Source organism: Borostomias antarcticus, assembly GCF_949987555.1.
Source record: "Borostomias antarcticus genome assembly, chromosome: 11".
NCBI lineage: Eukaryota > Metazoa > Chordata > Actinopteri > Stomiiformes > Stomiidae > Borostomias > Borostomias antarcticus.
In genome coordinates, this window is record NC_140244.1 from 22,993,438 (window position 1) to 23,136,043 (window position 142,606).

At 46.6% G+C, this 142,606-nt stretch overlaps 8 protein-coding genes across 16 annotated transcripts in view; 7 read left to right on the forward strand and 1 right to left on the reverse strand.

Annotated features, from left to right (window-relative positions):
* Positions 1-17,191: 17,191 nt before the first annotated feature.
* On the forward strand, positions 17,192-66,630 carry LOC311315022 (serine/threonine-protein kinase WNK2). 2 transcript variants are annotated; one of them, XM_084445601.1, is made up of 29 exons: positions 17,192-17,744; positions 18,192-19,027; positions 31,568-31,740; positions 32,614-32,834; positions 32,936-33,093; positions 34,318-34,406; positions 35,043-35,262; positions 39,010-39,289; positions 39,435-39,547; positions 39,967-40,827; positions 41,825-42,685; positions 42,801-42,839; positions 43,291-43,452; positions 43,723-44,175; positions 44,352-44,645; positions 44,745-44,794; positions 48,561-48,723; positions 48,923-49,039; positions 50,619-50,789; positions 51,539-51,584; positions 52,068-52,166; positions 53,376-54,139; positions 54,487-54,544; positions 54,652-54,686; positions 54,909-55,564; positions 56,074-56,291; positions 56,906-57,136; positions 63,150-63,451; positions 63,803-66,630. In XM_084445601.1, the coding sequence occupies exons 2-29, from the start codon at positions 18,377-18,379 to the stop codon at positions 64,139-64,141; spliced, it is 7,824 nt and encodes a 2,607-aa protein (XP_084301727.1). In that variant the 5' UTR covers positions 17,192-17,744; positions 18,192-18,376; the 3' UTR covers positions 64,142-66,630. The 2 variants fall into 2 exon arrangements, with proteins under 2 accessions (XP_084301727.1, XP_084301728.1); XM_084445602.1 differs by lacking the exon at positions 56,906-57,136.
* A 292-nt stretch (positions 66,631-66,922) lies between these two features.
* kctd6b (potassium channel tetramerization domain containing 6b) lies at positions 66,923-69,077 on the forward strand. Of its 3 annotated transcripts, none has more exons than XM_084445941.1 (3): positions 66,923-67,026; positions 67,783-67,842; positions 67,951-69,077. In XM_084445941.1, the coding sequence occupies exons 2-3, from the start codon at positions 67,816-67,818 to the stop codon at positions 68,635-68,637; spliced, it is 714 nt and encodes a 237-aa protein (XP_084302067.1). In that variant the 5' UTR covers positions 66,923-67,026; positions 67,783-67,815; the 3' UTR covers positions 68,638-69,077. The 3 variants fall into 3 exon arrangements, with proteins under 3 accessions (XP_084302067.1, XP_084302065.1, XP_084302066.1); XM_084445939.1 differs by having other exon boundaries at positions 66,944-67,026; positions 67,727-67,842; XM_084445940.1 differs by lacking the exon at positions 66,923-67,026 and having other exon boundaries at positions 67,702-67,842.
* Positions 69,078-84,156: 15,079 nt separating this feature from the next.
* Positions 84,157-88,582, forward strand: LOC311314750 (coiled-coil domain-containing protein 71-like). Its single transcript, XM_084445232.1, has 2 exons — positions 84,157-84,288; positions 85,349-88,582. The coding sequence occupies exon 2, from the start codon at positions 85,391-85,393 to the stop codon at positions 86,390-86,392; it is 1,002 nt and encodes a 333-aa protein (XP_084301358.1). The 5' UTR covers positions 84,157-84,288; positions 85,349-85,390; the 3' UTR covers positions 86,393-88,582.
* Positions 88,583-92,706: 4,124 nt separating this feature from the next.
* uqcc5 (ubiquinol-cytochrome c reductase complex assembly factor 5) lies at positions 92,707-95,178 on the forward strand. Its single transcript, XM_084446359.1, has 2 exons — positions 92,707-92,942; positions 94,060-95,178. The coding sequence occupies exons 1-2, from the start codon at positions 92,789-92,791 to the stop codon at positions 94,149-94,151; spliced, it is 246 nt and encodes an 81-aa protein (XP_084302485.1). The 5' UTR covers positions 92,707-92,788; the 3' UTR covers positions 94,152-95,178.
* Positions 95,179-95,190: 12 nt separating this feature from the next.
* ognb (osteoglycin, paralog b) lies at positions 95,191-96,850 on the reverse strand (the record flags this gene model as incomplete). The annotated part of the gene is made up of 6 exons (XM_084446360.1): positions 95,191-95,372; positions 95,544-95,636; positions 95,773-95,975; positions 96,106-96,270; positions 96,419-96,494; positions 96,752-96,850. 6 exons carry the CDS (start codon positions 96,848-96,850, stop codon positions 95,202-95,204), a joined length of 807 nt encoding a protein of 268 aa, XP_084302486.1. The 3' UTR covers positions 95,191-95,201.
* A 5,488-nt stretch (positions 96,851-102,338) lies between these two features.
* On the forward strand, positions 102,339-113,576 carry ggt7 (gamma-glutamyltransferase 7; the record flags this gene model as incomplete). Its single annotated transcript, XM_084445349.1, has 15 exons — positions 102,339-102,558; positions 103,003-103,229; positions 104,983-105,134; positions 106,032-106,149; positions 106,598-106,665; positions 108,041-108,114; positions 108,429-108,622; positions 111,050-111,137; positions 111,268-111,395; positions 111,587-111,675; positions 111,765-111,917; positions 112,283-112,400; positions 112,746-112,883; positions 112,978-113,077; positions 113,401-113,576. 15 exons carry the CDS (start codon positions 102,339-102,341, stop codon positions 113,574-113,576), a joined length of 2,043 nt encoding a protein of 680 aa, XP_084301475.1.
* A 2,694-nt stretch (positions 113,577-116,270) lies between these two features.
* On the forward strand, positions 116,271-130,919 carry ncoa6 (nuclear receptor coactivator 6). Of its 6 annotated transcripts, none has more exons than XM_084445605.1 (17): positions 116,271-116,368; positions 118,075-118,406; positions 119,561-119,716; positions 119,867-119,983; positions 121,057-121,185; positions 121,452-122,258; positions 122,889-123,035; positions 123,203-124,493; positions 124,780-124,898; positions 125,092-125,528; positions 125,676-125,909; positions 126,105-129,063; positions 129,245-129,301; positions 129,404-129,434; positions 130,006-130,047; positions 130,331-130,461; positions 130,569-130,919. In XM_084445605.1, exons 2-17 carry the CDS (start codon positions 118,121-118,123, stop codon positions 130,613-130,615), a joined length of 6,990 nt encoding a protein of 2,329 aa, XP_084301731.1. In that variant the 5' UTR covers positions 116,271-116,368; positions 118,075-118,120; the 3' UTR covers positions 130,616-130,919. The 6 variants fall into 6 exon arrangements, with proteins under 6 accessions (XP_084301731.1, XP_084301733.1, XP_084301734.1 ...); XM_084445607.1 differs by having other exon boundaries at positions 129,407-129,434; XM_084445608.1 differs by having other exon boundaries at positions 121,060-121,185.
* A 444-nt stretch (positions 130,920-131,363) lies between these two features.
* The window catches only part of top1b (DNA topoisomerase Ib), a 23,520-nt gene continuing 12,277 nt past the window's right edge, over positions 131,364-142,606 (forward strand). The window contains exons 1-12 of the mRNA XM_084446013.1: positions 131,364-131,461; positions 131,744-131,768; positions 133,927-134,023; positions 137,250-137,382; positions 137,504-137,562; positions 137,670-137,789; positions 140,157-140,253; positions 140,356-140,441; positions 140,869-140,984; positions 141,236-141,357; positions 141,994-142,116; positions 142,558-142,606. The exon at positions 142,558-142,606 is cut by the window's right edge and continues 139 nt beyond it. Of these exons, the coding sequence (XP_084302139.1) occupies positions 131,429-131,461; positions 131,744-131,768; positions 133,927-134,023; positions 137,250-137,382; positions 137,504-137,562; positions 137,670-137,789; positions 140,157-140,253; positions 140,356-140,441; positions 140,869-140,984; positions 141,236-141,357; positions 141,994-142,116; positions 142,558-142,606 (1,060 nt within the window). The 5' untranslated portion in view covers positions 131,364-131,428. The remainder of the gene's footprint in view (positions 131,462-131,743; positions 131,769-133,926; positions 134,024-137,249; positions 137,383-137,503; positions 137,563-137,669; positions 137,790-140,156; positions 140,254-140,355; positions 140,442-140,868; positions 140,985-141,235; positions 141,358-141,993; positions 142,117-142,557) is intronic.

Here is a 142,606-nt window from a genome sequence, read left to right on the forward strand (position 1 = left end):
GGGTCCACCTTCGACCAGCGGCCTGCTCCAGAGCTCGGTTCTACCGTCCAGCTCGGGTCCAGCGCTGCCTCACGGAGGGCAGGACAGCGGCGTGTCCGTGCTGAGTCGTCCGTTTCTAGAGGACTCTCACAGGACGAACGGACAGCCGCTCGATGCCCAGGAATGCTCCGTACGTGTCTGTCTGTGTGAGGTCACAAACAGGAAGTGACTGGACATTGACAGTAGCGACATGGATCGGCTAAACATCAATCAGTAAGCTCGCCGCCGTTTGGGAGTGGACCAGCTGAACAGAGAACTCAGCCAATAATGCGTGCAGACAGGCATCAACGAGGAACAGATGTGGCACTGAGTAAAAATCATCACACAAATGACTTTATGAATGACTTGTTGTCCACAGTGTTTTTTTTAGTAAAGCATCCAGTTGCAAGGCAGTGTTTTTAGACCAGCAAATATGTGCCTTACTGTAAATGCATATCCTACCCCTCCAGACAGCGTCCCCTGTAAGAAAGGGAGAGCTACTGCACTTTAAGGGGAAGACGGCCTTTACTCATAGGAATCATTTACATGATCATTTATTGTTTGCAGTCTACCCCCGTATGTGTTATGGAGTAGTCTACTGTATACATTATGGATAGTAAATTAATGTGATTCTTAGACAGTAGGTCTGTAAGAGATTGCACATGATTGATTCCAGTAATGGCAAAAAGTGAGTTTGTTGCATCCAGGGATGGCAGGATGTAGATCTGTATTTTGAGGGAACATAATGATTAAAACAACGATGAATTGATATAGTACTGTATTTGAATGTAAAGGGATTTTTCTCAGATGTTTTTATATTGTCCTATGGATTTAGTCCAAGCTAAACCATAAAGAGTTAATCATGTAAAAGACCTGCTTGATAAATAAAATATAAGCCTACTTCATTTTCTGTGTCACTGCCAACGACTTGCTGATGTAAATAGGCCTCAAATGTCAATCACAATCAGTCTCTGAAATAAACCCCGGTAGACTGCAGTCTGTCTAGTGGCTCTATTACTGTGCGGTCCTATTATTATATCCTTGGTCAGACAGCCGCTATTCTGTGGCCCAACACTAGGCGGCGACAGTGCCCTGCGCTCTACTGTCAAGTGATTCATGAACAGGATGTCTCCACCACCGAGCCAAGAAAGGGGAAGAAATATCAATCACGCCATGGCAGGTTAGTATAGGAGTATGGATTATGTACTGGTGTGGCAAACAAAGTTAATTAACGTCCACCTTTGTTCCAAGCTGTTGTTGTCTACTGTAACGCGGTTACTCGCGGGTCATTTTCTTCTCTCTCACACCTCACCTTTCCCCAGACAAATCGAATGCAGCATGGGGTGTCAGTGTTGTGCACTCACTTTTTCATGTTGACACTTGCGTTTACTAAATAATACATAGCCTAATCAGGAATTCCCAATATTACGATCTCACTCTTTTTTGATCGTATCTTCATGAAAACATACAATTCAATATGCATTAATACACGTTTCTCATTCTATATAGACTGATACAGCTATATCCACACAGGTTTAGAAAAGGTAAAACTTGACACAATGTTTTCCCTTTTTCACTGAGTTTAATTTCCACAGAAATTCGTGTTTCATGCTGAAATCTATGTTCATACACATATTTACATACCTACACTTCTATTTCATAAATTTTTATACCCTATTTACATCCCAGCTACACTTCTATTTCATCATATATGTGCATACCCATATTTACATAGAAGCTAGACGAGCCATCTTCAGTAATACCAAGGAGCTGTGTCTGGGAGGTAGGATGGGGGCAGGCAGCATAGGGAACAGGCCACTCACTTTAAACATGTGGGAACAATCATTGACAATAAACTCACCTTTCAGACCAACGCAGACTACATCTATAAAAAGGCAAGACATCATCTCTCCTCAGGAAACTGAGGAGCTTCAATGTGAGCAAACACACCCTGACCATGGTCTACAGGTCACAGGTCTACAGGTCACAGGTCTACAGGTCACTCACTGAGTGTTCTCACCTTCAACATTATCTCCTGGCATGGGGACCTTTCAGTTAGACACAGGAACAAGCTGACTCAGATGGTCTACAGGTCACAGGTCACTGGTCTACAGGTCACTCACTGATTGTTCTCACCTTCAACATTATCTCCTGGCATGGGAACCTTTCAGTTAGACACAGGAACAAGCTGACTCAGAAGGTCTACCGGGGGCTTCACATCCATGCCGAGGATATCGACTTCAGCCTGCCCACTGCAGTCAGACACAAAGGTACACCACTGACTACAGAGGATAGAAACACTGTCTGTTTCTCCATCCCTCTCTATCCCATTGAGACTAAGTGAGAGGCAAATGGGTTTCACTAATGCAGATGCAGTAGATTAGTTCTTCCTTCTATATTATCACGTGGGCTGTGCTGTGTGTGTGTGTGTGTGTGTGTGTGTGTGTGTGTTTGTACCATAGATACCCACTATGTTCTGCTCTGTCTCAGAGACTGCAGATCCAATCTGCACTAACGCGGTGGCCAGATGCAGACAGAGAGATGTACATAATGGCAGCGGTCAATCGAATCCCACTCCCCTCTAACATCTAGTTAGACCATTGATATTGAACAGAATGTAAATATGGATACAGTTTCTGCCTAATGTGTTGTATTGTGCTCTTCTGTGTGAGGGCATAGTAAGGCAGTACCATTATTTACCTCGGAGGGGCGGGCTTCAGATGCCTCTGCTTCTTTTTAAACATTTTCTTAAATTGTATTTTATTTCCCATTTTCACCCAATTTGGTTGCCAATTAACCTACAATTACTGTTGAGGATTCAACTCGTAACTTGAACAGTCGGCGATGCGAAGGAGAGAGACTCCTTACCTTGACTCCTCTCAACTTTGTAACTGTAATTCAGACACCAGATGGGTTCGCTGTGGAGCAACAAACCCTTGAGCCGGGATTAAACTAACCACCCTCGGGCAGCGGCGGCCCAATAGGCCCCTCCCTCTGGGATCCGGCCATACTCAGATCTGGCGAGACCGCCGGTCCCCTAGCTCAAATGTATGTTTTTATTTTATTTTATTTATATATATATAGTGCAAAAAAAATTCTGATCGCACACATAGCACGCTTGCATAAAATCCCCCCCCCCCTCAAATCAAAAGTACATCCTTGGAAATAAGCCTCTTAAGTCTTTACCCCCATCAGACTTCTAAACTCGTTGTCTGCTGACCCTTGTAAACCCGAGCTTCACAGTGTGGCCATGTGATCTCTCAGTGCAGGCCCACTGAAGTGCCATTCATTGTCCAGTTAAACCCGGACGGGCCTCTGGTTTTATGGGTCAGACCAGCTCACGTGTGCCCCCCTTCCAAACAGCCTCCTCTCTCCTGCATTCCTCTGCAACGCTGCTGTTACGAGTGGGTCAGAGGTCACTGGAGGCAGGGAAGTGGGTCATCCGTGGTACACAGTTCTATTGAAGTGTTAACTCCCAATCACGAGACGGACAGAGAGATGTTCTGACCCGGCATGTTTTACTTATTCTCTCTCTCTCGCTCTCTCTCTCTTTCTCTCTCTCTCTCTCTCTCTCCACATCCCTCCAGTTTGTGTTTCTGTGTTTCTGGCAGTGGGTTTATCCATGTTCTACTACTATGGAGGTGAGTCCTTCAGCCTAGAAGAAACATTAAGTTTGGTTGCAAAATGAGATATATCTATTTTGAGAAATGTCGGTTAATGGACATCAATGTTTTAAGATATAGCATTTTGTGAACAAATGCATTTTAATGTACAACAAAAATATATAATATTAAAATCTGAAATATTAAAAACAGAAATAGTTCACACATAGATAAAGGTACCTATTAGCAATTGTTTCTGATAATAAAATGCAAATGTGAAAATTGGTTATTACCTCATTTTGCAACCAAACTCTTCACATCATGGTCCTCCAACTGGACTATACTTGTCACTCTGTTTTCTCTCTTCGACTGACTCCGACACCTTTCTACCCGCCTGTCTTAGAAGGTGAGGTACTGAGGGGTGCTGGTCCATTCCCGCGGTACCTGTCGTAAACACCACTACCAGTTATGCCACCAAAAAGCTTACTCTTCGATGGTGCAAGTATTTATGCTGAGGAGTGAGTTTAACCATTTCAACTCGGTTACACTGACAAAATGCATTCATGGGAGGAGGTCTGTGCTCTCTGAGCACACTTCCTAGTTAACTCTGTGTCTGAGGACACTAGCTATTGTAAACTGTTCCCTGAGTACAGTTTTTCCCATCGGCGCTTAAAACTGCCCTAGGGTTAGTGTTAGAGTATCTTTCTGCAGTAGCATCTACAGTATCTACAGTAGCCTCTTTCTACAGTACCATCAACAGTAACATCAACAGTACCATCTTACACTAGAGGGCGCTCCTCCCCTGGTTTAGAGGCTTGTATTGGGAAACTGGACTCTTATCAAGCCACAGTAACTGGATAGTCTTATTCATTTGTAATGTCTGGTGTGAACTTGCATGTCTAGTGAAAATACAAGAGTGGGCAGCAGTCCAAACATTCAGAAGAGACCTCAAGACTGCATGTAACTAACTTTCACTCATTTGTCTTAAGCCCAGAAATAAGGGGCACGCTTATCTCTTATAATAAGCAGTAACTGATTTACTGTATAAGATCATCTGTCAAAGACAATCCCCCATATAGATTCTATGTATCTGTCTCTCATCTACGTACGTGAAGCTTGTGCACTTGAGTTCCTCTGACGAGGCGTCTCTGGATGTTCTCTGAGGCAGATTCCTGCTCTTCCCTATTCTCAGGAGCTGTGTTTCAGTCAGCCACACATATTTTTAAATCTCCGTTCCTCTCTGTGAAGGCAGTCGTATCAGAGAAGGGGAGGGGTGTTAGATGAGGTTTGTGGTGTCACCACCAGAGAGACTGCTGTTTGTATCCCAGCATTCAGTCTCAGGAGGACCGTTATTAATAGTCCTGCTCCCACAATGCAGTGTGTGTGCATGTATAATCCCTCTGTTTGTTGTTCATTCCGTCCTCCTCCAGCTGTCTGCACGTGTGTCAGAGCCAGAGAGGTAGGCGGGAGCCACAGGTATCCATTCTGAGTATAGCGGTACACGACAGCAATGGTGAGATTGATTAATACAGTCATATATTTGAATTCTTATGGGCCCTAATTAAAGTCGCACTGAAATTAAAAAAGCATTCTGTCTTATTTTGGTTCACATAATTGGTCATAGTGTTCAACGATTCAACAATGTATTCCAAAAAATTTACAAAATTCTACTTTTGTTGTAATCTTATATCAAAGTATATAATTTCTTACTTCCTGGAAAACGGTAGGTCACGTGCAATGACGACAACAGGTACCTTAGATTTTAGGCCAATAATCTCACGACATCCACCCGTCAATCAACGCTATCCTTCTATCGAATCTGTCTAAAGTTCTTAAAACCCGTCCACTTGTCAATGTTCCAATCAAATTCCTCTAAACATATGTCCCACCCTCATAGCTTGTTTGTGTCGGAAATACGTCAAACTATGGAAGTTAGATGATCTCAAACGTCCGTTTCAGTGCGACTTTAAAGGTGCAACACATGACATATAGTACAGAGGAGCAGTGATTCACATCTGGATTTTGGGCCACCGGCGAGTTTCCACAGCTACAAGCTATAGAGGAGGTGGAGGAGGTAACGTCAGTTTGACATCATCAGAAAGCAACTCTGCCATGGATGTACATAACTGTCACTTGTAATAGTTCAAGGATATAGTTTTGAATAATCAAAGTATTTAAATGAGGTGCAAATGGTTGGGTTCTAATTGATAGCTTGGTGTTAGGATTGAGACAGTTTAATCATGGCCTCAGTTTTAATAAGCAGTTCTATATTTGCATCTGTGTGTGCAGCTAAGCAATTACCTTGTATGAGGTCATGTGTCAGTCACCACGTACTGAGCGAAAGAACCACAGACACTACTTCTCTCAACTCTCCCAGATACTTACAACATCATAGAAAATTAATGTGATCATAGACATGCACTTTTCTAGTACTGAACATGTTGACATGATGTTTTTGGATACATACAGTAAAGGTATTTTACGCATTTATTAAAATATGTCAATGGGACAGGTCAGGACTGTTGTAGAGGCCCGGAGTGCCTGTAAGCCCTATGACGCTCTACGTCTAATAATAAATGTGATTATAATTGAAAGCTGCTCATTCCTCAGCTGTGTGTGTGTCTGTGTACAGGTGTGTGTGTGTGTGTGTGTTTGGTGCTCACTAGGGGTTACTAGAGGACAGGACAGGAGACAGACAGCGAGGACACATCTCTAGTTGTTGTCTGTTTTTACGTTTGTCCCCAAAAGACAAACAACACTTGTTTATGCAATCAGAGCAGACCTCTCCATCTCTTTCTCTCTCTCTCTCTCTCTCTCTCTCTCTCTCCCTCTCTCTCTCTGTCCCAACACTGGCAGGGGACAAAGGGGTTCTGTTAACTAAACAGTGTTGGGTTTTGTATGGGGCGTTTTTCTATTGGAATTTTCTGTGGAGCCCTGGAAGTGTGTGTGTGTGTTTGTGGGTCAGGTCAGGGAGCAGGAGAGGTCAGGACTGTCAGGAGATCTGGGGGGCGAAAAGGTGCTGAAACACTGAAAACCTACACAAACAAACAGATAAACAAACAAACAATACCTGTTTGTGGGGTCCCGTGAAGTTCCACCTCCTGGTCAGGTGGTCGCGCTCTGGCTGGGTCTCTGAACTCCGAAGGTGATGAAGACGTTGAGCACCACTATGATGAAGACCATGGCTGTCAGGCTCTCCTACACATTTAAGTTGAAGGGCCTTCTCTCATCATTCAGGCTCGCGCACGCACACACACACACACACACACACACACACACACAACCTCACAGTCTGTCTAATCAAGAATGAATGATCTAGCTTTCCTGGGACTGTGGCCAGCAGCGCATTGTCACATCCTGATTTAAATGCTGGCCACCGTGCGCTGGGTGAGGGGCTTCGTTCCCGTCGTAAAGTGTCCTTGACTGACCTCAGCCCACCTGAGAGCACAGGAGGAAGTCAGATCTTCCTGAAGAAAGATCTTTCTAGCATCGTTGCGAGCTGAGAAGCATGGGTAACAGGATCCATAAATTGTGATGTAGTGTATCATGTGACGCTGTATGAGTGTGTGTGTGTGTGTGTGTGTGCAGGCAGATTAGCAGAGGTTAAACAGTGTGAGGACCCCTGCCTGTGAGCCTGGCTGTGTGTGTCTGGCCCAGTCCAGGGGGGACGGTATGTAGGGCACTCACAGCACGCTCTACTGACTCCATTAGACAGCAGCCAGGAGAAGGTGAGGGAGAGAGGAGAGAGAGAGAGAAGGAGAGAGGGAGAGAGAGAGAGGAGAGAGAGAGAGGAGAGAGAGAAAGAGGGGAGAGAGAGATAGAGAGGAGAGAGAGAGAGGGGGAGAGATAGAGAGGAGAGAGAGAGAGAGGAGATAGAGAGGGGGAGAGACGAGAGAGAGAACGGGGGTAGCGGGCCACAGGGTTCGACAGAGGGGATACGACAGTAGGAGGATGAAAGGGGGATGAGCGCGAGGGATGAAATATGGGAGGGGGGGGGGGGGGTGAGAGGGAACGGGGGGGCTGGAGTAAGGGGGGTCAGAAAGGCTAGGAGAGAGAGGGAGTGTGAGAGCTCGCTCACGTGCTGACTGTAAATCTGTCCGACGCATGATCCTCATAGAGGGGGCCCTTTCATGTACGGGATATGAAATAATACGTCATCGCCCATGATCACATGTGTAACCTGCACATCGACTAATGCCGAGTTGAAGTCAGATGGTTAGTTAATTTCTGACAGTGAATGGGGTCCAAGGCATGCTACACACATTTAAGTATCGCCAGAACTATCAAATGATTAAATCTACAGTGGAGTAGACTGATATCCCTGGTCCAAGGTAGCATTTCCATTGTTTAATGGAATGGAAGGACCTATGTTGTCGCAATTTCTGTAACTGATGGGACCGCAGGTCGGTATTATAGGGCATCTTCACACACCACACTGTCTGAGTGCTGTTCATTCACCACATCCCACTCTGTTCGGGGCTGAAGATCAAGGTGGCTTTTGTCCACTACTGTCACACCAAAGAACACTTGGCTCTTTCTTCAATATCACCTCCTCATACACACACACACACGTACATGCACGCACACGCACAAACACACACATCTCATCTCTCTTAATGTGCCGGCAACAGCACTAAAACCCGGTGAACTCTGACCTGGACACAGGCCTGGTGGGGTTGCTATGGCTACATCTGGGGTGCTGTGGGTGATGGGTAGTTTGTCAGGAGACGGCGCTCTTGACCGAGCATCCTGCTCAAGGAGGGTTGGGGGGAGGGTCAGCCCTGAGCAGAACACTCAGCGGAGCAGGTTGGCCACCGTAGAAGAAGAGGGATGAGGGACATAAGATGATGAAGGTTGTGTGGGGCGCCACAAATGGCTCCATTAGACAACGAGAAGCAGTGGGGCTTCTGTCTAACCAGTGCGTCTCTGATTTATATTAAACACTCAAAACAGTATTGATTTGCTCACTGAGGAAGACGAGCGGGTCGCCCGTGGTGAGCCCCGGGTCGAGGGAGGGGCTGATGAGGGCGACGAGGGGCGTGTCGAAGCCGGAGTCCCGCCCCCTTGCTCTAGGACGGCCGTCGGCTGCGAGGCGTCGGCCACGAGCAGGGCCGCGTCCACGAGCAGCGCCACGTCTCCCCAATGGGGTCTTTCGTACCGGTTCATGTCGAGATGAGGGGGGGGCGCCCTCTCATCACGGGGGAGGGGACGGGGGACAGTGAGGTACTAGGGGGGGCAGTTAGGTTATAGGGGGGACAGTGAGGTACTAGGTGGGACAGTGAGGTACTGGGTGGGACAGTGAGGTACTGGGGGGGCAGTTAGGTAGTAGGGGGGGCAGTGAGGTACTAGGTAGGACAGTGAGGTAGTAGTAGGGACAGTGAGGCACTGGGTGGGACAGTGAGGTACTGTGGGGGGGGGGGGGCAGGAACGGAGAGACGAGACGCGACGCCGGCAGCAACAGCGCTGACAGAAATAAGCGTTTATCTTGGGCCGTGAGGTTTATCAAACACAGCGAGATAGAGACATACTTGTATGAGGTCAGAGATACAGAGACAAGGGGACGGTGTGGTAATGTTCTACTGTACATGTAGGCCAAGTCAATATAGCAATAGTGGTGATGATATGATTACTAGCACAGCCATTATGAGAACATGGACGCACAGACACATTAGCACAGGAAGGAGACGCCAAATCTTTTCCTTTTCCATTAAAACAGAAAATACAAAGTATACTCTGTGTACGAATCAAACTAACATTACTTCCATTAACAGTGGGTGAGAATGAACACGACTGAACACCACAACCCTCCTCCCCGTCGGTTAGAGCGGATAGAAAACAATGACCTCATGTGTTTCTTTGAAACAGCGCCACCCCCCCCCCCCCCCACCCACCCCCGTTTCACCTAATCACACTGAACTTTGTCTGTTTTTGTATGCCGGAGACCACACAGCTGCTGTGTGTTTACAAACATACACTGGTGACTGACACTGGGGCGGTGAGGTTAGAGTCTAGCGAAGGCCATAACACGAGGTCACCCCAGGACACGAACGCACTTATTTGGGCAAGGCTGTTTGGACTAATGGCTAATGACTCAGGCTTTCACAGTGAAAGTGATCATGTCGTATCAGATGAATGAAAGGATGTTTGACAGAATCTTTTCCAGATATTGATTCCTCGAAGATAAACGAGGTCATGATACAGTAGCTGATGTCTTCGTGTCCAATCTGCTCCCTTGTGAGCTCGGCAGAGAACAGGCTGTGAGTATACTGGTACGGTGTGGTGAATACAAACTGGGAAGCATATTCACGCGTGCACCGACTTGAACCCGTGCTGCTGAATGAATGATCGAATTCAACAAGTGAGCACTGCCCACATTCGCTGAGCCCAACAGTGGGAACACGGGGCTCTGGCTCCTCCATGGCTTTGCAGGGATGGATGTGCTCCCACGTTCCCACCCTGCAGCTGTGGAGGGGCTGGCTTAATCGGTGATGAGCCACAGAGCTGTGTACACAGTCAGCCCTCCCTGCACTCCAGGAATACACACACGGAGGACGAGCGAGGCGGACACAGAGCGCAGTGAGAGAGAGAGAGAGAGAGGCACGGTTTTAGGAAGAGAGAACCCTCTAATCCACCGCTGAGCTCAGCGCAATTGCCATGCCCCAGGGAGAGGGGCGAACAGCGTGTGTGGTGCGGATTCAGATGTCTGGGTTCAACGTCTACAGAGAGCGAGGGGAGGGATGGGCAGACCGAAGAGGGAGAGTGAGAGAGAGAGAGAGAGAGAGAGAGAGAGAGAAGGGCCCCTCCCTTCTCTCTCTCTCTCTCTCTCTCTCTGCAGTCCTCATTGATGATTTGTACCAGACCAAATTCATGAACTGTTACTGTAGGTAAATTGATGATCTCTTCAGGACAGTGAAAGGACAGGTTTAAAGTAGGCCTAGAAGCCATACTTTTGGGGCCCGAAGCAAAGTGGTAGGCATCACCACCAGTGATCAATATCCCTACACTCACTACTAGAAAACATACTGGCCTAGTTACAGAACCTCTTCGGCGAGAGAATGTCATGAATTACTCGACCTTGAAACAGACCTGTACAAATGAGTCTTCTCATTCTCTCACAACCATTCAAAATGACGTCAACTCGTGTCCGCTGTGGTCCTCAAGTAGAGCAAAGTAATGTGGGGCATGTGTCCCTAACGTGACAGGTAGACCTGTACCCAACGCTGTGGCACCACTGTCACAACACTGAACGAGAAGCCTTTATCCCCTAATCAGTAGAGACTATGAGCATCGATTCGTGAGATCCCAGGTTGTGTGAGCTGGCCTCTCTAAAGGGTAGAATTGGCAACATAGCACTATTACAAAGAGGGAGTTCATATCAGATTGCTGAGTTTACTGATGACTAATCCACTGGACCTGTGTGTTTGGCTGACAGAATGTCAATATCACAGAGTGACAATGGAAATATGAAATACTTGAGAATTGGAACATTTCCAAAGGTGGGTACTCACTAACAAAACACACTTCACTTTTCATTTAAAGTCCAGGCATCAACAGAGTCCAGGAACTGAACAAGGACATAATTGTCTTTATTTGTTGTTCCACTAGAGAAACAGCACGGTGATCAATCACTCAGCCATTTTAGGTCCATTACTATTTTTCCTGACCTAAAACAGGGAGTCAACTAAATACGGTAGCAGCGTGATGCTTATGGAAGACAAACCCGCGCTTGGAATAGTTTGTGGTGAACATCAAATCAAATCAAACTTTATATAGCTATAAGGGTGGATGTACATAGTGATCCTACCCCTAATTTTACAGAGGAATGAAAAAAATGAAAAAAACAGTTCACCTATTTGAGTCAACAGTAGGTGAACTTTAAAAATTCCTCCCTGACCTATCTCAACGGGACGATCAAGCAAGTTCTTGCTAAATATTTAATTGCATTTTAAACATTTTACAGAGCTAGGAACATTTTACAGAGCCCTAAGCATGGAATAAATATTTCATTATAAGAAACTATTATACGATTATAAGACAATCTAGAGTAGACAAATAGTTACAGAGATACGTAGTAGGCCACTATCCCTGTAATGCATTTTAGGTTGTATATCACATGATAAAACACAGTAAGCACTTGACTTGACATGATTGGGACAGCTGGTGACACATAGTGGGATGAAGTTGGACAGGAGGATGACAGGGGACCTCTTCGGGAGCCATGGGGACTATTAACCGGACCTTAACCGGGAACAGGGCCGGTTTAGTATGGGTGTGTGTGTGTGTGTGTGTGTGTGTGTGTGTGTGTGTGTGTGTGTGTGTGTGTGTGTACATGTGTGTGTGTGTGTGCTGAGACAAAGAGGGAAGGAGACACAATAAAGACAAAGAGAATAATTGTTCAAACCTTTCTTAATAAGAAAGGTTTAAACAATTATTCTCTTTGTATTATTATTCTCTTTGTATTATTCCTAGATAGTATCAAAAAGCAGAGAGGAAAACAACAAAGAGCCATAGTGCAGGAAGAAGGAGGGGTGAAAGAGGGATGATTTTACAGGCGTCACTCCTATCGCAGAGGGCCCGAGGACAGACGACAGACAGGCTTCCACACACGTAGGCGAGGTGTGAGTTACAGCTCAGACTAGGATATCATGTGGTGCCACTCTCCATATACAGCAGCTTTATCCTCAACACCTCCCCACCCCATTTTCACTGTGAAGGTCTGAATGGGATTCTGTCACTGCTGCCCAGGCAGCTTCCTCTGATCACTGACCACACCTGGACAAAGACATGTGTACAGTGCCCTCAACTACCACCAGTGCCCTCAACTACCACCATGTGTACAGTGCCCTCAACTACCCTATAGAACACTTGACCTGATATAATTCACCAGACTTGCACACACTGTAAAAATATTCAACGTGAAATCACAGTAAATTACTGGCAACTTATTGCGTGACTTTCACAGTAAGGTTCACAGCAATTTACTGTAAAATATCTTCACAGCAATATATTGTAATTTCACAGTTGTGATATTACAATACATTGTTGTAAATGTACAACTGCATACTGTAACTTCACAGCTTCAATAACTAATGATTTACTGTGCAGCCAAGGCACTAGAGCACAAGGCTGTAGTTATCTAGTTATATATTGTCTTTGTTTTAGTTTCTTGTTTTTTTTCCAGGTGTTTCAGGTGTTGCTCAAAAAAGAGTTATTTGATCTCAAGCTTCACCTGGTTAAATAAAGCTTAAACGATCCGTCTCCTAAGGTGTACACTGCTGGGTGGACACGCCCCTTGTACACAACAGTATTCAATGCTATCACTTAATTGGTCTGGTTCCAAACCTCACACTGCATTATCAGCTCCTGCATTTTGAGCTGACTCTTGGCTGAAATCCCCTTAAGAGATAGAAAGAGATGTGTGAACTCATTCAACCCCTCTGATGGTTCTGAGCATCGATGCATTTCATGACTAACCATAGCATATTATCTGTGAATGAGATCGTATGATCTGCCATCCTAGGATGCGGACCACTCTGGCAGTCGCCCCCCTGACAGTATTAAATAAGCCTGTGACGTGTAATAGATAACTCACCCACTTGACTGTTCAGACATAACATGGAGAGGGGTTTATGACAATAATGCAACACAGCAGTGTGCTGCAAAATCATTTGCATTCATCAGAGGACTTGTATTTGACTGTGTCATCGTCCGACTTGCCGGCTATGTGTTCTAGATGAAAATTCCGCTCTTACCGTCTTTCTCTACATCGCTGTGCCTGTATCAGCACTTCTCTACGCACCATCCATCATGTCCCATCAACCCCCCCCCTCTCTCTCTCTCTCTCTCTCTTTGCTCACCTCAAACTCTGGCCCTTTTCCAGGGGAAGAATTGATCCGCCCAACAATATAAATCTAATTCCCATGATCCTCTGAAGAGCTGTTAGTTTTACAGTCCTCTGAACACAGAACAGGCTAGCCTACAACATGGACAAACTGAAACATATTCTCCTGATCCAAGAGGAAAATCAGGAGAAATCTCAGAGCATAAAAGCTAACAGACCCCCCTGGGTCCTCAGTGATTCTCAACGTACAGCTAGACAAACTGTAATTAATATCAATTGCTCATTTTATCAAGCGTAAAGATATTCCACTCCACTCTATCCTCGATAGCTGGCTTCTGACAATCTTAGAGGAATAAAACACACACACACACACACAGGGGTACAGTAGTCATGCACACGCACATACACACACAGACAGTGGTAGTCACGCACACACACTCACTATCCTCTGTGAAATTAAATGGAACTGTTATAAGAGGCAGGCTGTTGAGATAACAGTGATGCCTGTTTCCTGTTTCCTGTTCATTGCTTTGTGAGCAGCTCTGAACTAGGCTACCTTCACATAGTGTAGGAAAATGGCAGCTTCAACCACATGAACTAGTAAGTTAGTAACAGTAAGTTAACAGATAGACCCAAACAAAATGTGATGGGGAGGGGCAAAACACATTACATTCAGATGTTCTTAGCGATGGCGGGAGGGGTGACTAGCCTAGGCTATAAGTAGACTACCTCTTCCTTTCTACTGTTGCTGCCATTCAATTACCCAGGCTTATGGAATCATGAAATGTAATATCTAGCTATTATTGGCACATTATTCCAGCGACAAAGAAGGCATTCATTATTCACAAAGCCCCTCAGGTGCCAACACAAGGCCCGTCGGACTGAGCCCGTCACCGGACCCATGACCGGGGGAAATGCCCTGCGGCCTGAGTGACTGTATAAATCTTGCTGCGGTAGGCTCCGTTTCATGGTAATCTGCAAAATTGGGCCTATCATGTTCCGATTTTCTTCATGTGATATCAACTCTGCATTTATTTAAAGCTACAGGAAATAACTCGGCACTTTGGCAGCCCCTCTGGTCGTGATAAAATCGGCACTGCGTTTTAAGAACCACACTTCCCACAATCCCTCACTCACTCGCTGTAATGATGGGGGGAAAAAAACAAAGACTGGATTGGAAGATTGTTGCTACTTTCTGGAAGGATGCAGGTAATACCGGTCTTCTTTCTTTTATGTGCATGTAGATTTAGTTTCGCGGGGCAAAGTTTTTTATTATTTATTTTATTATTATTAATGTACCACAATACACATTGTCTGTACAGTCAAATACAGATGTATTTCTGTAGATAAGACAATAGGAGATCAAACATAGATGAACAAGTAAAACAATAACAAAAATAAAATACAAATTAAAAGAAAAGAAAAGACACGAGTTAATTTAAATACCTTAAAAATATTGCATACATTCAATGTTCTAATTGCTTTTTTTGTTTAGTGAAGAAGAAATTGTAGATAAATATAACTAAATTTCTTTCATAAATACACAGAATTTTGGTTTTTGGTTGGTATATTTACTTTTGTGAATGTGAAACTTACTAAGCAGTACAATTAAATTAATTAGAAAAAAGCATCATCATCTTTGTCATTATAATCATAGCAACCAAGTATAACATTTTTATAGTAAAAAGAAAAATCCCCAAAAATGTTGTCAGCTATGGAAGTATTCACATCTTTCCAGAAAGTAGAAGTAAATTTACAAGACCAAAATAGATGGGAGCAAGTCTCTGGACATAACTCAGAAAGAGCAATTTACATCTATGTCATTCTTAAACCTTTGTAGAAAACGCTTCAGAGGATAGAATTTATGGATCAACTTAAATGAAGTTTTGTTAACCTTATTTGTTAGCAGGAATTTATGCGGTAAGGACCCAAACTTTTTTCCAATCAATATTACTGACATAACTATTCCAATAAAATGTGGCTGCAGGAATAGAGAGCAAATTATCTTGAAACAAAGCTCTTATTTTGAAGTTCCTACCTCTATTAGAAGAAAAACAAACTTTACCTACTGGACCTAGGGTCTGGGGGCAGCACAGACAGTGGCATGGGGTGGACAACACTTCTAAATAACATAAATATACCAGAGGGAATCGCGTCAAGAAAACTATTTTGGGATTGGGATATTGTATCGATCAAGAAATTCTGAGTACCTATATAGCAGCCCTTCTATATTAAACAACTGACTCACTAGAATAATACCATTGTTAAACCATTTTTCATAAAATAATGACTTCCTCATATAAAATATTAGCCTACAGTTGTTCCAAATATAACAGCTCTGAGGGGAGAATTGTGCTTGTAAATCAGGGCCCATGCCAAAAGCATCTGTTGATGAAAATTTGAGAGTTTGAGTGGGATTTGGGGGATACTATAATTACAAAGCAAAATTAATTCTAAACCACCTAAATGGGAAAAGATGTGATGAGAAATAAAATTCCAAATAGAAGTAGGATTTTCATGGTATTTTTTATCCAATTGATTTTGAATGTATTGTAGAACTAAAGGGGTGAAGTGTGACACGCGAAACGTGTCACTTCCGTTTCCACCACAAGATTTCCCGCCAGTGTACTAGCCAGTACACCGAAATTCTAAAATAATAAATTCACAGGGTCTCAGTCTCATGTCACGAAAATGATTTTGGGGGTATTGCTAAGGCCAATTCAAAAACTAATAGCAAGTAAAGGTGAATATTGAACCATAAACAAGTTATCTCATTGAGCTTTAAAGTCTATTTCAAATCATCAAATGATTGTATGGCCTATAGGCCCCCATTGTTAAACCCGTGAGTGTTTTAATAAGAGCTAGGAAGACACCGGCGGATAGCCTATCACATTAATTATCCACCTTGGCGGAAAATGGGCATATGGTGAGATAAACGGGGGTGAAAGTCCAAAACATTTTGTAGTCCAACAGGTCCGCTGTTTTGTGAGTTGGGCTCCCCCAGTTTCCAAATTGTGAATTGCCCCCAACCCCCCCAGGAACCACAGCAACCACTTCTTGTTAGAACAAATTTAAACAAACCGCCAATATTGACCTTATAATTTCATGACGTTAAAGTTAATCAAATTGTGCCAACGGGTGCAAGGTCACCTTGAAGGTATCCTGTTTTTTTATTTATTATATAGCCTAGCTAACTTCTACGGGCTTCCCGCCCCTCCACGGACTCCATCAGCATGCCCGTTCATTCCAATGTAACTGATCTCGAGTTGAAACAAGGGTGACAGATTATAACCGATCTCGAGTTGAAACAAGGGTGACAGATTACAGCCAGAAGTGAACAGAGCCGCTGTATGCGATGCGCGCCCTGTAGCGGTAGTTTCAGGTGGAGTCCCACTGACATAAGTTACAAAGCACTACTGATAACTCATCTCAGATCAGTTTTCCTCGCTTCCCGGTGTATTTCTAGAAATATAACGCTGTGTCGTATGGTTATCTTACTATTTTCCAGGTCTACTTTTAACGTATGCTTTCTGAGTATCAGTCCGCCGGTGAAGGTAGCTCAAGAAATACCAGGAGGGCTCAATCCAAAACGTGCGCTTTGATTGGGTGGTCGTCTGCTCGTTACCAGGGGCTGGGGAGGCTGGGACTGTGGAGGCTGGGACTGTGTACAAGTGGAGCAGGCAGTCAGACGGGGAGGCTGGGACTGTGTACAAGTGGACCAGGCAGGCAGACAGACGGGGAGGCTGGGACTGTGTACAAGCGGAGCAGCCAGGCAGGCAGGCAGACAGACGCGACACCGCCCGAGTTTGCCGGCTGATTTGTTGGAAGATAACGTTACATGGAAACTTAATTGACTGCGTCAGTTACATGCTGAGGATACACACCCACTCGATAGTCGTTCAATCAGTGTTTTTGCTGGCTAGCTAGTTTGGGGGGTATTTTTCGTGACTCAAACCACATAGCTGCAAGGCATTACGCGTGCTCATCGTCGGATGGTGACTGTGTGGCCGGGGAATAGACCGTGCACAGCTCAGCTCACTCGAGTGATGTCTGGGAACGTTTTTTTGTGTATCAGTCACACTGGGAACCTGGAAATGGTGTAGCCAGCCATGCCTTCCACGAAAACGAGCGGTTGTCTATATCGGCCGCACGTCATTCAACCTAGAACCAACCAGGCAAGTTAGAAAGCACGAACGTTATCTCGCAATGAGTATCTGCTGGGCTGGCTGTGTTAGCTCCTGTAGCTAACTGCTGTCGCTAGCTCACCGAGTCGCATCAACCGGGTAAGTGGTCGCTTCCCTTGTCAATATTCAAGTCAAAGTGTTCCTGGTAATGTTAGCTGTTCATTACCGCTCGCTAGATGAATAGTCATGGATGTTCAGGGGTCTCGCGACAGAATGCATGTGTTAACTAGCTAGCTAACACTTAAGTTACAATTGTAACACGATTTCGGTACCAGCAACGGGTCGTAGATGAACGCATCTCGTTGAATCGTGCTACTTAATCTTTTGCGTGGTTGTGCCGCACCGAGCCAGTGTGCTTGTCTTGGATGCACATGACATGATGGAATGCTGACGGGAATGTAGTCGGACGTTTCTGTGATTTTGAGGCGTAACGTCGGCTAGCTAGCTCTTAGCTCATGTGTCTACTTTGCAAATCAGTGTCACGTTTCGATTATTCCATTCACGAAAATATAGGTAACGCAACATTATTGTTTTGCCACTGTTCAGATTGGATGGAGACCGAGGAGTGACATCGTTTCTCGACACCCCCATGCTGGCGAACTGCGTCACCGAGCGGACGCTGCAGGTATTCAGACCTAAAAACTCCGTCTTCGTGTTGGGAACTCCAGCCATCAACAGGGCCATGGAAAACCCTATCTGGTAACGTCACTTGCTTCAACATTCAAATCGCCATGGATCCAGGGGGGAAGTCCAATTCGGAGGCTCCCGAAGGATTGAAATGTCCACCTGTTCCGAACTCGCAGTGTGAACTCAACAAAAATATTTATGAAACGATCGGAGAGGGTGAAAACGTCAATAATATGGACACCTCGCCAGTCGTCAGAGGAGGGAGCGATCCGAGTGCTTACCCTCCATCGAATTATCACCTGATCGTGCGTCAAAGGTTCATCAGGAGAAGTTTATGGTTCTCGGACTCAGATGAGCAGGCCTTCGAGGCCCCCGAATGTGACAACAGGAATAAGATCCTGAACATAAACCTGCGTACAATAGTAGACAGGACACGGGGGGCTCGGTCAGGTCAACAGGAGGGCTCCAGCACCGAGAGCCAGTGTGGTCAGAAAGACAGCGCGACAGAGAGCGCAAGTGCCGACGAGGAGAAGGAGAAAGTCGGAGATCAATTGAATGTGGTCTCCGGGGACAAAAACGCCATCAAAGCAGCCAGTGATGAGAACGAGGAGGAAGCCGAGATGAAGGCTGTGTCCACGTCTCCCGGGGGAAGGTTTCTGAAGTTCGATATCGAACTCGGGAGAGGGTCCTTCAAGACTGTGTACAAAGGCCTGGATACTGACACCTGGGTGGAGGTTGCCTGGTGTGAGCTTCAGGTATACCAACTGCATATTTTGTCTTCATGTCATTATTCTTATTTTTCACAGCCTACTAGTCTCCCATAAAATGTCAAATGTGTAGCCAAACGGTACAGTGGAAATGCACACACTCCAGTTTTCTTATAGGCCCACATAAACCAAATGAAATATATAGGCTACACCTTTTGACATTTATAGATAATAGTTAGATATTATTACAGGTATTAGTTCTAAGTGAGAGTCTCTTGGAGCTGTGTTTCCCTGAATGACTTAGATGAGTGGGTGATGCAGGGCTCTCCCAGAGGAAGTCATCTCAGTCTGTCAGGCATGTTTCACACACTGACAGGATAATGGCAATGTCTGCAGGGAGCTATCAATCAGCACCACTACTATTGGGATTCTACTAAGTAGCAAATGGGGTTTGTATACATTTTTAAATGCTTCACAGACGACTAATTGACAGGCTTTTAGTCACTGATGTAGAGAGACATGTTTGTCCTGCAAGATCGGTAAGTTTCAAACTAAGTGTACTTTCTCTAAGACAAGGATAGACGAACTAGTCTAAGCTTGTGTTATACAGACACTGGAAAATCACCATCTTAACCCAGGCTTAGATATCAACTAATTATTTCCGTCCTTCAAAGACTGTAACTCGGGATTAGGATTATCTCTTTCTCTCTCTCTCTCTCTCCCAGGAGAGTTAAGGCAACTCCAGTAAGCATGACTGGGCTCCTCACTGACAGTACTATACTCTGAACTCTTGGCTGTACTCTCCCATTGGTTCCAGTCAGATTAAATCTAGAGATGTAACGGTATGAACATGTCATATCATGATTATAGTGACCAAAATTATCACGTTATCAGCATTATCGTGGTATTGTTAAAATTTTGCTGAAAATGTTAAAAAAACTATTGATACATACGCTCTAATCATTTCACCAAGTCTTATATTGAAAACCACAAATCAAATGAGCAGTACTATGCATTTTTTGTTTGCATAAACGTTAAAATAATGCATCTTGGAGACTGTTACCAACTTCGGTTGATGCTGGACAGTATTTACAGTGAGTTTCACAAAGCGCGTAATCAAACACGTTTTTTTAATGATAATTTTGTCATGGTTTATCATTATACTGGTTATCGTTCCAACACGCATACTTGTAAGATGTAGCTTGTTTGAAATGTGACTGTTGGAATGTAGGAATGTGGCCCAGCGGTACTGTAGCAGCATAGCGGGAGCCTCTTAGCCCGGGTCCCAGGGGTAGGCCTGTGGGTCTGGAGAGGTTTGGGTAGGTTGCTCCCCTCCCTCTGTACTACCAGATGCCCACAAACAGACAATGTGCGCTGTTACATATTGGGCAGCAGTGCAGCGGCCCTGTGGCCTTTATCAACGCCTTGGGTGCTGAAATCCTGTTAGGGCAGTATACTTTTTACAAGAGAATGTAAGTGATACCTGGTTAAAGGGAAATGGTGTCTTCTGTGTGTGTGTGTGCGTCATGGTCAGATGTCTGGCATGATTGAGGCTAAGGGATTTCATACAGGTGACCTAGCTGAGAGACAAAGAAAACGAGTCCTTTCACATGCATGATGTCTGCAGGCAGAGAGGTACAGTATCCATCACTTCCAGTATTCAGTATTCACTAACAGTATATGATCCTAGATTGGTCACAGAGAATGAGACCAGAATCTGGAAACCATTCTATAGTTCCCCAAAGACAGCTGAGCTAACACTCCCTCTAGTGGACAGCTGATGGCTCAATAGTAATCAATTCTGCAGTGTGACTCATTATTGCATCCTTTTGCCTTAATTCCACTGTCGGTCTGTATAATTTTGTTGCTTACAAATTGCAAGGTTGGCAGTGTTTCTGTCCTGGCCAGTGTTTTTCATCGAAGGACGTGTAGTTAAAACAGAAACATTTGATTTGAGTTTAAGCCATCCCCTTAGATGTGGTCTCACATGAGGGCGTCTGCAGTTTGCATTGATCAGAAATGTATATTTTTTCACCCTTATTGTCTGTGACTCCTTTAACAACTGGTTAATTAATGAACATTAGCCCTAACCGAATCAGCTACAGTTATACAGAATTGTGATTTAAGTAGAGATCTGCTTAGTGGGAGTATGGCAGTGGACATTGGGAGCATGTTTAATGTAAGTGTGTGTGTAGTTCTGCCGTCAGCGTGTTGAGGGAGAGTGCGTACGGTGGCCTGTAAGGAGCCTGATTTACAATGCAATCTGGGAAATGAACACTGTCCCCTCGCGACCCCAGACACCTCATTCAAACTCTAAAGTGTCAGCTGTTGACGTGTACCAGAGCAGTGCACGCTGACGTTAGGCCTCCATTTTCCACATTTTGCCCTTAGTGGTGCACACGGGTGGTGGTGCCAGGCTTGTGTCCAGTGCCCAGTCGACAGTGGTGGCATCACGGTGTAGCGTTGTTGGAGAGGGAGAGAGAAAGGTGATTTTCCACTGGGCACGCCTCTTGCCGGTCACATGACTTCTCTGCCTAGAAGTTTTAAACTGGCCCCCATGCACTCTCTTTCTTCCCCTCTCTCTCTCTCTCTCTCTCTCTCTCTCTCTCTCTCTCTCTCTCTCTCTCTCTCTCTCTCTGTGTCTGCCCTCCCTATCTCTTTTTCTCCACTCCTGGCTCCGGCAGGGAGGGATGTTAATCACAGTCGTCCGTCCTGTCAACAACAACCACTTCTCCCGGTCTTGTGAACCAGCCCAGCTCTCTCTCTCTCTCTCTCTCTCTTTCTCTCTGTCTCTCCCTCTCTCTCTCTCTGTCTGTCTGTCTGTCTGTCTGTCTGTCTCTCTCTGTCTCTCACTCTCTCTCTCTCTGTCTGTCTCTCTCTGTCTCTCTGTCTCTCGCTCTCTCTCTCTCTCTCTCTCTATCTATCGATCTCTCTCTCTCTCTCCAGAGTTCACATCACGAGCATGTGAATAAGGATGCTGGTGTTTGGCAGTGTGCTCGCTGCTCTGCGGATACGATCGGTGGTCATGATTCTGAGTTGGGATTCACCATGGCAGTGGAATGAGGCTGTTTCTTTGAGCTTGAAAAACACAACCTGCTGTACTGGATATCGGGGTCAAACATTTGAATGAGTTGTGTAATGTCTGTTGGTTAACTTAATTTCCGTGTAGCCCATGTCGCAAAAACATTCTCCTTGTAAGCACTGGGAGTGGGAGTTGTCGAAGTGGGTCATTGGTCACAGCTCACTGGGCAGTAAGGAGTCATCATCAGTAGCCCAGACCCCCTGATCTGCCTCACCTCCTCTCTGTCAAGGCCAACGTGGGCCAGAGAGAAGCCTGATGGACTTACTGGTGCTGCTAGCTAGTTTGTATGAGCAGGACCTGAACAACTATTCTAATTGATTGCTGGCCTGGTTCATTGAAAAGACTACTTAAAATGGTGTCGGGTGATATTGTGATGGTACAGATTGGACACGGTTCCACCCAGCCCACCCAGTCCTTATCGTAGTCTCTGACGACTTTGGTTTTTTTTCTTTCATTGTTGACTGTCAGCTAGTTGGAAACGGTCTAAGCATTTCCATATCGGAGCACCTGAACACTAAAGAATGTGCCTATCTCCCTCCCCCTTCCTACCGCCCTGCCAGCCCCCAGCTGGGCTGTGTTGTGTGGAAATGCACTGGGAACAATGCAGTTCAGAAATGTGAGACTAAAGCCTGTCTAGCCTGTCAAAACGTCACCGGCTCACGGAAAAGTTCCAGCACGCTCACCGACTGATATAATGACCGCTAGCGCTGACCTAGTTCTACAAGGCGTCAGTAGGCAGATTCTAACAGATTCACGTGTGTTGTGTGTGTGTGTGTGTATAAATACAAAGTTAACAGAATTTAAGGGGTACTATATGGAGGCTAGGTCCTATGGTTGCCTGTTCAGGAGTCTGTGTAGGCCTACATGTATCTGTCATGTCGTGAAAGCAGGATCTATTCCTTTGTCCTCTGCCGTGGCTAATATCTTTAATGAGGATGACATCATCGAGGCAAGATGGAGTGAGGCCAGCAGATGGATGGAGGGAAGGGTTTGAGAGATGCCTTCCAGGCAGACGGGGGCCGCGGCCTCTCTTAAAGGCACGCGGGCGGCCTCCGTAAATCGGTCCTCTGCGGTGCGCCACGCTCTTGCACGCGTGTGCTGCCTGCATGATGGAGACGACTGGGATCACATGATCAGACATCCCTGCAGCTGTCCTCCCTCTCCCGGCCCCCTCCGGGACCGCCATGCGGCGAGCAGCCTCCCGAGACACGCCCTTCTCGCCAGCCCGTCGCCACGGAGACCTGTAGAGCCAGGAGAGGGGTCCTGCTGCACATAGCTCATAGCTAATAGACTTAGAAGAGCAGAGAAGAGTCTGGTTTCAGAGTTGCCACACACGTTGTGGGCTCTTAAAGGGGAATCTCACCTTTATGTTAAGGTTAATATCTTACGTTCCTCCCATTACTGTACATCATGCCAGACCGTTTGTAAAAGCCTACACTGTAATTAGACTAGCAGTGTTGCATTGCCTTCTTCATAATCCTCTATAAGGCATTTTGATTACCAACTGCTTCTTTACAATCCCTACACACTGCGGTCCCCATTTCTCCATGTCTTCTCTGTCTTTTGGCCAAGATCAAGTGTTGCGTCTGTTATCACCAGTTTAATAGCTTATGCGTCCCCTACCCGGGGACCATATTAAATAGATTTTTGAAACGAGATAAATAGTGTCAGTATTTCCAGGAACTGTGCACTCACTCTGTTTTTTAAATCTCTGTGTATCATTTACTAACTCCTTAACTCTGTATGTGGTGCATCGTATATCCCAATTGTCCGCTGGTGGGTCATTTCAGAATTCAAACTTGATTCCTTTTAACAATATAATAATTTGATTCAAGCAAAATTAAGTAGCTCTTTGAGAAGCAAACTAAGCCTAACGGTTTGCACTGATGGATAAAGTGTGGACTGACTGGGATGCTTGTTTCAAGGGGATTTAAGGTGCAGTTTGGAAATGAACGGGACCCTAGGGGTGTTGAAAAGCTAACGCAAAACCTAATGCCAGTGAAGTTTTTTTTTTTTAAACAATCAGGCATGATGTATAATAGTGAGGGGATGTAAGAAATAAACGGCAAAAACCGTGGAATGCCCCTTTAATCCTCAAGCCGTTATGGCCTGAACCCTTATGGGTCTGTAGTGTATGTGGCTAGTCTCTGTCACTCAGCACTTACACAGTAGTATATGGGGTCAAGGGATGGATGGGTGTCGAGGCCTTAGGGAAATCTCTAATCCTTCATTGATATTTTATGGCCGGCCCGTATGCAGGGGCTTATATGTGTTGGCTGATTTCTAGTGCCGGAGATTTCCAGTAAGGTCAGATTGGTCAATGCGGGGCTTTGCTCGGTGCCGTGGGCAGTGTGAAGGACCCCTCCGAAGGCCCCTCAGGTGCTTGCCAAAATATTTGATTGAATATATTTAAATAACCGGTGTGAGTCGGCAGGGACGCTTGTGCTGAGTCAAGGCCGTCACTCTGGCTCTGTGCCGCTTCACTGCAGCGCCTGATAAAACCAAGGGGTGGCTCAGCTCAGGGAGTCTCTCTCTCCTCTCTCTCTCTCTCTCTCTCTCTCTCTCTCTTTCTTTCTCTCTCTCTTCCTATCTTTCTCTTTCGTTCTCTCTCTCTTTCGTTCTCTCTCTTTCTTTCTCTCTCTCTTCCTATCTTTCTCTCTCTTTCGTTCTCTCTCGCTCTCTCTCTTCCTATCTTTCTCTCTCTCTCTTTCGTTCTCTCTCTCTCTCTCTCTCTTCCTATCTTTCTCATTCGGTGGCAGGCTGTGTGCCAGACCTGACAAGGACAGACCTCAGTGTGCCGGGGCCCGGGAGCAGGGTCCTGGCCCTGAGCTCTCTGGCGGTCCCCTGCCGGTCTGTGCTCGACCCCACCGGTCTGTACAGGTTATACGCCTCTTGACCTGCCGCACTGTAGGTCCAGAGCAGAGGGCTGCGTCCGCTCTCAGACATCAGCGCTGGGTTGAACAGGCACCACCCCTGGTATCATGCAACCACAGCTGTTCCCTCCCTGCTCTTGTGTTTACGCTCGTCTCTGCTCACGGACTGTGGAGAATTACTGTGTTTGGTTAAGGATGTCGCCACCAGCTGTCGTGCCTCATGTTTAGATGTAAACGGACGTCCTGTCTGTTCATTTCTCTGCTGAGACACTGGAGGCTTGGGCAGGGTGGCACGCCGGTACAGCGCTATTACTCCTGGAGTTGTGACTCCGCTGTGGACTCCTGGACCTTTTTATTAAAGAAACCTGAGCTGGGCCGGTGAGAAACGCAGGTGTGCGCCTCCCCTGACTAATCAAGCCTGGTCAGTCTTCTGTAATGCCGTCTAAATCCTCCAGTATCACATTGAGAGGGGCAGAGGACCGACACCAGTCTTCTGTTGAGAGCTCTCAACGAGGAGATCTTAAAGGCCTCCTAATTCTGTCCTCCTGGACAGATTGCAGGGACAGTGAAAGGAAAGGGTCCAAGCGTCCTGCTTATCCGTCTGGTCCAGCGGTCAGTCAGGCTGACGGGGGTTGCGGTGCGTTTGATCCGCCTCACAGAGGCCCGCTGAGGGGAGCCGGATAGCAGCGGTGGGAAAGCGTTCTGTATGACTGGACCCGGCTAATTTGGGTTTCCGAGTCCCGCCCCCCCCTCGTCTCGTCTAATCCCGCTCTCGGAGAAGGGGAGCTAAAGCCTCTGACCCCCAGACCAACCGACTTCTTCTCTTCTCAAACGCCCCCTCTCTGCCCTCATCCCTCTCTGTCCTCATCCCTTCTGTCTATCTCAATCACTCGCTGTGCTGCCAGTCTCCCTCTTCCTCTCGGACACACAGGGATCCAATCAGGCTGAGTAAAGACTTGGCGAAGTCGACCCTGCGGACGGTCGTCAGGCCCGTTACGTAAGCAGCATTATCCGCCCGCCAGCGGAAGGGAAAAGCTTATAATTGCAAATTTTCCATCGGTTTGTCTCCGCGCGTCAATGGCAGCGCTTGTTCGTCCGTCTCGGCGGCCCTCTGCGACAGGAAAGAGGCTTAACAGAGGCCCGCCTACGTTCCTAATCCAGACAACACGCCACGTCGCGCACGCACAATCTCTCTCGCTTATACAACGCACACTCTTTCTCGCATGCGAGGCACGCCGCGCGCACACCTGGCCCTTCCCCCGCTGCAGTCTCACCGTCTCACCCCCCCCGTCGTCAATAATTCACCGTGCCACTCTGGATGCCAGCGTGCCAATTATAGAGCAGCCCAGAGTCGGACCAGCGGCGTCTCCGCTCCGAGTCCGTGGAGCGGATGATTAACCAGCACCCTGGCACAGCCGGCCGGTCTCCGCCTCCTCCACCGGAGGACTGACTGGACAGGAGTCAGCGGCGGGTAGTCTGGGCTGCTTATGACCGCTCTGCTCCAGGATCAGCTTGTCTATATTTAAAGGTGCTATATCTGTAATGAATAAGCAATTAAAACCTTTAACTCTGCAGGGTTTGTAAAGCGTTACCAAGGTGTGGTTCTCTCACACAAGAGATGCCACTCTGGTGCTTTTTCAGCAGGTTTTAGGACAGTCTTTATGCTTTACGGCACGTGTCAGAAATTGCCCCGAGACGGCGGCAGAGTTGCTTCCCTTGCTTGAAGAACCTCTGTACCCCATTCTAGCTTTACGCTGTGTGGCCAGGAAAACTCAACATGCAATATCAACGTGTGGTAGACGCTAGCAAGAGATGCATTCACTTCATGAAACCCTGTAGACTGAATGTTGTTCATTTGCTAATATATAGATACAAGTAGAAAATACATTTTTACATGCTGCATCTTTTAAGGAGCTGTTGGTGCTCCTTCATTTAGCACTGATACAGGAGCTCGCTATTTTTTTGGGGGACTACTATTATTTGATGGGAAAGACATGGAACCAGACCAGGTCCCGCCCCTTGCTCTCGGACCAGACTGTGGAGTGTAGAAGCCTGCTGGTGCTGGAGGGCCACTTCAGTGTTGTACCGTGTGAACAATGGAGACATACAAGCTCTGTCATAAATGCATGGATTGTGTTAGGAAGCATTACTAGAAGCCTAGACTTCCAGTGTTTCCAAATATTGTGACATTAGGTTACCTGTGTGTGTGTGTGTGTGTGTGTGTGTGTGCGTGCGTGTGATCCCCCTCAATCCCCCTTTCTTTTAAAACAAAATTGAACACTGAAAATGAAAATTGAGCTATTGATGCATCTAATCTGCGGTGTTTAACGGGGGTAATTGGGGGTTCGGAAGAGAGGAACAGCGATTGCCCCCAACCCTGAGATGATGAGGGCAGATGAAGGTCAAGTCGGCCATTGATTTGTTTTGGGTGGTATAATTCAGCTGTGATATTGATCACCGTCGTGGCTGTGTCCCAAACATGGCCGCCTGCCTCCCTATCCCTTTGCATTACTATCGCACTGGTCTGAGAGGAGAGAAGTGGTACATCTCTGTGTTCTCTTGGGGAAAAAAAAAGGTAAACCTGGTCTGAGCTGTGAATCTAGAGGCTTAGGACTGTATTAAGATAGAGGCTTAAGTGTTCATTTGAATCGTAGTTGCGCAGATGGCCGTCCTGTGGACCAGATTTTTCCACATCCTTAATTTCCGGTATGAGACGAGGCTGATCCATCTTGGTAAATGTCGAAGCTGCTTGTTGTCTTTTATTGCTTCCGCAGAGGCGTTTGCGTGTGGGCTGCGTTGGGTGAGTTGAGCACGATTAGGGGTGAGGGGAGAGCTTTGATACCCAGCCCGCGTTCCTTCAGCCCTGTAGGCATGTTCATGAAGGTCTCCGACGACGGTCTCGACGCCAGACCCGTGAGAGTTCTTTCGCTGATGCACTACGTAAGCTACGCTAACTACGTTACTGCATGCTGCAGATCTCTCTTTGGGTCTGGGACACTTCAGATCTCTCTTTGGGTCTGGGACACTTCAGATCTCTCTTTGGGTCTGGGACACTTCAGATCTCTCTATGGGTCTGGGACACTTCAGATCTCTCTTTGGGTCTGGGACACTTCAGATCTCTCTTTGGGTCTGGGACACTTCAGATCTCTCTTTGGGTCTGGGACACTTCAGATCTCTCTTTGGGTCTGGGACACTTCAGATCTCTCTGTGGGTCTGGGACACTTCAGATCTCTCTGTGGGTCTGGGACACTTCAGATCTCTCTGTGGGTCTGGGACACTTCAGATCTCTCTTTGGGTCTGGGACACTTCAGATCTCTCTTTGGGTCTGGGACACTTCAGATCTCTCTTTGGGTCTGGGACACTTCAGATCTCTCTTTGGGTCTGGGACACTTCAGATCTCTCTTTGGGTCTGGGACACTTCAAATCTCTCTTTGGGTCTGGGACACTTCAAATCTCTCTTTGGGTCTGGGACACTTCATGCAAAAAGCTGCTGCTCAAATCCTGGCAATTCATTGGTTTCACAGGAATCCCTGCGACACCAATCAGTAACGACTTTTGGGATCCGGCTTTCCCACCCATAGATATGCCCCGCCCATCTAACCTGGGCTAGAGTCTCATTTGCTGCGACGACCTGTCACTCTTTCAATTTTGAACCGTCGATACGCCCTCAGAAAACAAGCTCGGGCAGCGAAGTGGCACAGACTCTATTATGTACTATGCGGAGCGCAGCAATTCAACGGGATATTTGAGTCTGGAGTCTTGACCTTTGCCTAGGGCCTCTCATACTCGATACCCCCATAGTATACACTCTTGTTAGCCTGTTGGCTCCATCACACGGGACTCTGCTGTACTGGTCTCACTGCTCCACAGTCCACATATCTCCAGGACTGCCTGTATCTCGTGTGTGTGTGCGTGCGTGTGTGCGTGCGTGTAGCTCTGGCATCTCTACTCCTGGTCCATGGCTCCCAGCTGCACTAGCTAATGCAGTTAAGCACACAGCTGTAGTCGGGGCCCGATGGGTTGCAGCACAGCTTCATGGATTGCTTCCTGTTGATGTCACTATCCATTTTGCTGCCGGCCTGGTGGGGTGGCTCTGTGTGTATTTAACCCATTCTGTCTCTCTCTCTCTCTCGCACACCGTCAATCCAGCTGTGCTGCTTTTTCAGCCAAGTTTATCTTGCAGTCATTTGTTACGATGTGTTATTTTAACACGACAGACTTGCCGGTTAAATCGCGGACACTCCCATAGTTCACACTGCCAGAGGTGAGGGCTGAATACAACCCACCCAAGTACGAAGGCATGTTAATGAGATGGGTGTGATGTATTGCTTGTCTCAAGATATTCACGCATGTCCTAGGGACCCAGGCTGTTTGTTCTAGCGTGTGTGTGTGTGCGTTTGTTCTTGCGTGTGTGTGTTTGTTCTTGCATGTGTGTGTCTTTCTGTATTGCCATGCTGGGCACAACCTTTTAGCCGACATGTGACGCCTGAATTATGCAGAAGCTCCTGTGTCTGCCGAAAGGGAGAGCAGAGGAGAGGGGGAGGGGATGTGACGGAGAGGAGCAGGGGTGATGGGGGGGGGGGGCGCTTGGGGAACACGCGGGTGGGGGGAGGAACGGAGGGGTTTTAGGAGATAATGAGAAGGGCACGACAGCAGGAGCCTAGAAGGAGCCGGATTAACGGAAAAGGATGGTGAGGGGCAAGTAGGAGAGTGGAGGGGGGGGGGAGGTGGGGCTATAGCCTCGAGGGGGGTTTCCTCTGACGCAGTGCATTTGGGGACAGCCCAGCCCCTCCAAGCCCACATTCACCTACCACACCTCAGCCAGACTCGGTAGAACGGGCTTTCTGCAGAACTTTAATTATTTATAGGATTTCAGAGGAGTGCAGCAAAAACACCCACCTCCACACAGACACACACACACAGCTCGAAACGCAACACACACACACACACGCACGCGCCACTCCTCTCTCCCCTTTCTCTTCCTGGCTGTTATCAGATCATCTCCACCTCGCTCCGCATCACGTTACGTCATCGTGTATCTATTATTGTTGTCCCTCGGGACCAGGACTTAATTTCTGTCTCACAAACATCCATTTAGTTTGACTGCCCTCTTTTATTCCTCTTCTGTCTCCCAATGCCTTGCAGGCTGATTTAATGATTCAACTTGATTCGATCGCTCACACCATCTCGGTTCAGCGTTCATCTGATTTCCCTCTTCAGTCTGATTCACCTCTTGAGTTCCTTATCTTCCATCTGATTCCCTCTTAAAGGGGCGGGCTGTACGTACAGGATGCATGCGTCTAAGCGCGTTTGCGCGTGCGAAGGCGCTGTGTGTGTGTTATGTAAGCGCTAGCGGCGGTTCCGAACGGGAAAATCACAGGAAACCATTGGAACTCCCTGCAGGAAGTATTGTAATGGCGTGTGTGTGTGTGTGCGTGTGTGTGTGTGCGTGTGTGTGTGTGTGTTAGAGATGCGCGGATGGAGTTTGAGCGCACCCGAATCTGCGTGCACTCATCAATCATCCATCCGCCACCCCCCCGGTGTAATTATCTTCTAAAATGTAGAGACCCGCCCCCAACCCGCCAAACATGAAGCTATTGTATTTACATATATGTCCAGCCGTTCGTGCTCATTCGCTTTTCATATAAGCGCATTTTCTTGACTTAAACCATTTAAAGATTATAGGCTCGCTTTCGCAGGATCTCGGTTGATGAAGTGGTCGAGGGTATTTGAGTGAGCTGCTGGCAGGTCTCGCGCTTTCTCGCAGCTGTTATAATATATATAATTATAGTAGTTATTAAATACGAATATAACTGACAAATCCACACGCAATCCACCCGAAATTAATTACAATGTAGATTTTTATTGGCCCACCCACCCGCGGATGTGGATATCCGCAATATTCACATCTCTTTGTGTGCGTGTGTGTGTGTGTGTGTGTGTGTGTCGTGAGGGATGGAGAGGGCGTGCTAAGGGGGTGGTGCACTAGGGAGCGATTGAAACGAGGGGAGCAGAAAGAGGAGAGATTGCAGATGAGGGCGAGCGAGCGGGTGGAAGATCAATGAGCTGCGACCTTTGCTCACCCCTGTAGCGTTGATGTGGGCGCGTCCGCGCACGTGAGTGTGCGCCTCTCGAGCCAGACTCCCCAGGGATGACCGTGACCGTCCCCTCCTCCAGCCCAGTGTGTGTGTCACACAGCCTTGAGCCTAGACACTCTTCGTTTGTTCACAGCCACAGGTTTTGCTGGAACACAGCTGGAAAAAATGGAGGCTTATATCCTCCCCTTGTCCATCCCTGCTTGAGGAAGCCAGTCCAGATGGCTGTGATCAGCTGGGACTTTAACTATGATCCAATTAGTGAGCCGTATGGCTCAGGGACAGATGTACTACCAGATGTGGACATACAGTAAAGGGATCAGGGTTCAAGGTGTTTTATTTGCCATGTAAGAGACAGGTGACATGTATAATTAAAGGTTTGGGAGTGCTAGGGAAAAGAGGTGAGAACACACACTCCTATCTGGTTGGTTGATATAAGTATCTCTTAACACTGTTCTGTTTCTAAGGCTCTGATGTCTGTCTCCTCTCTCCCCTGACCCCCCAACACACACACACACACACTCCAAACCCCCTCCAGGACCGCAAGCTGACCAAAGTGGAGCGTCAGAGGTTTAAGGAGGAGGCGGAGATGCTCAAGGGCCTCCAGCACCCCAACATCGTCCGCTTCTACGACTTCTGGGAGTCGCCCGTCAAAGGAAAGAAGTGCATCGTCCTGGTGACGGAACTCATGACGTCAGGCACACTGAAGACGTGAGTGCTCCCCAGAGATGGCGCTCCTCCGTCCAGATCAGCACATCACAGACGCACTTCCGTGTTCGGAAAGGGGCCACAGCAAAATGATGGCTGGAGAGAGATTCACACAAGAGAATAACTTTATTATGCTGTTTACTTACAGACAGGGACAGCGTGTGTCTATCAGGGAGAGAGGGCCAGAGAGTCTGAGCGCATCAACGCGCTGTGCGCAGTTCTACAATGAAATACGAGCAACATTTTACTGTGACTGTACACTAGGACCTACATGTGACGAATAAAGAAACTCATTTGATCTGATTTTACCCATTTTAAATGGTAAAAAAAAAAAAAGCGTGACAGAGACTAAACAAATGTGCGGTCAACTAGGTGCATATCTCCTCGATCACTCACACAAGAGACACATTTGACCTACAATAAGGACCAAAAGTTGGGAAATTCTAATACTGGACCGTTTTCAACCAGATTTCGGTATACCATGCAACACTAATGTTAGTCATTTTTGAATATATCGGTATCGTTCCAATGTGTAAAACGGGGCCGATGTGAACAGCTGAACAGCTGTCTAGTTGCTGTTGTGTGTGTTGTTTTTGAGAGGAAATAATGTGGTGCATCTACTCATCTATTTATCGGCTTAACCAAATGTTTTGGAAACAGAGACAGCGTTTCCATGTGTTTTTCAGTATGTATAACATTTTATTATCATATAAACTTGTTTCTATACAGAACATACCGACATCTGTTAATATCGGTTATCGATATTATTATATCGATCGCCATTACACAATGTTAATATCTTATCGGTATCGGCCAAAACGTTCATATCGCTGCATCCCTACTACAGTGCTGTTTCTGACCCGTGCCTCCATGCAGCTACCTGAGGAGGTTCAAGGTGATGAAACCCAAGGTGCTGCGCAGCTGGTGCAGGCAGATCCTGAAGGGCCTCCACTTCCTGCACACCAGGACCCCGCCCATCATCCACCGCGACCTCAAGTGCGACAACATCTTCATCACCGGACCCACCGGCTCGGTGAAGATCGGAGACCTGGGATTGGCCACCCTCAAGAGGGCTTCCTTTGCCAAAAGTGTCATCGGTAAGACGGTTGGCCAAACGGGCACACTGTCATCATGTGGAGAGTATACACGTATCAAATCTCTTAACTTTTGTCGTACCCCTCCCCCCCCCCGCCCCCAGGCACCCCAGAGTTCATGGCTCCAGAGATGTACGAGGAGCACTATGACGAGTCTGTGGATGTGTACGCCTTCGGGATGTGCATGCTGGAGATGGCCACGTCAGAATACCCTTATTCAGAGTGCCAGAACGCCGCTCAGATCTACCGCAAAGTCACCAGCGTGAGTCCAGCTGCCACGCCTCTGCAACACCTATGATACACACACACACACACACACACACTGATAACTGTGTAACTTCCTCTGAGATCTAAATGCTCACCAGACATACAGGTGCATCTCAGAAAATTCCAAAAAAGTCCATTTTTCTGTAATTTAATTCAAACAATGAAGCTTTCATGTATTCTAGATCCATTTCACAAGTTAAATATTTCAAGCCTTTTTTGTTTTAATCTTTACAGTATGTTAATTTATACACAATACTTGGTCGGGGCTCCTTTTGCACAAATGACTGCATCAACGTGGAGCGTGGCATGGAGGCAATCAGCCTTGAAATATTTCTCTACAGGTGTAATGAATCTATAATATATGAAAGTTTCACTTTTTGAATGAAATTAAATATTCCAATTTTTTCTGAGATGCACCTGTAGTCACCAATAAACTCGGGGACAAATCCCATTTACTGAATAATAGCAGAAGCTATAGTAGCATGGAGCTAAATCTCAAAAGTATTCAGCAGTAGACAGCATTAACAATTGAGACATGAGGCCCTCATGAGTGCTGTCGTGTGTGAGAGGTGTGAAGCTTAGTGAGTCAGTATTGTAGGGCGTCGCCAGGTCCGATGTATATTTATTTATTTATGTATTTATTGATGCCTTGACGCAGTGTTTTAACAAGAGACCATCGTGTCACAGTCAGTGGGACATTTGAACGAAGGCTTATGGATTTTTCACTCTTCAGACTTGGCAGGGCTGGGGCGGTGGGGTGTTCCCCTCACCCGCTAGTAGAGAAGAGAACCCCTCTTCCTCTCCCTGGTAATGCCAGCCAAACCTGTACTGTACAGCGTTATGCTATCTATTTACAGTGCTATACAGTATCCAATGCCCCGGAGAAAGACTGCACCAGGCTATTTATAGCAGCTGTATCAAAGAGAACCATAGGGGCTCTATACTGTTCCCTGAGTCTCAGTCTGGGTTTCTCAGAAAGTGGCATGTTTGAAGATTTAATGCTCTGACAAGTGATAATGAGACACCACATGCTTTGCTTAAGACTCTCTTGGGAACTTGTGAAAACAGCCCCTAGTTCCAGGTTTGGAAATGGAAGGACCCTATTGCGTTTGATCAGTCCCGTTCCCCTCCTCCGAGGCCTCTGTTGTTCGTTCCCTCAGACTTTCTCTTGGCGCGTCCGTCCGCCTCAAACGTTGCGTTTTGATTTCCCTTCCTGCAGGGGGTGAAGCCTGCCAGCTACAACAAGGTTGTGGATCCCGAAGTCAAGGAGATTATCGGGGAATGCATCTGCCAGAAGAAAGAGGAGCGGTGAGTAGCCGTACCAAGGTGACCCCTCCCTTCCCTTCCCCCCCCCCGCACCTCGCTGCGCCCGCCGCCGCCATGACAGACCTGCCCTCGGCATCGGCGCAATCTCTGTCCCGATCAGTAGGGCGGCTCTCTCCCATGCCTCCACTCTTACATAATACGTTTGATACCGAGGGTAAAAACGGGCCGGGGAAAAAAAGGCGTATTGAGCGGGTTTTAATCCTAGAAGATGATTGGGCATTCTGTCTGCCCTTGAGTATAAGCCCCTGAAGGCTGTGGTGTTCTTAGATAGGGCTTTATGCTGTTCTTATGGCTCTGTCTCTTGTCCCTGGATGGAACATTGCTTCTTAGCACATGCCGTGCTTAGCTCATGCCATATGACATAACTACGGAGTTAGACAGAGGTCGTCCAGTTGGTTTGTCCCATATTTGCGAAGCCTGTTATAACTACTATTGTGTTTTGAAATCTCAGGCCTAACCCAATCCGGCTTATTGTGCATCTGCAATACGTTTCTGAGATCTATTCTCTGGACATTGCTACTGCAGCGAGACAAGTGATGATTTGTAGAGCAGGTTTGAGGTGCGGCAGCGTGTGCTACCCATATAGAGTACTGTCTGTGCTGGCCCCCCCATGTCCAGATACTCCATCAAGGACCTGCTGAACCACGCCTTCTTTGCGGAGGACACCGGCGTGCGCGTGGAGCTGGCGGAGGAGGACGACGGCAACAAGGCGTCCATCGCCCTGAAGCTGTGGGTGGAGGACCCCAAGAAGCTGAAGGGGAAGTACAAGGAGAGCGGCGCCATCGAGTTCTCCTTCGACCTGGAGAGGGAGGTGCCCGAGGGAGTGGCCCAGGAGATGGTGAGAATATAGACCGGCTGGGATGGAGGGGAGAATATAGACCGGCTGGGATGGAGGGGAGAATATAGACCGGCTGGGATGGATGGGAGAATATAGACCGGCTGGGATGGAGGGGAGAATATAGACCGGCTGGGATGGAGGGGAGAATATAGACCGGCTGGGATGGAGGGGAGAATATAGACCGGCTTGGATGGAGGGGAGAATATAGACTGGCTGGGATGGATGGGAGAATATAGACAGGCTTGGATGGATGGGAGAATATAGACTGGCTGGGATGGATGGGAGAATATAGACCGGCTGGGATGGATGGGAGAATATAGACAGGCTTGGATGGATGGGAGAATATAGACTGGCTGGGATGGATGGGAGAATATAGACCGGCTTGGATGGATGGGAGAATATAGACCGGCTTGGATGGATGAGAGAATATAGACTGGCTGGGATGGATGGATGGGAGAATATAGACCGGCTTGGATGGATGGGAGAATATAGACTGGCTGGGATGGATGGGAGAATATAGACCGGCTTGGATGGATGGGAGAATATAGACAGGCTTGGATGGATGGGAGAATATAGACTGGCTGGGATGGAGGGGAGAATATAGACCGGCTGGGATGGAGGGGAGAATATAGACTGGCTGGGATGGATGAGAGAATATAGACCGTCTGGGATGGATGGGAGAATATAGACCGTCTGGGATGGATGGGAGAATATAGACCGGCTTGGATGGATGGGAGAATATAGACCGGCTTGGATGGATGGGAGAATATAGACCGGCTGGGATGGATGGCCCCATCTTTTATTTTATTTATTTATTTATTTATTTATTTATTCTCATAAATAAATCCTTTATGTATTAATTCTCATAAATCATTCCTTAATTAATATAAATAATTCCTTTGTATTAATTCTCATAAATAATTCCTTAATTAATTTATTCTCATAAATGATCATGTAGACAGTGTAGGCTGTGTGCTCAAAGCAATCACTATAATTCAACTACTGTTGTGAATGACTTGTGAACGGCCTTCATATTTACACTGCTATGTGAATCCCAATTTTGGTAGAGCAACAATCACTAGTCGTAGAGAAGCCCCTCTCACCGCGGGGAAAATGACAGTGCCAACATGCAGCCTAGCCTTCCGCAACAAGAAATCTCTAATTGTGCACTGTTGTGCATGACGTATTTACTCAGGCAATGTGTAAGCTAGTATATTATAAGGATAATATAATTCACTGTTACACAGAAATAGGCTGTGTTTGTTGGTGGTGTTTCATTGCCTCATTGTTTGACTGATGTGTCATCGGCTGTCCAGTTTTCAGGACATCCAGCATTGTGGGAAATAAGTGCCCTCACCTCTACATGTCATCCCTCGGATCCATCGCGTCCTATACCCAGAAATGAAATCAATCAATCACGTGCATGGTTCATATATTGTCAATGACAGTCGCACCTCTTCCATATAATCATGTCCGTGGGTTCTCTGAATTGGAAGCACTTCACTGGCCATCTATAGGCATTTATGGGCATTAAGAGGGTGGAACAAAATGCACGCTCACATGCGCCAAATTTAGAGTTGATTGAGATTCAAAATGGGGAACCGGCGTGGGACACTTTGTTATAAATCAGAAAACCGTGGCGCGTACCTTTTGCAACTTGCAGATGTCCGCAACCCTTAGTAGGCGAATCCTGAGCAAGGTTTTATAAACGAGGCCCCTAATCAGATCTGTGTGTGGAGACCGGGCACAGCGTGCGCCAGAAGGGCCCTTATCCCACCATCGGGGAGTGCACACTCGTGCAGATCGGCCGATAGGCAAGTCTGCACTTCCAGGAATCCCCTCAATGTGTTTTCTCTCTCTTGTTTGCTTGCTGTTCTCCAAAGGCCTCCATCGGATAATGCGGCCTCAGTTCCCTGTGATAAGAGACTAGTCATGAGGGGTTTGGGGGCGGGAGGGGAGGCATACCTCTCTCTTGGATCAGACTCTACATGGGGCTTTCACCTGACTCCAATGTTCTGTTCTCCTCGGCCAATATTGTTCTGGCACTGCCTGAAACACTGGCTGTCATTAGAGACTGACTATAGGTCTACGCAGGAAGCAGGTGTTGAGTATGGAGTCCAATAGAACGAAAGTATGAGCTCAGCTGGTTGGTTTGGGCAGCGGCGTTCCAGTACTGCACAGGTCTCGGGTCGCCCTAGGCCGTTTGTGTTCTTGAGGTCTGACTCTTGAGACATACCTTTTGTTTATATCTGACGCCTACTGCAGATGTGATTCTTACTACAGATATGTTGAATATCTTCCTGGCAAGCCTGCCTCATCCCTATTTACCCCCTCCATCCAGGACGGGAGCTTCGGTCCGCCATTATCAGATGCGAGGCGAGCCGGTACGCCCTGCGTCTGTGGCGAGCCACTGCTTCGCACAGGCCGGTGGGAGAAAACGTCTTCTAATAGCCGGACGCAGTAATAACCTGCTTCTTTGATACTCTCCACTGGTCTGTTGAGGGAAGTTGAGGGAATGTGAAACATTTATCCGATAGACGTTTTGATCCAATGTACTTTGGTTCTGCACCTGTGTTATCAGATTGCGTAGAGACAACTAATAAGAACCCCCCCCCCCCCCCCCCCCAAAAAAAAAAACAGTTGAGCAGATTCCAGATTCCTTTTCTTCGCATATCAAAGGAGCAGTTTTTTGCCACTCCTGGCTGCGTTTCAAAGACATTTTCCCAACCGGTCTGTGCGCAAGTAATAGCTTGCTACAGACGGAGGGTGTACCAGCTAATGTTACACATCAGGTGTTTTTCCACCCCTTGGTGACCTGCGTTTTATTTTGTTTTGTGTTTCCTCATTTTGTCAGTTTGCTGTGTGTGAATTCACTTCCACGAGGAACGGTTCAGAGTGCAGTGTGCCTCGGTGGTGCTTTGATTCTGGGCCGTCGATGCCCCCTGGCGTACCGCGGGCCGACCCGCTTCCCTCCCCTCCGCCCCCCCCCCCACATCTGTCATTTGTCTGAACCGGGCTGAACCAAGGGAAATTCAAGGCCTGGCTGTAACGATCGTCCCCGGGAAAAGAGCTTCTGGGTTTTAACAGTTCGCCTTCCCCATATCAAATCACCCCTCGTCGCTCTTTGACGACTCTTTTAGCAGTAGGCAGGCAGCCACCGCGGGAGCTGCCGTTTATCTTCATACGTGAGCTTTCTTGTCTCCGGTAATGCGCTCTCCCACTTAGCGAGCGGAAACGATGCCTTCTGCCTAGTTTGCCGGCGCGTCTCATTAAGGCCACGCTTTATGTATGCATGCACGATCCGCCCTGTGTAGGTTGCGTGCGGGTACATTTTGTGCGCTGCGCAGCCATTTGAGTCTGCTCTGGTTTCCGTGGCCGACGTCAAAAGGTGTTTAACAAACTAGGCTGTTTTGAAATGCTCAGTTTCTCGTTTTTGGTGTTTGGTAAGTCGGTGCCAGGAGATGTCTGTTCCGTGTCCTGGCTGTCTGTCACTGGTAGCGTTGCTACAGCCGGTCTGTGAACATCCTGAACACAGCTGCTGATTGAGGAGGGGCTGTGTTCATCCTCCTCACTCCTCCTGTTTCCTCCTAAAATAGATTTCCCATTCCTTCTCCTTCCTGCTCTCTCTCTCTCTCTCTCTCTCTCTCTCTCTCTCTCTCACACACACACACACCCTCTCTTTCTCTTTCTCACACCATCTTCCCCTCATGCAGTCGGTTCTATAAATACCCCTCCCTCTCCTGTCAGGTGGATTCGGGCTTCTTCCACGAGAGCGACGCCAAGATCGTGGGGAAGTCCATCAGGGACCGCGTGGCGTTGATCAAGTGGCGGAGAGAGAGGACCGTGTCAGCCGCACCCCCGGCGGACCAGGGTGAGGGGGGCCTCAGGGCCCAGGCCACCCCAGCCCGGGGCGCCTCCGCCGGGGCCACACAGGGAGGACAGCCCCCCCCTCTGGAGCCAGAGGAGCCGGAGGCAGACCAGCACGCCCGGCTCTGTAACCTGCCGGCCAGCGCCACCTCTGTTACATGTAAACCCCCCCCCCCCACCACACACACACACACACACACACACACCCTTTCTGACACGCATGCATGGTTGATCTTTGACAGCGATGAGCCTTTGTTGGCGCGTGTAATGAGTAACCCCTACCCTCCTCCCCCGCTCCCCTGCAGCGGACGGCACCTTGGACAGCGGCCTGGGCTCCGTGTACTCCGACTCCCACGGCAGCCAGTACGGCGTCCCCTACCACTCCCTGCTGGAGCCTGTCGCCATGGCAACGCAGCAGGTCGGCTCTGCCGGTGGCGCGCGCGCACACACACACGCACACACACAGGGTCGTTAACATCACACCCACCGATGCGCATTAATACGTACATGAAGGCAATTTGCATTGCACACGCAGTTCACAAACACACACTCTCGTGCACACACGGGATCATTACGTGCACAGTGCATGCATTAATCCTGATTAACATAAACATACATAGGATAACATGCATTTCTCACACACAAAGCTACTTTGCATCGACAGAATGGCGGCTATCTACACAGGCAGACTTTTTTCTCCAGGAATTCACTCTTTTTTTGTGTGTGTTTTTTGTCAATTAATCAATTTCCATTCCGCTCCATTCATACTGTTGTTTGTGTGTGCGTGTGCTTTTGAGTAACATGTTGTTTTGCCTGTGGGTGACTGTGCCGGATCAGCGCCAGGCCCAGCCCAGCGACCAGTGTCCCGGGTCATGTGAGCCGGGCTTGGGCTGGCGAGGAGCCCCGGGCCCGGAGTTCAGCCTGGGGGGCGGGGCCCGCCAAGGCGGCGCCTCCGTCGCAGACGCGCTGGGGGGTGACCAGTCATCCCACCGGCACCGCCTCCCCCAGCCGCACGCCTCCGGGCCCGGCACCAACCAGAGGCCAGTCAGCCCCTCCCCCACAGCAGCGGAGGACCAATCAGAGACCAGCCCCACCGAGAGCTCCCCGCCCCCCTCCTCTCCTACAGAATCTCGTCGCCACAGCGTCTCGTTCGAGGCCACCGGCGGTGGCGTGGCGCCGGCTTTTCCCAGGGGGCGGAGACACTCGGACCTCAGCAACCTGCTCCTTAACCTTAGCTCCACCCACTATTACCACCACCAGCCGGCCACACCCAAACACCTGTGCCAGGCCTGCCTGTCCGTGCTCCTGCTGAGGTCACGCGACTGCGGGCACCACCGCCCCCCTGTCGCCGTGGCGCCCCAACCCTGCGGGTGCGTCCTCAGGCACCACCAGCCCCCCGGCGGGGCCCTCAAGGGGGGGAGCGACTGCTCGGACTTCTCCCTGTTCCAGAAGTCCCTCCTCAACATCATCAGCCGCAAAACCGGGCCGCCCGTCGCCGCCTCCTCCTCCAACCAGGGCCCGGCACCGCCGCACAGGCCCGCCCGCGGCGACAGAGACGGCGGTCTGAGGTTGACCCAGAGGAGCAGCAGTCTGGATAGGGAGGCGCCCCCCGCCGCGGCCCCCCCGTCCGCGCCACACCAGGACCGCAGGGCCAGTTACTGCGCCGGGGGGTACGAATCCACTGGGGCGACGGGAGTGGTAGGTCACACCCGGGAACGCGGCCTGCGCCGGTCCCCGCTAGCCCCTCAGTAGCTCGCTTCCTCCTGGGGTTAGCCTATCGAGACCTGACCTTCGGCTATAGGCGCCGCAGTGCCGACTTCCTCCCGGCCTGTAGGGGGCGCAACGCTGCGCTGCTGTGCTCTTCTCTCTTCACCTCGCTCCCTGCATAGGCCTCTTCGGGGGCTGCTTGTCTTAGCGCTGCCATGGGAGGGGTCCCCCTGCTTCCCTACTCAGCTTTCACCACCACTGTAGAAACCTCTGGTCCCTCGACCCGCCCGCCTGGTTCTTCTGACGCCTGGTTCTACTGACCCCTGGTTCTTCTGACCCCCTGGTTCTTCTGACCCCTGGTTCTTCTGACGCCTGGTTCTTCTGTGGGGTGGGACAGGCCCGGTCCCTCTGAACGAACACAAAGCCAGGCTGACTACTAACCCAACTATCAGCTAGAGATGGCCTGATGTTAAATGTGTTCTCTCTGCTTCACTTGTCTGTGTTGCAAATAAATACAACACACTTCTGTCTTATTATGCTGCTCAGCTTGCTCTTTGTACACCGCCCCCCCCCCCCCCCCCCCCACACACACACACACACTCCTGGAACGGACAGATGGTCGCAGCGAACCGACAACTGTGTCCTCTCTTACCTCCCTAACATTCCTTCCTCCTCCCTTCCTCCTCCCTTCCCTGCCTCCTGGTTTCAGCGCCACACCTGTCACCACTTCCCGCCGCGCTCATTGTTCGCCGCGTCATCCTCCATTCATAATCTTGACATCCTGTGTTTTTCTAGGCAGCATTTGGCAAAAATATTTTGCAGTAGTAGTTTATGCCGGATATTATTTTAGTCGTCCGCACAATGGACCCGGGGACGCGGGAAATCCGAGAGAAAAAAAATATATACAGAGCTGGATTTATTTGTTTTTATTTGTTTTGTTAGTGAGGTCTTCTGCGCTAACTCCAGTGTGTCCTTGTGTCCTCCCCAGTCGAGTGCCGCGGCGCTGCAGAACCACCCCACCCTCCAGGCCCCGCCTCCGCAGCACCTCCCGCCCGGACACACCCACCCCTCCGCCCCCCCCCAGGCCGCGCCGCACTCCGGGGGCCTCTCGGCGTCGAACGCCCCTCCTCCTCAACTGACTCCGACGGCGCAGGGCTACCCGGCCTTCCAGCCGGGCGCGAGCTACGCGCCGGCGCCGGTCCAGCCGCAGGCCTACGTGTCCCAAACCGCGGCGAGCTACCTGCCGCCAAACTCGCAGACCGCGGCCGGCGTAGCGTTGGCGCCGACGCTACTGGCCGGCCAGAGCAGCGCGGCTCCGCCGGGGTCCCCGCAGCAGACACTGAGCTACGCGTGTGTGGCCCCCGGCCCGGTCCCCGCCCCACAGCCTCTAATCACCGCCCAGGCCTCCTGCTCCGCCTCCTCCATCCCGGCCCCGCCCCCGGCCACGCTCCCCTGTCAGCAGCTCGCGCAGATCTCTCCCAACATGGCCCTCCCAGCGCCGGCCCAATACAGCCAGCTGACCGCGCAGGGGCCCGTTCCTCTACACGGCCAGCAGCTCTACCCCTCATGCGCCCCGGCTGGCCAGCCGCCCGCGCCCCTGCAGAGTTACCCCGTCGCCCCCCTGGCCGCCAGCCAGCAGAACCCCGCCTCCCAGAGCTACGTCCCGCTGGGGGCGGCGCTGCCGGCGGCGAGCTACGCGTCCACAGGCCAGAGCTACCCGTCCCCCTCCGCCCCCGTCCTGCAGGCGGCGCTCCTGCAGTCCTACCCGGCGGCGAACCCCGGCGGCCAGCCTCAGAGCCTCCTCGGCGCTCAGCTCGGCCAAGCGGCCTGCCACGCCCCCGCCCAACAGGTGAGCTGGCTCTCGGCGACTTTTCTGACTGTATAGCCCCTCCCCCCCCCCACTCCATCTTGTGTTCTCGGGTGCGTTTTCGTTTCTCTGAACCTGTGTTTTCGTTCCTCGATAGTTCCAACCCCATCTCTACACCGCAGCCCTCCTGAACCAGGTACAACACACCCCCCCCTCCCTCTCCGCCTTCATCACAACACCCCCCCCCTCCGCCTTCCTCACAACACACCCTCACCACGGTCTGCTGCCTGCTGCTTTCTAGGGGAGAGAAACGAACGTACCGAACGTTTGGTTGTTGGGCGCGAGACAGCTGTGGGGGTGAGGGGGGGGTAGCGAGTACTCAGAACCAGGAGGTTTCTCTGACGGTGGCCCAAAACCAAGAGATAATAGAGAGAGTCATGAGGACGATAAAGTGTGATCCGCCGCCTACACCAGCTGACCGACCGCAGGCTCCGGCAGGATGAGGAATGAGTCACTCTGGTCTGAGTCAGCAGGAAAAGCACAGTTTAGAAGTCTGATGCAAATTGAAGTCTCTGCTGCCATCATCCAACTTCCTTCAACTTCTCTTTTATTCTCTCTCTCTCTCTCTCTCTCTCTCTCTGCCGCAGCTGGGCCCTGATGGACAGAACCTTGTGCAGAATGTCTACCAATCACCAAGTCTGTCTGCACAAGCGCCGCCTCTTCAACAGCCATTGGCTCAGGCGCCTGTCCATCAGCTGCTACAACCGCTGCAGATCTCCACCTCCCTGCCTCCTGCACAGGTCTCCCAGGTAAACACGCCCTCTTTCTCTCGCCATGGCGACATCTGTCGCTCCACTCTCTCTCTCCCTACTTCTGAGTGGTACATGTATCTAGCATCTCAATATGTGCCTGGCGAACAAAGGATTATTTTATGGAGGAACCAGACCGGTTATAGTTTGGGCGCAAGTATGTGAAAATGTCTCGCAAAGTGTCTTTCTTTTTCCTCTCTTTTTGGCTGTTTTGACCGCACCCTGTCCTCCTTTCATTTTCTCTTCTTTTCTTTCCTCTGCCTCCGCCAGTTTCCCTCACTGTACCCCACCATCCAGGTGGTGGCCTCTGTGACAGGAAGTGACCCCTACCTGCACCCCACCTTCCAGTCCTACCCCTCCTCCTCTGCCCCCTCTCTGGCTCCCATCTACCTCTCTCCTGGCCAGCCTCTCTCCCTCACCCCCTCCGTCTCCCCCCTCTCCCCCCTGTACATAGAGACCGCTTTGCCCCCCCCCGCCTCCGTGCCCCTCGTACCCTCGCCCGCGCCCCTGCTGGCTGTGGCGTTCCCCCCCGGGCCTACGCAGCAAGGTGTCAAAACCGAAGCCACGCACCCACAGTGTGCGCTCACCCCAGTCCCAGCCCCTGCCCTGCTTAACATGCTTAACACCCCCCCCCAGCACCGCAGCCCTGCCCCCCCACAGAGCACGCTCCCTCTCCCCGCCCCCCTCACCGAGCTCTCGCCCAGCTCACAGCCTCTGAGACAGGTAAATATACCAGTCGTACTGTAGCCGTGTTATAAATAGGGGTCTGGATTGTTCTAATTGTGTAGTAGTTGTGTAGAAGTGAACCGACTGACCGAGTGTGACTTGAGCCGTCTACTTTGTGCGTCTGTGTGAGCGATCGGGATAAATGACACGCTTTCTCCGCCCGCTCTGCGCAGCAGGGTCATCCCCAGGCCCGGCCCGGCCGCCCGGAGCTCGTCCCCCCGGTCCAGCCGGCGCCGGCCTTTCCCTCGCCCGTACAAACCGGACCGGCCGGCGCTCTAGACGCAGCCCAGCTGGACCGGAACCAGGAGCCGCCCCCGGCCCAGAGCCAACTCGCAACAGCTCCGCAGCTCTCTGGCGCCCTGACAGCCTCATCTGGGCCCGTCAGCAGCGCCGGTCTGACTCAGCAGAACCAGGCCGCCGCTCCCCTGGGTCCCACGGGACAGGGCCCGGCAGAGCCTAACCTGGAGGTATGGAGACCCCTGCCCCCCCCCGCCCTGGTAGCGATGGTACTCTCCTACCCCCCCATCCGTCCTTTCTGACGTTGTTTGTTGGAATATATTCCCTAGGATCCTGCGGCAGAGAAGCCGGCGTCGGGGCAGAGCTACGCCTACGACAGGTATGAGCTCATCACTGCCTGGTGTTGAAGAGGGAGGGAGAGAGAGAGAGGGAGTCTCACAGCCTGGTATTGAAGAGGGGAGAGAGAGAGAGGGAGTCTCACAGCCTGGTGTTGAAGAGGGGAGAGGGAGTCTCTCAGCCTGGTATTGAAGAGGGAGAGAGAGAGACCTCGTCTCACAGCCTGGTATTGAAGAGGGGAGAGAGAGAGGGAGTCTCACAGCCTGGTGTTGAAGAGAGAGAGAGAGAGAGAGCTTGTCTCAACCTGGTATTGTAGAGAGAGAGAGCTTGTCTGTTTCACAGCCTGGTATTGAAGAGAGAGAGGGAGAGAGGGCTTGTCTCACAGCCTGGTATTTAAGAGAGAGAGAGCTTGTCTCACAGCCTGGTATTGTAGAGGGAGAGGGAGAGAGAGAGAGCTTGTCTCACAGCCTGGTATTGGAGAGGGAGAGAGAGAGAGAGCTTGTCTCACAGCCTGGTATTGTAGAGAGAGAGAGGGAGAGAGCTTGTCTCACAGCCTGGTATTATAGAGAGAGAGAGCTTGTCTCACAGCCTGGTATTGTAGAGAGAGAGAGAGATTGTCTCACAGCCTGGTATTGTAGAGAGAGAAAGGGAGAGAGCTTGTCTCACAGCCTGGTATTGTAGAGAGAGAGAGAGAGAGAGAGAGAGAGAGCTTGTCTCACAGCCTGGTATTGTAGAGAGAGAGAGAGAGCTTGTCTCACAGCCTGGTATTGTAGAGAGAGAGAGAGAGAGAGAGAGAGAGCTTGTCTCACAGCCTGGTATTGTAGAGAGAGAGAGAGAGCTTGTCTCACAGCCTGGTATTGTAGAGAGAGAGAGAGAGCCTGGTATTATAGAGTGTGAGATGGTTGCTCAGCGATGCTTGTTAGGTGTGGGTAAACATCAGCTCTCTCAGAGAAGGCGTTTGATGTTATGCTGAGGGAGACGTGGCTGCATAGAAATGAGAGAGTGCGGTGTTGTGGCAACAGCTGCTCAGCCCTATCAGATCTGATTAGACTTGAATCTTGAATCTGATTGGCACCGCTGGAATTGTGCGGTGCCAATGGGAGGCTTATTCTAAAAACCTACATCCTGTGAGTCAAACTAGTGTTGTGGCAACAGCTGCACAGGCCTGTCTGATCCGGTGAGACTTATATACCAGCGCTCGTAGTGAAATATGGCGGTGTATGCTTGCAGAAGCAGCATAGTTCCAGGTCACGTGTACAAAAACATGGTTTTAGTTAAATCGCGCTACTATTTGAACACAATGGGCAGATTCTAGTTTCAAACCTGCTGTTTTATGGTGTTTTAATAGAAGTCCAGCTGTCTTTTATTTTGGCGTGCATATGCTAGTACTTAGACTGTCAGCGGAAGAGTGTCTACATCCTCAGGTCTTCACAGATGAAATGCTGGAGAGAATAGAGTGCTTCAGCGGAAGCGGGAAGAGAAAACCGCCATGGGATCCTAAAGGACCGTACTGGTCTAAATGTGATTTGATCTCCTTAAAGGATTAACATGGTGGTTCAATATAACACTTTCCAGGTATCTTTAGGCAACAACAAAACACATGTGTTTAACTATTTCAGAATTCATCCATACAAATTATTTTAAAACATGTTTTTAGAGGTCTGAATCTGCCACTCAAAAAGTTCACTCACTCAAAACTGGGCGTGATTCATAACAACTGATTGACAGTTCTCTGAGCAAATGACCAACTGGAATCATTCTGATTGACAGGCGTGTGCCCCGTTACCATAGCTACTACCGCTCCGAGCTAGACAGCAAGAGCCAGATCAATAACCAACAAACAGAAGGTGACTTGTCCAGTAATGTTTTACTAGCTGCTAACCAGGGGAAAGCACAACTATTGTCTTTATCAAAGTAACTTAGCTAGCCAACTTCACGAGGAGCGTATGGGGAATATAAAATTAGCTAACGTTAGTGTAACGGATCCCCGTATAAGTGGCTGGCAACTTACTGCTGGTTAAATCGCCGTTTTCTTTTCCGTTTGCATGGTATTACATTCCTTAAACCTTCTGTAAACAAGCGTCCCACCGTAAGAGCTATGGCCTCATACGGGTGCATTAAACATTAAAACTTTTATTAGCGTCCTTCTAGAGCTAAATTGAACTGAACATTTTACCGTCAAAAGCGGAAATGTAAACATTAGCGTAGCAGGTCTTCAAAAAAAAGGTCACATACACACAGTAGTACGTCTCTATCAATTCTTCAAATACAATGAAAACTGAGTGATATCACAAATATGAAGCAGGTAATTCAACCAAAAATAATAAACCTTTCATGGGGTTATTTACAGTTATGCCGCGTTCCAGGCAACCCGTAACTCGTGTTTTTCCGACCTCCTACACGTGAAAATGCTCTGGAATGGCAGTCAAACCCGTAACTTCCCACCCGTGAACTCGTACAGATCGATGTACTCCCAGTTGCCGGGTGGGAAGTTACGGGTTTGACTGCCATTCCAGAGCATTTTCACGTGTAGGAGGTCGGAAAAACACGAGTTACGGGTTGCCTGGAACGCGCCATTAGTACTAGCTAATAATCCACGAACGTTAGCTGTCCCCACCATGCGAACGCTCGATGGGTAATGAACGTAGGTACAGTAAATTAATATAACTCGCTAACCAGATAGTCGTCCTTTCAATAAATCACCCAACGTATATCACATTACTGTTATACATTTTCCTAAGCAACGCTCACGTTAAAAGATGCGTTTTCGCGTTTTACTTGCATTTCAAAAGTTGAACGTGATGGCTTCAAAACTTTGTTTTTTTTAATTGTTCCCTCGTTGCTCTGACAAACTCGCCACTTTTAGTTTCAAATAATTTTCTGTAGTTTTTATTTCATATTATTTTCGTATGAATCCGTTGAACTCCTTTGATGATGATGATGATGATGATGATGAAGAAGACAGACCGACAGACCGCGCAAAGAGGGTTAAAAACGCGAGTTTGTCAGCACAACGAGGGGACAATTTAAAAATAGATTTGAAGCCAATCACGTTCAACTTTTGAAATGCAAGTAAAACGCGAAAATGCAAATATCTTTTAAAGTTGGCTTTACTTCAGAAAAAGGACGACTAGTTTTAGGAGATCAAATCATACGACTAGTTTTAGGAGATCAAATCATATTTAGACCAGTATGGTCCTTTAAATCATAACAAATATGAATGGTAGTGAAGGGCGTGTGAGAAATTATTTCATCCCGATTGAATTGTGCCACGACCACGATCACATACGTTTGTCAATTTCAAACATGCATTTTACTCATCTCTATTAACGCGCAAGTTAGCTAATATTAGCTAGCCGACATTACACTCTAACACTCACCAAAACCTTGTAAAGCTGATCTCGCATGCCAGCTCTTACAGAACAGACCAACTCTCCTGTCACATGCCTGCAGCTCTCAAGTGATTTTCACCTCTTATTTAAGCCTGTAATTTTCTGGAATAACTGCTTTACAGTATTATGACAAACTGCGACTTTCTTGACTTGCAAAATTATGTTTTAAATTGACCAACATATGTGACTTCATATGCACAATTCAAACGGGATCAGGAAATGATTTGTTTATCGCCGTTCACTACCGTACATATTTTTCCGGAAATAAGCTCCTGTGGGACATCTCTTCCTGCTTCCTCTGAGGCTCATAAGCACTTATAGCAGCAGGTGGTCAGATTTCCGCAGCCCTGGTCTGCATCGCATCTTCCAGCCCGACTCCTGACATGACCTCCCTGTCCCATGTCCTCTGTGACCCAGCGTGAACTCGGACGCCACCTCAGGGAAGGAGATGAGTGACGGCTGCGAGGGGACGCACGGGGGCAGGGGCGAGGGGAAGGTCCGCAAGCACCACCGCCGGTCCTCGCGCACGCGCGCCTCACGCCAGGAGAAGACCAGCAGGCCCAAACTCAGCATGCTCAACGTGAGTACGGACACTCGAATACTTCGAGGTCCCTCAGTAGAAGAGATTTCAAGAATCCTGACTTGTGATGCTGTATGTACGAGATACGGGCACTGTGTGCATGCTTAGAATGCTTCCCTGCTGACTGGTGATAAAAAATGGTGATAAAAGGAGTGTATCATCCTTGGCTTTGACTCCTCTTCTGCCTCCTGTGGTGCAGGTGTGCAACACCGGAGATAAGATGGTGGAGTGTCAGCTGGAGACCCACAACCACAAAATGGTCACCTTCAAGTTTGACCTGGATGGAGACGCGCCTGAAGAGATCGCCACTTACATGGTACAGCCATCCCAACTGAAATACTTTGCCGCACCTCGCGGCGAGAGCAACAATGACAGTGGCAGCGGTGGGGAAATAATATTACAACCCGCAACCACAAGGGGCAGTAAAGCTACAGTGTAGTACTACTAGGCTTCTCTGACAATCTGGTTGCAGTTGCTTACAGCCTAATGTAGGCTATGTTTCTCAGTTTGACTGGTCTGAATTGCAAACTGCTTTTTAGCTACAGGAGAGACAGAAGCCTACATAAAATCAGTTATTTGAGGGGCTATCATTTTACCAACGGATCGGACTTCATTCATTCTTTAGATTCAAACCCGGAAACTCAGAAATCCCACATTTTCAACCCCTATTTTTAACGATGCAGTCAGAGTAACAACATTACATATTCTATCAATTAATAGCACTAAACCAGTGAGGACTATTTCATTTCAACACATGATACATTTACTCGATTCAAGGCACACACAAACACGGCTGCCCAAGTGGCCCAATCGTTAGTGCAGCAGACTTGTCAGGTAAGGGTCACGGGTCCCCCTCCTACAGTTTGAGGGACACCTTTAGAATTCTATTAAATCATTAAGAAGAAAATACGTATTATTTTATTTATATTATTATTATTATTGTTATTATTATTATTATTTCATTACTTTTATTAATTAACAATGTAACAACAACAATAGCTAACCCCCTCCCCCACAATCCATTAACCCACTGGCTATGAAACACATCCATCCAGTTAATTTCAATATGAACAGGTAACAGGAGGAGGGGTGTTGCAAAAGCCTAGTCCAGGTTTGTTGCTGGCGAGTGGTGAGCTAGTGTAGCAAGTCGAGCCATGGAAACGTCTAGCTATACGCTAGGTAATATGGGCAAACATATATCAACTGACCAAGTGGCACAAGCACAAGTTAGTGCAGCAGACTTGTAACATAAGACTCGTGGGTCCCCATCCTATCATTTGTTGTTTTGAGTACGTACTGTAGTAGCCTAGAATTCCATTAAATCGTTTTTTTATTACAGTAGTTATTCCTAAACTCATGGTTATCCTAGACTATCTCAGATCTCATATGCTATTGTATACTCTATTGTACAATCAATAAATGACACTAAAGTCTAAGAAAAGGACCGTGTCGTCGTGTTCTCCCGTCCTTGAATCTCTCAAAGCTCTTAAGTGTGCCTTCGCCTGGACCTGCCAGCTCTTTGTGAGATGCTCTTCTGTCTGAACAATGAAACGACACTCCTCAGCGTTAGAGCAAAAGCTCTTCCCCCTCTCTCTAAACACCAGCACTTTCATATTATAGCGGGTTCTCATTTATGTACTCAGATGAATATTTCATTGACCGTGAATTTTGATGCCATAATAGACCAATTTTGCGTGTGAACGTCGTTTGCATATCAATCCTCCAAGAACAGTAAATGGACCTGGAAACCACTGGTTCAGATGAGTGAATCTTCGGCATTCACAGCAGAATCCACATGTTCAGTCACAGCTGGACATCAGTCCATTGATTGGGTTTCTAACCAATGCGCTCTCTCTCTCTCTCTCTCTCTCTGTCTCTCTCTCTCTCTCTCTCAGGTGGAGAATGACTTCATCCTGCTGCTTGAGAAGGAGATGTTCATCGAGCAGCTGAAGGACATCGTGGACAAGGCCGAGGACCTGCTGAGTGAGGAGGCGGAGGGAGAGAGGAGCGCTGACCAGGGGAGCAGTCCTCAGCAGAGCCAGGGAGCCGGCATCCTGGGGGGAGAGGTGAGGAAGGGAGGGGGGGAGGCGCCCACACCGGGGGGGGGGGGGGGGCTGTTGAGGTAAAGCTTGTAGAGGAGCTGTTGTAGACTGAAGTGAAGGTGTGGTTGGACAGAGAGGCAGAGGTGCGATGGTGTGTCTGTACTGCATGCATTGGGACCAGCCCTCGCCGGAAAACATCAGATGGCCTGGTAAAAACGTACAATGGCCTGGTAAAAACGTCCAATGGCCTGGTATAAACATCAGTTGGCCTGATATAAACGTCAGTTGGCCTGGTATAAATGTCAGTTGGCCTGGTAAAAACATCAGTTGGTCTGGTATAAATGTCAGTTGGCCTGGTAAAAACATCAGTTGGTCTGGTATAAACATCAGTTGGTCTGGTATAAACGTCAGTTGGTCTGGTAAAAACGCCAGATGGCCTGGTAAAAACATCCGATGGCCTGGTAAAAACATCAGATGGTATACTACGTGACATATCCCCGAAATCCCATCGCCTGTGTTCCAATCGTCTGTATTTCTGCAGGACCAGCTCCGCCCCATCCCCTGCTTCGAGGATGACTTCGTAAACAGGGCTGCCGACAGCCGCTGCCAAATAAAAAATATTGTTGCTGATGCAACACATTCCGTTAAGAGTAATTCACCACCCCAGGGCCAACTCTTTGACTTTGGCTCAAGAAACCTAAAGCATTATAAAGTCCATAAATTATCCCTTGCGCCAGCCTTTCATTATCTAACAGGTGTCTCTGCATTTACAGGGTGCAGCAACACCCAACAGCCCACAACTGGTGTACCAGCAGAACGGTAAGTCCTCTGGTCAGCCTGGAGATCCCCCCACCTCGACCCCTCCCTGTGTCTCTGGTCACCATGGAGATCCCCCACCTCGACCCCTCCCTGTGTCTCTGGTCAGCCTGGTGATCCCCCCACCTCGACCCCTCCCTGTGTCTCTGGTCACCATGGTGATCCCCCACCTCCACCCCTCCCTGTGTCTCTGGTCAGCCTGGAGATCCCCCCCACCTCGACCCCTCCCTGTGTCTCTGGTCATTCTGGAGCAGAGCTGTCTAGCCCCCCTACATCAGACGTGCCTACTCAGGGAGGTGGTCGTGGTCAGGCCTGGAGATGGAGACGATGACCGGGAGAATATAAGCCTCTGTTTTCTCTCTTCCCATCGTCTGTCTCGCGGTCTCTCTGTCCTCCATTATGTCCTCATCTAGCTCGTGGCCAGTGTCGTGCCGGCCACTCCATAACTATTTATGAGTGTTCTGTATCTGCTTCTGTCCTTGGCAGTCCTTCACACCGGCAAGCGCTGGTTCATCATCTGCCCTGTGGCCGAGACGCCCACGCCAGAAAGGAAGACCAGCTCATCTCAAGCCTCTGTGGCCAAAGGTACGGTGCGCGCGCACACACCACACACACACACACACACACGCACACACACACACACACAGACACAGAGATGGGCAGACATTGTCCCTCTGTCATTAAATGTGTATTTGTACAGCAGTGGCTGTAATTGGGCTGTTTTACTTATGACTAAAGAGTGTCTAGGGCGGTGTGTGTGTGTACGTGCACATTTGTAAGCGTGTGCGTCCATGTGTGTGTGAGCTGCAGGGGTCAGTTATGTAACCGCCTTGCTGCGGCAGCTCCTGACAGCGGTGGAGGGCAGCTTTGTGCTTTAACAGACAAGAGCCCTGATGGGGGAAGACTGATGATGATGAAAATCGTGTAGAGAAAGAGAGAGAACCCCCATGGGACCTTGCATCAGAAAAAATATGAACGGTAGTGAACGGCGTGAGGAAAATAATTTCTTGATCCCGATTGAATTGTGGCATGACCATTACATATGATGTTTGTCAATTTCAAACATATATTTCACTCATCTCAGTTAACTCGCAAGTTAGCTAATTTTAGCTGAAAATTTAACCGAAATAACTTGAAACTAACCGGGGCGAGTTTGTTAGCGCAACAAGGGAACAATTATTATTTTTATTTATTTATTTATTTATTTATTTATTTATTTATTTATTTATTTATTTATTTATTTATTTATTTATTTATTTATTTATTTATTTATTTATTTATTTATTTATTTATTTATTTATTTAGGGGGGGGGGAAGCCATCATGTTCAACTTTTGTAAAAGCTTTTAAGTAAAGTGCGAAAATGCAAATATCTTTTAACGTGAGCTTTACTTCGGAAAATGGATTGCGGTAATGTGATATACGTTGGATGACTAGTTTTAGGATATTTAGCATATTTAGACTGATATGGTCCTTTAAAATCTTTCTGGAATAACTGTTTTACAGTATTTCGACAAACTGCAACTTTCTTGACTTGCAAAATTATGTTTTAAACTGACAAACATATGTGATGGTCATGGCACAATTCAAACGGGATCAAGAAATTATTTGTTTATCGCCATTGACTACCGTACATATTTTTTCTGAAATAAGGTCCCATGGGCACACTCTTACGCTCTAATAACGCCTGAACGCCCACAGTGAATCTTCTCTCTCCTCCACTCTCCAACTCCCCCCCCTCGATGCTCCCTGCTCCTTCTCCTTTTCCCCTCCACTGCCCCTCTCCCCGTTTCAGAACCCGAGGGCCCCGGCTCGTCGTCAGTCTGGTCCAGCTCCGGCACGCCTCCGGTGTGCGCTCCGGCTCCAGCCTCCTCCGCCCCCTCTGCCCCCTGGGGCTCGGCCCAGCCTCAGGACCCGGCGACGGGCGAGGCCAGGGTGCAACAGCCCCAGCCCTCCGCAGCCAAACCGTCCGCCGCCACGGCCGCCGCCCACCGACGGACCTCCCTCTCCAAGGACGAGCCATGCGTCGCCGCGGTCTCCATGGTAGCCGACATCCCCTGCTGCTCCATCGTGCCGCCCGTGTCTCTGGATGTAATGGCGGAGCACAAACGAGCGGGCGGAGCCTCCTCTCTAACCAATCAACAGGCCAGTCCGACGGGGGACCCGCCCCCCGCTCTCACCTTAAACCAATCAGTGGTCCTCCAGCAGCCCTACGCCACAGCCATACCGTCCGGAACGGTCACCTCCCAGCCCCAGAGTCCGGCCCACCAGGCCGTCCCGGGGGCGCCGGCACCACCGCCGCAGCAGCAGCAGGCCGGGCCGGGGGGCTCCGGCAGCGGCGGCCCGGGGGAGTCCGACGGAGAGGGCCCGCCCAGGGTAGAGTTCGTGGACAGCACCATCAAGACCCTGGACGAGAAGCTGCGGAACCTGCTGTACCAGGAGTACGTCCCCTCCCAGCCCTCCAGCGCCGCCTCCGACCCCCAGGGCTCCAGCACGGACGGGGTCTCGGACAGCCAGACCGCCGCGGAGGGGGAACACGCCCGCCAGGGAGAGACACCGGTACGAACGACACCACCCCCCCCGTTTATCTGTGTGTGGGAGAGGGAGCGAGAGAGAGATCTAGTGGCAGCCTCTTCATTGCGGGGGGGATATTGATTTAGCTATCGACTGTTATCACTACCCCTCAGTGAGATGATGTTGCATTTACGATGATAGGGGTGGGACGAGTGCCGGTCAGATATATTATACTCTGCCCCCCGTGGCAGGCTCAACTCTGATATTCCCTGACCGGGTCCAGTTTTAGCTGAGAGAAACCGACGGGCCAAACTTGTTCCGATATAAGTGGGTGGGGACAGAGCAGGACAATCGCTAGACAGAGTGACTAGATCCTCCCTCTCTCTTCTCAGACCAAGGTTCCTGAGCGTGGAGACGGCCCGAGCGCACACAGCGACTCCGCAGCGCCCGGTGAGTAACACAATGACTGTGCATTTTCAGAGCCAGTTCCCGATAATGCATGAAGCGAAGTCAAGTGTCCTAAATATATCCCCCCCCTCCTCCCCCCCCCCCTCTAGCCTCCAACAAGATTTTGAACAAGAGCCGCTTTCAGGTGAGACATTGCTCTCACTCCTCGGTCGAACGTTAAATTGTATTACAGCGCGTCGCATAACGCGTTACCATCTGACCATGTGTCACCGACGCCATTTGTCTTTTGTTTCCCGCCTAGATGAAGATGACGTGAAACAAAGATTATTCTATCATGATAATTCTTATTAAATGTAGATAATTTCAGCGTGATGACCACACCTCCCCCGTCACTTCCTCTCTCCAGATCGTCCCCACTCCGCCGGACGTCATCCGCCGCCTGGAGAGGAGCAGGAAGTGCGCAAGCTCCCACAGCTCCACGGCGCCCTCCAGTGACTCCGCGGGGTCCCACCCCCTGCCGGACGCAGGGGCCAGGAGGGGCCAGGGCTGCGTGGCCGTGGGCCGCTTCTCGGTGATGGCGGCCGAGGAGGGGGCGGAGTTTGGCGCCAGACCCTGCGGTAACAACCGCTACTCCGCCCCACCGGGCTTCTACCAGGACGCAGCACCCGCCGCCAGCCCTGACGCCACCGCCTCCCGCATCCCCCGCGCCCAGACCATCGACGCCCCCGCCCGCCACGCCTCCCGCCTGTACTCCGACTCGGGGGAGGAGGACAGCAGCAGCCTGGCTCCGCCCCCCGCCCTCCCGCCTATGCCGCCACCCCACGCCCTCTCCGAGCACAGCGGAAGTGACCTCATGAAGCGGGCGGTGGCCTTCCTGAAGCGCTCCGGCCGCAGCAGCAGCGCGCAGAGCTCCGAGTCGCCGAGCCGGCAGCCCGTGGTGCTTAACGGCCACACCCCCTCGCCGACCGGTGGCCACGCCCATTCGGCGTACGTCAGCAGCGACAACGACTCCGAGTTCGAGGACGCGGACATGAGGAAGGAGCTGCAGAGACTCCGAGAGAAGTGTGTGCGCGCCCGCACACACACACACACACACACACTGCATACATGAACATACAGGGTCAAATTAAAGCCTTTGAAATACAGCACACTGCCACGCACCCTGGTAACTCACATTGATAGCTAGGAGTTGCTGTGCTTGTCTGTAAAACGCTGCCGATATTTAACTGCCAGTCAGTGACCTTTTGATATCATCCAAGCCAATATAAATGTCAGTTAGAGAAATTACATCCTCTTTATTAAAGTCTTCTCAAGGTTCAAGGTAGTTTGTCACATGCACCGAGATGCAGAGTAAAACATGCAGATCATACCTTCCCATACCGTTTCATGCTTTCTCGCTCTGTCTCTCTCTCTCTCTCTCCCCTCTCTCTCTCTCTTCTCTCTCTCTCTCCCCCCCCCCCCTCTCTCTCTCCCCCTCTCTCTCTCTCCCCCCCTCTCTCTCTCTCTCCCCCCCTCTCTCTCTCTCTCCCCTCTCTCTCTCTCCCTCTCTCTCTCTCTCTGTCCATCCACAGACACATGAAGGAGATCTCTGAGCTGCAGGCCTTCCAGAAGAATGAGATCGAGCGTCTGTATAAGGAGCTGGGAAAAACTCTCCCCCCGGGCGTCGGCCTGCTGCACGCGGCGCCCCCCAGTGGCCGCAGGCGCAGGGCCAGCAAACACAAGCTGAAGGCCGGCAAGCTGCTCAACCCCATGGTGCAGCAGCTCAAAAACAACCTCAACGCCAATTCTGGTGAGAGAAAAGGTGTGTGTGTGTGTGAGAGAGAGGGATGGAGAAACAGGAGAGGGAGTTTGTGTGAGAGAGTTGGAAAAACGAGAGAAAATGAGGTACATTTGGAGGTACATTTGAAGAGAAAGGGGTTTGGAATGATCCAAAAATGGGGGGGGGGGGGGTGTTGAGAATGACACATGATGGCCACTGTGAAGCCTCAGTTATACTCCCAAACAGACGCGTTCACAGACAGCTGCGGACATCGCAGGCGTGTTAGGGGTGATGTTTATACCACTTCTACTGTCCGCTTGGAGGACGAGGCAGTCGGTGCTCTCGCTGTGTAGAGGACGCGCAGACTAGTACGCACCAACGCCAAAAAAGGGGGACGCGTCCGCATACACCCCCTGATGACGAAATTGACATCACGCGGACGCGGAAAGTATAAGCAGGGCTTGAGAGTGAGACATGATGGCCGCTCTGAGGAGGTGGGATAGCGCTGGAGTCTTGAGGGGGTCGGTGGGATACGGGGTCGGTGGGATACAAGGTCGGTGGGATACGGGGGTCCGTGGGATACGGGGTCCGTGGGAGTGGACGGCTCGCTGTGACCCGGGGCTGCCCGACTTGTCTCGACACAGGTGACAGTTCGGCCAGCGCGTCCAGCTCCCCGGCCAAAAGCTCCGTCCTGTCCGACGGCTCGGCCCGCTCCAGCGGCAGCACCACCAGCTCCAGCGCCGGGGTGCCCAGCGGGGCCCCGGAGCCCGTCCAGACCCAGCAGCCCTGCTCCCTCAAGGGCTCGCTCTCCCTCAAGGGCTCCCTGTCCTCCGACAACATCTACGCTGGGCTCCATGGTGCCGGCTCTGACCAAGGTACACACACACACACGCGTGCGCCAGCGTTCACACAAGCACACACACGTTTTCTGCATTGGTATAATAAACGCACACACGTGCCAGCGTTCACACAAGCACACACACGTTTTCTGCACTGCTATAATACACAGACACACACACGTGCCAGCGTTCACACAAGTACACGTTTTCTGCACTGTTATAATACTTTTGTCCACATGGTGCCGCTAAAATCAACAAACTCCACGTAGCTGCATTAAAAAAAAAGGATGTCACTTTTCAAAAGCATTCATTCATATATATTATTAGACACACACACACACACCAACTTATAGATTCAATTGATTAAAAAAACTTGACGTGACTACAACTCCTTATCCATGCACATAGACAAAACAGACAGATAGGAGTTCCATGCTTCACACTCAACACACATCCAAGGTGAAGATTCACGAGAACGAGTGCTACATCACACATTTTCCCTCTCTTCATGTCTCATTTTTTTCAAATGTCATTCCAATAACATGGATGTCAGTGAAAGGTTCTGTAGCGTCTGTTGGTAATACTACCTCATAGTTAATGTGAGCAGTGGGGGAAAACCAACCTGGTCTCTGTCCAGTGCTCAATAAGCGCTTTCTCACCATCGTACTTCTCCCCCGCCCCCCCCCGCACTCCCCGAACTGCAAACCGGGGGTCACACAATGTAGTACTTTTGCCGGGGGACTGTGAACATTTCTGATTGGCTGAGCAGGGAGCCTACAGGCAAAGTTTCATTTCAACGGTGCCATGTTTATATTCCCTGCACAATAAAGCTTCTGTGTTTAACAATAGCGGTGATTTTCCAAATGGATTTTCTAAAACTGAATAAATCCCACACATTACACAAAACTACTGTCCTACTTCAGTATTGTTGTAACTAAGATATCTGATGGGAATCTTTTTCTCATAAGACAGATTGAGGTTTATAAGTCCACAATCACTTCCGTGTTTACTGCCGAGCATCGCAGGGATTTCTCAAACTAAATTGCATGAAAACCATACGTGTAAACACAACTGCTTTCCCAGTTCAATCTTCTTGTAACTAAGACATCTGCTGGAAAAAATAATCCTTCCCATTGACAGTATTCAGATAATGAGCCATTTTGTTCGTCTCGCCGTCTCCTCGGCTCACAGAGGGTAGAGGAGCTTCTACCCCGCTGTCTGAACGCCGTCTACATGAGGAGCTCTAGGGGACAGGGAGTCCTAGGGGACAGGGAGCTCTAGGGGACAGGGAGCTCTAGGGGACAGGGAGCTCTAGGGGACAGGGAGCTCTAGGGGACAGGGAGCTCTAGGGGACAGGGAGCTCTAGGGGACAGGGTGTTCTAGGGGACAGGGTGCTCTAGGGGACAGGGAGCTCTAAGGGACAGGGCGTTCTAGGGGACAGGGAGCTCTAGGGGACAGGGAGCTCTAGGGGACAGGGTGCTCTAGGGGACAGGGAGCTCTAAGGGACAGGGCGTTCTAGGGGACAGGGAGCTCTAGGGGACAGGGAGCTCTAGGGGACAGGGAGCTCTAGGGGACAGGGAGTCCTAGGGGACAGGGAGCTCTAGGGGACAGGGAGCTCTAAGGGACAGGGAGCTCTAGGGGACTGTCCCCTGTGGGGAAAAGTACAGGGGGCTTTCTGGTGGGAAAGCGCTAATTGACAGTTTTGTCTTATAAGTGAACATGAGGACTTTTCCCCAGGCCATCTGTCTCTGCCTGTCTGTCTGCCTGCCCTGTCTGTCTGTCTGCCTGTCTGTCCTGTGCTGGTGCTGTTGGTGAATCTCGTCCCAGATTCTGTGCACTTTTACATGAGTGTCTTCTCTCTTGTCTCTTCTCTTCTTCCCTCTTATATTGCTTTTCACAGGCTGGACGGTTTACCACCAGACGACAGAGAGAGTCACCTATAAGTCTAGTAGCAAACCGCGCGCTAGATTCCTCAGTGGGCCCGTGTCTCTGTCCATCTGTTTGTATTTGTTCTTTTCTACTTTTCCCTCGCTCATCCCATCCTCCTCCTCTTTTCTTCACCTCTTCACGTTTTCTCTCAACCCGGACCATTTTGTTTTCTATTTCCTTTCTAAAGTGAATCTTGCCCTCCCTCTCACTCCTCCCAGCCCCCTGACACAGTCATGCGTCTTCTCTTCTCTCCCCCTCAGCCCTCAAAGGTTCTCCTGCTGTTTTTAGATGACCCTCCATACAAACACTTTGTGCTTCTGGCGTTCAACATGCAGACCCTAAATGACCTGGGATGTGTTGTGGGCTAAAGCTCGTCTTCTCCAGACATTGGGCGGGCGATGCTATATCTGGACCCAGAGTTTGTGTGTGCGCCAAAAGGTTTTGTATCCTCTGTGGTGTGTGTTTTTGTTTACCCACTTCTTTAATGTCTGGAGATTACAGTCGTAATCAAAATTATTCAACCCCCATTGCATATTAGGCTTATTGGCAAAATTCTAAATGTATCAGCCGTTTGCAATAAACAAAATGGACAAGAACAGTTGAAATAGTTCAATAAAACTAATATTACAATGGTTTTTATCCAATTTCAACACAAAATGCTACTTTAATCACTAATGCAGTCTCAAAATTATTCTTCCTCCTGTCTCAAGCACACCCGATGCAACTAATCAAAATAACCCAACCCCCTGTTTTAAGCACACCTGGTGAAACTAATTACAGTAGTTCAGGTGTGCTTGAGATAGAACACAAATACCTGGACTGGCTATGGGTTTGTTGAGAGTGATGTTTGATTACATGTTAGAAATATGGCTCAAGTCAAAAGAATTGTCCACAAAGTTCAGAGAAGAGATCATTGCCTTGCACAAACAAGGAAAATGATACAAAAAGATGGCAAAAGCACTGAATGTTCCTAGAGATACAATTGGAAGCATAGTTTGCAAGTTTGAAGTTAAAGGAACAGTGGCTACACTACCTGGAATGTAGCCACTGGAAGCTATCAGCGGAGCCACCAGATTCCTGAGGAGGCAAGTGGTCAAAAACCCTAGAGAAAACTGCAGCGTGTGGAGGAGACGATGGATTCAGTCAAGTATCAGGAAATCTTAGGGAAAACTTAATTCCGTCTGTAATGAAGCAGAAGCTCGGGCGTCGTTGGACCTTCTAACAGGACAATGATCCCAAGCACACCTCAAAGTCCACCAAGGCTGGGTTTCAGAAGAAGAAATGGAAGATTCTAGAGTGGCCGTCACAGTTGCCTGACTTGAACCCCATAGAAAATCTCTGATGGGATTTGAAGAAGGCGGCTGCAAAACGCACACCCAAGGATATTACTGAACCTGAGGCCATTGCCCATGAGGAATGGGCTGAGATTCCTCAGGAAGGCTGTCAGAAGCTGGTGTCTGGCTATGCATCCCATTTGCAGCAGGTCATAACAGCAAAAGGGTGCTCTACTAAGTACTGAAGATGCTTGTCTTGAAGGGGTTGAATCATTTTGAGACTGCAGTAGTCATTAAAAGTAGCATTTTGTGTTGAATTTTTTTTTTTTTTTTAAGTGTAATATTAGTTTCATTGAACTATTTAAACAGTTCTTGTGTAATTTGTTTATTGCAAACAGCTGGAAAATTGTATATTTTGCCAATAAACCTAATGTGCAATCGGGGTTGAATAATTTTGATTGGAACTGTACTGTAGGTGTGTCGGCCAGTCTGTCCCCTCAGTATAGAGACAGGAAAAAGGCCCTTGCTCCCAAATGGCCCCTGTCCCCTTCTCACAGCCAGGCCAGGCCCCAAAGAGGCCTGTTGGGGTAGAGGAGTGGAGAGCTCTCGCTCTCTCTCTCTCTCTCTCTCTCCCTCTCTCTCTCTCTCTCTCATGCATGGTGCAGGCGTGAAGCAGGGCACTGATGGAGACTTTCTCCTCGGTAAAAAAAGAAAAGAAAAAGGGCTGCATCATCAATATTTCTACGTACCCCAACCCCCTTCCTCTCCCCTGTTTTAGCTGCATGTTACTGTAAGTGCTGACTGATATGCTCCAGCTAGTCTCTCTGTGCTCTTTCACCTTTTGATTTTTGGTTCCTCCTTTTTATGTTTCACATACTGAAAAACACTGTAGGTCAGAGGAGGAGTTTTGCTGTGGAATGTTCCAGAGCTCATGTGGCCGAGTGCTCCCTGTAACTCAGTGAGCCACAGCGAGGCTAGAGAGTATGCCCATCTGATTAGGCTGTCTCACGAGCCTCAAGTGTATCTTTCTCCACAATCACACCATGTTTGTGAATGGCCACATTTAGCCAGACCGTAGCTCTTTCAAATGCTATCTCTGCGTTGTTCACTTCATCTAGTTTACAGTTGAGCTTTTTGTTCCAAGCCAGGCCACTGGGGAGATCAGAGCGGGAGCAGAACAGTGTCATCATACGAAGACAGGAAGTGAGGGACCAGTCTTGTCCATTCCCAGACCAAGGGATCAGGCTTCTCTCGGTGTTCTAAGCCCCTCCGTCGACATTTCATTCTCTTCCTCACCTTTTGGAATTTTTTACAAGTTATGCAGGCCCAATTTCTGTGCCCCCACCCCCCACCACCCCACACACCTCGTTTGTGTTCACCGATTTTAAACACCCCTCCTCCCGGTTTCCTCTCCTCTCTCTCCTTAACTGATTTGATAGCTGTGTGTGGCTTTGAAGCAGCTTGTCCACAGCCCTGTGGTGTACAGTCTGTCCCAGCCTAACTGTTCCTGTCTTGTGCTGTTTTACCTTCATAGGGTCCACTCTGAAACGACTATGTCTAGGCAAAGAGCGCAGTAGTAGTAACTATCTCATTTACTCTCTTTCTTCGTCTTTGCTCTTTTACTTTTCTCTCTGTTGGCATGGGCACCTTTTTTTATCCTCGTGTTGATTTGATGACCCACAAACAATCATGGTGGTTTTTCCGTGTCAGGCGCTTGTTGCAAAAGGAAGATATCAAGTCACATCAAGGACTTGGTTTCGTAGTGCATGGCGTGTTTGGCCTACATGGCTTTGAATGCTGAATGATGTCTTGTACTTGTTTGTGTCAACATCAGTGGTTTCTGTTTGTCTAATATGGAGTTCTGTCTGCTACGTGAGGCTCAACTATGCTGTAATCCTTTGGCTGCTAGGTTGAGAACCTGCACATTTGTTTTCATTAAGAGTCCACATTTTTATTGACATTTGAGTCTGGATTCAAAGGAGAGGCTTTGCCCTCACGCTTAAAGGACAATGCTCGTTTTTGACAACCTGGACCTTATTTACGACATACTATAAGACGTTTGACTCACCGAGATCACTTTGGTGTAGTTCGGAGGCCTGTAGAAGAAATGTAAAATCCAGCGTGAGCCAGTATATCCATGTAATGGCGGTGATCGGGGCAACGAGAATGCAGCTTCTAAAAATCTATTTTCTGCCACGAAACGGTTGTTTTCATCAATCTGTCTGGATGAATCGCTAGTTGTGCTTACATAGAGAGCATAGGCCTGTTGTGGTATTTCCCATGCCTCTGTAATATGATCTTTAGAAACGTCGTTAGACACGAAATAGCTTCCTCACTTGCTCCAGCACGCATGCGCACAGCGTGCTGGAGCAACGATTGCGCGCTGTGCGCATTCGTGCTGGAGAAAGTGAGGAAGCTATTTAGTTTCGAAAGACGTTTCTAAAGATCATGGCATGTGAAAACCACAACAGTTATGCTCTATGTAAGCACAACTAGCGATTCATCCAGACAGATTGATGAAAACAACCGTTTCGCGGCAGAAAATGGATTTTTAGAAGCTGCATTCTCGTTGCCCCGATCACCGCCATTACATGGATATACTGGCTCGCGCTGGATTTTACATTTCTTCTACAGGCCTCCGAACTACACCAAAGTGATCTCGGTGAGTCAAACGTCTTATAATATGTCGTAAATAAGGTCCAGGTTGTCAAAAACGAGCATTGTCCTTTAACACAATCTGCGAACTTAGAGAGCTTATAATACTCCTACTAGACCTTACAGCAGCCAATCGATTCGCTTGGAAAGGTTTCAAGTGGGCGGAGAATAAGGAGCTCAATCTCTTCCAGGGTCCTCCCACGGTGCCAGCGCAGCTCAGACGGCATCCAATCAAACGCAACCACCGCCCGTTGTGGCCGCGCCCTCGCAGTCCTCCCCGCGAATCCTGGGGCTCGCTCAGGTCCAGACCAACAACAGCAACAACAATAAGGGCACCTTCACGGATGACTTGCACAAGCTGGTAGACGATTGGACGAAGGAGACGGTCGCAGCGGCCAATCAGCCTCGGCCTTCTTTGAACCAGATCAAGCAGCAGCGCCGTCGGCAAGAGCTGGAGGGAACAGCCACGCCCCTGGGAGGGGCCACACAGGAGGTACCTGGCACGGAGAGGCGCACGCTTAAGCCTAATTTATACTTGCCGTGCCCTGCTATGTCCATGTGCAACGCAGAACGCTTCGTCTCTCCAGGCCAGTCAACCAATCAAATATGTGCGACATATAATGACGCGGTGTGAGCCGCTAGACATTTGAGGTGGTACGAGCCAAGTGGCTCACAGACGTCATTGACGTTCCAAATGCCGTCAATGAGCCAAAAATGTGGCTCACGGCTCACAAAGTATAAATTAGGCTTTACATTTACACGTGACAAGACAGCAGTGGATTACGACTGTATGTGAAAACATGAACCGTTTCCACTGATACACTTCTGATCTTTGTCACGCCAGGTGAAGCGCCACAATGCTCCAAACAAGTTCCAGCTGCCGCTGTCCTGCCCGCTGGCCGCTGCTCTGGGCTCCGGTGTGCCGGGCGCGGCCCTGAGCGCCCACCCCTCTGCCGTTGTCCAGCCCGGGTACCACGTGCCAGCTGGCTCCTATGGAGGAGTGGCGCCCGGTGCCCTGTACCCCCAGCAGTGGCCTGGCATGCCCACCTCTGTGGGACCTGTGGAATTGCTTGGGGCTGCAGCGTTGGTGCCCCCCTGCCCCAGCATGCCCAACACGGGGGCGCAGGCCTACCCCTTGGCCTTGCATAACCCTGAGAACGGCCCCAACACCAGAACTACCTAACCTGACAACTGCCCAGCCCCCCCGCCTCTGCTCCTAGAGGCGGGATAATCCTGCGCCATCTTGCTCTGGTTTAATGGTCAGGGTTACCAGAGCAACACTTCTGTACATCAACTGCAATTAAATTGATCATTCTCTTGAAAGCATTTGAAATGAATTGTGTGTTCGCTTGGTTTCACAGCTGTACGGGACTGGTCCTTTGGGTTTCATTGCACTGGGTGAGATAAATCAAGTGATCGATCAAGTATTTGAGATAGTATTTACAAATAGTTGTTGACCCAGGTCTGGTAAAGAACCTGTGAGCTTGTAAATACCCAGTGTGAGTATCCTTTATATACAACACCTGTAGTTTCTTGTGTGTATGTAATGTGTACATGTTCAGTGTGGGTCTGAGTATCTTATGCTTTGGTCTTGACTTAACTCACAGCCATACTTGATATAATGTCAGCTGTTACCATTGTTTCACCATACCCTTCGTTGCCAGAAAGCCATGATTGTTTTCACATTGAATTTGTTCAGAGTTTTGTTAACATTCAGCTCTACACACTACATTAGAATCCAAAAACCTTGGTTTGAAACAGGGCAGTATTTCAGGTGACGTTCTCTGAAGGAATGTAGTGCCTTGAACATAGCTTTTTTTATGTGAAACTAAGCATGTCCGCATCAGCGATTTTTATTTCATGGTGGCTTGAGTGCTGCTTAGTTTTTAATGCATTGCTGACACTTTATTTTCCCCTTTTTGTTGGTATACATATGAATGCCCTTGTAGCACTGCACTACGAACACAGTATATGCTCTTATTTAAGTAATAAAACCATGTTCTTTTAATCATTGTTTACTCTACACCCCTGAGACAAATAACACTGTAGAGATGAGACATGCAGTTGCCTTGTGGGAATAAACGGTTGATGTGCGGTTGATGGAAGAGGGAAAAAACACACCAGGTGGATGTGTAGTCATACACACGAACATTATGCTAAGGGAAAGGAGAGTGGGTGATGTTTGAGGTTTGCTTTCAGAGGGAAGGCAGTAGTGCCCAGAGCCATATAGACTGCTTTGAACATATCACTCGCTATATACGACTCTGGTAGTGTCCAGCTCAGAAATGTAGAGGTGTATATGTGAGAGGTATCTAGGTTTACTGTGAGAGAAAGTGCAATTTCACCCCTCTACAAAGCTTTCTAGTGGCCTTTTACACAAGCCTTACCCTGAAACCTGCAACCAGAGCTATAGCTGCTTCTGTTGCCTTTTAAGTTAAACATAATTTACACATCATTAACACTAACTGTACTTACCACTGCTGAACATTTTCCTTAGGGCTCATCCTGGCTCTCATTAAGTACTTACATGGTTTTTGTGTGCAATCATCAGTTCTCATCCTTGAAGAAGTGGATCATTTTCTATGTTTCAAAGATTGATATGGATGCTGCTAGTGTGTGAGGTCTTTTCACTGCAGGCATTAGAGGGGAGCTGACAGGTTGTATGCCATTTTTACCTGGTTATACCAATACACCACACACAGGGTACATTAGTTAAATGAGAGAAATCCAACAATAAAAACCTTTTGTGGTTCTTTTTCATTTCAGAATCCCATGTAAATCAGTGTTAATTAATGCCTTGTTGAAATTATATGCATCATCGCCCAGGTTATTGATGATAGGTTTGCTCTTCTTTCGTTTAATTTTTGAGTGTTATTTTGAGTTTGATTTCGCGGTTCACTATGACATAAACATGCAGATGGTTACTTGATTGGGGAGATTTGCACAACAGAACATGTTCTCCCCAAGTTCTAGCCTGTGAGAATGTGTGACCCAACACACTGTACATAGTGAGCTTACCATACACTTTGACTACTGAGAAGCATGGCCAACTGTCTAGATTATCCACAGAGCAGATATTACCGTTACAGTCAGCAATTTCACTCTCCACCACACCATCATAAGGTTGCAGCACCCCAATTCTGCCAAGCTGTGAATTGTACAGTTTTCATGTAATTAACATTTGTATATTTTGTTTTGATTGTAGGGGGGATTTTGCTTCAATGTATATTATTCCATCAATTCAGTTTGAATTGGACTTTTTTATAGGATATTATGCAGAAACGTCTGCTTTGGTGAAATACTTCCAGTAGTAAAGAGATTTCTGTTCTCTGTTACGCGTTGTGGTATCCACCTTCCCTGTCTGTTAACGTTTGATAAGCAGATGAGGGAATATCTCCAAACCAGCATATTCATATGGATGCTTTGTTGGTGGCCATGGCGATGGAGTATATAGGACAGACACTGAAGAGAACAGTTTATCTGGTCATTTATTTCTATTCTAACAACATTGCCTCCTATGAATATGCTCTGATTGTTAAAGGCTTGCACTAAAGCGTGTGGGATAAGCTTCTGCCTGCTGTGTATGTCCCACTGCATTACCTGACCCAACCCAGTCAGTCGCACTCTAATCACAAACACTGTACATGTTTAAAGAGAGAAATAAACATTATTTTGTGCTTGATTGTGTCTCAGTTTTCCCTGTTAAACCCATGTATTCCGTCCAGCTGTTTCAATAACGTACTGCATTAACGTCTTAGAGATTGTCTGCTACAGCTAGATAGTTGTCTGCTACAGCTAGATAGTTATATAATAAGAAAAAATCAGGCCTGTACATTTATTTAATTAAACCATTTTGGCACAGGCTTTCTTTGATTAGCGCCCTCTAGAGCGATACAGTATATTGCAATGCTATGAATGGGATACACAGAGGTGTACGCTGGCATCATCATTTAGCTATGCGTAGCCTACTGCCATTCTAAGTGACTTTTTTGTATCTTTCTAGACTAATAGCCTCTCCTTAGTTGCGACGTCTTCTGTTTCGGATAGTGTCTTAACTAACGTTGTAAGGTGAGACTTTTATTCGCGTTTTCGGTTTGGTTTTTTGCTTGCTGGCTAGCTGACACCACAGTATGAGCATGTCGACATATCCAAGCTCATATCTTCAGGTTCTATTTCCCACGGCTCTGATCCAAGCTGCTTAGTAAGAATGAGAATAACTGAGCTGTAAAACATTGTGTCTGGGGAACGAAGGAACGCCCCGTGCAGCATTGCAGCTAACGTTAGCTACGTAGCTACTAGCTTGCCAAGCTAGCTAGCTAGCTAATATGCAATTTGCTTGTTGGTTCTGCTTCTTTAAATTGGTTGCTACTAGCTACCTGCGAGGACGGCAATATCAGAGAAAAGAAGAGACCGAAGAAATGTCTTGATGAAACTGCTCTATACCAGACGGGAATATACAGCAGTAGGCTGTGTAGCTAGCTAACGCGTTGGCTTGTTAGATAGCGGATAGTATAGCCACAGTCATGGTACAGCCAGCATAATGGCAACAGCTTCTATAAATCCAATGCCTACTAGCTAATAGTTTTCTACCAGATACCTAGATACCTACGGTCTTTGAACTAGGCTTCTGGCATAAGAGATTTCCTACTGGTATCAATGAAGTGATCTATCTGTCTTTAGGGGAGGGGAGGGGGTGGGGTTGTACTAGAGATTTTAGCTAACTGACTGACCTTGCTGAACATTGGTGTCAATCTCTGACCTGATACAGGTGATATTGAAGACATAGGTCTACCAAGTGGCTAAAATCCCCAACTTCCTCTCCAGGTCAGATCTGGAAGTGGACTAGTCTGTGTACAAATGGATAATGGAGATTTGGGCCATAGGGTAAGTCCTAAGGTGTAATACAAATAAGGCAACCTCAAAGTGCAAATTAATACAATGTTTGAGGGTTTTGTAATTGTTTTTCTTATCTCTTTTTTTTATTATTTCTAGATGACTAAACCAGTAACATTGAACGTGGGAGGCCACTTGTACACCACCTCCTTGTCTACCCTGAAGCGATACCCAGACTCCATGCTGGGTGCCATATTTCGTGGGGATTTCCCCACAACACGGGATGCCCAAGGGAACTACTTCATTGACCGGGATGGAACTCTCTTCCGGTACGTGCTGAACTTCTTAAGAACGTCCGAGCTCACTCTCCCTGTGGATTTCACAGAGACAGAGCTCCTGAGGAAAGAGGCCGACTTCTACGAGATCGAGCCTCTGATCCACTTGCTCAATGACCCCAAGCCACTCTACCCCTTGGACATCTTTGAGGAGGTGGTAGAGCTGTGTAGCACACGGAAGCTTTCCAAGTACTCCAACCCAGTGTCTGTCATCATCACACAGCTGACCATAACCACCAAGGTACGTGCCCTGCTGGAAGGCATCTCCAACAACTTCACAAAGTGGAACAAACACATGATGGACACCAGAGACTGCCAGGTGTCCTTCACCTTTGGGCCATGTGACTATCACCAAGAGGTATCCTTAAGGGTCATCCTCATTGACTACATAATGAAGCAAGGCTTCACCATTCGGAACACTCGGGTGCATCACATGAGTGAGCGTGCCAATGAGAACACAGTGGAGCATCACTGGACATTTTGCAGGCCAGCTCGCAAAGTAGAAGACTGACTTCAACACGTTAGTATGGTTTCAATTTCATTGGTATCAGTTTTCAGCATGAAAGATTTTGCTGAATAGGCTATTGATGATTGAAAGAACGAAGGTTTAAGTCGGGCCTTAAAATGTCTTGTACATTTGGGTAGAACGTTTCTAAAATGATGACCAATACTACAATTACCTCATTTGTAATTTGAAGTAGGATTTTTTTTTTATTATTACATGTCAATTAGTAATAAAGTCAATAATAAAATGCACATCTCTATTGGTCATGCAGGCCAAAACCTTTGAACACCAGTGTGATGCTGGGTGCATGTGTCTATGAAAGATGAAGGTACAGTACCAAGCTGAAGGTGGTATAATATACCTGCATAGTGTACATCTGCAGTCTCAAGTTGTGTTGCATGTGTATGAGCAATATACTATTTTTCTAAGAGTATCCCTGCAAGTCATTATCACTATAGGTCATGTCACCAGTGATGAAAATGGTCTGTTCTTTCAAATAAACACATCTGTCATAATCTGTTTTGTGTGAATCTCTTTATCTCCAGTTGATCTTTGAAGATAATTTTGACCAGTCAATCATAAACTATCCTGATAATCCAAGTTGAACTATGGACTATTCTTTAAAAAGTAACAGCTGCCATGCCCCTCTACAAACAGTCTCAACCCACTGCAGGAGTTGGAGGCTGTTTGGCCATGTTCAGATAAAACACTTTCATATAAAAAGCTTGCTGAGATCTCTATAATCAGTCCAGAACCAGAGAGAATTTGCTTAGGTCCCTATCATGCTTCAGTAAATATACAGTTTTCCAGAATCTAGACAGATCATTCCATTCTTCAAACTCAGGGTTTTGAAGTAGGCAGAACTTCACCTTTTCGTTGTTTTCTAATAGAATGCACTATTGCTAGAGGAAATCCAGTTTCGGCTACAGTGAACTCTGATACCTTTTGCCTAGGCCATACACAGTCTGAGGGCAGAGAAGGTCAAGGAATGTTCTCTGCTGACCAGTTCTTCTGTAAGAGTAAACAGCAGCTGCAGAATTGGGTAATCAGACATCGGAGAATGTCCGGTCCCCTAGCAACGATCTAATCTTGACCTGGCTGATCGACAAATGACCAGATCACTGCACGATTACAGCCTTCTACCATAATCTGATATGTCACATGTCAACCCCCACCCCCTGGCGGATTGTATTTAAGACTGCCCCATACTGCTATGTTAGCTTTAGCTGCTTTAGCCTCTGCTTAGCTCCTAGCTTCTAGCCTAGCCTTGTAGCATGTTAGCCTGTTAGCTTAGCCGCTCAACCTATTGCATTCGTCATAACTTTGTGTTACTTCCACTTGGCTGCTTCAACATCATCCTGTACGGTATTGTAACAATTTTCATAGCAATGTACTGTACCCAGCCTAGCCTGAAGCTTGGCTATTGTCTTTGTAACCCTATATGCTTATTGTTTAATAAATCCCCACGTGATTGACGGCTTCCGGAAACCCAACTGTCTGAAGATCTGTATACTCAGAGCAAACATCAGTTTGTATCCAAAAGGCCATTGAATAATGCCCGGATGCAGGGTGTTGCTGATTGGAGCATGCAGCATGCATGCTTTGAACCAGGTGTGGCCACATCTCCAAGGTTATTTTATTTTTATTTATTTTGTATGCTCTGGTGTCGACCGGACAGAGCCAAACAGCAGTCTACAAAGATGCAGGTTTAACAGAGGAGCTCAATCACTTATCCCTCTCTGTCTTAGCAATATAGTAAAAAAAAAAAAAACGTATGAAAATTGTACATACTCCAGTTTAAAAAAAGGTTTTGGATTTATCTGCTTCATAAGTAAAAATAAGACTGATTCCCTGTCTCTTCTGTTCATCCGTGCTCAAGTCGATGGCAGTAAAAGCAATAATGCCTGCTGGCAAAAACCTATGGTGTAAAAAGCTGAGAAGTAGATGCCTACTGTATTCATGAGCGCCCTCCTAAGGAGGCTAAGGAACAATAGAGGATGGCCACTGGGGTCCAAAGTAACATCTTACATCCTGGCAGAACCAATATGGGAAAATCTTCCATGTATTGTGCAGGCTGACCTGGGAGCCGTTTATTATGTTTTAATTTTAGTTTAGACTTTGTCCCCAAGGGGAAATTATTTTCCACAGCACTGTATATCGGACAAAGATTACATACAGCAGCACACAGTAATACTGTACCATACAATTACATCATACAATGACAGGTACACATTCAGGCCTAGCATGGCCTATTGTTTAGGGCAGCAACGGCTGTAGGGATCAGGCTTTTCCCAAATGGGTAAAAATTCCCACAGACACACTTCAAAATCTTGTAGAAAGCCTTCCCAGAGGAGGGGAAGCTGTTATAGCTGCAAAGGTGGGACCAACTCCATATTAATGCCTATGAATTTAGAATGGGATGTCATAAAATCTCCTGTAGGTGTAATGTGTACATTTGTCCACATCATGTATATACACACACTCACTTACACATTACACTCTGCATACTCACTGTTTATGCAATGAGGTTCAATCCAACCGTTCAAAGACTGCTTCTTTATTCCAAAAATACATACAGTTGCAACTTGGCTCTTGAATGAAAGACAAAACAGTGCTTCACCCAAGAACTGAAGAATTCTCTTTTGCGCGGTCTTATATTCAAAGTTAGGCCCGGATATGACGTTTCTAGGATCTGATTGGCTAACTCATCATTTACACGTCATCAAAAATGGCCAACATCATCAACAATGGCGAACTAACAGGGTCGAAAGTTCAACACATGGTACAACAGAGTGATATGATCAAATGGTTCTGGAAAGACAACTACATGGGAGACCACAGTTGAGTAAACACTAGGATCATAAACGAGGCCTGGAGGTGTCGTTTTAATCCACCCTCTGGAGAGGTGATCCTGCCTTAAACTAAGAAAAGCACAGGCAGGGGTCTGTAACTACAAGCTTCAAAGGAGGTCAGTACAAGGTTGGCCAGGGCAGTAAAGAACAGCTGAAACTTATCTCTTTGTGTAGGCCCTGAAATTTATATCACAGAACCGTGTGAAACGCTTTAGAAAGATCAAAAACGAGGGCTGCACAATGCCCTTGTGGTAGGTGCTATGGATAAAAAAGTGCTATGAGTCTCCAATCCAACTGATGAATTCTCAGTAGCCATTTTGACATGTCATCGCAGGGTAAGCCATTAATGAAGGTCATGTGCATGCTGGCTCACTGGAATGGCTGACTCACTAGTGAGTCTCAGCGACAGTGCAGGGCGAGAGGTAATGTTTTCAGTGGCGGGTGTACATCCGTACGTCTGTCCGTACTTCTGCCAGCAGGATTATGCAAAACCTACTGAACTGATTTTCATGAAACTCTGTGAAAGGGTGTAGCATTGGCAAACCTAGAACCCATTAAATTTTGGAATCACATGGCGGGTCCACAAGCCACCCAAACATAGCCGGCCATTCATTTTTTGGACCAGGATTACACAAACAAACTCGGTGGAGGGGTGTAGCTAGCGGCAACTTAGAACCCATTAAATTCTGGAGTGGATCAGAATCACGAGCTGCCCAAACATGGATAGGCTGGCCATTCACAATGCAAAAACTACTACTACTGGACCGCTTTTCATGAAACTTGGTGTAGGGGTGAAGCATGAGCCAATTTAAAACCCATTCAATTTTGCTGTGCACAGAGCCATGAAATGTATTCGGGTGTGGAAGTCTGCACTCTCTGAGCATCATTTCTAGTTTCCCATGCAGGCAAGAGAATGTGGGATAGTGTGTGATGGTTATTGAAGTCAGACAGATCTCTTTTGTGAAAGGGGAGTTTATAGGCCGACTTTCAGACCTGTGGGATGAGACCTGAAATAATCTAAAAGTTAATATGCGGCAATGATTCAGCAATCACTCCGGTGAAGCAAATCTGTCCTGGTTGACTTCTTAACATCAATCCCCAAAGCATTCCGTACCTCATCTGTCACAGATTGTTGACAGATTTTTCTCTAAATCTATTTATTTAGAGGCTCAAAAGGAGCTGGGTGCTTTTTGGTCATGGCCACTAAAACACAATTTCTTTAAAATAAGGCCTGCCGAGATAAAATGTTGATTGAAAGCATATATGACCTATATTATACACATGATAGGAACCTGAAAAAGATGTTCTCCAGCTGTATTCGCTAAATACAGTATGATATGGGCTACTGTGGGAACTGGTCCAATGGGTTAGAAAAATCAGAATGGGTGTATGTACGAATGGGCTTGTTCAGGGAATATGGCCCTGGGAAAATGAGTCCCTGACAATATAAAACCTTTTGAAAAATGTTCTTATGCAGGATTCGGAAACGTACACGTTTCCAGTTTCAATGGAGATGCTTCTCATTCACTTTGAATAGGGTGAAGTCGTGTTGCTTGTAGTAGAAAGTTGAGAAGTTCAACTTTTCAAGTGCCAGCCAATCAAATCGCGTTATGCGTATCCTGTGCCAAATATGAATGTTATCAGGCCGACGGTGTCTGAGGAAAGTCTGGATGGAGAGATAGACAGACAGGCGGACAGAGAGGTCGAAAGAAGTTTATTATGTGAGAATATGATAAAGTAGCTTTTACATATTAGCATAGCTATACTACCAACACTAACAATTCTGTTTTTGCTGCATGGAGCTGATGGAGGCCTGTGTGCCTATGAACATTTGGAACGGTGACAGGAGTTGGTAGTGTAGATGTGAGGTGTGTGTACAGTAAGTGAAGGGTTAAAGAAAGTACAAAACAGATAGGGCCAAGAAATAGAAAAGGGTTCGAGAAAATGAAGCAGACATAATGCAGTTAATTTGAGGCAGGAGAGAAACCACAGACAAGCTTAATGAGCAGAAAATGCTAAGTTAGCAAGGAGTAACACTTGTCTATGAAAAGAATGTTAGGGGCGAGCATGAGTAGAAGGTCAAGAAATAAGACTGAGGTTTAATGAGTAGGGAGCAAAAGTTGGCAGGATGCCTAGAAATATGAGAGACGTTTTTTGTGGAATTGACAGTGCCAAGGAACTGTTGAGAATGAAAGGGAAAGAAATGCAGGAGTAGAGATAAGTCAAGTTAATAAACGAGAGAGAGCAAAATTGGCAGCATGCCCAGAAAAGGTGTAGGGAGGTGGAATGCCAGGGTAGACTTGCCATTATAACTAGCTAAAACATCAGAAATACTATTTCAAATAGTGCTGGGCAAAGCCAACTGTTATACAAGTCAGATAAGTCAGTTTTTCAGTCCCCTGCTTTCGTTACTCTTTGTAATAAAGGCCTGTAGCACCCGATAATGTAATAATCAACCGATAATGTAATAACGCCTGATAATGTAATAAAAGTTTGACTTAAGTCCATCGAAAATGTAATAAAACCTGATAATGTAATAACTTAACCAATAATGTAATAAAATGTCCTGACTGATAATGTAATACCATTTTTCTGATAATGTAATACCTTATTACATTATTGGTCAAGTTATTACATTATCAGGTGGGTCTTTTTTTTCAAAACTGGTAATGTAATACTTGACTGATAATGTAATAATTTAAAAAGAGAATGAATAATACTGTTAGGGTACTTTGTGGTATACTTTGGCGTACTTTGTGGTACTTGTGGTATACTTTGGTGTGTCTCATGATACATTGCAGTATACTTTGGGGTGCTTTGAGGTACTTTGTGGTATACTTTGGGGTACTCTGTGGTATACTTTTCAGTACTTTGCAGTACTTTGTGGTATACTTTGGGGTACACAGCAATACTTTGCAGTACTCTGCAGTATACTTTGGGGTACTTTGAGGTACTCTGCGGAATACTTTGAGGTACTTTGTGGTGTGCTTTGGAGTACTTTGCGGTACTTAGTGGTATACTTTGGGGTACTTTGTAGTACTTTGCAGTACTTTGCAGTACTTTGTGGTATACTTTGGGGTACTTTGAGGTACTTTGCGGTACTCCGCGGAATACTTTGAGGTACTTTGTGGTGTGCTTTGGAGTACTTTGCGGTACTAAGTGGTATACTTTGGGGTACTTTGTAGTACTTTGCAGTACTTTGTGGTATACTTGGGGTACACAGCAATACTTTGCAGTACTCTGCAGTATACATTGGGGTACTTTGAGGTACTTTGCGGTACTCTGCGGAATACTTTGAGGTATTTTGTGGTGTGCTTTGGAGTACTTTGCGGTACTTAGTGGTATACTTTGGGGTACTTTGTAGTACTTTGCAGTACTTTGCAGTAAACTCTGGGTACTTTGCAGTATACTTTGGGGTACTTTGGGGTATACATTGAGGTACTACTTTGCTGTATACTTTGGGGTACTTTGCTGTATACAGTACTTCGGGGTACTTTGGTATTTTGCAATATTTTGCAGTACTTTGCGCTTTACTTTGGAGTACTTTGCGGTACTTTGTGGTATACTTTGGAGTACTTTGAGGTACTTTGTGGTATACTTTGGAGTACTTTGAGGTACTTGGTGATTAGTAGGGCCCTTCAAAAAGGGGTTCAGTATTTTATCTTAACCTATATAGTAGGAGACAGGATTTAATTTAAGACATAGATTTAATAATATGAATTGAAAGCAAAGTGTATGAGGCAAATTATGTGAGGCAGCTGTTCATCAACTATAGTTAAGAGCTGCTATCCATTGACTATATCTCAGATTGCAATACCATACCAACTTCTTATTAGCATGAACTACCCTTTATCCTCACATGTCACCTACCTCTCCAGAGCACATGAGACAAATGGATGGAAGTGAGGTCTGAAGATGTGTTTATGGGGAAAACCAATGAGGTGCACACAATAACTGACATTCAGTGCCACATTGCCCGTTTGTTTATACAAACTTTTTATCATGTTATTCCAGTTTTTCGGATAGCCATAGATGTTTTAAAAATCATAATTGCACTAGCCTACACAGGCATTACATTAATGAGGACAGAATTAGTGAGGACAGAATTTAAGGTAGGCCTACTCTATAAATCCAGACAGTACCAGCACCTTCAGGCCAGATTTGTGGACAAGCCCATCCTGAAGCTAATCAAGGATGTCCAGACCAGACACCAGATTGATCTTGTAGATATGAATAGATGGAAAGTATGGTATGGCAAAGCCACATAAAGATATATTCTAATGGTGCCAGACATCTTCAGTAGATATTTCTGGCTTAAGCAGCTGACAGGGAAAGGTAGCAATGAAATAGCCAAACAAACAACCACATTTATATTAAACATGGTCCTCATACAGTAATCCAAAATGACCAAGGTGCTGAGGGAACTCATGCAGTAGCTTAAAGTAAAGATCAATGAAATTTCCCCTTATCATCCACAAAGTCAAAGAAAAGTAGAGAGTATGCATCGAATATTGCATAAAAATATGTTGTATGATCTAGGGAACTTAGAGGGTGAAGGAGTAAACATAGCATATTCAAGTCAAAGTTTTATCGGTAACATGCAACATACCCTGACAATGAGCATTGATGTTTCCACTAGCTGCTAAATATGTACACTAGGCAAAGTAAAAAGGAGAAACGTACTATACACACCAAACATATAAATATGTAAACCAAGTCCAAAATATAAAATATGTATTAATGGAATGAAATAAAATGAGCTGAGATGACATATGAAATTGGACAGTTCACCTAAATAGAGAAGTATACATATGGATCTAGAGAGAGTAAATGTATGTATATTCACGTTTATTTACAGAATGTAGATTTTTATAATCTAGCAGGTATAAATATACAGTGCTGTTGTGCAGAGTATAGTACTGAGTTAAGGACAGAGATGAGAAGAGTGTACTCATTCCGGATGTGGATGGTCTGAAGGTAGAAGCTTCTTCTGAGCCTCTGTGAGTTGATCTTCTTCAGTAGGCAGTACCTGAGCAGAGAGAAGAGGCTGTTGTCAGGGTGGCTGGGATGTTTCAACATTCTCCTGACCTTGGTCCTGCAGCGCCGTGTGATGTCCTGGAGGTGTGGGAGATATGTTCTGCTGACCAAACACTCTCTACAGTGACTTGTCCTGCATGGTGTTGCTACCATAGCATGTTGGTAGTGTTGATGTTCTCAATCATGCATATACGGGGATGTTTGTTGTCCATGTCTAGTGATCTGTACATCAATATACTGTACTTGTAAATACACTGTCTCCACAGGGGTCCTACTGCTGTTCAGGCAATTGGCCGCTCCTGCTTCCTGCTAGTCCACTAGAATCACTTTCATCTTCCTGCTTCCTGCTGTAGTCCACTAGCATCTCCATTATCTTACTGACGTTCAGGTGGAGGTTGTTGTCCTGACAACATTTAGTTTGGCATGCCACCTCCTCCAAGTAGGCCTTCTCATTATTGTTGGAGATCAGGCCTACCGCAGCTGTGTCATCAGTGAATTGATAATTGAGCTGGAATTGTAGGTAACTATGCAGTCGTGTTTTTACAGAGGATATGAAACAGCCCAGTGTTGAGGGTGAGAGGGTGACTTTCTCCAGTGTTTAGGGTGAGAGAAGATGATGCCCACTCTCGCCCCCTGAGGTCTGCCCGTCAGGAAGTTGAGGATCCACCTGTGCAGGAAGGGTTTAATCTCCAATCTCCATCCTGCATTTGGAGATGAGTATGGGGGAGTTATGGTATTGCAATCTGAAATATAGTCGATGGATAGCAGCTCTTAACTATAGTTGATGAACAGCAGCCTCACATAATTTGCCTCATACACTTTGCTTTCAATTCATAGAATTAAATCAGTTCCTGTCTCCTACTATATAGGCTAAGATAAAATACTGAACCCCTTTTTGAAGGGCCTTACTAATCACTAAGTATCTCAAAGTACTCCAAAGTATACCACAAAGTACTCCAAAGTATAGCGCAAAGTACTCCAAAGTATACAGCAAAGTACCACAAAGTACCCCAAAGCATACTGAAAAGTACCTCTGTATACCACAAATTACCACACATTACTGCAAAGTATGGGTAAGTACCTCAATGTATACCACAAAGTACTACAAAGTACTCCAAAGTATAACGCAAAGTACCCAAAGCTTACTGCAAAGTACTGCAGAGTACCGCAAAGTACTCCAAAGCACACCACAAAGTACCTCAAAGTATTCCGCAGAGTACCGCAAAGTACCTCTAAGTACCCCAAAGTATACTGCAGAGTACTGCAAAGTATTGCTGTGTACCCCAAAGTATAACACAAAGTACTGCAAAGTACTGCAAAGTACTACAAAGTACCCCAAAGTATACCACTAAGTACCGCAAAGTACTCCAAAGCACACCACAAAGTACCCAAAAGTATTCCGCAGAGTACCTCAAAGTACAACAAAGTATACTGCAGAGTACTGCAAAGTATTGCTGTGTACCCCAAAGTATACCACAAAGTACTGCAAAGTACTGAAAAGTATACCACAGAGTACCCCAAAGTATACCACAAAGAACCTCAAAGCACCCCAAAGTATACTGCAAAGTATCATGAGACACACCAAAGTATACCACAAGTACCACAAAGTACGCCAAAGTATACCACAAAGTACCCTAACAGTATTATTCATTCACTTTTTAAATTATTACATTATCAGTCAAGTATTACATTACCAGTTTTGAAAAAAAAAGACCCACCTGATAATGTAATAACTTGACCAATAATGTAATAAGGTATTACATTATCAGAAAAATGGTATTACATTATCAGTCAGTACATTTTATTACATTATTGGTTAAGTTATTACATTATCAGGTTTTATTACATTTTCGATTGACTTAAGTCAAACTTTTATTACATTATCAGGCGTTATTACATTATCGGTTGATTATTACATTATCGGGTGCTACAAGGCCTCTGCTGATGTCTAGCCTACTTGACACGCCTCTTTAACATTGCGTTGAAGTCCGGGTCAGTGCAAAAGGAGTGGCAGACTGGGGTGGTGGTCCCAATATTTAAAAGGGGGAGTGAGGGGTGAGGGGATCCCTACTTAGGGCCATCCAATCCCTGTACACCCAGAGCATGGATGTGTTAATAGAACTGGATACAGCCACTCCATTCACTGACCGCTATCAACAATGAAGCCCTATTGAACCGCGCCATCTTGGCAAATTTGTAGTCATTTGACTATTTCCGGTGACTTTTGTACTTGCGCAGTTGTGCTTTTATGGCCTTCCGGTGACTTTTGTACTTGCGCAGTTGAGCTTTTCTGTCCGACGCGCGTCCACGAAAAAGTTCACGTTTATGTGAAATGTAGACACACGTTCCCGGCTCTCTCGGCTCTCCCCGCTTTGATTTAGCAATGAAAACCGGCTTGCATATTAACCTGTTTTTGTCAAATATATCCATTGGAGAAATTATTTTTTCATCCAGGCATCTTAGTTTTAACAGGTGTGGTGGCTGGACTCGGTTGACCTATGACATTTGGACACTCACAAAGTACTATTATAACACTTCAGATTGAATTCACCAGTAGCCTACCACAGGGTTCTCCTCCCAAGGACCAACACAATCACACAACCTTGTCAAATGAGGACGAGAAATACAACAGAATAGAATAAAAGAAACATACTTTATTACCTTACAATTGCAGCAAAGGGACGGTTACACAGAGACACAAGGGGTATCTGGGCAAGCGCGCCGACTAGTGTCGGAACGTTCTGTATATACTATTCCACACAATACATTGGCGCGTGACTACATGTGTGAGTACCTGATTGGTTGAAAATTTTATCTAATGCTTGTCCTATGAGCTTACTACTTTCGTTTTCCATTCAGCCGATGTGATTAAGGTGTTCTCTGTTAAGTTACATTTACTGCAACACAGACAGGCTTTTCATTGTGAGGTGTCCTTGGCAGTCAACTTATCTGCTACTGGAACACAGATAATAACAACTTTTCATGCGCACGATGTGTTCTGGAAAAGTACAAAGTGTACAGCAGTATTGAAGCTTAACTAGGCCTAAATAGACAGGCCTTGTATTAAACAACTATAATAGCACTTAATCAAAAATACCTTTCACACAGGTTAAATATAACTGAACATGTTTTGTTTGCTAGTAGATGGTATTCATTCCGTTCGCGATAACGTTATTGCAGCCAGGCTAAATTCCTCCAGGGAGCCAGTGACCGGCGAGTTGAAGAGCTTCACTCCCCGCCAGCAGGAGCTTTGGCCGCTGCTGCTGCATCTCGGATAACCCGCTGAGTTCGTGGCTGCTATTTCACATTCGCCCTTGATTAATCGAAACTTATCTCTATGAATACACATTAAGCCTATATCGCCTTATTCACCACAAAATATGTTTCAATCTGAGGTTATTTTCATAGATAGATTTTGCCTCATTTTTGATAATTTACTGCCATGCAGGCCGTCTGCGCTGTCCCCAGCACCACCTTAACAGAGGAAGTTTGAAATGTCTAAATATTCCCAAGCATGTATTTCCATTCGTAAATCACATTAGCTGACCTGCCCGGACAACTGCATCTCATCCGATAAACATAGCCTATGAACAATACATCCATGATGGCAAGCCAGAAACGCAGACACAAGTTCAAGTACCACAAATAAAGGTAGCCTATTAATTCTAACATCAACGGGGTCCCGGCTAAAGTCTTTTAATACCATCCATCGTCATCCGCTTATCCGGGGTCGGGTCGCGGAGGCAGCAGTTCCAGCAGGGAGCCCCAGACATCCCTTTCCCTAGCAGCATCAACCAGTTCTGCCTGGGGAATCTTTAGCCGTTCATAGGCCAGTGCGGATGTTTAATCAAATGTGTTAATGAAAATGACCACAAAAAAGGAGAGTAGTCAAAGCACACCGCTCAAAAAGGCTTAATACATACAACAAACTGATCAGGCTAATCATTTTTTCATGAAAATGACCACAAGACAACCTCCTGTGCATAGTTGAAATGGTAGCGGGATACGGTGATAAACTGGAGTGATCATTTGACAGCAATTATTAGCCTTTTCCAGGAATGGACAGAAATGGGATATTTTTAGAATAACAGGAATTTATTCACATACAATGGAAAGGAGTTGATGTGTAGGCATAAAGATGAAACGATACACTGAGTTTGGGTGTTTTTAGTCAACGTTGGCGTTGACCGCTTCTAGCTATCGAATGGCCGACTGGTGTAAGATGGATAGCCTAACGTTAGAGAGATAAATGTAGGCTATGGTTATGTTAATAAAGCTAACAATGATGTTGTAACATGCATGCAGCACTGCCGATCTGAACGATTGATTCATTATTACCATGGATCGGTATTGGGATTGATCAAGGGCGAATGTGAAATAGCAGCCACGAACTCAGCGGGTTATCCGAGATGCGGCAGCAGCGGCCAAAGCTCCTGCTGGCGGGGAGTGAAGCTCTTCAACTCGCCGGTCACTGGCTCCCTGGAGGAATTTAGCCTGGCTGCAATAACGTTATCGCGAACGGAATGAATACCATCTACTAGCAAACAAAACATGTTCAGTTATATTTAACCTGTTAAACTAAGATGACTGGATGAAAAAATAATTTCTCCAATGGATATATTTGACAAAAACAGGTTAATATGCAAGCCGGTTTTCATTGCTAAATCAAAGCGGGGAGAGCCGAGAACATGCGTCTACATTTCACATAAAGGTGAACTTTTTCGTGGACGCGCGTCGGGACAGAAAAGCTCAACTGCGCAAGTACAAAAGTCACCGGAAATAGCCAAATTACTACAAATCTAGCCAAGATGGCGCGGTTCAATAGGCCTTCACTTTAGATTTTGAATCCTGGGGGCTTGGACCCAGAGCGAGAGCTGTGTCCGTGTCCTCGGCAGTAAATCGTCTTCCTTTCCGGTGGTGGTTGGCCTCCGCCAGGGATGCGCTTTGTCACCAATCCTGTTTGTGATTTTCATGGACAGGATATCGAGGCGTAGCTGCGCGGAGGTGGGTTTGCAGTTCGGTGAGCTGGGGATCACGTTGCTGCTATTTGCAGATGATGTGGTCCTGATGGCATCATCTGCCTGCGACCTCCAGCACTCTCTGGATAGGTTCGCAACTGAGTGTGAAGCGGCTGGGATGAAAAACAGCACTTTCAAGTCTGAGGGCATGGTTCTCAGCAGGAAACCGGTGGTCTGTCCGCTCCGAGTAGGAAATGAGTCCTTACCCCAAGTGAAGGAGTTCAAGTATCTGGGGGTCTTGTTCACGACTGAGGGAACCATGGAGAGGGAGCTTGACCGGAGAATTGGAGCAGCTGGTGTGGTTCTGCAGTAGCTTTACCGCACTGTTGTGACGAAAAGAGAGCTGAGCCAAAAGGCAAAGCTCTCGATCTACCGGTCTATCTTCGTCCCCACCCTCACCTATGGTCATGAAGGATGGGTCATGACCGAAAGAACGAGATCATGGATACAAGCGGACGAAATTGGAGAATTTCAGTCATCCGGGAGAGACTCGGAGTAGAGCCGCTGCTCCTTTGCGTCCAAAGGAGCCCAGTTGAGGTGGTTCGGGCATCTAGTGAGGATGCCTCCTGGGCGCCTCCCTAGGGAGGTGTTCCAGGCATGTCCGGCTGGGAGGAGGCCGCGGGGTAGTCCCAGGACTAGGTGGCGGGATTACATCTCCGCACTGGCCTGGGAGCGGCTAAAGATTCCCCAGGCAGAGCTGGAACTGCTGCCTCCGCGACCCGACCCCGGATAAGCGGATGAAGATGGATGGATGGATGGAATTATTCCATAACGAGTTTAAAAGTAGGCCTATTAATTATTAGTTACTGATTAACTCTGAGCTTAATTAATGAGTAGTTACTTACGGGAACTACTATAGTAGTTAGGAAGCAATGATTAGTTAATGAGTAGTTACTGATGTGAACTAATATAGTAGTTACTGAGGAACCAATGATAAGGTAATGAGAAGTTACTGATTAACACTGATTAGTTAGTGAGTACCTACCCTCAACTAAATGAGTGATAGAGCTGTCTTGGTAGGCATCCTGAACACTCCCTTAGAATGGGTGCCTCTGAACTGCTATGGGAATGCACAAACAGAATAAGATCACTCACTCTAACACTGCTCTTGGTGAGTGATCTACCGAGCAGAGCATGTTCACTCTGAGCAACAGAACTTGTCCTACTGTCCTGAGAAGGTGATCTTTTAGTTGATACAAGGGAACTGTTAGTCTAAACCTGTTTAACGGTAACTTATATTCTTCTATTGTCTAGTCTGAAAGAAGAGACTGAGCAGTGTCGCCTGGGACCGTCTTGTCCATCTGTATATGGCTGTCATGTGATGCCTTTCTGTGTACAGGACAGATAAAAAGCATGTCAACCCAAAGCAAGTCTCAGAGCCATTCCTGCTAGTTTACAATGGTTAACTGTACACTAGCAGGAACTGTAAACTGTATTACAGTGGTTACACTAGCACTGACAGGTCCAGTCAATTTCAATTTCTAGACTTTTGTGAAGAAGTTAAACAATTACCTGTCAAGATCTTTTGTGAACAGTGAACATTAGCTAGATAGCTAGCTAGCTAAGATAGCTAGGACTGACAGGTCCAGTAAACTTCAATTTCTACACATTTTTGAACATGTTAAACAATTAGGCCTTCCTTTCAGAATCTTTGGGAAACCTGTGAAAAGAAAGCTATGGACATGCACTCTGTCTCTGATAGTTGTGAATTTATTGCAGAACACTTGTTTTTACAGATGTTTTTTCTGCAGCTGATTTGTAGTCTTCATCTTGACCTGACTGGATGAATTCGGCAGCAAATGACTGTCCATAATGGCGGCAACGCTACACAAGCACGCAATTCAGGCGGTTCCCAAAAAAACACCAAAATGTCTCCTCTTAGTATTCCATAATCGTTGAGGCTACTTTGTAGTTCAGTAGCCTCGCATCAGGGTTCAATTCACTTAATTTCTGGTCTAGAACCAGCTGCTAACCTGTCACAAATGCGGAATCGAGCAGCCTAGTCTCACCAGTCGCTACGAATTACAATAAAGCAGGACATGCCAAACGAAATAGCCTAGAATAAGTTCTTGCCGCATTGCATTGTAGGTTTATGGGTAAGCCTGTTTTTGGACAGGAGATCACTATCAGCTTAGACTAGAAACCACAACTGCAAAGCAAATAGGCCCCAGGCTAGTAGTTCAGCATTTGTATCAGGGCGGGGTTGTATTCGGAGCTGTATTTCTCTTGGCTGGCTTGACTTGGGTGCAGTAGACTATACACCAGCGCAGCACATTTTGAAAGGAGGACAGCTCCGGTATTTAGGCATTTATGTTAAAATATGCCAAAGCGTAAATTAGGCCAATCCCCCATCACTGTCTGTCCGGGATCCATGCAGATACCTGTGCCAAATATGAATGCCATCAGGCCGACAGTGTCTGAGGAAAATGCGAATAGATAGGCTACAGGATACAGAGATCTCCTCTGTGTAGGATAGGATGTAGAATGTAGGATATTGGTGAAGAGTGCAGGCAGTGCGCCTGTGCGACAGATTTGAAAAGAGACGCGTTCATTGGTTCCCAGATCGCAGGTCTTTAACTTCCCACAAGTTAAAGACACATCGACCTAGAAAACTAAGAAAGTGAGAACCTGCAGATAGAGATAGGCTACAGGAAATCACACGAAGAAGGAAGAGACTGGAAACTCCAACTGATACTTTGAGGAGAAGAAATCATCATCATTGTACACAAAGGGAGCAAAGCTAACAAAGAGTGAGAAAATGCTGTGGCTAACCTTAACTTACATGACTTCGGGGTCGGGGGGTGTAAAAGGGTGACAAACTTAATTTTATTCAAATGTTTCCACTTATTGAGTTGCCTAGCGGATCCACTTTGAGTTGATCTGGTGTGTTTCGTGTCAAAAGTAACATACAAACGGTATCTCTGACCGTAAAAATCTTTACGTTACTGTGAAAACTCCGCCAGCCGGGCTACCCGGTGTGACAAAACATGTAACCTTTTGACAAAGCAACTGCTCTTTCTGCGGTAGCCAAAGTGGCTAGCGTAGCTAGTTAGGTATCTGCGAGGCTTTATCTGGGCTCACAGTAAACACCGTGTGAAATACCGTGGTTGTTTAATCTGAGCCATGACGTCATATAACGGACTGTAATGGGAAACTGACTGTTGGCACTAAAACAGTAAGTGTGGCTCTAACGTTACGTTGAGTTAGTCAGCTAGCTAACAGCGGAAGTTGGCTAACATTAGTTTAGCTCGCTACTAGGCCAACGTTAACGCCAAAGCTGGCTAGCTGGCTGCTGCGGTGGCTTCTTCTGAGACAGACACTGAAGACAGGGTATCTAGTAGCTAGATGGCTACAAAAGCTTACAAGATGGTCAGGATAACCAAGTAACGTGAAATCTAGCGAGTCGAACGACATTGCCAGCTAGCTATCCTGCTACTAGCTACGTAGCTAGTAGCTAGTTAACGTTAGCAAGTTAGCTACCCAGTGTATCTAACGTTAGTTGGCTAGTGTTGCATCGAATATGTGTGTGGGGGGTGTTAGGCCGCAGGCGAATATAAATCCCTAAGCGTAGTTACTTCCCAGTAATGCTCCAACACAATAATTGGTGGATCAAATGACAAGCGCATTCACATGATATTGTTCATCTGTGGAGATCAGTGTAAATGCCCTGTGAATCTGCTCTTCATAGCACATCACACAAACCCATCCTAAGACTAAATCAGTGACGCTTCTTCCTGTTTTTCAGTGGGTTTAATGTGAGCTCGGACTACTGCTAGCCAATCTCATATATCTCTTTGCATTTTCATACAGAGGCTGATCTCCAACCAGAGAGTTTGGCTAACGGCCCATGCAATGAAGGAGGAAGCCACAAATAAAGTTGTCCGGTCACGATTCACCTCAGCTGGTCAAACTACTCTTCTAGAGGCTCTGAGGGTGTTCAGTCCCACGTCTACGGACCTCCCCAGCAATGAGAAGGAACTGGTAACTTACATTGAGCAGCTCAGAGATGAGGGTCACAAGCCTACTGTCCTTAAAAGCAAAGACGTTTACAGATACAGGTCTTGCACCTCGGTGCTCTGGCCTGTGGCACCTGTGGCAAAGCTGAATAGTACACTGGATGTTGCCAGCCAGAAAGTTCAGAAGTCTGGCAAAAGGAGGAGTAAAAAAACACTGGAAAAGAAGAATGAAATCAATTATTCTTTGTTAAGTCCTGCAGCCAAAGTTGTCCTGAAAAACCAGCCCAAGATTCTACTGACAAACATGTCAAAGGAGTCATTAAAACAGACTGCTTTTTCAAAACCCCAAGCATTTGCCACTGCACCAACCCAGATGTCCACATGCATAACACTGACCAATATAAGTGGACCCTCTAGAGGCCACACAGCCCGATTACAGTTTCACACAGGTGTGTGGTCAGGAGGAGTCACTGTGCCAAACTCTCATCACCCTCCATCAGTGCACGGATGCACAACGGATGCAGTTCGGAGAGTGAACTCTGTGGTCTGCTCTGGTAATTTGGACACAGCTCTTATTGGAGTTCCTTTGCCTGATGTGCTTCAAAATGGGCGAATCTTGAGGGAAAGTAATGGCATGCCTTGTTGGAGGGACCAAAAGAGGAAGTGGGTTGAGGAGGCAGAAGACATACTGGGCGTGAAGAGGCCTAGGAATGGGGTCTGGCTGGTCAAAACACAGGAGGACCTTAATGTGAGTCGGAACAATTTTTTAAGATTTAAGGTGATAAAGATTGATGACTCGATTACTGACGAGGAGGTGAGGAGAAAAGCACAGAAGATTCTGCGAGTCAACCTGTCACCTGTCATAGAGATTCGACCACTTATTGCCTATCCAATGTGAAGAGCTGTCTATACATTGAAGAGCCAATGTACAATTTATGTATTTCTTAACTGTTCTCTGCAATGGGATAATTTGAGATGTTTGGGAGACATTGTTTCGAACATTGATTTTCATGCATTCATCAATGGAGAACAGCTTTCATTGATAGATGGAATGTGAAAGTTGAGACATGTAGGACATCCCTGCATCTAGTCTAGTATTTCTTTGTTCATTGCTTAAGATGTGTTTTTGAAGCCATTTCATGTTAAACTATGCAGTGCCCACTTTTTAAGAGTATTATTGTTATATTTTGTATAATTTTCATCACTTCCTATGTTTTGTCCTACAGTATAAAATGTTCTCTAACCAGAAATTTACATAACTTCAAATTTAAGTAAACAATTATGATCATCATGATTATTTTGAAATTGTATTTGTCTGGCCATTCTATGCTCTGACATGGGGTTGGTTAAAACAAAGAGCATTAGAGCTATGTAGGATTTTAAGCATTATTCTATAATGTTATGATGAATCAAGAGGGATCAGTTAATGCGGACCTCTGTGAAGACCATCTGTTTGTAGACTGCTGTTTGGCTCTGCTACAGCAATTTCTGAAATTCGGTGTCGGGAGTCAGACACCAGGGGCCTCATTTATAAACATTGTGTAATGTTACACACAAAAGAATGCGTACGACACTTTCTACGCTAACTTTAAGAATTATAAAAATAAAAAATATACTTGAGGGGAGAGTGTGCGGTCCTCCGCGGACGCTTTGACCCATGAGTGCACATTTCTGGAGAAATGACAAACTGCGACTGGCAGAAGGATGAAACTCAAATGCTTTGACATTGATACCATTGTGTAAAATAAATCAAAATATTACCTATCATGGATTATAAATGAAGAGTTCCCTGGAGCGCACACAAATTATTTAGGATAATATATACAAACATCTGTTTTAGCAAAAGAACCACTCAAATACTGTATGTTGCATTAATTAATCGGGAATCATATTTAATTGGATTGTAGTTAACAATACTTACATATTGAAGTGTATTCTCATAAGGTGAACAGTAGGACAAATTATGTTTAAACTGATGTCGTTTCCAATGCCTCAGGCAGATGTGAGAGCTGTTTCACAGTGGCGCGGATGGGGATTGAACCCATAATCTTCGGTTTAGGAGACCATCACCTTGCCACTTGGACCCCACGCCTCGTTTCTCTTTTTAACCTCTGTCGGGATTTGCTGTCATTGTCGCCATGTGGTCAGCATGGATGAATATTAATTTGAGGTGTTTCACTGATCATTAATAGGCAACTATGGGCATTAAAAAAATGAGACAAGACGGATGCTCACGGGCGCCAAATTTATAGTTGTGATTTATAAAGGGAAACTGGCGTGGGACATGCGTGCGCACTCTTATAAATCATCAATATTTGGGGCGCCCCGGTGGTTCAGTGGGCTGGGGCATGTACCATATAAAGGCTAGTCCTTACCACAGTGGCGTGGGTTTGAATCCGGCCAACGGCCTTTGCTGCATGTCTTCCCCTCTCTCTCCAACCTTTCCTGTTTGTATTTGCACTGTCTATCCCATTACAGCAGAAATGCCCTAAAATGTCTTTAAAAAACATTTTGTACACAACTTTTGATGCAAATACTCCACAGTTTTATAAATGAGGCCCCAGGGCTTTGGGGGGAAAAAGCTTGGAGCTGAAAGTGTCTCCTCCCATAGAGGCGTGGACACACTTGGTTAAAACTTGGGGTGTGTTCTTATACAGCCTGATTTGGGAGTGTGAGCTCAAACCGTAACCCTCGAGTAGACAGAATTTACCCTTGCAGCCTGCAGGCAGTGAGTGCACAAGTTCTAGCTATGATAAATTGTTTATTTATACTTCCTGTGAAATATTATAGGTAGGATTAAACTGTTATGGGTATGATTACACTTGGTATTCCCCATTTCTCAGATAGCCATGTTTGTTTTGAGTGTTACTATTTCTATTAAGTGTTCTGTCCTTTTCCCCAAAGCAATGTTAGATAGGATAGGTAGGTTGTTTGTTGCACAATTTCAAAGAGTGTTTAATTTTAATTCCCCATCGAAACTACAGTATTTAATGACATTTTGTATGATCCCTTTGAATTTCTCCTCAGCAGTTGATGTTCTGGAAATGTTATTATAACCAGTTATGACCATTTTGGGTAAGGAACCTCTTCGCACTTGTCTAATAAAGCCTTTTGACCACCTCTCCATTGTTAAGCTTATCATTTTAGATACACCCACAATTGTATGGCTACTAGCAAATATTTTGTGTTTCTTTTCCCTCTATTTGAATACTACTAATACAGGTAGTTCCCTTACACTACGTACACTGTACAGTATATTGTAATAAGGGTCTCAAGTTATATTATATACACATCACCCATTATGTAGGCTACCCACCCTTTTTGCATTTCTGACAGTCAGACCAGGGAAAGTAGACATCTGGGGTGTGTTCAGCCCTGACAAAGTGTAGCAAAACATTTATTTAAACTGAAACGGTGGAACGGAGAAAACATACCTCAAAGCCTGTTTGTAGCCATTACTGAGTTAAACCAGAGGGTGCCCGGGCCCAGTCCTACTGAGGGGGAGCTCAGTTGATTTTCTGCCCCCTTACTGTAGGCCTAAAACAAATACAAACATCCATGTCAGGATTTGTTTGCATAGGACCCAATAGACCAACTCGGGAGACAGGAGAACGGGCAAAGCCCAGCAACAAGAAGGTTTGCCACAAAAACAACAAATAGGTGCCACGCTCAAGAGAGCTGTAGAGGGTTGGAGGGAGGTGGATTTAGCACGGTGCTGCGGAGGAGGTCCGGGGTTCTGGAGAGACGAGGAGGACAAAGGAGGGTGAGTGATAATGATCACAGGCGAAAAGGCCACGAGCAAAAAAGGTAGTGTAAAGTTAGCAGGCGAGAAAAAAGCACTACAAATTACGAGCGGCAAAAATGTAGGCTGGGGCTATAATTACCACACCTATAGGCTGGTTAGATCTGGCGATGAGTCAATCAAATCAATCAAAGCTTTATTTGTATAGCGCATTTCATACCCAGAGGCAACACAATGCGCTTTACAGAGAACAAGGGAGGTGGGCGTGCGTCCCACCCCTACATATTCCAGAGGGAAGCCAAAAAAAAAAAAACTATCACCCGGGGGCCAGAAAAGTACTGTAAAACTTATTCCCTGACCCCTCTCAACAAGGCGATCGAGCAAGCTCCTGGAGGAGCCTCTGTTTGTCTACCGGCTGAGTGGAGTGGAGTGACCGCGTTCTTGTAGGAGGCTGAAGGTGATTGCAGGATGAGGAACAGGTGCGGTGATGAGTGATTCGGGACAGGTGTGCGCAGAGCCGAGCCGTAGCTCGTCACCAGCAATAATCAGTCGTAGTAGTATAGGATTAATATAGACATTTCATATTAGTTTAGTAATTAGGATTTCTACGCCCCCCTAGTTTATAGCCCCGGCTAGGCCTACTTAATGAGGCTGAGCTATTCACTATTATTTTGTTGATCTCTGAGTTGTTAGAAGAATCGTTCATAAATTCTATTATTTTGCATCTTCTTGTAGACTGGCTTCCACTGATGTGCTGTAACATAAATGTAGGCCTAGCCTATAATTTGATTTTGAAGCAGTAGGTCTTGTTGTTATTTAGCCATTATGTTGCCACCTGCAGGATGAAACATTTTCGGAAATAGGCCAAGCAGGATGATAATCTACTGTTTTACTTTATATAAAAAGATTTGTCCCACCATTTTAAACTGCCCTCTTTATCACTTCATCCTGGGGCCAGACTTGAGGGAGCCGCACACACATACCAAAGGCAATTTTAGGTAGTCTGGGGTGGGGGCGGTCATCCTTGGGTTGCAGTGGGTGGATGAGTCAGACCTGACAGGGTGGTGCTGTGCACATACTATAAATCCGTATTGGACAGTATGCAGTCAGCCAAAACCAACAGAGAGGACTTACTTATTGAATTGTACTACAGTGTGTTTAGGGTGGTATAGAAGTAGGCCTACAGTTCTGTTGCGTACATGAAGGGGTGACAGGGAATGCGAGTACAGATAAACTGGCAAAAGATGCATTGACAAAGGACATCACAGTACCAGTTCCGCTCGGGAAGGGAGAAGGGAAGCGGTGATTAGAAGGAAAGGATTTGAGTTCTGGCAGAAAAGGTGGGAAGAAGACCAGAAAGGGAAGGGGTATCACAGTGTACAGAAGTCAGTTATGTTGAATAACTACGCTGCACAGAACAGGAGGGAGGAAATGGTCATGGCAAGACTCAGATTGGATAACACGGGACTGAATGGCACTTTGTAATGGGGAAAAGGCGGAGTGATACATGTGGACACTGTGGAGCAAAATAAAACACTGCACATGTTCTATTGGGGAAGACAGAGAGAGACTGTCAGAGAGGCAGGACAGGAATGGAATATGAGGGGTTTATTGAGCACGGAGGGAGAGGGGGAAGGAATCTGCAGGAAGGCTCTATTTACTTTCTTGGAGGACACAGTTGTTGGGTAAACTGTAAAAACTAGAAGGATGACATGATATTACACACTCTTGTACAGTAGGTGGCGGTATGCACCTTTTAGGTGTTTGCGATCCGCCAGGAAACCCAAAGAAGAAGGTAGTCTGGGCAAAGGGTATGGAATGCCAAGAGGGGACACTCCATTCTTTGTGCTATGGAACCAAATCACCCAGGGGCTGAGCCATTGAGGTATAATATAACTGGAGAAGGCATTGAAAATGGCTGCCTATTCATTTCAATGAAAGTTGCTCACTCATTGACCCTTTTTTGTCAGCATCTGACCGGTCCATTGGCTACTCCACCTGGTCACTGGAAACTCCACCAGAGGTCTCCCTAGCATATTTATGCCTATTTGACAAGCTCAGTGTTGATGAGGAGACCTGGTTACTCTCCTGGCTTCTGTTTACAGGCGCTGATATGGCGTTATCACACACTGCAGGTCCAGCACATGCTGTGGAAGTTCAGCAGCTGCCTAATTCAGATTATTGTTAGTGTGTAAATATTTCGGACATTGTCGATAACTATCCTGTTATCGACATGGCTACCTAGCTAGTTATTGTCATGGCTAGTGTAACCACTGTAAACTAGCAGGAATTGCTCTTGAGAGCTCAAGGTTGACATGGTTTTTATCTGTACTGTACACAGAAAGACATCTGACATAGATTACAGTGGTTACACTGACTGACAGGTCCAGTCAACTTCAATTCCTACACATTTGTAAACAAGTTAAACCAACAATTACCTGTCAGGATCTTTTGTGAATAGCTTACATTAGCTAGCTAACTTAGCTAGCACTGACAGGTCCAGTTAACTTCCATTTCTACACTTTTGTGGACATGTTAAACAAACAATTACCTGTCAGAGTCTTTGGAGAACCAGTGAAAGGCAAGCTCTGGACATGTACTCTGATAGTTCTGAAAATTTATTTTTAGTTTCGTTTTTCCAGATGTTTTTTCAGCAACTGATTTGTAGCCTTCATGTTGACCTGACTGGATGAATTCAGCAGCAGATGACAGTCCGTAATGGCGGAAACGCAACGCAACTTTTTTCTTCTTCAGGCGGGTGCCAAGAATTCAACTAAGTGCCCCTCTTGGCATTCCATTGAGTAAATGGAGTAAACAGAAACGCGAGTCTAAGTTTAGGCCGTGACGCGAGGCTAAGTTTAGGCTTAGTTGTAGGGCAATTATCAGGGGACAAGAGAATGTGCCGCTGGTCTCCCCCCACGGAATGCTTTCCGGAGCCTGGTCTGCTTCCTAGCCACTGTCACTTCTGGAAGCTCTTCAGCTCAGGGGTTGCCACACGTTTCACACTGTCCAACGATTCACACACTGTTCAAAGATACATGTCTTTAAACCACCCGGACACCATAGCAAAATGGTGCACACCGTTTTCAGATTGAACGCACCCTGGTCTTACTGCGAGCCAATTAAAACATTCCAGGATGTTACGTTTTCAATGCAAATTCTTGTAAAGAAAAATCATTGTTTATTACACCTGTACCGCTCCGTGTATTTACCGGGGTGCCACTTTTCCACAGTGGAGAGTGTAGGCCTAATGCATTAATCTCTGTAGAACCGAATTAAAAGTCAAAATGTTATGGCATTCATATATGTTTGGATTTGACATTTCCATCATTCTCGCCCACTACATTTTAAATGTAAGCCCATTGCGTGGCACATTACTCTTCGATTTGAGTAGCTGCTCCGCCCATACCAGTGTAGCTCTGCCCAAAACGAGTGAACCTTCATGTCAGTGCAGACATGCTGTTCCATAAACGGAAGCTAGCTAGCTAAAGACTAGAGGACCTGTAAGGTCTACACGACAAGCAAGGTGCACTTGATTCTCAAAAGGTAAACATGTTTTTGAGGAGCCGAAAGATACAGCAGTTATTGAGTCTTGTTCCAGGTAAACGCCGCTTGGGAACGTACAGGTTTTTGCCTGTCTTCTTCTGTATAGGAGGCGTAATGGAATGGATCATGATCAACGTGAGGATAGGGAGAGAAACATTCTGTAAGTATTCAGTCACTGACCGAACACATTCGCCATAATAGCCGGTGTAAAGAAATTAGACGGCTGTTAAAATGGCCATTACGTTACCCATTCCCTCGATGATGCTACACAAGCCAGATATAGGCTACATTGGCTTCATTGGGGTGACATAATGGCCAGAGCATGGCGTTTTGTCAAGATACACTTCTGCAATTTTGTAGCTTGTGTACTTGACCTTGGCTTGTGGATTCTTGCCTGGAAGCCTGAATCTTGGGCTAAAATATGTGTGCCTATAGCTACATCTGGAGGCGTTCATAACCTAAAATAGGCCTGCTTTAAAAACTGCAGGACTGCTAATGCCCCAGTCTGCCCCTATAGCCTGGGGCTTATTCGTAGTGATGGCGAAATTAGGCTTTCTGAAACACCGAGTCTTCTAGGTACAGTACGCCTACATTGTCTCGCTAATGGATTTATTACGTGAGGCCTCATTAAATGTTTTGTACACTACTGAAACCTGCTGGCAAAGATAATTCAAAGCAGTCAACATAGATGACGTGGAAACTGAGCGCTGGAACATTACTGATTGAACTCATTTTGATTGACAATTTGACCACGGATTGACAATCTGGTGAGACCTGTAGTAGGCCTAATTAGTGTGAGCTGTATATAAGCCAAGGGAAGCGGGGAAGTTATTGTATGATATGTCTTGATATTTATCACCCTGAGTCTGTAATAAAGTTGAATTGAATTGAGGAACAATAGAGTCCTAGCTGTAGGATAGTCGAGAACAAACTTACTCATCTTCATCTGCCTGGACCTCTGACAAAGATGTGTTCATGACTGAAATCCCCATTACAACCCTCAGCCAATCACAACATATAGGACATACTGTATAGGTCTACTTTGTTAGAATAGTAGATAACAATGTGACATGGTGAGTTGAGTTTTTGCTTTATCAATCCCCTTTGGGGAATTGTCTGTCCACCCCAACTCACAAATGGAGTGAATAGAAACCATGCTGTCCCCAGTGATGCGAGGATAGTCTGCCCCTCAACTGTTCTTTTAAGTTTTTGTAACCTAACTTCCGTATATCATTTTCATTTTGTCATGTTATTTCATTTTGTCATATCATTTCTAGATGATGTCTACAGAAGAAAACAGTCAGAGAGGGAATATGAGGCGAAGATTGCGGAAGGATTAATAGTCCCCGAGTCATCAACAGCCAAATGAATGACCAATGAATAAGCACAAGAGGACGTGGGGACACCTGTTTGCAGTGATGCTCTGCATCTCGTTTATTTAGAACATTATCTTGAGAAGAAAGGACATTGTGAGCAGGGAATTCAGTAATAGCCTGTACTCAAGGGTTTGAATATGAGTTTGGTAGGTGGGGGAGCTCAACCCGCAATTTTGGAGCGAGGAGAACTCAATTCACAAAGTAGAGGTGCAATTAGGTGTAGTTCAACTGGATCCTACGCCCTGAACCCCCTCAAATAATTCCTGCTCCTTTGTGTTAGTAGATAGGCTACTGTATGTTGCATAAAAGAGTAACAACTGAGAGTGAAGAATATTATACATTGATATAATTTATTGATCCAGCCATGATAATAACATGTCCGTTCATTCTAATAAAAGTGAAGTAGTAGATCTATAGATTGGTTTTATTTTTATTTTTTTAACTTTGTTTATTGGATTTTCAGCATAACCAACAATTACAAAGGAATTGTACTTGAAAATTATCCAATAGGAACACACAACAAAACACCAAAGATAACACAATAAATCAAAATGAAAAAACAAACACAAAATGAAAATAAAAATATTCATTCACACATTCATACAATGGTTCATATAATGGTTTACAGGTCAACCAACTCTGATATCAAGCCAAGATGTTGTACACACACCAGGCCTCTTACATATAGATTGGTTTTATCATTAGGCTATTTCACATATTTATTAGGCTATTATTGTAATACTTGTGCCAGATTTATTGTGCGCTGACATTTCCAAAATGGTATCACGCTTTATTATGTACATTTAGTCTACTTGTCTATGATAGTAGATTACTGCAACTAATGCAATATCCAGATGTCTTGATGAACATGAGTTATATGAGAAACAACGAATGGTGATAGATGACCTTCCATCTGATCAATCTGCTTTTTGTCACAATTGAAAATGTCATTTATAGTACATGACCTTCCGGCTCCAAGTCTTCCTTCATGGTGAATTAACCCCTGTTGGATTAGGTTTCTCCTCGGACTGCATCTTGTCAAGTCATTGGTATCGTCCCATTGGCAGAGCCCTCAGACAGATGAAGCTGTTGGGGTGATTAGCCAATAACAGTGGGTTGCCATCCAGACGCACTTCCTCCATGTTGGCTCTGATGTAGTGAGTGTCGTTGCCTTTGCAGAAAGTCTCATCTGTTATGGTATTGATTTTGTTGTTCTGCAAAAGGAAACGGACAGAAAGAAAAAGTAAATTCATTCTCTGTGATGTACATATGACATTGATCCTCTGTTAGGACAAACAGCATGTTATACCACCAAAATGTATTAATCAGAATGTTATCACTAGAATGAGATACGGATGATTGTAAATAGATGATTGTAAACAGACGTGTAGGTGTACAACGCGAAGACCCTCTGGAAGAGCTGGGATGGCCTCCAGGTCATTGCTCCCAAGGTAGAGATAGGACAGTTTGACTAGTTTCTGTAAAAAAAAATATAGTATGTATCACATATTTCATAATATACTGTACATCTTGGCATGAAAACACAACTCAAATTGAATGCAACCATCACCAGCCTGTAATTTGACTGCAGTTTGGACCGACTTTCTGGCTTACCTTAAAAGCAGTTGACTTTATACCCTTGGTTTTAAGACGGTTGGAATTGGCATTGAATGATACAAGGTTGGCAGGTAGCATTGGTAGCTTGGCCAGTCTATTCTCTGCAAGAATGAGCTCCTCAAGGAGGGTGAGTTTTGAGAAAGCCCCATCTTCTATCTCAGAGATGAGGTTCCCACTCAGGTCAATTGTTTTCAGTGTAGCTGTAAAAGGTTAAAACAATGAGAGAAATATTCACAACATTCGAGACAGATGAAAGAACTTAAGTTAAAACTCAAAACCTTGGTCTCAGATACTCAGATACCTAATTTCTTCTGAGTGAATTTCATTTACCAACGTCGGCAAAGTCTTTATTGGTTATTTTGGTGATCTTGTTGTAGCGTGCATAAAGATGGGCAGTTTCCTTAGGCAGTGGTGGAACTGTTGTAATCTCAGGAGAGACCTCTTCACAGTACACAGACCCAGTCAGGCAAACACACAGGAGACATGTGGGCATCTCTGGAAGCACATTTGTTGATGGCATCACAAAACTTATTTTTTGTCCAGTACTGTGTGCTATTACATAAGCAGCTGTGTAAGCGTTGTAACAAACCGACTTATTAAAAAGTTGGTGGGACAAATCTGATGAGCTTAAACAAACATTTACCACTGTCATCTTGAGGAGCTGCTGCTGTGTCCAATTTTTCCAAAGTATGATCGTCTGGAATGGTTAAAACCTCTTTCTGGGGAATTATTGGAAAAGGAAAAAGTCTGCAAGTCATCCTTTCAACTGCAATAAACTAAACCAAATCTGTTTCTCTAAAACAAAAGGAGCAACCTGTTGTGATAATTCTAGGAGTATTCAAATAAAATATTTCACACTGAATTATTTATTTTTTTTCTTTGCAAAAATCCACTTAAGCTTTTTTGAGACACAACATGTAAATGTTTCAAGAGTTATGCATTGAGAAACTAACTGTAAATCTAATGAATACTTTACCATGGGTTTCCGAACTTCCATATATCCATTCCTTGCAGCTGAAGAGAGCATCCATGGCACCAACATGATGGAGAAAAACAAAGTCCCGTGGTCCATCATGGTGTCTGACTGGGATGAGTGGTGTTGGGTTGAGATGAGAAAGGCAGCGCTGTCTTCTGGGCTGAGTTTTGAGGTGCTTGTGAGCAGGAGAACAATTTTCCATCCAGTTTTTAAAAGAGGCTGCCAGTGGACTATTGAATGGGACTAGGAAAGTAATTAACCCAATACTTGCTGTGATTCTAGTCTGTTCATCTTATCCAACTGTACTAAAACATTTCATAAATAATTGAGTGACAGTAGTCGGTACAGTGGAGGTATTTTACTTCTGTAGTACTCATACAGTTCAATGTTTCAAAGGCCAAAGTGAACCTTTTTATTTATTTAACTGAAAATGTATGACATAATTTAACTTTTGATTCCCTATGGTTAACTGCATTATTTTGCTATGAAAGGCAATACTATTTGTATGTGTATATAAAGCTTCACATGAAAAGAAAAGAGGTCCTTTGTACGTATTGGAAGGCCGTTTGGGAATAGATGGAAAATATGGCAAAAAGTTGGCCTTTAGTAGTATTTGTCTGACAAGTGAGGACAGTGGAGAGACTGTGAATGTAGAGGTATGGAGCAGTTGGATACGATTACTGGAAGTTTGGACCAAACTCCTTTGCATGAAGTGATTATAAAATCAATTGCCAAAGAAAGCATTTAACAAGGGAATGTTTTCTTCTTACCAAGTAGGCCTGCTCGCTTTCATGCTTAAAACTTTACTGTATTCCTCTAACTTAATTTTATTGAAGGAGCTTCTTGCTGTTTTGTCACAAGACGCAATCTTTACATTTCCAAATCTGACTAGCAAAGTTAGGCCTACTTCACTTGGTTAATTAAATGAATGCATTACCAATAGTGCACCAGTATGAGCTACTGACATATGTCCAGCATATAACTATATCCAGATTTACACATTCTAATTGCCCCCCCCCCCTCTCTCTCACACACACACATTTTTTTTCTGAATTTTTAAACATGCATCCTCCTCATCACCTTGACAGTTCTTCATTCTGGTCCAATTTGAGCTCAGTGCATTTCGTTTTCCAGGAGAAGGGAAAGGGGATACCTCTGGCTGGTCTCACTTATTTTTTATATATATATATATATATATATATAATAACCTATCTAGAACTTTCAGTTTCATGTCACACAGAGCACTCCAAATAATCACTGAAGATGTATGTAATGTAGCACATTAGATCCTAGGATAAGGCAAAACAACATGCATTGACAAACAGTACACACAAACATCTTCTTTATAAAATCAGTTATGGATATTATGACTGATTTTCCATAATGCATTCTCCATTTTCTGCTCAGAGCTTTGGCCTTCATATGAGTTTAAGGATATAAGATCACTTGAACAGAGGACTGCTTTCACTGAAGTCTGCTTTAGACATAAAGGAGCTTTCCTGGGAGTCAGGATTGTGGTGTGGCAGGGAACACTGTCCCTGATTGATTTGCAGCACAGGCAGTAACAGGAAGTCCATATATTGTCACATCATTTCAGCTCAGAACTCCCTTACAAGTAGGAAGTCCATATATGGGCAATACCAATGAATATTAGGTTATTAGAAAATACGATTTAAGACCACTTCCGGTTTCTATCTGAATACGAATACAGATAATGATGTCTTGGTGCATCCCGAATGAATGAATGAATTCGGATTCTGATATGTACTATAATAAGGTACAAATTATTACATGATTATGGTATTAACGTTGCATGTGTTGTGGCATTCTGTGAATCAACTGGCATTTCTTGTTTTAGGACTTCCCTGTGAGAACCCTGAGCCTGCAGCGGAGCGGAGCGCCACCTGTCTGTGGGCTAATCCCACCCCCCCCCCCCTTAACATTGCACTGCATGACTAGCGTCGTGTGTGTGTGTGTGTGTGTGTGTGTGTGTGTGTGTGTGTGTGTGTGTGTTCCCACAACTTCCTGTTTATCTCAATAAAGATTACAATGCATTGTTGGAAACACAACTGACTGTCTGAATTTGTCAGTGTAGGACCTGGTCACAGTTGCACAAGATAATTTATACCTAGCTAACCCTCTAGTAAACTATGAATATCTAACCTGAAAAAATATGTAGAGGGATTATTTGCTGCAAAGGAAGGATACATCTGTCTAAGAAAAGGAGTATGAATCGACCTCACCTGCAGCCTTCCATACTTGGAGTCCAAAGGATAAAAGTGACTCCTTGTTTTGTGGAAAAGATGACTATAAATCCTCCAAATGCAAAGAATTCTCCTTGGATGTTAGGAGAGAAGAACTAAAGTGATTCGGCAGGTATTTTATGTCTAGGCCCCAGGAAAAAAAACTGGACCCGGCCCCAGGACATAAAACTGGACTCAAGTCCAAATTGGCACAGGAGAACACAAGTAATGACCCAGACACTGTAGTGAGTTTTCCAGGTAATTAGGAAGGCAACACTGTTACAAACTGCTACAGTTTGGATAGATGGCACTCAACGGAGCCAGATGGCACTAAACAAGGCCAAATAGCCACGTGTTTATTAGATGGGGGGGGGGGGATACTATAGGCCTACAATAAAGATTCTGATATAATTAATGCGCCAGAATGGTATTCAAAAAATAAACTGGCCCACATTCGTGATCACACCGTGGCCTGATGCTCTCCCCATTGCAGATCTCGTGGATATGAGATCTACCCTAAACAGGAGAACGGGACTTTCCCCACAGCAAATACTTTGGGGAAGACCTACGAGACTTCCTGTGTCTCCACCTCACGCTTAAAGGGTACATAGGCTCCGGGTTTCATGTACAACTAAGGGCTGAAATAGGCTGAAACACTGAAACACAGTGTCAGCTTGACCAATGAGAATCCTCTCCCACGGTGCGTCTCAATAGTCTAAAGTGGTGTCCTTCCCTCAACTTGAATTACACTGAGATGTACCCCATTCAATATGCACCCCGAAAAGACAGTGCTTGGAGCATAAGTAGACGCTGCCCCCTAGAGGGCTAAAGTGTGAGATGCAGCATAGAAGGATGCATGGTTGTGATCATAAGGATGATCTCTCAGTGGTAAATCCTATCCTAACATGCTTGGAGGAGAGATACAGTGAGAGTGTGAGGATTATGTCTTTTCATTAATTTCAGCAGAACTACAGTATGCTGTTCAGTTCATAAAGAAATGTCTGATTTTTTATTTTCTCACTGACAAACAACAGTTTTGCAGTGCTGCCAACTATCTTATAAATTGTTTTATTTAGAAGCAGCTATAATTTATAATTAATACTATGATTTATAATTATTATATATTTATTTTTCTGTTGCTGTTTCAAAATTACAAAAAACAACAACAACAAAATAGAATATGCTTGCATTTTCCCATGTAGTTATTAGAACCATTGTTCACACAGTATGATGTTAAAAAGTAAAAGGGGTTTGAATGTTTGGGAATTTTTATTATTTGCTTTGCGCTAAACACCCTGGGGTTCCCCCTTGTAACATTTCAACGAGTACCCCTCCCCCATTAAAAATAACATTACAGTATATATACATATATGCAGGCTAGACATACAAGAGATACAAGATTGGTGTATCTGATATCTATGGTGATGGTGTCTTTCACTAGTTCTGCATGGTGTTTGTGATGTGAATTGTCCAGCCTTGAATGGGCCTGGTTCCATTGGCAGTCAAACCAACAAATAGGTTTACCAGCATCCATTCTGCAAAAAAAACAGGTACCATACAACAACAACAACACAATCTTGTCTCATCGTTTCAATGTGTGTGGGAGGGAGGAGAACAGAGAGGGAACAATAATGACAATAGGCTTTTGGGGAGATTACAGAGGCGGGCCTGAAAGAGCTCTTCACACCCGCCAGGGTGAAAAGCCGCCATTTTAGATAAGAGAAGGTCCAGAGGCAGGAGCGAGAAGCAGGGTGATGGTTATGGAGGTGAAGGAGTAGTTCTACCGGTGTGAAAGAGCCAGGCATGGTGGCTGGGGGTCTGACGGGACACAGCAGATGGTGGTGGGAGGGAGGCTGGTAGTGAAAGTAGGGTGAGGATGAGAGAGGTCTGGGTAGGGTCGGGTGAAGATGAGATGGGTGGGGTGGGGTCGCAGGTCAGGTTACGAGGGTGGGGTCGCAGGTCAGGTTACGAGGGTGGAGTCGCAGGTCAGGTTACTGGTGCTGCTACAACACAAATGATTAATTTCAGGGGAATTGAAATTGTGAAACTGTATACAATACGATTCAATTGAAAGTAGCTTACTTACCCAGGTGGGGGTGGTTTAAGAGTTCAGCAGACGGATGGTACAAACTAGAGCTGGCCATCCTGTTTCTGAGGGGCAGGGACTTGTACTTGCATCCGGACACAAACACACACACACACACACACACACACAATGACCTGAAATTGGAGTAGGTGCCATGCAAAGCTCCAATAGCCCACAACTTGTTCCGCAACTTTCAAAATGTGTTACACACGCACTCCTTCCAGCCAAACTGTATAGAGCACGTAATGTTTCATGCCTGTGGTGTCTCTTCTCTGTGTGCCTACAGTTCTTGTTGGCTTGCCCTAACCCTAACCTTTCGGCTCGGCTGCAATTATTTCCAACATCCGTTAGTCTCCCGTGTGATACTGTCTGAGGTGAGAAAGATTGGCTTTGTGAAGAGATGCACCTGCTAGTGGAACCTGTTCCTTTAAGGCGGTGACATTCCCCGGTGATGTCACTCATCTCAGAGATTCTGGAGCAGATCTGTAGGGTTCCTCTGATCTGGCGATTGTTGCTGGAAAATCCCAACTGTAAATGGCTCTCTTTATGTAAACGCCAGACAGGGACGACTGTTATATAAATCCAACTATGTCTAAAAAGGTAAGAAGCTTTGTTATTATATACTTATAGGCCTAGCTATTATATTAGAAAGGATATTCGTCGGATAGGCTAGCATCAGATAGGCTACTGTAGATGCGTCAATTTATGGGTGGCTCGGTTGATATGTAGGGAGTGCGTCTGAAGCGCCTGTAAAATGACTGGGCATATCAACATAATAAAGTCGTGTGATACATGCGGGAATTGCGGTTAGTAAAGGATGCTTTGTTGACTAATTGCACGCAGGGCTCCCCTCTCAAATAAACAACAGATGCGTCGCATGCTAATAATATAGCAATACCTTTTCACCCTAATAATAATCACTCATTTCCAGTTAATATACAGCCTTGTCCCATTTTATTGCGAATTATGCATGTTGTTCTTAGTTTCAATTGATTGGTCTCCCGAATGTCCCCGCAGGTCTTTGGAATGGAGTGCCACATCATGTAGGAGCTGGCCCACAATGTCACGGAACCGTACAGTGTCACAGCCAATAAGTAGGTCTACCATTCCACATAAGGAGAACACCGACCAACAGAATCCTCGTCGCATTGATCGTCTGACTGACATAAAGTGAACAAAAAATTCAACACTCTATGCTCTTCGACCAAGGCCGACAAAACATTTGAATTCGCCGTTTGACCTGGGGACATTGGTGACCATGTACAACCCCGCCAGCGAGCCAGTGGCTGGGTATCCCAGTGGTACCGTCGCGGAGAAGGATGTGAGCCAGGAGACGACCCTGGGAAGCGCCTACTCACCTGTGGACTACATGAGCATCACCAGCTTCCCCAGGCTTCCCGAGGACGACGTGCTCTCCGGAGAGAACACTTTGAAATCACGCAAAGATGATGACAACTTTCTTAGTGAGCAGGACACAGGTAGCCTATTGTCTACTACAAAGCTGTTACTGGTAATGTTAATTCATTTTAGCCAGTTATGATGTCTTAAAAACACCTGTTTGAAAAAGGTATGCGTTTTTGTTTTGAGGCACTGATAGGCCTGTGTTGCTGGTGTGTGTGTGTGTGTGTGTGTGTGTTTCAGGACATTAGAGGACAAAGGAAGAATAGAATAGAAGGGTCTGTGTCTTCTGTTACAGCTCCACTGACTTTGCTGTTTCAGATGTCAGTAGTAGCACCTACATAAGAATTGCTTTGGAAAATGTATTGTAAGTTACTGGCAAAACATTGTCAATAACAACATTCAGTGTCAATAAGTAATAATAAGTAAGTCAATTCTGTCACAGTGGCCTCTCTCTTGTAAGTGGGTGTGGCCTGGGGGCCATCTTTTCTCCCGTCTAATCGCCGTTATTGCTTCTCTTCCAGACCCAGACCTGTTCCTGAAGTCTGCCCGTCTGCAGCGACTCCCGTCCTCAGCCTCTGACCTGGCCAGCCATGACATCATGCCCCTGCGGGAGACCACCAGAGACCCCTTAGCAGAGGGCTGTGCCTGTCAGAGAGACGGACTGACCGTCATCATCACAGCCTGCCTCACCTTCGCCGCGGGGGTCACTATGGCTCTGGTCATGCAGATCTACTTCGGAGACCCACAAGTAACGTAGAGCGCTCCGTGTGTGCCTGTGTGCGTTGAAACGTTGAAGGTGTTCATATCTGTTGGGATGGTGGGTGGGTGGGTGTGTTTGTGTAATATGCTCTAGGTTCAGTGCCTCTTTCAATTTTTGGCTGAGCTACAACAGCAGGGCCAGTCCTACAAATGTGAATGTCTGTGACTGCAGCCTCGGATACACTAGAAGAGTTTCACAATCTTAACAGATTATGAAATGACTGGGAGTATACACTAGACGAGTGGCTTCTGATGATTTTTGTATGACAATTGAAAAGCTGGGTGTCGCACATTTAACGACTGGACCGGGTGGTGACGAGTTTACACTACACGATTGCGTCCAGAATCTGCTCAAAAATATCAAACATGTTTGATATGTTCCGACTCGCTCCGGCTCGGATCGGGAGAAGTCTGTTCTCATCATACACTTCCCGATTTAAATCTGTACCCCTCATACACTTACAGATTTCTGTGCCAAATTGCCACTCCGACTACCCCCAACTAGTGCAGACTGCTGCTGACTAGGACAGTCTCGGCAGGATTGTGAATCGTGTATAAAATCGGGCATAATATCTTATAGTGTATCCTCAGCTTGACTCTGACTGACTGACCGAGTGATCAAGTTATACCATTGGTTGAATTTCGTACACATGATGAAGTTAGGAGCTGGCAGAACAATTATGTTGTTACCAGCTGTCTCCAATCCAGTCATCACCCCCTTTTATCTCAGCACATTGATTCTCACTCCCGTCTGATCGTTATCTAGTTAACATTTTCCAGGAGCTCACTGCTTCAGTGTGTATTATGTGGGCTGTGTCCTGTAATAGGTTACTGGGATGTACGTAGCTAACATATATGATAAATGGTCTGCACAAATATAGCGCTTTTATCCAAAGCGCTTTACAATGGCCTCTCATTCACCCATTCACACATACTTTCACACAACAATGGTAGCAGCTGCCGTGCAAGGTGCTACCCTGCTCACTGGGAGCAATTTCGGGTTCAGTGTCTTGCCCAAGGACACTTCGACATGTGGACAGGAGGAGCCGGGATTCGAACCGCCGACCCTGCGGTCATTGGACGATCCGCTCTACCTCTTGAGCCCCAATATAGTGTTCACCACCGCAGAGAAAAGACCTGGCATAGGTATAAACATCTGTAGCTTAATGTCATGTGTTGTGCTACCTTAGTACAAATATTACCGAGGCGACTACAGACAATTGCAGATGAACATTTAAAATACAGGAATTCACATTATAGACCTTACCACTGACTACCCAGGTCACAAATCAGCCACAGTTTTGCATGACCATCCACGGCCCAGACATAGACGGTACAGTACTAGGCTTTGACCGCCATGTTTCTCTCCTTCCCCTTTCCAACCATTTATTTTCTCCATTCTCTCCCCTTACCCTCCTCCTCTCTCCTCTCTCTCCCTCTTTCTCTGTCTTTCTCTGTCTCTCTCTCTCTTTCTGTTTCTGTCTCTCTCTGTATGTCTCTTTCTGTGTCTGTCTCTCTCTCTGTCTGTCTGTCTGTCTGTCTGTCTGTCTGTCTCTCTCTGTGTCTGTCTCTGTCTGTCTCTCTCTGTCTCTCTCTGTTTGTCTCTCTCTGTGTCTGTCCCTCTCTGTGTCTGTCTCTCTGTCTCTGTCTGTCTCTCTTTCTGTCTCTGTCTGTCTGTCTCTCTGTCTCTGTCTGTCTCTCTCTCTCTGTCTGTCTCTCTGTGTGTCTCTCTGTGCCGTTAGATCTACAACCAGGGGGCAGTGGTGACCGACGTGGCCCAGTGCACGTCTCTGGGTTTCCAGACCCTGGGGAAGCACGGCTCCAGTGTGGACGCGGCCATCGCTGCTGCCCTCTGCCTGGGCATCATCCACCCACACACCTCAGGCATCGGAGGGTGAGTCATACACACACACACACACACACACACACACACACACACTGTTGTCTAGTTTGATTGAATCCCCCAATAGATAATTTCTAATCTCAACTATAAATAAACATTAAACTATCATTGACTTTTCCTGTGTCAACAGAGTTGCAAAACGTACAGTTAATAACAAGTTGGCTGCAAAAGGTTATGTGTGTAAAGGAACAACTGGTTCAGCAGGAAGTGAGGCGTGTAAACTGATCATGTGGCTGCGTACTTCCATACTATATAGTATGCCAAAAATTGATGTAGTATGTCCCAGTACATAGTATGCCACATGCAGTACAGCAAAAGTACCAGGATGTCCTACTACATCCGGTCGTATTTTGCAGAATGCAAGCCAGCACCCTTTTCTGGCTATTCTGACCCACAATCCTGTGCTCAGCGGAAATTAAGTCACTTGTGCGAGTCGCGCCAGAGGCGTTTTGACGAATCCCAGCTGTGGACGAATGTCGCTTTAAGGACAGCGACGGATGTGGTCAAATTTCAAGGCGCAATGCTATGACAAGGTAATATGTCCCAATTGGATGTATACTGCGTGCAAAGTACAGGGTTAGGGTTAACCCTAACCCTCGAACTTAGGCGAGTAGATATTAATCTTATTTTTGAGACATACTACGAAGTGGAACATTCCTGTCTAGAACACTCTGAAATGGGGAACTAAATCTGGGGAACTCAACCTGTCCCAGGGCTCGCTGTTCTCTCCAGCTGCTCTCCCCAGACGAGCCAACTTGACCTTACGGCCTAACAAACCTGTAAACTCTACTAATTTCCACGACAGTACTTTCTAGGGGGCAACTGTAGTACATACAGGTAGTAAAACGTAGACGTAGGTGATTCAGAGCCTGTGTCTGCTGTCTGCAGAGGAGGCGTGATGCTGGTTCATGACATCCGGAGGAATGAGAGCCGAGTGATCGACTTCCGTGAGACGGCGCCATCTGCCATTCAGGAGGAGATGCTACTGATGAATCTAGACCTCAAGGTAAGACCTGCTTTGGCCCAGTGTGATAGTCTTCTATGGTGTATGACCTTGTATTTCCTCTTTCCTGTTGTGTTCAGAATCAGAATCACTTTTATTAGCTGGGTAGTTTTTACACATACCAGGAATTTGCTTTGGTCAGTGGTGCATAACACTGATGGAGACAACATATGACAGGGCGCAGGGACAAGATGGGAGAGTGCAAAGACAGGACAGTGCAAATGAGCAGTGCAAAATACAAATACAAAATGGAGTGCGATGAGTGTATATACTGATTCATGGAAATGGATTGGCTGCACTAATACACTCCTGACATTCTTCTTCACACCCTTACCACTACCTCTACATGTGGTGTGTATGGTATGAAATGGTGTATTAACACTGCTACTGTATATGTGTACAGAAGGATTGTGGGAGATGCAGTCAAGTTATCATTGCTGTTGTGTTCCAGCCGGGCCTGCTGGTGGGAGTTCCTGGCATGCTAAGTGGGCTGCACAAAGCACACCAGCTCTACGGAAGGTAAAGCTAGAGTTTAGCATGGCTTCTCTCTCCTCCTTATTTAATGACTCTCACTCGCTCCACCCCCATTTCTTTTCATTACTTCCTCATTCTGTCTTTCCCTGAAAATGTATAATTCATTGTTACTTCTTTTTATCTTACTGCCTCTCTCTTACTTGTTTACATCTTACTGTTTTCCATTCCATTCCTTCTTCCTATCCTTTCTTTCTGTTTGCCTTCCTTCCTTCCCTCCCTCCCTCCTTCCTTTCTTCCTTCCCTCCCTCCCTCCCTCCTTCCTTCCTTCCTTCCTTCCTTCCTTCCTTCCTTCCTTCCTTCCTTCCTTCCTTCCTTCCTTCCTTCCTTCCTTCCTTCCTTCCTTCCTTCCTTCCTTCCCTCCCTCCCTCCCTCCCTCCCTCCCTCCCTCCTTCCTTCCTTCCTTCCTTCCATCCTTCCTTCCTTCCTTCCTTCCTTCCCTCCCTCCTTCCTTCCTTCCTTCCTTCCTTCCTTCCTTCCTTCCTTCCTTCCTTCCTTCCTTCCTTCCTTCCCTCCCTCCTTCCTTTCTTCCTTCCTTCCTTCCCTCCCTCCCTCCCTCCCTCCTTCCTTCCTTCCTTCCTTCCTTCCTTCCTTCCTTCCTTCCTTCCCTCCCTCCTACCTACCTTCTGACATGTTTTGAGTGGTCAATATTTGTCATCAAGTTATCTCCCCTATCCAGTTCGGTTACCGTACAAGCTATGGCTCATTTGGCTTTAGTGACCAGGCCTCACTAAAGGAAGGAATGGAGGCAGTCTTACTGTAACAGAGAGAAATGGCCCTGGTAGGAACTGCATGCAGACACTGCAGAGCTCTGCCAGACACCCTGTGTCCTGGGGGAGCACAATGAGGAGCAGGTGGTTTAACTGAATGGTAGAATCATGGACCGCCCCTTTAAGAGCTCCACTGAGCTGCAATTACTCCAATGATCGGCAATTACGAGGGTGGTGAATGCTGCGTTGTCAGGAAATAAACGACGCATTCTGTGGCTTTGAGTCCCACGCAGACTGCATAATTGTGAGCGCCGTAGGCTATTGACTACGTACACAGGAAAAGATGTGCTGCAGTACCTGGAAGCGTAAAGGTTTTCTCAAATGTTTTTTCAGAGGGTCCTCCCACAAGGACAACTAAAGAACCCTGTTTAAAGACAGAAGTCTAGATGATTATGCATACATTTGTACATTAGCTTTTTTTCACACACACACACACACACACACACACACATACACACACACACACACACACACACACACATATATACATGTATACACATACATGTAGTGTTGTATCTGCTTGATAGTCAATTATGCACTTACAGGTATATAAGTTATACATTACCTATCTTGTCGTTTTTTTTATTCCTCAGAATGCCTTGGAAGGAGGTGGTTACTATGGCAGCAGACGTGGCCAGGAATGGGTTTAATGTTACACATGACCTGGGTAAGCATGACGCAGTATGATACTTGAACATAATTACTTTCTCTGTTCTGAATCCTCATCCAGGGACACTGTGTTCAACTAAGCAAAATTATGCTGTGGCCATGTAGGGTATGTTTGCTGTAGTTTGTCAGGGCACTGGGGCTAATGTTTATGGCCAATTTGAACAGTGTTAATTAGCTCTACATCATAAACTGAATTGTAAAAGCCATTAGTTCACTCCAGAATCAGAGGTTATTGGGAGAGAATTGAATTATATAGTACCTGCAAGATCCCACCTGCATAATATCATATGTAATCTCCTGCTGTCTCAATAGCTGAAGCCCTGTCTAAAGTGAAGGACCTGAATATGTCGGAGACCTTCCGGGATCTCTTTCTCCCCAACGGCCAGCCTCCCCTCTCCGGCCTGTTCACCAGACGCCTCGACCTGGCAGCCATTTTGGATGTGGTGGCAGCCGATGGGGTGTCGGAGATCTACAGCGGAAACCTGAGCCAGGAAATGGCCGCTGCAGTAAGAAAGCACAGCTCTGTCTCACTATTGCCTGCTATTATATATTACGTAGGGGCTATACAGTATTTATGACTAATAACTTATGACTAATCATAAATACCGTATAGCACTCATTCAGAAATACACTTAATCTATTGAGATCATTTGTTACCTCTGCCCCAGCGACAGCACAGGGCGAGAGGTAATGTTTTCGGTGGCGTTTGTTTGTTTGTTTGTTTGTGTGTGTGTGTGTTAGCAGGATTACGCAAAAACTACCACAGATTTTCACGAAACTCAATGGAAGGGTGTAGCATGGTCCAACTTAGAACCTACTAAATTTTGGAGCGGATCCAAGGCATGGGGTGGGTCCACGGACCGCCCAAAACCTACCAGACCGCTTTTCATAAAACTCCCAGGGGCGAATTCACTAAAGCAAATTGAGCCCGCTAATTGCACCATTACATTGCGCGTCAGTTGCGCCAGCTATGTGCTCCGTTTTAAAAACCTATTCACTAAAGACATTGCGCTAATAATATCCCAGCGCAAAAACGCCCATTCGGTGTTTGCGGCTGAGTGCAATTTGCTGCTGATATAGGAAATGACTATAAATACTGCGCATACAGCGCATACAACTCGTATGCATATCATTGGACGATGGCAGACAGAAAAAGAAAGATACGATTTTCAGACAGCGAACTTGAAGGCCTCACGGACGAGGTTCAAAAACATGTCTCACAGCTTTCCGCAAAAAATATCACGACTGCAGCAAAAAATCATATTTGGGGTTTAATTTCCCAATCAGTCAGTGCCATTTGTGTGTGTAAACGCGGAAGACTGCAAACGGAGGTGGAATGATTTGAAAAGACGAAAAAAGGAAAAATTGTCATTTTATGTTATGCAAGTTGTAGCACGATGATCTGGCATACTTTTGGGGGAGTGTATAACATTGCCCCACCGGTACGATCTAGGCATCTAAACGGCTTTTCAGGATTCCAGATGTGCACTCAATCACACCGCGCGTCCTGATGTGAGCCCAGTTGTACGCCGCCTCTCCAACGTTGGAAGGATTACGCACGGGAGTCATCATCCATGGCTGAAGATGATACCTGCCGTCACCTATGATACAAAAGCAAAATATTTTCAAGACCATTCAAATAAAAAAAATATTGTGTAGGCTATGTTTTTATTTATTTATACCTATATCGGCCCCCAGCCGTTCAATGACCAGCTATAGGGAATGCGCAGTTTCGCGTATAGACTATTATACGCACATTTTCGTGCTATGTAGGCTATTATATTCATTGGGGGAGCTTGGACTCGCTGGGGACGGGTGGAGAGACACATAGTCAACTGAGCCTCCCCAGACGCGACTTCATCCTCCAGTTGGCTGAAGAGCTGCGCGCTCTGGTGTCCAAACAGCTACCACGGTGGTTCTAGTGTTAAATCAAAAAGTGACCTTCTTCTAAATATTCTCTCACGAACAACATGCCTGGCATTGCGATGCCGAATTCGCCTCGCAACAATCACTGCTGACATGATCAGCGGAAAGGCTGGCCATGACACCCCTTGCGCTTAAATACCACCACGTCTCTGAAAACGGAATTAATTTCACCTTAACTGCGTGAGGCAATTTGCGCCGATCTTTGTGAATTGGGCGGGTTTTGCAATAATGTTCATTTGCATAGAAAGGGGAACATTCTCCGCCCATATTACCTAATTTAAATATCAGCTAATAACACCGGCGCAGAGAAACGCAATGACGAACGCAACGCAGTTAACACCGTATTTCACCCTTTGCGAGGGCTTTGTGAATAGCAAACATAATTTTTGACTTATTTGCACAGGCTTTGCGTCAGGAAAAGCTGCGCAATCCTTTAGTGAATTCGCCCCCCAGTGTCACATGGCCCAATTTAGAACCCATTAAATTTGCACATAGCTCTTGCCCTAACGAATGCAGGCCCAATATAGAACCCATTAAATAGCCGGATCCCGGAGGGAGGGGCCTATTGGGCCGCCATTCCCCGGGTGGCATGTGGGTGGTTGGTTTAATCTCGGTTTGAGGTGAGATAGTAAAGGTCTCTCTCCCTTCATATTGCTGACTGGCCGGGATGTGTGATGAATCCTCAACAGTTACTAGGGGGTAATTGGACACTAGGTCAAGGTCAATTGGCTACAAATTAGGTGAAAAATTGATACAATCCTCAAATAAATGTATAAAATAAAAAGTTGCTGAAAAAAATCTGTTATAGGCTAATAAAAAGGTCAAAATTTCAAACATTTCAAAGCTTAACTATCCCTGGTAAATTTCCGGAAAGTTTTCACCCGGAGGTTTCCATCCGGAAAGTGCAACCCTAGACACCAGTAGGCCATATTTCATCAATAGCACAATGCTCCTGTCATAACATTTTTGGATTGCCATGCAGTGTCATGTGATTTCTTTTGGAACAGGTGCGAGCGGTAGGAGGAGTGCTCTCTGAGGAGGACTTTAGTAATTACAGCACAGTCCTACAGCAGCCTGCAGAGATGGTTTATCAGGGTAAATACTCATTCAATATGTCAATGTTGTCGCAGTCCAGTGACGCTACAGTTCAGAGAATAAACTCCACCAAAGGCATCAAATTCTATTTAATCCTTGTTGATGATGTTGTTGTTGTTATTGTTGTCAGGACATCGTGTGATGGCCGCCCCGGCCCCCCATGCAGGAGCAGCATTGATCACAGCCCTGAACATCTTGGAAGGGTTCAACATCACAAGCCAGGTCCCCAGAAACAGCACCTACCACTGGATCGCTGAGGTACTGCAGTGACGGGGTCAGAGGGCATCTCTGTCATTCTTAGATCCTGATCCTACATTTGATTCTAGTCTAAATTCAATCAACGCGTTTTCTTCTAACTTGTATCTGTAGAGAAGTTGTCTTTGTTGTTTTGCAAATCTGTGATGCCATGACTAAACTTACATTTATGTATCCCTTATTTCCCTCTCCAGTCTCTGAAGATTTCTCTCGCCCTGGCTAGTGGGTTGGGAGACCCCTTGTTTGACTCCTCTGTCTCAGAGATAGTCAGGCAGATGCTAAGGTAGGCTCTACATCTCCCTGCAGTGTCAACATCTACCTAACTTACCCAGAGTTCTCTCCTGACTCCTCTTTGATTCGTCATCCCTTCAGTAAGCCCCACGCAGCCTTGCTTCGGCAGATGATCAACGACACGCAGGCATTCCCCCCGGGACACTACACGCCATCATACGCCCTGGAGGAGGGGGCGGTGGCCAGCCAGGTCATGGTCATGGGGCCTGACGACCTCATTGTGTCAGTCATGAGGTACAGTACAACCTCACTGTCAAGACTTATCTCCCATCATCAGCTGATTTATGTTGCTATATGCTCTGTTTGACTATTTGAGTTACACAAATATACATGAGGTTTAAGCCAGAGACAGACATGGTACTTTTATGGTAATTATGGCTTGCAGAGTTTATATAGCGTCAAAGTATCATAATATGACTAAATAAACAAAGGCTTTTGTGTGTGATGTGGGAGGCACAGTGTGAAATGTGTTGCTAGAATGTTACTCTAAGTTCAACTTGGGACTGCGTGAGGTGGACATCCCATCCTACTCCTCATTAAGGCTGCAATATAGGCAACTAGCAACCCCAACAAGCTCTACTATTTGTCTCTTCGACTAGCTCCCTGAATCGACCATTTGGAAGTGGAATAGTGACCCCCTCTGGGATCCTGTTGAATAGCCAGATCCTGGACTTCTCCTGGCCCAATAAAACCCAGAGCTCCTCACCACCCAACCCGGTACTGCTGGCTCTTATGTTTGCATCTCAGTATGCCTGGAATGATTTATAATGAATTAATCTGTATTTGAACAATGTGACGGGTAGATTAGTCTTAAAGGAGTAGTAAAGGGAAAATGCATGTTTAGCCCTGTTTTAAGGTTACTTATGATCATATACAATGGTTCATATCAAAACGTTGACAAAACTAGCACTTTTGAGAAAGTCTGATAATTGCTCTACCACCGTTTAGGTCATACAATGGATGTGGGTGGGCACCGTGAAAAATCATTCAAAAACATGTTAAACTCTCGATTTCAACGACAAGAAGCTCCTTTAACATCCCTGTTGCTCGTGTTGTGTGCAGCGTAACTGCCTCCATCCGGGGAAGCGTCCGCTGTCCTTCCTCATGCCCACGGCGGTGAGGCCTGCCCTGGGTCTGTGTGGCACGTACGTGGCCCTGGGCTCCTCCAACGCAGACAGAGCCCTCAGCGGGATCACCCAAGTACAGTTTTTAGTACATCGATCGAATTGAAATTGATATTTCGAAAATGAATGTGCGAATGAAACGGTTTCAATTTTCTCTCATTCGGCGACAGGTGTTGATGAATGTTCTGTCGTCACGGAAGAACCTGAGTGACAGTTTGGCGTACGGTAGACTCCACCCACAGTTGCAGCCCGAGACTCTCCTAGTGGACTGTGAGTAGCTGTTTGTTACAGAGCTTCCTTTCTCATCTCAGTCTGTTTTATCATGACAGTGTCATGATAAAAGTGTAAGGGGCATTAGTAATCAGGCATTACCTCTGTTGTTTTCATGGAATGTACGGTATGGTAGATTGCATTATGATACCGTCAGGCCATGTCACTTTGATTAAACTGTATCCCCACTGTATCACCATTCTTATGACCATTTTCCCGCTTTTTTATTCATCTCCCGCTCTCCTCCTTTTCCCATCCTCCTCTCTTCCCCACCTCCCACTCTCCTCTCTCTCCTCCCGCCTCCCATCTCTCTCCTGCTCCAGCTGAGTTCCTGGAGGAGGACGTGGAGGTGCTACAGGCCAAAGGTCACGAGGTGGAGAGGGTCGATGTCCTGTCGCTGGTGGAGGGCACCAGGAGAACCAATGACCTCATCATCGGGGTGAAGGACCCCCGCAGTGCGGACGCCTCGGCCCTCACCATGTCCATGAACGTGCCCTAGCCTCCCACCGCCCCCACCCCCCTACCCTTCTGAGAGGCACAGCAAGGGAAGGAGGCGTAGAGGAATGGGACAGAGGTGTGTGGAGGGAACAGAAAGAAATGAAGAAATACCAAGGACTTTGTATGTTACAGAAGGAGGTCACACTTTACAATAAGGGTTACAAAAAACATTAGTTAACTGTTAACTAATGCTAATTTAGGGTTAGGTTAGGTTACTAATGTTAATTAATACCTTAGTTAAGGTTAGGGTTAGGTGAGTTAACCTTAGTTAACATAAATAACATTAGTAAATGGTTAATAGAGACATTAGTTAACTGTTACTTAATGTTTAATAATGCATTAACTAATGCTTATTAATGTACCCTTATTGTAAAGTGTTATCCAGAAGGATGCAAGTGGTAAGCATGGGAGCATAGAATATAAATATTCTAAAAGAATATTAATAAGAATATTAATCAGAGTTGAATATGAAGAGCATACAAGAGAATAATGCAGAAGTACAAGGATGGACGAGAAGATAGTGTCATGGGGGAGGAATGATGTCCAAAGGGGCTGAAAATCCATCATCACACTGAAAACATTTGGGGCATATGAAGGGAAGAGGAGTATGTACTGTAGTAATGAGTGAGGCTGCTTTCATGAATCAAGTTGGGGGTGGACCCAGATAGCAAGCGGATCTGGGCCATATACAGGCCAGATCTGGCCCTTGTGGCTTAGTTCCGGCCCGTATATGGCCCAGAATCATTACACATCCGCTTGCTATAAGGGGAAGGATTGACTTATGTACATCATGAGGCTAAGGATCGCTTGTGTCCTCCTCCACTCTGACTCAGAGGGTGTGGGAAGTTAAGTGTGCTGCTTTGTCTCATACCTCACACAGTCCACTATTATTACACTCTGTCTGACATCACTCATCCATGCACCAAAATGCACACACACGCACAGACACACACACATAATGCACATGCAGGGCATTATTTCCAAAGTTCAGAGCCTTGTAAACACAAACACACACGGAATGATCAATACCTATGCTGCTTGGCTGCTGCCCATTAACTTGCCTGAGCAATCCCCTCTGTACTAATTTTAGTCTCTTGTGAAAATGATGGCATTATGAATTGCGCACATTTTGAGGGGTGTGTGAGTGCATTAGTTCTCTTATTGGTTCCAAGTTGGCAGACCACACATTTATACACCTTGCTGAGCTTAAAGCACCTGATGGCTGTAACTGTAGTATGTTCACTGCCCTTGTCTGTTCTTGTAGCTCTAGTAAAAGGGTGACTTGTGTATGTTGGGAGCATGTTGGGAGCTTATACAGTATGTCCAAACAGTTACTGTAAGAACAATTACGAGAAAAGAGATCAGATAGCTGCTTGTCTCCATTCGTGAGTGGTCTCACAACTTATTTGTCTTGACTTCAATATTGAATGTTATTTATTCTTAGAACTACTGCTTTGAATATTATTATTTATGATAATCAGTGGGTATTGGCTGTAAAGGGAGTAGTAGATTAATTTCAGAAAGTGTGTTAAAAGATGTAGATGTTTTTGTGTTGTCTGGATGTTTTAAATGCACAATTGCTTGTCTAATGGTCTATTTTTATATCAACATGTATTTGTATATTTTGTCATTTGCAATATTAAATGATTTTGCTTGAAATAACAGAATTTATACAATGGCATCAAATAACATCTATTTTATTTAATGTATTGAAGGCTAAAAGTGTTTTTAAGTGTTGCTCTATACTGTAGGCCTAACCTTTTGACATCATCTGCCATATTGCGTTCTGAGGGGCCAATTGCAATTTTTGATTAAAAAAAAAGAAAAGGAAAAAAAAGGCAAACATCTTCATTGATGTAATGTTTTAACCATATATCATGGTAATGGCTTAGTAGAGGTGTTTCCCATCAATGACATCTTAAACACCACAATACAACATTGGTCACATTATTGACCAAATGACCAAAAGTTGCTTAGCCTATATGATCCATTAAATTTTATGTTTTTCTTTTCTGTCAGCTGGTGTATGGGCACTTCTTTCAGTAGGCTAATGCTGTCCCTCTACCCCCTCATGAACAACCCACCTGTTTTGCACCAACCAAGGTTGTTTAATGTGCATTATACTGTCTACTTTTTAGCCTGTTGGTAATGTCAATATTTTAAGTGCAAACACTATAAACACAGTTAAGAAATAAATGTCTACACAAAAATGTGTGTACGGTTAATTGTTATTTTATTTGTGGAATACAGCACATTTATTAGCTTTTCAAGTGTTGATCAACATGTGAATATTCTTCCTGGCCCTCTCTAATGGTGATTTGCTATTGCTAATTTAAAATTAGACAACAAAATAATTATCAGATCAAGTAAGAGAAAAGTTGTCATCCAAAGGCAGGATGAGGAAAAGATGTTATTCTGTTTTAACCCCAGAGTTTAAGAGGATTGATGTGCCTAGGGGACTATGATGAGAACACATTTAGGAAGCAAGTTCTTGTTACGCCTTTAAAATACGCTTTTAGCGTATCTTAGTAACAAAATAATGACTACGAACTTCCCAATTCCTAACACTTCAGTGTACTTGCGCCATGGTTTCAGACTAAGTGCATATTCCCGAAGCAGTGCAACGTAAATAAATAAATGCATTCTTTTGAGAATACCAATGAAAACCGACGGAGTGGAGCAGAGCTCCTGGAAACCAAACCCTCCCTCTGCATCGGTTGCTACGGTCCGCTTCATGTTTTGTCAGCGGATGTCGAATTGTTGCACTTCGCCATATCCTTATGGACATCTCTGGTGAGCATTTCCATCTTGTTTCCTGTAGAGATCACCACAGAGCACCGAGCTATGTTTGCTTGTTAGCTAGCAAGCCAAGCGTTCGTTGATAGCTAGCGAGCTACGTTAAATGTGCAGAAGGCCTAAATGGGCTTGGGCACCTTAGTCCGTGTCGTGGTTATAGCGATCTAACATCCCTCATCCTGTAGCTAAAGCTCCATTCACCTCTTCTTATAATAATGTCATTATACCTTCATAACTCACCGCTGTAGCTGTTTAGCCGCTAAGGACTTTATCTGTCAGATGTAGGAAGCAAGCTGCTCGACTGCATTAGCGGGCTAGCTAACGTGAGCTAGCAAGCTCGTAAACCTTTCACCTTTTCATTGTAGATTGCTTTAAGATAATGTGTAGCTAGCTGTATCAAGAGAATTGGACCATAACAAACAGAATGCATGCGAGGTAAGCTAATCATGTCAGTAATTAAGTCATATTTGCTAAAACGGAACTAGGTTACGTCCATCCTTTCAGGTGTCAAGTGAGCTGTGTGGAAGCACTAGGCTGGCTAGCACTAGCTAGTGTGCTGCTAACCTTAGCGCTTAGCTACCAACAGCTATTATACTATCGGCAGCCTGATAGAGAGCTGCTGAAAAGCTATCGTTAGTAAAAATACAACCTAACCGATGATTTCCGATACTACCTAACTTAAGTAGTGTAACCAGCTAGCAAGCTAACACGGTTTAGCTGTTGAGTTGAGCTGATAAAGACAGTAAACGCTGGCTAATCAATTTGAAGATTTAAATCAAAGTCCTTCATGTTAGCTAGCATCTAGTCAAGGCCTGATCTTGTGAATATAATGTTACCATTTTCAAATGAACAACACGTTTAAGGATTATTTGATACAATTCGACGTCTATGCTCGTTGCTACGTGTCGGGGGCTTATGAGAACTGAAATCATGCCCTTGACATTGAATTTGTTTCAACATCAGTCAACTGAGTACAAGCCAGCTTTTGAAATGTCATACATTTATATGATCACATTGTGGTAATGTGTCCTAAAACGTCATTTACTTTTGTTAGCAGGTATGATTTTTCTTAAATCCCAAGAGCGAAAACGGATTCAATTTTCACACTAACGTTAGCACTTCCTGTTATCAACCAAGAAAGTAAAAAAATATTTGGGTCCATTCTTGCCTGTCTAGATCTCAGGTGGGAATCTATCCTGATGGTATCCCTTTAGCTTCTGGTTTGAAAAAGTTAGGGAAATGGTCTCAGGCAGCCTACACGTTTTTTCCTGCTGTTGGAGGTCATGACACTCCAGGTGCCTAAAAGCGAGGCTCAGCTCCTGCAAGGCTCTGTACGTACACTGTAGCATTTTTGCGCCTGGATACCCTTTAATAAAGGAAGCTCCAGGTGATAAAGAGGTTACGATTGCTTAGAAAAGCTGTTAGAAGCACACCTGCTGCCAGTTCTACCCCACGCTGCCCACTGCGGTCCAGGTGGTAATGCGACAAGTGGTAGAATAACCCACCCAAACATCGCCCCCCCCCCCCCCCCCCCAGTGACAACAGTTAGCTGGACTCGAACCCAAGACCTACTTGCTGTGAGGCGACAGTCCAATCAGCATACAGACCACATGCTTTTTGTTTTGCTAATCTCATGAAACGCAAAGACTTTGCTGTGAAAAATTATGACGATGAACAAATGTATTCTCCCCCCATCTGCACAGAGTAAACAGTTCCAGTTTGCCACGCCACTCTTACTGAGAGAGGAGGATGGCACATCAACACAACTCATCACTGCTTCCCCAAATGACAGCAGCTGATCCCTATCCTGACTCTGACCGGGACTCTGGGCTAGGAGACGATGCTGGGGAGGAGTCCGAGGGTGCCCAAGGCAGACACACGTTGCACTGGCTGGAGGAAGAGAGAGGACAGGGAGATGGTGGAGGAGATGGAGATTTCACCATCTTTGTCGCTTTTCAAGGGAATATGGAGGATGAGGACTTTCAAGAGAAACTTGACAGTATTTTGAATGGAATACCAAGCATGCTTGAATTAGGTAAGGATTTGGTGCTGCACTCTTTTTATAGGGTTAATCCTCTCACCATTTCCTTTATTTGATGATTCAAAATAGGGATGCCCCAATAACGTTTTTTGTGGCTGATACCGCTTGCCGATTGTCTATGGGACATATCTGCCGAGACCAATGTTTTTTTTTTGTCTTGTTATAGCAGCTGGTATATTTAAGTTTCCATTTAAATACATTTCATTCATCAAATTGACTCCAAAATAGGCTGCAGTGTTTCCCCTAGGATTTCTTTCAGGGGGGTGGTAGGCTCCCTCAAACCGCGGGGGGCGTGTCACAGATACATGGTGTCAGCAGTGTCGTCATAGACGCACAGCAAGGCAATTATCTATGCATTTGTCTACACTGAGCTGAAATTAAACGAGTGCACATAACTTGGGTAAATAAATATTAACCCCTCCAAGGCAATGGTAGGGAGAACACATTTTATTTTTTCTACCTCAATATTTACTTCATCATTATGTACATACTCTACCGTGTGTGCGTTATAGTTCTCAATGTGACTTAGAACCAGTCTAGTGACCACATTCTACACTATCCTGAGTCAGAGAAGTGAGTTACATTCCAGTGACTCCGCTTCAGTGAACTAACATAAGCTACATAGCGTGCTGTAACCTAACTTAACGTAAAGTTGCAAGTGAATTGAAATCTCCATCTGGGAACATATTTCCCTCAGTCCAGCATCTATTTTTGTTCACCGCAAACCTTTTGAGACCGTTTGTTACTGGGGTTGTCGTGATTGGCGACTAGAAAGCATCGGAATTCCGATCTCCTATTTTTACTGAATATCGTCCAATTCCAATTGCTTGCCCAGCGATCTGGGCACCCCTAATTCGAACATTTTGGAAGCAAGAATTTTTTTAGTTCAACTTCGCTTCTGATGGAATATTAAGTATGATTTCCTTATGTATTTTAACTTAGCGCTTCATTCTCCTTCACTCCTCGTTCACTCCATATTGCCCTCCTCTCATTTCTTCCCTTGTCCTCCCATTTTCCAACTTTCACGTGCTGTTTGTTTTCGTACACGCCCTCCTCTGCCCCTAACCTGTCTTTGCCTCATCGTCCCGTTACTATCTCCACCTCTTCCCATCATCTTTGACCCCCCTCTCTTCCTCACTGTCCCTCAGACTCAGAGCGGCTGCAGCCTCAGCATGTGGAGCCATGGAACAGTGTGCGCGTCACCTTCAACATTCCCCGAGACGCCGCTGAACGCCTCCGCCTGCTCGCCCAGAACAACCAGCAGCAGCTCAGAGACCTGGGCATCCTCTCTGTGCAGATAGAAGGTACGGACACCGCCACTAAGTCGGTGGACCAGAAATTAGTTTTCGGACCAGTTTCGCCACGAATTGTGTTGAAAATGTAGAATTCTGCTGCAGTATGGCGACGTCTGGAATGGCGATGTTTTATTGATTGTCAATGTTTGTTGTGTAAAGGGGAAGGGGCCATCAATGTTGCCATGGGACAGAACAGAGGCCAAGAGGTCAGAGTGAACGGACCAATCGGAGCACCTGGCCAAATGAGGATGGATGTGGGCTTTGCGGGTCAACCAGGTACAGTATGACATCATTGAGAACAGTATTCTCCACAGCAGTTTAAGTTTATTTTTATTTGATCAAGAGGTACAGTTTGCATTAATACACATTTTGTGATAATGTAAATGCACCCTCTACATAATTTACTGAAAATGTAAAAATAGAGCTGGTGGATCACCTGGAGGTGATCCTGAGGGCAGAGGAAATTTAAGGACATTTTAAATCTATTTAAAACCTGAATAATGTATTGATGATCGGATTCTTTCCTTCATTTTGTATATCTAATCTATTCTTTATGCTGTCTGTGTGTGTGTTTGGGGGGGTGGGGGGGTTATTTGAGATTCGAGAGAAGAACATCTGTTAAAGTCGCACAGAAAGGAAAAAAAAGCATTCTGTCCCATTTTGGTTCACATAATTGGTCATAGTGTTCACCTATTCAACGATGTATGCCCAAAAAATAAAAAATAAATCTACTTTTGTTGTAATCTTATATCAAAGTATATAATTTCTTACTTCCTGGAAAACAGTAGGTTACGTGCAATTACGACACCAGGTACCTTAGATTTTAGGCCAGTAATCTCACAACATCCACCCTGTCAATCAAAACGTCAACTACTCTGCAGCCTCAAGTGTTGAATATCCCGCCCGCTCGATAACGTTCCAATGAAATCCATCTATCCCGCCCTTGCAGCCCGTTTCAGGCGGAAATACGTCAAAGTACGGAAGCAAGACGTTCTCCAACGTTCCTTTCGGTGTATCTTTAAGATTTTCCTCGTGTGTGATGCAACCCGATTTAAAAATCAGTTAGGAGGGTTAAGCCTAGTGTGTGAGCCTGGCATAAGGCGCAAGTTGGCACCTTGCCCAAATGATTGTTTAGTTATGTTTATTTTCCTTGTTTTTAATTTTAATTTTTTAAATTATGTATCGATATGAGGGGCTGGAAAATTGAAACAGTATTGTGGAAAAAAATATTGCGATACTCGGCTGTATCATTTTTTTCCCAACAGCCCTAGTAATCAATGTCATCTGCCTTATGAGGTTTGTTGATTGTTCTTTTATTATGTAAAATAAACGTGTCTTTCTTCCCTTAGCAGGCATGAGGATGGCCAATCCCTCAGTATCGATGGTTAACCCTGGTCCTAGCATGGCTGGCCAAGCCATGGTCCCAGGCAGCAGTGGACAGATGCACCCCAGAGCCCCCAGACCCCCCTCACAGACAGGTAAGGACGTCCTCTCAAAGTCTTAACCAGCCCCACGGAATAAACTGCTTCTGTTTCATATTTCATCAGCTATTCACGTCTTTCAGATGTCCACTAAGTGCCTGGTTGGCATTGGTTAGATTTTTGATCTGTAAACCATTAGCTTTATTCCCAATAGAGCAATACTTTCCAAAAACCTTTTTATTGAGCTTTAATTTTCCTCCAAGGAGTTTCTCGCCTTTCTTGGCCTGCGGGTTAACAAACATATTTTCTTCTTGTGTCCCCAGATGTGATGGACCCCCTGCTGCCAGGCCTGTCTGTTCAGCAGCTCCAGCACCCCCAGGCCGGCCCCCACGTCCCCGGCCCCATGCCCCCCCAGGCGGCCCACCACATGCAGGCCCTGCAGGCCGGGAGACAGCTCAACCCTGCCACCCTGCAGCAGCTCCAGCAGCAGCAGCAGCAGCAGGCCCAGCTCGCCCAGCTCGGCCCCAGGCCCCCATTCAACACCTCGGGCCAGATGCCCGTCCCCCCGGGCTGGAACCAGCTGCCCGCGGGGGTGCTCCAGCCGCCCGCCACCCAGGGAGGCCCGGCCTGGAGGAAGGCGGCGCCCCAGGCCCAGATGGGTCCACGGCCCCCCTCTCTCGCCTCAGTCCAGACCCCGAGCCACCCGCCACCCCCGTACCCTTTCGGTAGCCAGCAGGCTGGGCAGGTGTTCAACGCCATGGGGCAGGGGCAGCTACAGCAGCAGCCCGGGGTGGGGCAGTTTGCGGCCCCCCAGCCCAAAGGCCCCCAGGCTGGGCCTGGTGGGGTAGGAGGGCCCCCAAGACCTCCTCCGCCCATGCCTCCCTCCTCTGGGCCTCAGGGCAACCTCACGGCTAAGTCCCCTGGCTCCTCCCCGTCTCCGTTCCAGCAGGGCTCCCCTGGGACTCCTCCCATGATGGGCGCGCGACCTACAACCCCACAGGGTTTCCCGCAGGGGGTTGGGTCACCAGGCAGGGCTGTCCTCGGACAACAGGGTAACATGCAGCAAGGGTTCATGGGTATGCCCCAGCATGGACAGGCTGGACCTCAAGTTCATCAAGGAGGAATGGGAGGTATGTACTTTTAAGAACACACATGGGAGGTATGTTTTAAGAACACACATTTTACATTATTGACTCGTTACTCCAAGTGAATGACCAGACTTAATGTTGACCGTTATGACTCTGGCCTTGTCCACATGTACATGGGTATTTTTGAAACCAGGGTTTTTCCTCCTTTATTCTTAAAAAAATATCTGTCCACATGAAAACCCAAAAGCACGCTACATAGGCTGTCTCTGGCTCATTCTGTTCGATGGCGCCACGGTAACAAGGCTGTAACGCGCTTTCAAGAGCACGTCAAATAGGCTGCTTGCTGTCACATTCGCTTTTGGACTTCTGATCCACTCCAACTTAGATTTTTATCCCTTTTTTCGCCAGGAGAAAACACAACACACAGGAACAGCATTTTGGTATCTGCAGAGTTGAGTCCACATGGTTCTCATTACAGCATTTTATGTAAACAGGAAGGTAACAGTGATGTAATGTTTTTTTTTTTTTAAGTCCAGTTTCAGTGACCTAGAACACCGTGTGCGTGTGGACAGAAGGCCAAAACCACTTAGAAAAATGTCCGGTTTAAAAAATACCTGTGTTCGTGTGGACAGGGCTGTATGTCTAATTGATCTCTCTACTTTAATGATATAGGTATGCCTAAGCGGCCTCCCATGGGTTTCCCCAACATGCCAGGGAACCAGAACTTTGTCCAGGGGCAGGTGGCCACTAGCGCTCCAGGAACCCCTGTTGGGGCAGCCAATCAGCAACTCCAGAGCAGCCAAGCCATGACACACACAGGTATACCTACTGGCTTCCGACTTCTAACAAATGACTCGAGTAACAGTGCCTAAAAATTAATAAATCAATTCAGGGTGAAAGTTGTTCCAATTACTGTAATTTTTGTTCATCTTATTCTGCAAGTCATACATATTTATGCTCAGATGAAATTTTGTGTCTCTTTTCAGGAGCCCCACCCTCCGTCTCCACCCCTAACAGCATGCAGGCCCCTCCCCACGCCCAGCCCAGTGTGATGGGCCTCCACAGCGGCATAGCGGCCCAGCCCCCAGGCACCACCGCTGGGCCCAGCATGGGCCAGCCTCAGCCTGGCCTCCAGAGCCAAATGATGGGCCTCCAGCACCAGGCCCAGCCCGTGTCCTCCTCCCCCAGCCAGATGGGCCAGGCCCAGGGTCAGACGGTCCTCTCCAGGCCCCTCAACCCCGGGCAGCGGGGAGGAATGACCCCCCCTAAGCAAATGATGCCCCAGCAAGGCCAGGGGGTGATGCATGGGCAGGGTCAGATGATTGGAGGCCAGGGGCACCAAGCTATGCTCTTACAGCAGCAGCAACAACAACAACAACAGCAGCAACAACAACAACAACAACAGAACACTATGATGGAACAAATGGTGACCAGTCAGATGCAGGGAAACAAGCAGGCATTTGGCGGTAAGGTCCCAGCTGGGGTGATGCCCGGCCAGATGATGCGTGGTCCTTCTCCTCAGTTCCAGGCGCAGGTAGGCCAGCAGCAACAGCAGATGACCCCACAGCAGCAGCAGCAGATAGCTCAGCTTCAACAACAACAGCTGCAGCAGCAACAGCATCAGCTACAACAACAGCAACTACAACAACAACAACAACAGCAGCATCAACAACAACAACAGATGAGCCTGCCGCAGCAGCAGGTCCCTGTCAGTGGTAACCCTAACCAGGCCATGGGAATGCATGGGCAGCAGATGCGACTGCCCAGCGGTCACCCGCTGGTCCAGCAGCAGTTACAGCAGCTCCAGCAGCAGAAGCAGCAGCAGGCCATGCTTCAGCAGCAGCAGGCTGCTCAACAGCACCCACACCCACTGGGAGACCCCAGCGGCGGCGCGGGTGACATGGGGACCCAGCAGATGCTCCCGGACATGCAGGCACAGCAGCAGCAGCCAGGCTTAATGGGAGGCCCTCCGCACATGCAGGTGGGCAACGGGCACTTCCCCGGGCACGGCATGAACTTCAACCCCGGGTTCGCGGGTCAGATGCCCATGGGCGGGCCGTGCGGGCAGGCGGGCGGCTTCCCCGTGAACAAGGACGTGACGCTGACCAGTCCGCTGCTGGTCAACCTGCTCCAGAGCGATATCTCAGCCAGCCAGTTTGGCCCCGGGGGCAAGCAGGGGGCAGGGGGCCCCAGCCAGGCTAAACCGAAGAAGAAGAAACCGCCACGCAAAAAGAAGCCCAAAGCCGGGGAGGGCCAGCAGTCTGTCGAGGGGCTCGGGTAAGAGAGTTTTAACAATTTGGCCAGCAATAGTGTTAACCGTTCACTGTAGGAAAGGAGATCTACTTGGACATTTGAAAATCTGTCAATCCAAAAGCGTCCGTCTTTCCTTGTATGTTTTCACCAATCCAATGATGTCAGATTAGTGATTTCTCAAAGACAAGTACTGGCTTTAGGTATCCCTGCATTCTAGCTATTGATACCCTTGATGACCCTGCATATCTAGGGGTGCCAAACAGGGTTGACGTGGGTAGGTAGTGATTCTATGGGGGTTTCTGTTCCTCAGTGGTCTGGATGTGGCCTCTGGCCTGGAGGACTCTGAGCTGCCGGGGCTGAGTGGAGAGCAGGCCGTGGGGATGGACGCCTCGGGCCCCAAACTCTCTGATTTCAACAGCAGGCCCTCTGGTGAGTGATGTCGCCGTTCATTGAACTGGCATTGTCATCCTGTCTGTCAATAAGTGTTAGGTTAGGATGCTAATATTCAGTCAGTTCTCTATTACAACCAAGGAGACTGTGATGAATGATGTAATATAGTAATATCATGTGTAACCAAAGGTTATTTTGTGTGTTCTTTCTCTCTTTCGTTCTCCTGTCCTAGCTTTTCCTGGCCAACCTGGAGATCAGAGAGTTCTGCAGCAGGTGCCCATGCAGTTCATGCAACAACAACAACAACAGCAACAGCAGCAGCATCATCAACAACAACAACAACAAATGCAGCAAATGCAACATCAACAATTGCAGCAGCAGCAACAATTGCAGCAGCAGCAGCAACAAATGCAGCAGCAGCAGATGCAACAACAAATACAGCAGCAGCAGCAGCAACAACAACAACAAATTCAACAACAACAAATGCAGCAGCAGTTGCAACAACAGCAGCAGCAGCAGATGCAGATGCAGGGTCTGCAGGTTCCTCCAGGGCAGCAAGGGGTGGCAGGACCTCAGACGCCAATCCAAGGCCAGCCTCAGATGCACCCACACCAGTTACAACAACAACAACAACAGCCCCAGCAACCACACCATCAACAACAACAACAGGTATCGTAACTGGATAGCTCAGCACTGCTGTGTCTCTATGTTTTCAGGGGTCGGGAAAATGTATTTGAGATTATATGATAATTTTGTGTTTGAATATTAAATCTATTCTATGCTATTTTATTCTTGCTCTATTATTTTCTACTCCAGCAGCAGATGTTGATGATGCTGAAGATGCAGCAGGATCAGCAGGCTAAGGGCCGCATGCCCATCCCTCCAGGCGGGCAGCACCCCCCCAGGGGCATGGTGAACCCAGCCGAGGCCCAGCGACTGCCGGGCTCCCAGCAGGGCAGCATGCCCGTCATGATCAACCTGCAGGGGCACGGAGCAGTGGCCCCTTCCCCTGACAAAACCAGGGGGATGCCCCTCATGGTCAACCCCCAGGTAAGAACGACAATGATCAATATCACACTATGTAATTGAAATGAAATTACATTTCACATTGTGTAATAGTCTACTTCCCTGAATCATTTAAATCTGTGCTCGATTGGTCTCGTCTGCCCCAATGGAGCAAATGCTAACCTTACCTTAACCTTAACCATTTGCGCATTTCTTCTATGATGTTTTTCCACCTTCCAGCTGGCGGGAGCAACGCGCAGGATGTCCCACCCTGACGCAGGGCAGGGTCCCCAGGGCCAAGGGGCCGAGGAGGCCCCTGGCGGGGGCCACGCTGCGCAGGACAGGCCCGGAGGCCCAGAGATGGGCATGCAGCCGGGGAACGGAGGCCAACAGATGGTGGTCAACCAGGGCCCCAACGCCCACATGATGAAGCAAGGCCCGGGCCCCGCAGCCATGCCCCAACACCCGGGGGCCAGTCCCCAGCAGCAGATGCCCCCTCAGCCCCAGCAAGGCGGCCCCATGCCTGGCCTCCACTTCCCCAGCGTCCCCACCTCCTCCCAGAGCTCCAGGCCTAAAACCCCTAACCGCGCCAGCCCCAGGCCCTACCACCACCCTCTCACTCCCACCAACCGTCCGCCCAGCACTGAGCCCTCAGAGATTAACCTCTCCCCGGAGAGGCTCAATGCCTCCATCGCGGGCCTGTTCCCCCCCAAGATCAACATCCCCCTGCCCCCTAGGCAGCCCAATCTGAGCAGGGGCTTTGATCAGCAGGGCCTCAACCCCACCACGCTGAAAGCCATAGGGCAAGCCCCTCCCAGCTTAACCCTGCCCGGCGGTAACAGCAGCAATGGCGGCGGCGGCGGGAACAGCGCTAACAACGGCCAGCAGCCGTTCCCCGCGGGCGGCGGAGTAGCCGTGAAGCAGGATAAGCAGTCTGGAGGGGGGGGAGGAGGAGGACAGGCCAAGAGGGCCAGTCCCAGCAACAGCCGCAGGTCCAGCCCCGCCTCCGGCCGCAAGGTGGCTACCCCGAGCCCGGGGAGGCAGAAGGGGGCCAAGATGGCCCTCGCCTCCCCTCCCCAGGGGCAGACCATGATTCTGAGCCCCGCCTCGGTGCCGCCCAGCCCGAGCGCTATGCCCCCCGGGGTTGGCGTGGGTCTGGACCCCCCCCAACAGCTCCAGAACCCTTTCCAGGGCGTGCAGGGCAACCCGGCGGACGCGCCCAGGGATGCGCAGGGGACCGCGGGGGCGGAGCAGCGGCAGATGCCCCAGGCGCAGGCCCCGCCTCTGAGGGAGCTGTCGGCCCCCAGGATGGCGAGCCCTCGCGGCCCCGCTCCGCAGGAGGCTAAAGCGGGCCCGGAGCAGGTCGGGGGGGCGGCCCCTCCGCTGGACCCCGCCTCTCCGGCGCTCAGGGACACCCCCACCTCCCTCAACCAGCTGCTGGACATCGCCAGGAACGCCGGCGGGCCGCCCAGGCCGGCTCAGAGCGCTCCGGCCGGGGCCGCCGGCGGAAAGGAGAGCCCCAAGTCCTCCGGAGACCCCGAGAGGCCGCCACACCTCCCCGCTGGTCCCCAGCAGGGCTCTGACGCGGCGGTGCCGGTCTGTGCCACACCTACGGCGAATGAGCCGGGCCCGAGACCCAAACCCGCTTCCGCCCCTAGTCCCAAACTGACCGCCAGCAGTCCTAGTTTACAACCCAGCGCGAGTCCCGGCCTCAATCCCGTCTTCAGCCCTAGTCTGACTCCTAGCCCCAACCTCAACCCCAACTCTAGCCCCATTATCCACCCCGGTGCCAGCCCTAACTTAAACCCTGTCCCTACCACCAGTCACGGTCACACCCTCGGCACGAATCCCAGCCCGTCCACTTCACACGGTCACAGCAGTCCCAAACCCAGTGTCGTCCCCGGTCCCAATTCTAATCCCGCCGTCACTTCTAATCTAACCCTCAGCGCCGGTCCCAAAATTATAACCAGTGTCCCTGCCGTCCTGCAGATCCCTGCCTCCTCCTCCTCCACCACCTCCTCGGGCGCCCCCCCTGGCCAGATAGCCACGTTGGTCACCTCGGTGGCCTCCAGCGTCTCCCCCGCCCTCCAGGCGCCGTCCCTCGCCATCGTCTCCACCGTGGTGGCCGTCCCCAACAAGAACGCCCTCAGGCCTCAGGAGCTCCGCCAGCAGGGCCCCGCCCAGCTGCGCTCCGCCCAGTTCATCACCACCACCCCCCTGTACATCAACCCCATCTTCCAAGTCCCGATTGTGTCCATGGCCCCCAGCACCACGCAGGGGCCCGTGGCTAACATCCAGCTGGCCTCGGCCCCGGTCTCCACCCAGCCCTCTGGGGCCGGCGTGGCCAACGCTCAGCCCCCCCGGACGATAGTGGGACAGGTCCAGATGGCCGCTAGCCGGGCCTCCCATGCCCCGGCGCCGACCGCGCTCCCCCCTCCCCAGCAGCAGAACGCCGGCGCCGCCAAGCAGGAGCCCCCAGGCGAGGTCCCCTACGCCCAGAGGTCCAGCCCCCCGATCGGGCATCCGTCACCCCGGCCGAGCGCCTCTCCCTCCCCCTCGTTCCCCTTCCAGCAGCCGCTGGCGTCCCCTCCCCCCTACTCCAGCCCCGGAGTAGGCGCCGGCGCCCGGAAGAGCCCCATGTCCCCGACCTCCGCCCCCCAGGCTAAAGGTAAGGCGGCCCCCCAGGCTGCTGCACCTGCGGCTAACGCGCCAGATCCCAAGCAGAGCCCGGAGGAGAGACCGGAGGGGGCTCCCCAGCCCGGTTCTGGCCCCCATCAGGCCTCCCCTCCTCCCCCGCCTCCTGTCCCCGTCGTCCAGACCGAGGCTCCGCCTCCACAGACCCAGACCGCTGCCGCTGCTCCGACGGTCAACGCTCCACCGGCCGTCCCCGCGCCAGCGCCTGCTCCGACCGCCGCCCCGGTCCCCAACCTACCGCCAGCCCCTGTCGCCAGCCCTGCCGCTACTGCCACCCCTCTCTCTACCCCTGCCCCAGTCCAAGGCTCACCTCCACCCAGCGCTGCTGCTGCCGCCGCTGTCCCCGGGCCCCCCAAACCTCCAGAGGTCCCGCCAGCAGCCACGTCCTCCCCAGCCGTCCCTCACCCAGCAGAGGCCCAGCCTGGCCAGGCGTCCCCCCCAGCCAGCCAGCCAGCCGGTCTGCCAAAGACCCCCGCTGCCGCAGAAAACACCCAGGCCACCCCAGGTACAGAGCCACGAGTCACCTGATCAGTAACCATTATGAGTAAGCGATCAGCGAGCTCAACGCCATTCTTGTCCCAGATGAGAACTCTTTTTTTCTAACGGGTCTCCAGAAGGGTGCAGATGTTTGTGTGTTTTCACGTGCTGAGCTCATGACTGATGGTAGATCTTCTCATTCCTCCCAGCGCCAGTTCAAGCTGAAGCCTCGCATCCAGAGGAGCCTGCCGGCAGTGAGAAGAATGGTGGGTGTTCTCATACCCGTCAGAAGTGTAGCTGTCGCTAGTGTAGAGCGACCCGTAATCCAAACCTGGATGACTGATTCTTATGTTTGTCCTCCCCTACAGCAGAAGAGGCTTCCGCTGTAACAGAGCAGGGGTGAGATTCCTTAATCACACTTGAACTAGTCGAGTTAAAACTGTTTATTACTCATTAAGTAAGCCAAGAGTGTGTTTTTTTCAGTATCAAAGAAATACTTCTTGTGCCTTTATACAATAAAGTATTTCATTGCTTGATGGGGGGGTTTAATCTCTCACTCTTGGTTGGTCTGTGAAAAGTTGGCCCTTAGTTTAAAAGTGCCATGTTGTGAAAAGGAGAAATGCTTAGACATTTCTAACTCTACTGAAACTCAGGGAGTGCTTATGGTTGGCCAGGGGGGTACAGGGCGACAACCAATGAGCCACGTGGCCTCGGCACTTGGTATGTAGGCTTACAGTAGCATGCAAAACAAACATCTAAACAATAAATAATACTGCACGTCAAAACGACAAGAACAAATGCCACTCCGTAGACCTCTCATATAACAGCAGAACTACACAAGTATGACGCTGTCTTAACATTTCATCTCTGGGGGTGATTGATTTGTCTGGCTGAGAGTTTGTAGGGGGAATGAAACCATGTTTGTTGAGCACCTGTTTAGTTGACCGCTGCTTTTCCACTTCTATCACAGATGGGCAAAGAAAAGAAAGACGCCCGTCAACTTAGTCCCAAGGTATGTATTTACACGCGCGTGTGCTGCCGGGCCACGGGCAGCCACCCTGGCGACATCTGTAATATTATGGGATGCCGTCGGGATGAAGACGGACAGAATCTGTGGTAGACGAGGAAAAACAGCCAGAGTCCGAAGCGGTATTCCATCTTTCACCAGCTGAGTTACTCACACCCTGGCGTTGTCAATAACCTGTCCCTCTTTACTCGGGTCTCCCTCCACCGTGTCTGTGTGTGTCTGTGTGTCTGTGTGTGTGTGTGTGTGTGTGTGTGTTGGGCACTCTCAGGGTGGCTGTGGAGAAGCCTAAGGGTCCTAGCAGGCGGAGTTCCCGGGCGGAGAAGGAGCCGGAGGAGGAGCCAGTGGCGGACAGCGTGCAGAGGAAGAGGCCGGCCCGGCCTGGAGTCAGTGCTGCAAAAGGTACAGTACAAACACAAGATGTCACACACTCACAATGCATACATACATAGTTTGCACCCTGTTGAATTCATTGACTGAACCTGTTTATGCTGTTCTTGCGTTCACAGAAACAGGTGCCAGTCCAACCCAGGCCAAACGAAGGAAATCTAAATAGTGCATCACCACAGTCGTGGAAACCTGTGAACTGTAAATGTCTTTCCGTATCAATCACTTGATGTTTCTTCTTTCTCCCGGGTTATGAATTCTCAATGAGGAAAGCAACCATGTACAGACAGTGCTTTAAAATTATTATGTTGTTATGTCCTGCTATCATGTGAGATTTTAGTTAGAATGCGTGTGTGTGAGCTTGTGTGAATGTTTTGTTTTTTAAATGCTGGATTAATCATGTGAGGATTGACAATAGAACGTGTCTCAACTGTATAATTATGTTGTAAAACATTAAATTTTCTACTACTTTTTTTGCGCTGTGATGTACAGTACTTCCTAAATGTGTTTTTAATTAAGCCTGGATTTTAGCATAATAAAGGTATGATTGCAATAACTGTATAGGTATTTACTTCAAACAAAACGTGCTATTTTAAAGAGTGGTTGAAAAAGAATGGTTGATGATGGTTATGATCCATTCAGTCTGGGTAATAAAAGTCATCCAGAAGAGGCTTTGAGGAAGAAATCATCAAATGCAGTCAGACTCTGTAGCAGGCTACAGTATGACCAATGAGTCGTTGATCACTGTTGTCACTGATGTCCCTATTACTGCCGTTGGAATCCGAGTTCTCTAGTAGAGAAGCTCCATCCAGGACATTCTTTTTCATTGTTCAAATTGATATGGGCATGCGCAGTGGTTAAATATTCGGACTTTGCCCAATGCGCAACGACTCCATTCCACAGTCTGCCTAGGCTTCCCTCTGTCAACCTCGCATCTCTCAGGACATCGCGTCTGCTGTATCTGATTTACAACAACTTGACCATGAGTGGAGATCATGCTCATAAAGACTCTCAGGTAGCATACTTGTTGAAAACGGCTTATTTTGCTCTGTCATATCAAATAGGGCGTAATTTCTCTACTGACAATTAGTGACACTGACTGACTGAAAAATAGCGTGAATGATTGAATAGATGATCAGTAAATAAGTTTGTCATTTCAGGCGCAACTTTGTTTTACAACAATCGCTGTGATATGTCTAGATCTGTGACATGTTTTCCAGTTGAAACTTGATAATTGCCTAGATACCGGCATATACGAAATAAAAATATCTAATGTATGTATGTTCATATTTTGTAGGTCAATTCTGGATCTAGAGACAATGGTAAGTCCATTGGTAAAATCCTTTTTCCACATCTATGTTTTGCTTGCTTTCCACTTGCAATCTTGACTCGTCTAGCCTACTCTTAGTTTTTAAAGGACAGAAATGGCGTCCCAGAGACTAAGTCCCTTCTCCTCCACTCTCTTGCGGCTATTGTTCAAAAAGAGGGCCTAGAAATTATATTTAGAATCAATTGTATTTGGATCTAATGGGAAATTGTGGTAGTGCTTTACATTCTGTCTCTCAGAAATACATTCGTTTTATGATATGCATGTGCAATAATGCCTAATTTTGCAGCCGAAAGTAGCAAAATGGGGGTTGAGGACTTAGTCTCTGCGCCATTTTATTTTCCCCTGTCTGGCAGCCAGAGTGCCGATCTGTGAAAGAACAGTTAGCCGTGTTATGGAGGCGAAAGCTGGGAGCTTATCGCATCTCCCAACCATGGAGCCAAGGCGTCCCTCTGACCATAGCCTTAGGCTACTTCTTTTTATTTAGGCTGCCAGCAATGAAGGCATCTTGAAAATGATATTGCTGAAATTACTTTGGGTTTTGGTGGAAGAACTTATATGTCATAGCTTTGGAAATGGGATATGTTATCTTTCAACATTTTAATATGAATAAGTACTTGACAGTTATGACAAGTTAATAGGAATCTCACACCCAGATCACTTTTGGATATGCAATAATAATGCACCTGAAGAGTGTGATGGTGGTGATTCCCATGTGAATGTCATGCCTGGGTCTGTGTTATTGTTACTTATAATAATACTGTTTAACTTCCATGATATCATGGTGATCAAGAAAGACCAGGCTACTACAGTAGATACAATGTAATCCACTGCTAGTGCACCTAAAGAAGTTGAATAAAACTTGACCAACAGTGTATTAAAATAAAAGCACATATTCAAAATTTGAATATGTGCTTTTATTTTAATACACTGTTGGTCAAGTTTTATGCAAGTTTTATGCAGTTTATGAAGTTTTATTGCAAAATGCAAAAGATATGTATCCAGACACATACATTTAATGTATGTGTCTGGATACATATCTTTTGCATTTTGCCCAAATCAAATAATTAAACCTCAAAATGTAACCCACTGTCTCTAGGCCCAGTTGCCTCGGAGATGATGATTATATATATATATATATATGATAGATACTTTATTGATCCTCAGGGGAATTCTTTCAATTCTTTCAATTGTTGTGTTACAGCAGTGAGGACAAAGGCACAAAGGACTAAATACTAATTAACAGTGGGCACACAAAATGTATTAAAAAATACAATAAGGATGTAATATATACATATATAGAGTGCAATACACTAAACACCAGTAAGTGTTTACCTGTAGATAACTACCTATTGTGCAAAAATATGCCGAGGATGTGCTACAGTGGCGAGTAAGGAGCGTGTCCATGTTGATAAATAAATGAAGTAAACAGTCTTGCCCAAAGAGCCTTACAGTAGCACCCTCCAAGCTGGCTCGGGGGCTGCATTGAGCAGCCTAATGGCGGCTGGTAGGAAGGACCAACGGAAGCACTTTGTTGATCTATCTTTGTTGATATTACACAAACAGGCAGGCATGGACAGTTTGAGCATACATGCGGAGGCAGGGCAGAAGCAGATCTCTCATGCGTGGTTCTGATAACAGATATGGGCAGCTCCATTGCCGGAAAGAAGAGGCCCACACCCCACAGATGTCTTTGCCCCCCACCCCCCCCTCCCCACCCCACCCTCCTTCCCTCTGAGCTAGCCCCCACCCTTCCCAGCCAGACAGGTAGGGAGAGAGGCTGGGTTGTGTCCTGCCTGTCAATTGTCCCAGTAGGTCATACAGGCATGTAGAAACATAGAATCATCTTGGGTAACAATGTAATGATAACATGGTGAGCTCATTTCTAGTTCAAAACATGCTGTGTTCTCAAAATTTCAATTGAATGGTTGCTTTATTTTTAACTCACTCCCAGTGGGCAAAGAAGTGGTTTTCATTCTACGGCTTTGCCCACAGTACATCAACCACTGGTAGTGTGACACCCAAGACAAGGGGAACCTACAGTATACACTCTGGTGACAACAAAATCTCAAACTCTGAGCTGTCCTCGGATTTCACAGTGGGTCAGAGTTACAGTTGTTCCATTGAATGAAAAACAACTACTTTTGTCACAGATACTCACAGACACAAGGACAAGTACAGAGACAAGGAACACAGACACAAAGACCACAAGAAAGACAAGGAGCGAGAGAAATCCAAGCACAGCAACAGGTATGTCCCGCCCCCCTCTCCCCTCTGTTGTCTCCTTCTTGTCTTCTGGTTACACTGGTTGAAGTCATGTCAAATCATGTCACCGTCCTGTCCATCTCAATGTGTCGTTTTCAGCATGTCTTGCCCTCTCTGTCCTTGTGACTCATGTCTGTGGTCGTCTCCGTGTGAGAGCTCTAACTGGACGGGCACATAAACCCCAGACGCACTGGAAGAGTCTGACGCTAGCGTTTTGAAGTACACCAATTGTTTTAAATGGCCGATCACGCACCAAAAGCGTTTTGAGGCGAGTCAAACTGCCTTGACGCTTCTACTCCGATCTTGTTTACATTTTGGAGCGTCAAATGGGGACTAATCAGTCTAAATTAAATCAGCTCCCTATCAAAGCTGACGCCTGCAGTGCACCATAGGAGCGTCGAATGAGGCGAGTCAAATGAAGAACATCAATTGACTCTTCCAGTGTGTTCTGGGCTTAAGGAGGAGGATTGGCAGTTTGGGTCAGTGTACTGGGGCCTGGCGTAGTCGTCCTGGTCAGGAGAGCTCACATTCTGTTGAGCCGTGGAGAGAAACGGAACGTGAGCCCATGTGATCAGGACGGCTACGCCAGGCGAAGTGTATTGAGTTCAAGGGCGCACATTTCTTGCTGTATTGTTGTACTCACAACAACAACTCAGACGTGGCCATTACTGCAGCACACACTCTTGTGCGCTGCCAAAGCTTCCACTTATTGAGTGGCAGACTGATTCAGTTATGAGAACAACAAATACACTCAGGTCCATAAATATTTGGACATTGAGACAGTTCTCATCATTTTGGCTCTGTACACCACCACCATGGATTTTAAATGAAACAATCAAGATGTGCTGTTCAGACTTTCAGCTTTAATTTGAGGGTATTTACATCCAAATCAGGCAAACGGTGTAGGAATTACAAACAATTTTATATGTGGTTCCTCCCTTTTTAAGGGACCAAAAGTAATTGGACTGTTGGCTGCTCAGCTGTTTCATGGCCAAGTGTGTGTTATTCTCTCGTTATTTCATTTACAAGGAGCAGATAAACGGTCTAGAGTTCATTTGAAGTGTGGTACTTGCATTTGGAATCTGTTGCTGTCAACTCTCAATAAGAAATCCATAGAGTTGTCACTATCAGTGAAGCAAGCCATCATTAGATTGAAAAACCATACATTGAATGTGCACACTCATACATTCTTAAAAAGAAACAACATACTGGTGAGCTCAGCAACACCCAAAGACCTGGAAGACCACAGAAAACAACTGTGTTGGTTGACAGAATAATTATTTCCCTGGTGAAGAAAGACCCCTTCGCAACAGCTGGCCAGATCAGTAACACTCCACAGGAGGTAGGAGTATCTGTGTCAAAGTCAACTATCAATAGAAGACTTCACTAAAGTAAATACAGAGGGTTCACCGCATGATGTAAACCATTGGTTAGCCACAAAATCAGGAAGACCAGATTAGAGTTCGCCAAAACACATCTAAAAAAAGTCTGTACCGTTTTAGAACAACATCCTATGGAGAGATGAGACAGAGTTAAACTTGTACCAGAATGATAGGAGGGGAAGGGAAGGACCTGCTGATGATCCAAAACATACTGTACCACCTCATCAGTGAAGCATGATGAAAACATACTGTACCACCTCATCAGTGAAGCATGATGAAAACATACTGTACCACCTCATCAGTGAAGCATGATGAAAACGTACTGTACCACCTCATCAGTGAAGCATGATGGTGGTTTCTATTTTTTATTTTTTTATTTAACCTTTAAAATTTAACCAGATAAAATCAATTGAGAACCAATTCTCATTTACAATGATGACCTGGCCAAGAGGCCCCTGTACAAATAATACACAAGGTCAACACAGAACAATGCATACAATACATGAGAACAGCAAAGGCGTGAAGATAAGTGGTAGTGTTATGGCATGGGCATGTATGCCTGCCAATGGAACTGATTCCCTTGTATTTATTGATGATGTGAATGCTGACAAAAGCAGCAGGATGAATTCTGAAGTGTTTCGGGCAATACTATCTGCTCATATTCAGCCAAATGCTTCAGAACTCATTGGATGGCGCTTCACAGAGCCGATGGACAATGATCCGAGGAGGAGTTTTTCAAGACAAAGAAGTAGAATGTTCTGCAATGTCCAAGTCAATCACCTGACCTGAATCTAATTGAGCATGCATTTCACTTGCTGAAGACAAAACTGAAGGGACACTGCTCAAAGAACAAGCAGGAAGTGAGGACAGTTGCAGTAGAGGCCTGGCAGAGCATCACCAGGGACAAAATCTGCCATCTGGTGATGTCTATGGGCTCCAGACTTCAGGCTGTCAATGACCGCAAAGGATTTGCAACCAAATATCAAAAATGACACTTTGATTTATGATTGTTAGTTTGTCCAATTACTGTACTTTTGGCTCCTTAAAAAGGGGTTACCACATATACAATTTGTTGTAATTCCTACACCGTTCGCCTGATTTGTTTGTAAACACCCTCAAATTAAAGCTGAAAGTCTGTTCTTAAAGCACAAACTGTATTGAATATTTCATTTCAAATCCATTGTGGTGGTGTACAGAGACAAATGGTGAAAATTGTGTCAATGTCCATAGATTTATGGACCTGTCTGTAAGTATTTGTTTTAAATCTTTTCTTTATTTTTTTGCTGAATTACCTCCATCTCCCCCATCCTCCAAACAGCCATTATCTAATCATGATAGCCTGGTTTTCTGTATGCATTTTATAACACCTTAAAAAAACGAAAAGGTAACACTTTACAATAAGGGTACATTAATAAGCATTAGTTAATGCATTATTAAGCATTAAGTAACAGTTAACTAATGTCTCTATTAACCATTTACTAATGTTATTTATGTTAACCAAGGTTAACTCACCTAACCCTAACCCTAATCCTAACCTTAACTAAGGTATTAATTAACATTAGTAACCTAACCTAACCCTAAATAAGCATTAGTTAACAGTTAACTAATGTTTTTTGTGACCCTTATTGTAAAGTGTGACCAACGAAAAAGACATGATTCACAGCAAGTTGAGTGCGTGATTTGTTTCTGTTTGATATCATGAATGTCCGTTTGTGCCTCGGTTCTCTGTTGACTACTGGAGCCGAACCCTTTGTGTCTGTGTGTCTGTGCGCTCTGTCTGACCCTTGACCTCTCCCGTCTGACCTCCCTCTCTGCTGCCCGTCTGGCAGTGACCACAGAGAGCACACGGACAAGAAACACAGAGACAAAGAGAGAGAGCGGCCCAAGCACAGTGACAGCAGCTCAGACAGACACCGGGAGAAGCACAAGGACAAGGACAAAGACAAGAGGAGGGAAGAGAAGGTCGGTCCGCCCCCGTCTGAAGGGTCGACTGATGACGAGTGTGATGATAGAGGAGAGAACACTTCCCACGTTTCCTAGTGATTCTGTACCCGCTCATGAGACTCTCCTCTGTTTCCTACAGGTTAAGTCCGTCCATGCTGATGGCAAAGCTAAAAAGGAGAAAGAAAACGGTTATTCCAGGTAAACAGGAACACGTCGGCGTGTTCTCATGTCCCGTTGGTTTTATATGGTATTTGAACACAGAGTGTGAGAAGAGCCACTGTGGTTGTTTTGGTGTGTCAACCCAGGGAGATGTGTGCCAGCCCCAGCCCCCCCGGTGTGAAGAGTGAGCCCGAGGACGACAATGGCCTCTACCCCTCCCCCAAACACAACAAGCCCCCTAAGAGAGAACACAGTCAGGAGGAAGAGTGAGTCACCGCACCACAAGCTGTGCTTCTTTATTGGTATCGTAGCTTTGTTCAAACAGGTGAATTATCTGTTGAATTAGACTCAAGGTGAAGTGAACACCACGATCCAGAGTTTACATTTACATTACAATTTAGTCATTGAGCAACCAACAACCAACTGTACATCTCAGTCATCATCAGTAAAGCTTTCTTTAAGAACAAGTAACACCAGCAGTCAGCTATTTGTATTGTCCTTGTTTTCTTTATTTATTGTATTTGATTGATACACAATACAATGTTCAAGACAGTATTCAATAAAACCGTAAAAGTTTATCTGATCTTTAGAGGAACATTGTGGCCAAGCAAGAGGTTGTTACTGTAGGTTAGCTAGTGACTGCTTGGTCAAGCCCAGGAAGACTGTGTAGAAACTAGTCTTGGGTCAGATTAGTCTTGCAACAGATTAGATAAGTATTAGATACGCATTGGATTAACTCCAGAATTTTCACTTTTGGGGTTGGTTCTGTTGGTTTCTTTGTGGGTAAACCTAATCAGCCTGAATGAGTTACATTACAGGTACCTGTGTTTAACACTAATTTATTACACGGCTCTCTGAAATACTACATTCTGATTGGACAATTGCACATTCTACCAGTTAATTATTTCTCGATAATTCACCGGCTAAGAGCAATATTCACCATTGCTAAGGGTAACACATTACATGTCTATGGCCGACAGTTGAAAGTTGTCTGAAATGTGAATATTCTAAACAATAACGGTTTGGCTGTTGTAGCCGATAGGCTACGTTAAATCTCAGAAAACGTCTGTTGCCCAAGCACACAGAACTATTTTGCTGGTGAAATAAAAAGTATAGTATTATTAGTATTAATGTTGTTGGTAAGTAGTCGTATAATAAGCGATCCCGCTTATGGCCAGCCGGTGATTATCGAAAAAGAAGAGCCCTTCAGTGCATTAAAAACCTGAACGCACTGTCAGGCTCTTCTTTTTCAATAATCACCAGCTGGCCATACGTTATCCCTTACCTGTTCTGTACGTTATCCCTTACCTGTTCTGTCAATATCCCTCACCTGTTCCATTTTTAGCTGCCACCAGCAGCTCTATAGCTCCCTCTGTCAGTCGGTCAGTTGGTCCACAACTGGATAACTCAAAAAGTCGAAATAACTCGAAATTTCCATGCTGCAACTAGAGACCATGAATAAATATGCCAGAAATAATTACCATAATTCGCTATAGTAACCGATTCAAAACACCCATTACAAAATGCTGGCTTTTCCATGCCGTTTTACGAAAATGTATGAAACTTGACACCCATATGTCTTTCCTCATGGGGAACAAATTTACCAGAAGAACCCAAAAGGTTCACCATGATGGATTTTTCTGCAGGTTGAAAATTTGGCAAAACATACAAAGTAACTCCTCATAAACCGTAAGTCTGATTGGTCTGAAATTTCACATAGACGTGTATGGAGCATGTCTCCTTATAAGTTGTTAACAGCTAAGAGATCCAATCCAAGATGGCAGAGAAATTGGCATAAAATTGGATACAATTTTCATGGGTAGCTTACTACCATGTTGTACCATTTCAAAGCCTTTGCAAATATCTCAAAAAACAAGGAAATGGCAGGCATTTTAAATTTAACAATTTTGGCAAATTGTGAAGCTAATGCTAATGCTAATATGGCACTTTAAAACTAATCTTCTGATGGAACACTGAACCAGATTCAGTCGCCATCGCACATGTGTAATCTCAGATATTCTCTCCATCAGGGGTGTAAAGGACAAGTTTTGTTAAAAATCATATAATTTGTGGCGTTATAAAGTTACACTTTATGCTAATAATTTGACAATTTTTACCATAAACCAATCTCTCCCACTATTCTTTTTATCTGTGACTAGCAGCTCTATTGCTTGACCTCTTGGTTGGTTAGTTGCTTGGTTGGTTCACAAAAATTGAGTCTGGTTGTAGGTGCACATGCACATAGTCATATGTGGTCGCAGCTATTGCAAATTCACGCATGTTAAGTCCTTATTCAGCAGTGACAATCAATCAGCTCTGTAGTCACTGTTCTCTCCTTCACAGTTAAGTAGCAGGTTTAAAACAGTGGAGATGCCGGGGATCGAACCCGGGGCCTCATACATGCAAAGCATGCGCTCTACCACTGAGCTACATCCCCAGGCCTTCTTGGCTCTTGTTGAGCAGGCCTATCTCCTTTCACGGCAGTGCGACAGAGCCCTTAATTTCCTGTCTATTCAAAGGTTGACTCTGAGACCAACTGAAACGTTCTCTATAAGAACAAGTGAAAAACAGCAGTCACATTGATACAACAAGAGTAACTTTAATCCCACACTCTTTTATGTATTTATGTTTAGATGTGAATACAAGTCCAAAAAGATCAAGACAGAGAACGGCAAGAAGGCTAAAAAGAGAAAACAGGAATATGATGAAGAGGAGGAGGAGGAGGAGGAGGTAAGTAAGTAGTTAAACATCTGGGTTTACTACATAAACTCTGTATAGACATACTCTCCTCTCCATCTGCACTCCACCATGTCCTTGTCTGTGTGTTATTAGGACATTAAACCCAAAAAGAAGATGAAAGACAAGAAAGCAGCGGATGGCAAAAAGGCCAAGAAGGAGCCAGAGGAGAAGTGGAAATGGTGAGTAGTCATTCTCACGCAGACACAGAGGCCGTCGTGCGTCGCCCTGCTGGTCAGGTAGGAGGTACAGTGGTACTCTAGCACACTTAGGCTCAGGCTGAAAACAATACACCCTCTGCACACTAGCTAACAGAGTCTGCTGTATTCTTTAGTAGATGTAAACCTTAAAGGGCCACTTTACTCAAAATATTTTTTACTGTATGTTTTTCATCAATCCATCATGCATATGATGTAAAATAATATTATTTTGTGAGTTATTTGATAAATAAAGGCATATCTGTAACCCAAAAAAGTGTGACGGTAACATATTTGTTCATTTGCATGTAATTAGAAGTTGCAGAAACTCTTATCAGGTTCTTACCCACCAAATAATGCTGGCTGGAGGCCATGATTGACACTTACACAACCTGGCTGCCTCGCTGTTCAGGTGGGAGGAGGAGAGGTATACTGACGGCTCCAAATGGCGCTTCCTGGAGCACAAGGGTCCTGTTTTTGCCCCCCCATACGAACCTCTACCCAACCACGTCAAGTTCTACTATGATGGTGAGTCACTGCGTGTGTGTGTGTGTGTATGTGTGTGTGTGTGTGTTGTTCTGATACAATCATTTGCTGAATAATAATCCTCCTTCCCTTTTTTCTCTCTCCCCCTCTCCTCCCCCTCCCCTCTCTCTCTCTCCCTCTCTCCCTCTCTCCCACCCTCTCTCTCTCTCCCTCTCTCTCTCTCTCCCTCTCTCTCTCTCTCCCTCTCTCTCTCTCTCTCTCTCCATCTCTCCCTCTCTCTCTCTTCTCCGTAGGTAAGCCTTTCAAACTGGGTGCCCCTGCTGAGGAGGTGGCGACGTTCTTTGCTAAGATGCTGGATCACGAGTACACGACCAAGGACATGTTTAGGAAGAACTTCTATAAGGACTGGAGGAAGGTGAGTACAGATATAAGGCCAGGCTCACATATGTACATCCAAGCTAGAGGGCTACTGCAGGCAAACGCCGTGTTCATGTGGTGGTGTTGGAATCATCGTAAATAGGAGTTCCTGACAGAGAAGTGTCACTTGAATGACCATCCAAATTTACACTAATTGACAGGGAATCATACTGTTAGTTTAGTTTAGTTTAGATCAGGACAGTGCATATTGATGAACGTGTAAAAAAACATGTAAATATGCCAGATTGTAGCCCGGAGGCTAGTTTCCATCTGGAGTCCATTAGGCAGATTGATGTTACAAAACAAGTTACAAGAGGTACATATATAAAACACAGACACAGTACAATATATAAAACATAGAAAAATGTCATGCAGTTAGACGTGTACGCATTTTTGGTTGGCTTTAAGCCACACCTTTAGATGCCCCTTAAAGGTGGCAAGAGTGGGGCAATCCCTTATAAATAGGGGGAGGCGTTTCCAGATTGCAGACCCCTTGTAAGATACTGATCCTATGCATTTGCTTTCCAGGTTTTGACCACATGAACCCAACACCTTGTGATGTCACAAATGGGAAATAGTTCATACAAGCACATTACAGTAGCAAAAGTACAACAATGTCTTTGCACTTTCACAGGAAATGACATCGGAGGAGAAGTCAAAGATCACAGACATTAATAAGTGCAACTTTACTGAGATGAGTGACTACTTCAAGGCCCAATCAGAAGCCAGGAAACAGATGTCCAAAGAGGAGAAACTGGTGAGTACAGAAATAAACACACACAAAGAGAATACGCCTTTCTATACACATGTAGCGCAATACACATACATGTAGGTGTACTGTGAAACGTGGAGTACTGTAACTGGTGAAACTCACTCCTCAAAGGAGCACTGACAGTCCCTCCACGAGGGACGTCCCTATTGGCGCAACTGTCAGCCTCACAAGCAGGAGAGCGCGTCGAATGTGGGTTCGAATCCCGCCCTGGGCAAGCCCTTAACATGGGTCGAACTGTTGAAAACAACACTGATGACAGTATGATGGTTACATAGGTACATCACACTACATACATATGTGTATTTACTAATTGATACCGCAAAAGATGCTTTTCTCAACGTAGGGGCATGGTTTAAAAGCATCTATAGATAATGTTACTGTGGAGTTGAACGAGCATGTCTGACAAGATGTTTCCAACCTTGTTAGAAAATCAAAGAGGAGAACGAGAGGATCCTCCAGGAGTACGGCTTCTGCA

Coding starts and splice junctions, on each gene's coding strand:
- LOC311314750 (XM_084445232.1), top strand. CDS start 85,391: ATGAAGGAGGAAGCCACAAATAAAGTTGTCCGGTCACGATTCACCTCA.
- uqcc5 (XM_084446359.1), top strand. CDS start 92,789: ATGTTTTTGAGGAGCCGAAAGATACAGCAGTTATTGAGTCTTGTTCCA. Junction 92,943..94,059: donor GATAGGGAGAGAAACATTCT/GTAAGTATTCAG, acceptor TATCATTTCTAG/ATGATGTCTACAGAAGAAAA.
- LOC311315022 (XM_084445601.1), top strand. CDS start 18,377: ATGGATCCAGGGGGGAAGTCCAATTCGGAGGCTCCCGAAGGATTGAAA. Junction 43,453..43,722: donor CTCCTGCACAGGTCTCCCAG/GTAAACACGCCC, acceptor TGCCTCCGCCAG/TTTCCCTCACTGTACCCCAC. Junction 54,140..54,486: donor CCCGCCAGGGAGAGACACCG/GTACGAACGACA, acceptor CTCTCTTCTCAG/ACCAAGGTTCCTGAGCGTGG.
- kctd6b (XM_084445941.1), top strand. CDS start 67,816: ATGGATAATGGAGATTTGGGCCATAGG. Junction 67,843..67,950: donor ATGGAGATTTGGGCCATAGG/GTAAGTCCTAAG, acceptor TATTATTTCTAG/ATGACTAAACCAGTAACATT.
- ncoa6 (XM_084445605.1), top strand. CDS start 118,121: ATGGCACATCAACACAACTCATCACTGCTTCCCCAAATGACAGCAGCT. Junction 122,259..122,888: donor TCATCAAGGAGGAATGGGAG/GTATGTACTTTT, acceptor TTAATGATATAG/GTATGCCTAAGCGGCCTCCC. Junction 129,064..129,244: donor AAACACCCAGGCCACCCCAG/GTACAGAGCCAC, acceptor CATTCCTCCCAG/CGCCAGTTCAAGCTGAAGCC.